The following is a 144,179-nucleotide window of genomic DNA, read 5'->3' as shown; positions in this document are numbered from 1 at the left end:
TCGTGCTGGTGACCAAACAATGGCAAACTATCCCAAACACCGCCCTGCCACTTGGGAAACGGGAGTTATGCACGAACGTCGAAAAGGAAGAGCCGCGATGTGGTTTTGAAGCCTCCGAACCCCACCCCCCTCCCGGACAATCCTAGCAAGCTTACATTGATTTTAGGTTTAAAAATATTGGACGCCCCCTCGATTTTTCCCGCTATTCCGAACAAACACTAACGACAGAAACATCAATACCAATGACAACCGAATCAACGCTGCATCGTGCATCGCAGTGGAAGTCCGAGTAGGATGCCTCACGAAAGAACGAGCTCAGTGTTCACGCGCACGGGCTGCACCCACTCACCGCTCCGGGTCCCATCCAAGGCGGAGGGCCTCGGAGGTGGCTGCGTCCGGCAGCCGCCGGCGCCAGTCGAGCCGACGCAGGCCCGGACACCTCGCGCCGGGGAGGCTTCCGCCACCAGGTGGATGGCGAGGAGGAACGTCGCTCCACCGTCGCCCGCGTCGGCGGTCACACCCTGCCTGTGGACGACGCTGGGCTGGCCTCGCGATTGCACGGGAGCGCGAGACGCACGCCCCACGGGCCGGCTGCAGTGCACAGCACACTGACATTTTCCTAGAGCGGACGAAGAAGAACAATGAATTGCAAAGGTACGTCGGGGCGGGAAGGGCGTTGAAATACGGTCTTAAGTTAGAACGGCGCAGCCATCTGTAAATTTCGCGTACGCCCTCCGATGGGAACGCCGGATGACTTGCAACCCTGGCGATACCCGCCTGTGGGCGCATGAAAATCGTTGAGGGCATCATCATCCTCATCACCGTAGTCGGCAATCTGATGATGCCCCAGCCGTTGGTACTGCACTTAAAGAGATGCGGTTTTCTCACATAGCGAAAAACCCAGAAAATTTTGCTTGAAGGGCCAAAAGGTATATTACTCAATTTAAAAAAATGATCGGAAAATACAAACAGCTGATAAGACAAGAAACCTCTAGAATTGAACCTATGGGGAAATTCCTCAGAATAATTACAGGATAGGTAGAATAAATAACTGCTATTTTAATCGGTTTAAAGATCACGTACTTCATTCACTCTAAGGTTCCCGTAAGGAAGGTTTCCCTTTGGTAAGGATTCCTAAGGATTCCTGAATGCCTTTAATAAGTCAAGTTTGCAATTTCATATGATTGTTACCTCAGCTGCAGTATTAATCCACAACTCCAGAAATGTTTGACCATAAAAATTTGGTGGTTCTTAAAAAGGAGTACTGACACGAAATTTTCTTGTTACGTTTTTTTTTTTTCGCTATGGTTGCCTACCAGCCCACTAATCACAGAATGACACATTAGACGGTCGATCGCAGCGTAAACAATCCTTTACGGCGTCGTTTATTCGTGTCACTTTCGGTTTCGACAATACCAATGCCGAGCGGCCACCATGACAGGAGGGCGCCCGTGACGTCAACATTCTTGTCGCACCGCTGCCGCGTCCAGACCGGCTGTGGTCTTCACCGTCCGAACGCGCCCGGGCAGCATGAAGTCAGCCCCAAAACCATGACGTTATACACACGGCGTAGCATCGCGCGCCAACCGCAGCCAGATCGTCCGCTACGCCATGGGAGCCCCGACGTCAGCTGTTTGGGGCAAGGAGCAGATGATGTCATGCTGGCCCGCTCTGGGCTTGCTCGTGCGAGAGTAAAGATCGTTTCCTCGAAGTCCGGTGTCGATCAGGAACCCAATCGCCCGGGCTCCGGTTGATTTGGCACGAGGCTGGCAGGGCGATGGTGTTGAAGTTCTTGGAGGCGGCGGTCGAATTGACGAACTCAAGGCGTTGGGGTTGATTAAGTGAAACGAATGGTTTATATGCAGCTATTTACAGTGGGAAAACTGGGTACATGAATAATAAAGGAAAAACTGCAAACTTCAGCTAGACGCTAGCTCCGAGTGCGCAAAATCACTCGAGCTCCTCAACTTCGTCTAACTCTCCTATTCTCGGAGCGTACACAAACCGCTCGAGAAACAACGGCCGACACCCTGTCTCGTCGCAAGATCCGTCTAGTTGCCCGGTACGGCGCTGCACCCTAAACCTCCGACGCGATCTTAACCTCGACTAGGGGGCTCACAAATCCCAACCTAGCTTTAACGGTCGAGACTCCTTGTCCCGCCGGGAACTGACAGCTCAGCGCTCAGACAAGAACGATTTCAAACGGCCAAGTTCGGCCTTATAAAACCTCGAGATCACCCTCTCTCGGGAACACCCCAGTAGCGTTCGTACACGTGTATAGGAGTGCCCAAATTCACGTAGACAGCTGTCACTCAGCACGCCACGGAATATTCAATGAGGCGCCGCCATCTTCGGGTCAACGGCACGCTCGCAGACGAGCAGGGGCGGGCGACCCCGCGGGGTAAAAGCGAAAGACGGCGACAGTGCCCTGCGCCGGCGGGGGCGCTTTAACAATGGTTTCTTGCAGGGCGCGCGCTTCGACGCCGGTAATCCCACCACCTCCGCGTGTCACGCCGACGGCCGTCTGCTTTCTCAATGGGGGATGAACTCTGTGGTATGCGGTGGGCCAGACGATCCGTCTCCTGTGCGCGCCGTGGCGAATTAGCGTCGACTGCTCTGCAGTGTTGGCAGTGCTACGTCGTCAGACAGAGTGGCGGGTTCTCACGCGCAGCCCGGGCGCCTGGCCGCTAATCTCATCAGTGGACCTTACAACTCCCCCTTTAAGAGGGTTACTGGACCTCTTGGTTCAGTCAATCCGAAAAGAATTTAAAAGGGCCACTCGTTTCGTCTCTCCTTCAGCAATAACAGCGGAACAAACAACAACAACAACAAAAAAAAACACGTGGAAGGAGCTAGGTATAACCACAAATGAGCCCCATTCTACTTCTGCAGCTGATCCGAACTCTCTCTCACCTAAACTACAAACACAACCTATTCACTAGCCGTTCAACAGGGACGGAATACTCTAGCAAACCGGAAACACACACAAAAAAAATTCTAAAAACACTAAGTTCGGGTAAAAATAAATTGGGTAGTGTCTCCGGAGCACGTAAACGGCACGAACAACGAGACAACTCAACCTATATATAACACTGATGCGCGCTATAACTGCAAACACGCAGAATCATTCCGGCACTCGACACCAAGAACAAAAGGAATAGGGACTGGCAAAGAACACGGGCAATTTTGCAGTCAACAAAAATAAAGCGTTAAGAACGTTTGCAGCCACTATGCGCACGCGCGCAAATGTCCTCCTTGACGGCGTAGCATGATAACGTTCCTTCAAGAGTGTTCGGCTGTGCTTTCGCTCACTTGCGGTGCACAGAAAGTTCGGTTCGGTGTGCCGATCGGTCAATTCGGTGCACGGATCGAGTACCCAAGGCATCTCGTCGCGCACAACCACGGCACACACACACACACACACCACCAACGAAAAAGGACGGGTGAACGGGAACGTTCACGTCCGTCGTGGTGGTGTTAAGGCTCGGGGGCAATTCAATACTAGCCCCCCCAAGCAACAATCTGAAAGCAGGGGAGTGCATTCGCGTACTTCCAGCCCCCTCTGCAGATGATCCAGACCGCGTAGCGTTGCAGTGTCAACGCAAGTCTCGACAATTTAGCCCCATGAGGCGAACACAACTTCGGGGAAGACGGAGTGGAATCGCAAAATGCGGCTTCGCTCCCTGCCCCTTAGGCCAAGTGGCCATGCCTCTCCAATGCCCCAACGTAAGGCAATGCTGCGCGCTGGCAGCGTGAGCGAAGGGTTGATGCTGGAGCGTTATGGCGGCCCGCGAACGCGACGACCTTCTCGGGATCATTCTTTCCCCTACGCACAGACTGCCCCACAACAACAACCTCACAAGCACCTGTCATTACCAAAAACCGCTCGTGCACGCTAGGTGCATTCTGAGCAGCGGCCTGACAAAGACAGTTTTTCGGCTGTCCTAGCACGCACTCATCCTGGCACAACTCAGAACTAGGGCCTGTGATACACTGCCAGGTAGCAGAACTTAGTGCGTCAACCAATCCACGCGGCTCCCGACTAAATCTCGGTAATGGCCGCAACCAACACTAAAGCTACGAAGCTCTATCTCAGACACCGGTTTCGCGAGATCGCCGATTGCGTCTCGTTCCTCTGTTTCAACTGTAGCTGCCTCCTCACATGATTTTTCTCTCTCCTTCGCAACCTCCTCGGGAGCTCTCATTCTTGCTTTCGCAGTCTCCACGCATGCGTTTTGGTGTTCTCCATCAACCTCCTCGGTTACACTCTCACTATCAGGACTACCAAACCCACGCGACATCTCCGTATCGTTCCTACCCTCTTCAAACGTTCTGAGCTCCTCATCCTCCGTCTTCTCGCGTTCTCTCTCACTTCTTCTTCCATTTTCTACAAGTTCAATCCAGTCTACCTTCTCAGCTCCCTTATCCGCCTTTAACTCCTGCTTTTCCTCAACCCGATCGTCAACTCCGTCTCTTTTCCGCTCCGTCTCGTCACATGCTTTCTCGTCTTCTATCTGCTTTCTCTTCTGGGCGAGCTCCTGAACGCCCGACATGGAGCTCGCTTTCTCGTGCAACTTTCGAGCGCAATTGGGAGCGTGGCGGGCCCCAAGACTTTCCTGCGCGACTCCAGTCTCCTCCGGTCCACCGATTAGAATTTGGGTACTGCCCGTGCCAGCAAGTTCAGCATGCATTAGCGCCGTGTCCGGTGCAAAAGCAACTGGCGGCTCTACACCCGCGACAACGAGGCTACCCCTTGACTCTGCTCCCATACCGGACGCGCTCGCTGGGATGCTCCGCGTGCTCGCTTCCCTTTCCATGCTGCTGTTCCCGGCTGAGCCGCTCGCTTCCCGTGCGCAGCCACGGCCGCTTATCTCGTTCTCGCGCGGCTTCAAATTGAAAAACGGGTTTCCCCCATTCAACTTTGCTGTCAGTGCATAACTGGGCCTGTTCGAAGGGTTCTTTCTCATCCGCTGCAGCTCCATCCCGAAATTTCGCCCGCGAGGCTGCTCGTCATGTTCGAGCATCGCTTCGTCACACCGCTCTAAGGTATCACCGGACGCGCTTACCTCGTCGCTCCTCATCCCAATGTCCGTCTCCACGCGTCCGACACCGGCGGAAATGCTAGCCTCGTGTAGGGAGTCACGGCTGCTTACTTTCTCATCGCAATGTTCAACTTCCGAACACTGGCCGGAACCATTCAACTTCGCGGTCGCTATACGACTTGATGGGTCTGTGCCCCATTGTTCCTGCTCGCGGGTGTCCGAGCGCAAGGGCGTCTGCCTTCTCCGCTCCAGCTCCAACTCATACCTTCGCAACCGCTCTTCAGATTCGAGCTTCAGCTTTTGCATGCGCTCCTTAAATTCTCGCGCCTCTCTTCTCTCTCGCTCCTCCGCCTCACGCACTGCTTTTCTCTCCCGTTCTTCGGCTTCGCGCACTGCTTTTCTCTTTCGCTCCTCCGCTTCGCGCTCTGCTTTTCTCGGTGGGCGGCGGAGACATCTACCCCACGCCAATTCTACGAGAGAACGAACATGCGTGTACACGCGCATTTTCTGTTTGCGGTCACATTTTTATGAATTGTGCGCAAGCCAGGGAATAGCCCAGTGCAATTCGTTATCCTGTAGCGTGCGTACTTCGCGAGAAAAAAAATTGCAAAGATGGCTTGGATGACGCCCGGTGTCTGGCGGCTGCAGTTTTTTCACAAATTTGGGGCTTTCCGTACAGCATGGTGTTCTGACTTAAATTTTGTAAACAAATCCTACACCAAAATGAACGTTTCAAGGCTGAATCAAAGGACAAGCGGGTATCTATTCGGAGCCTCTGTTCGGGTGCTTGACGCCGCGTGACTGCGATGGCTAGTTGCCGTGACCGCCGGCGAACTACGATGACTAGGGCCCCCAAAGTGCTCCGCGCATAACAAACACACCATTGTAATCATCATGTGAGTTGAAGAGGGGAGTGGACGAGCGCGAGGGTTGGGTGGGGGAGAAAGAAGGGGTAGTTGCACGGCTGGAGTGGCTGAAACTTGTCTTTTCACACGATTTGCAGTATATCAAACAGATAACCGGCCATTTTGGCATTTTTAGAGCGAAAGCTGCGCTACGCAACATCTTTCAAGGTCCTTCATCGCGTCGCAAGGGTCCTTCAGCTGCCGGGAAGCAAGCTCCGCCTTTCCTTTTTATCGCTTCGCTGGCTTGGAGCCTCGAAGCTGCGGTACCACGTGACTAGGCGAGGGTGAAACGACTGCATAGCCTGAGCTTGATCACTCAGCGCCGGCTGGGTCGTCTGTGGGTACGCTTCAGTGGAAGCCAACCATATATGTCTGGCGTGGGTTTAGCGGCTGCTTCGCCGGCGCTTGGTCTCTAAACCTCGCCATCGATGGCGCGCCGGCTGGGCTGTCCGTGCGTGCCCTCCAGCGCAAGCGAAAGGATCAGTCAATCCATCCAGTATATGCAGCTGGAACACCGGCTGAAAAATCTCAAAGGCAAACAAAGGCAAGCAGCAGCCGTCTGTGCTGCGGTAGTCCTCCAAATGGGTTTTCACAGCCTTTGCGCTCCGTATGACAAAAATAATCGGCCATAGCTGCTTTCAAAAATGGAAAGCAATGTTATAGCACCTGGTGATGCATTTATGTATACGGTGGCGACTAGACGGGGTTTTTTTTGATGATGAGGATCAATCAATCAATCAATCAATCAATCAATCCTTGGTTTATTTCAAGCATAGGTACATAATAATTGCAAACAGCGCTTGGACCCTTAGCCAAAGGCTAGTTGTGGGTCCAAATTCGGAAATGCATAGTTATAAGCAGTCTCATTGTTATGAATCAGTGTATAAACATACTGTCAGATTACACTAACTACCAATACGACGTCATACATAACAGGTGATGACTATTTGAAAAAAAAAAGAAGAAAGGCCGCAAACTTTGCGACTGTACGCAAGGGATCGTGCTGCTAGCAAAAAGAAAAAAAAAAACAAGTGCGTAAAAGCTCATAGGGTTTGTGATATAGGATGCCTTATACTGTCCCTGGAAAATGTCTTAACAAAAATGCATCTCTGCTTAGAGGTGAAGTCGTATTTCAGGGGATTGGTGTAGGCACGCTATCTGTAAGCTGGCTTTTCCACATTAGCGGTTGCACAGTGAAGCATGGCCACTAACGCATGGTCACAGGAAGCGGCTTTCACTCTGGTGTTATCGAAAGCATCCCGAGACAAAATACACGACAATTATCCTCTAAGACGACTCTACCATTACGCCGAGTTTTATTTACTTGTCATAATTGGTTCACAGTGAATTTGTATACGTCACATAATTACTGTCTGATTTCAATAAATATCAATCTACGGAGGGAGTATTCTTACCGAAAATGACTGTAACAGTTGTTTTGCCTGAACTATATGAACTAGCGAACATTACGAACCACAGCTTCGCTGGTCGTCGTGCTTGACAGAGTGGAAAGGCACAATAGATTTTAAAGACGCTAGGCTTTCTTATAATACCAAAAGCGGTAGGTACCAGCATTTTCAAATTATAAATACAAATTTCATTGGTTCAAAGTAAACAGGTAAAAAATGCACCAAAAGGACGCGGGCTAGTCCAGCAGTTGCGCGCGAGACATCAGAACGCAGAACGCAAGTTTCTGAGAGATATGTCAATGCAGAGAATTGAATGAAAAAGTTAAAGCAGTTGCACTCAACGTGAGAGCCGACAAGTGCGGAGCAGTGATTCGCCAGAGGTGCTGGGGCGCTGTTTTCCACTCTTTGCTGCTATCCCTCACGCCGTCCTGCTTCACTCCTCTCTTGATAAATTGAACAGAGGTTTATGCTTGCAATTCAATTTTCCCGCTTAAGCAGTGCACGCGCGCCTTCTCCTGGGACAAGTGGCATCCTTTTTTTTTATCTCTTGTTTCTTCTTTTTCCTGGAACAGCATAAGCGGGAGTTCTGTTCCTAGAGTGATTGCTTTCATCTCGCACATGCTGGAGCCTTTCTGCGCCGTTTTGAAGGCCTCGTTCTTGGGGGGAGAAGGGGGGGCACTGTTTCCCCCATACTCCCGTAAAAACCAATCCAACAAGCATTTCTAACTAAATGAACGCGGGGACTGCCGGTTAAGTACATAAATTTTTCCGCAAATGTACCTGCAGTTTTCTTTCCGCTAAACCTTGTCGCATGTATGGCCACTGCCAGTGGTTCCAGGAGTTTCGAATGGTTCTGCCTATATAATCCTCTTGTTCGAGTACCGTCTCAACTTTTGGCCCCGAGGCTAAATCAAGGGACTAGCGGGTATCTTTTCGAAGCCTTTGTTTGGGTGCTTGTCGCCGCGTGACTGAGTTCGCGACGCCACGTGACTTCAGTGGATAGTTACCGTGACCGCGGACGAGCTACGACTACAAGCGGGGCCCCCAAAGTTCTCCGCACATAGAAACACACCATTGTAATGATCACGTGAGTTGTAGGGAGGAAGGAGGGAAGAGCGTGTGGGTTAAGAGGGGGCAAAAAAGAAGGGATAGTTGCACGGCAGGGGTGGCTGAAACTCGTCTTTTCACACGATTTGCAGTATATCAAACAGATACGCGGCCATTTTAGCATTTTTAGAGCGAAAGCCCTGCTCCGCAACATCTTTCAAGGTCCTTCATCAGGTCGCAAGGGTCCTTCAGCAGCCGGGAAGCAAGCTCCGCCTTTCCTTTTTATCGCTTCGCTGGCTTGGAGCCTCGAAGCTGCGGTACCACGTGACTAGGCGAGGGTGAATTGGCTGCATAGCCTGCGCTTGATCACTCAGAGCCGGCTGGGTCGTCTGTGGGTACGCTTCAGTGCAAGCCAACCTTATGTATGGCGTGCGTTTAGGGGCTGCTTCGGCAGCGCTTGGACTCTCAGTCTCGCCATCGATGGGGAGCCGGCACGGCTGTCCGTGAGCGCCCTCCAGAGCAAGCGAAACGATCAATCCAGCCATCCAGTATATGTACCTGGACTACCGGCTGAACTCGAGCGACAGCATGAGCTGGAAATGAAGCGTCTAGACGTCGAGGCGTCTCGACCTAGGCGTCAGAGTGGCAGCAGCGTGCAGTCTGCGGTGACTCAGCGACCTACGTTGCGAATGAGTGACCTAATGCGACCCTACAAGGTAGGAGAAGACAATGGTCTTTTTTGGTCCATTTCTAGCGTACGTGCGAGAGGGCCCCGTTTAGCCGAGACACAGGGCTGCAAAAGCTGCTTACGCTTCTGCCGGGTGAGGCATCAGACGTGATGGCCCGCCTGCCAAAGGCGGAGGCGGAGGACTACGAGAAATTAGAATCGAGCCCCCTGCGCAAATACAGGCTGTCGACAGAGGCGTTTCGCCAGAAGTTCCGTGAAGCCGAGAAAGCTAAGGTCGAGTCGTAATCGGATTTTGCCTATAACTGAGGCCTAACATGGAAGAGGGGCTCAAACAGGCAAAGGCTTTCGGAGAGCACGACAAGGTAGTTGAGTGCTTCGGTGTCGAGCAGTTTTACCGCCGTCCAGCAGAGAACCTGAGCCTTTGGGTGCAAGATAGGGCAGGGGTAAATACTGTGGACCATGCAGCTCAGCTAGCAGACGAGGTCGTCGCTCGTCGATGTCCGCAGGGGCCGAAAGACGGCCAAAAAGAGTTCAGGCCAAGCCCTGAGAAGTCAGGGCCAAAAGGCAGAGCTCGCCAGGAAGACGGTGGAGCTACCAAAGTCGTTTTCTCCTGTAGTGAAACTTGCCGCAAAGACGAAAAGAGCGCGGAAGCCGAGGAGCAGCGCCAAAAGAAAGCTTTTGAAGCGCGCAAACAGGCTGCGTGTTACAACTGCGGCGAGACGGGGAATTTCGCTGCGAGTCGCAAGAAGGGCAAACTCGTCTTTTACATACTTGTCCAGAGTGAGGACAGCAGGCAGTTTCTAGAGCCGTACGTACGTCAGCTCGTCGTCAATGGTGAACCATGCCGAGTTCTTCGCGACTCCGCGGCGACGGTGGACATGAATCACCCTTCGTACGTTGAACCGGATCAGCTGACGGGACAGAGTGTTTGGGTGAAGCAGGCCGTAGCAGCACGAAACGTGCGCCTGCCAATTGCTAAGGTCAGCATCGGAGCCCAGTTTGGTGAACTTGTCACGCAGGCCGCGGTATCCCCACAACTTCTTCCAGAATGCAGGTACCTATTCTCGAACAGGTGCGATCAGCTGTTATGCGAATAGGGTCACATTTTCGAAGCGCTTCCGCACAACCAATCAGCTGACCTCGCTGCGAAGGGCTCAAGTAAGGATAGGGTCACCACCTGTAAGAGGAACGGCGAGACTCAGACAGATAGCAAAGATGGGGCATTTCCGGAGGCTCACAACGGAGGGCAGCGCAAGTCCGCTGAGTGTAAGGCCCCTACTGAGAGCGGAAATGTGTCAACGTCGTTTTCGGAGGGCTCTGGTTCACGGGGGGCCTTGAAAACGGCTGCTGCCGACCCGTACGTGCGCAGTTCGCAAGCTAACAACGTTCCGCGGGAAAGCCTAAACCGTAACTCTAGCGATAGGACGCAACACGAGTCCGTTGAAACGAAAGGTGTTCCTCCGGACGCGAGTTCAGAACCGAGCAACGCTGGGGCAGAGCCGACAGTCGAAACACTGAACGATTTTCATGGTGCAGCCAAGCTTAACGACGACGCCGCAACTGAGCGAGTCGCTAGCGTTCCCCCTCCAACTCAGATACTTGACGTAGAGCAACGGCCAGCCGATCACGTAGCCATTCCGGTGTCACCTGGGGTTGAGCCGTCTTTAGAGACCGGGCAGTTCGTAGCTACTGTAAAAACACCCTTCGGTGTTCACTTACCGGCGGTGTCACAAAAATGTGCCGCAAGAGTTCCAGTGCGCGCCTGCCGTGTGGCAGCGCCGTACGCACACTTTGCTTCTCGCCTCAGCGGACCTCGGAGCAGCCGAGAACGAATGCGCACGCCTTGCTCGAGCGGTGGAAATTCGGGCAGTCTTCTCCGCACGCTCGAGATACGTCTTGTAATAAGACCGATGTCCTCTCGACCGGTCGCAGTCGCTTTCAAAGAACGGGCGCACCTAAGGTGCAATTCAAAAGGGGAAAGCTCACTGCAATGACGAGAGCTCAAATCGCAGCTCTCAGCTCGAGAAATGGCTTGTGGACTCCTGACTTTCTCAATTTCATTGTTTTTCCTGGAGCAGGTTTCGCCCTTCACGATTACATTTCTTTTTGTGGGGGACATTTCCGAACACGCAAAATGTCACCTTTCAAGTTTTTGTGCTTGTCTAAAGTACTGCTGGGCTAAAACATAACTAGAGTAGTTAGTTATTAGCGTATTTTATGGCAACTAAAATCCTGGTAAAGCTTCAGTGCGGATTTGTCTCCGCACTTGCCGGTGATGCGGTTGTGTCTTTCTGTGTTGTTCTGTTGCTTGCCTGACCAGGCCGGAGATGTTCTTGGCGAGCCACTATTCGTCCAGTGAACGGCCCGGTGAAGCTCCAACGCGGTGTCGTACAGCCCAGCCCTGGAGTCGAGCGACTGCCGAGCACTTCTCTTCGAAAGCATCCCTCCGGACGACGGTTGAAGGCCCTCATCTATCGGGATCTCGGACCCGCAGCGGAGAAGCTGTTACGAATTAGTCCGCCGCAGTGCTTTTTGCCGCGCTCCTCGGCTGTGTGGCGAAGCCTCCACTACGTGCGCCTTTCGAGTAGGCGCCCCTCTGTCGATGACTCGTGCTTGCATCGGCAGCCGACGGATCCAGACACGCCGCAGCACTGTGGGAAAAGTCGGATCGCTGGCACCTCGCTACCGGCGTGATTCAAACTTCGGTGGCGGCCGACGCAACACGCAGAGACTTGTCCGAAGGACGCGGAAGCCGCTGCAGAGACCTCCTTACTCCCCTCTCTCGGACTCAGCATGCGCCACTACTACCGGCCACTCACGAACTCTGGAAAGAGTGTTTTGTGTGTCTGTACCATTCGTGTCATGTGCACAATCTAGAGGGAACGCTTGTTTGACCGTTAGCGCTTTGGGTATTAATAAGACCCCCCCCCCAAGCGCTGTAGTTAATTCCTGTGTGAGCAGTGAATCAATGCTGTCACTCTGCTCGAGTCTTGTACTGTAACCTCGCCCGCTGGGGCATGGTTCTTGTCTGACTCGGCTAATCTCGCGTCATGCAGTAAACAAGTTAAGTTTGCCTTCAGCTTCTGGTCTTCGAGGCAGCAACATTGGCTGGCCGCTCGCTTCACCACGCTACCACACGCATGGCGGAGGCGACGGAGCTCGGCTCGGGTACGCCCTCCCGTATGCAGCAACTGGTTGTCAGCGGTAGTTTGACAACGTCGCAACAGCCGTAACACCCTCCTGACTGAGGCGTGCAAGCAGGTCGTTCATCTGGTTCGCTTAGCTGGTCTGGCTCAGAGATCACACCATGACAGCTGTCCAGGCTCCGGTAATGTGTGACCCTGATATCTAGAACCAGGATTCGCGTTTGGTCAAGGAGGTTGGCGGCTTGTTGTTGGGAGTTGACTACTTGGACTAGGATTTCTCCTGTCCTGAGCTTTTTAGCGTGTGACTGTTCACCTTTAATGCTTTGTGGGAGTTTCGATAACAGGAATACGGACTGTGAGGCAAAAGGTCTTGCTGTGTCAACTGTCTCGATCATAAGGAAGCGAGAGTAGTTGTCCTGTTTTGAAAAAATGGCACCAGAAATGTGTAGAAATGATACTTTCGTGCGCCCCTTTTCGGAGGCCGACCATGTTCAGGCGGGTTTTTTAAAGCACCATACTTCCTATTATAAAGCTGGGTACTGGGGAACTGTCTTCACTGACGTTGCTGTTATGGCCAGTGAGGTCCCCGAGCTCCCTTCCTGGTACATAGCAGGGCTGGGCAGTATCGCGATACTAGGATATCGCGATAGTATCTCAGAGATACTTTTGAGTATCTGTATTTCAGTATCGAAATACATTTGAAAAATGTATTTGTATCTCGGTAGTGAAATACTTTTACCGTGTATCGAATATATCGCGATACTCCGGCGCCGAAAAGTATCTCGTTACATTCATTGTCTTGTCTGAAAAGAAGTCGGCTTTTTTTTAGGTTGGCGCCACACCGCCTGGCTTCCTTCTGTGGGCGGCAGTGTTAGCCTAGACATTCCGGACGCGGCGGCGATTAGGCAGCCGGGTAGATAATTTCCACCCCAAGGCACATGTGTTGGTTGTAGCTCTGATTAACCAAATGGTCGACGCTCCCTTTATATTAAAAATTCGGAGGGCGTACTTACAAAGAGCTTCGTCGCCGCTCATTTTGGTGTCAGTGAGTGCGGCGTTTCGCGCGATAGCGATAGCCACACTTCGCCACGCGCCCCATCCCTCTAAAGAAAGCGCATGCTTCGTTCCGTTGAACTGCGGAATGGGCGTGAACTTCCAGGAAGGGGCGTGTTAGATGTACAAGAGATTTCGTCGACACTTAATTTGGTGTTTACGCACTGGGGCGGCTCGGGCGACATGGTGTATTTAAGGGCCGGCAGTGGAAAACGAGGATTACTGGCGTGTTGACCGTTGCTTTCGTCGGTGGCGAACGATGGCGGCCGCTGAAGGCCGTGAGGCACGGTCTATCCTGGATGGCACGTTCTTTGAACCCTTGGAAAACGAGTCAACTGGTTCAACTCTCAAAGCAGAATGCAAGCTTTGCGGAAAAGTACTTTCGGGTTCGAGGACGTCGACGTCAAACTTCGAGATACATCTGAAGGTAAGCGGACACATTCACTTTAAACGGGTTCGTGCATTTCTATTTTCGGTGTTGTGCGTTTCTTTCGCTAATATTTGTAAGCGGTATACATTCGGTTTTTTTTCGTTTTTCATTTATTTACCAGAGGGAAACATCCGGGCGGAGCAACCGATTATGAACAGTATTTGAAGAGGCCCCGTAAGTACACTTCCAGTCATAATAAAACAAACGACAGCGAGTGTTCAAACCTGTTACAGCAACATCCAAGGCTGGACAATTTTTTCAGTGCAACTAACAACAATGTAGAACAAAAGCAGTTTGATGACCTCCTGCAGAACTTGATAGTGAAATCCATGCTGCCGCTGCAATTTATTCAGGAGGACGCGTTTCAGCAGTTTGTGAAAGGTAGTGGCAAGTTTTTTTTCTGCCCAAACTGGTTTCGTTTTATTCTTATGGATGCGATTAACGGCGTATGTTCCCTATTTTCAGGAACATGCCCCGAAGTCACGCTGATGTTTCGTAGGACGCTCAGAAGAAGAATAGACGATGCATTTCAACAGAAACTAGGCGACATTAAGCGTAAACTGCTACACGCGACTAGCGTGTGCACTACGGCGGACCTGTGGTCCACTTCCACGAAGAGCTTCATGGGTGTGACAGCACACTGGGTAAAGTCATATACTAATTTCTATAGGCTATTTGGTGCAAGAAATGGCGCACGGGCGTTTTTGCGTATTGCGATAGTACACAAAATGTATGACGGTCAAGTTGTAAACGGTTAATTGACCGTATGCCTGATCGCAGAATTTGATGTTTGTGTTCAATTTTCATCTACCACTTGCAGATTGACTTCGACACAATTGAACAGAGATCTGCAGCTCTGGCGTGAAAACGCTTCATTGGAAAGCATTCATACGACCGTGTAGCTGACTTGCTGTTGGATGTCTATGCAGTCTTCAACCTTGAAACGAGCAAAATTGTAGGCACCGTGACCGACAACGGGATAAATTTTGTGAAAGCTTTCAAAGAATTCGCAATTGACGCCGCAACTGACGGTATGCCTGCGTGTCATCGAAAGAATAGTATCTTGTCCCTAAGCTATTTTCTTCGCAGATATTTCGGGCGTATTTTCATATTCTTTGATTGTTCAGATTCCGAAGAGGACCGTCGCCTTCCGCCATGAACTTCCCGGGCCATCGCTTCCTCATCACCTGAGGTGCGCATTCCATACATTGAGCCTTGTGGCAACCGCAGATGTCAAGAAGGCACTCGCCATCAGTCCCGTGTGCAGTCGTCTCCACGACACCGCAATGGCGAAATGCGCTCTGTATTGGGGCTCATCGAATCGGCCAAAGTCTGCAGAGGTGGTGGCATCAGTTCTTGGAAGGCAGCTGTCAACACCGTGCGTCACGCGTTGGAGCTCTCTCTACCGTGCCCTGGATGTCCTGCTCACCGATAAAGAGAAACTGAAGACACTCTCGGAAAAGCTCGACCTCCCACAATTCAGAGACACAGAGTTCGACTTCCTGGACGAGTATCGGGGTGTACTCTACCCGATTGCCACAGGTGAAGTACTTTTGCTCGTATATTTCTAGGGACATTTGTTTGCGCTCACCAAGCGTAGGAAATAGCTTACAAATTGACAAAATATTTTGTATTCTATTTTGCAGCAATTGATGTATTGCAGAAAAGCCGCAGCGGATACAACGGAGAGCTTCTGCCAACCATCGTCACAGTAGAAAAAAAGCTGCTTGCGCAGAAAGGAAAGGTACGACACGGATCAGTGATACTAGACAGCTGCCTTTCGGGCTTGCAGAAGCGGTTCTCTGGCCCCTTAAGGATGGAAAATGAAGAGGCAATAATTACATCGTGCTCGCACCCATACTTCAAAATGCGGTGGGCCCCAAACGAAGTTCCGAGAGCTTCAGACTTCGAAAGCTTCCTCTTGCGAGCAGCAGAAGCTCATGGACCTGACCATAAGAACACTTACATCAGCTGCGATAAACCACGGCTTCTACGCCTTTGAAGATGAAGACTTCCCGACATCAGGACGGTCAGAGCAGACGCATGTTCTAGCGGAAGTTTTTCGGTACCCTGACGACCCGAGGAAGGATTTCGCTATGCTGCAGGACTTCCCAGCCATTAAGTCTGTGTTCGTTCATTACAACACAAACTTGTGTTCTTCTGCACCGGTTGAGAGACATTTCTCGTTTGCGAGCCTCGTGCTCAGACCCAATCGACGTTGTCTAGAAGACAGCTTGTTTGAGAAGCTGCTTTTGCTTAAGTGTAACTAACTTACGAACCAACCGCTGAAATTTCGACTTATTATGGTAAATGACCTAGTTAAACATAAAAACCAAGATGTATTATCAATTTATTTTAAATACCTCTGCCGCATGATTGTGTAAACTTTTGATGATTGTGTATTATTAGTCTTTTCGTTATTTCATTTTCCTTTGTTTTTGAATTTACTTTTACTTGCTGTTCTTTTCTTTGATTTGTTCACAACTTCTTGCAAGTACCTGCACGTCAATTATACCCTGTCATGTATGTATACATAGTTTGTATCTGTGTTAGTACTGTAAATGTCTTTTAGAACCTGACGTCGCCGAAATAAAAGAAGTATTTCAGTATCTGTATCTGTATCTTGTATCTGTATTCCAGAATAATTTTTTTTGCAAATTGCGCAAGTATCTCAGAAATATCCCGTTACGTCTAATTTACATGCATCTTAGTATATGTATTTGACGCCCAGCGCATGTATCGCGATATCTGTATTCCAGAATACATTTTGAGGTATCTCTGATCGGCCCTGGTACATAGACACGGAGCCCATCGGCCGGAGCTTGACCAGAGATTGACCAGGAGGCTTCTACCCTCCACGTCTCAAGACATGAGAACAGTTGGTTACAGCTTATGTATGAGAGCTCGGGTCCGCGCTGTCTCCCATACCTTCCCCTTGAAGGAATGCGCCAGGTGCCCTGCGCAGTGGCACAAAATAAAGTGCACCTTTTTATGTAAATGGAAGTCCTTAAACGAAAGCGCTGGAAGGAGCTGTCAGTGTTCTAACGCTTCCCAGAGCTCCCTCTTTCTCTCAGTGAACACCACGGCTGCGATAAGGGAGCTGGATCAGTAACTTCGGAAACAGAAAAAAGTTTCACGAAATGGAACGTTTGTTCATTACAGGGCTGCTTTGCGCGCGCTGATGTGAGATAATGAAAAAGATGTGCACTTCGTGCATTTTTTTACATTTCGTCCCTTAGCTTTCGCACGAAAAGCGTGTGATGAAATGCGAGTGCCTTTCCACGTATACATTCTATCACTCGTGTGATTAAAATTCAGTTCCCAGGCTGTGTATGTATCTTCCTGTTTCCTTCTTTGTGAGTGAGTGTTTGTCTCTCGTAAATTTGAGTGCTCTCCGTGCAGCCTTCACTCATACCCACTAGCCCAACACGAAGCTTGGCTGAATTGCAGTGCACATGTGCCAGAGTTAGATTTAATATTGCTTGCACACAACCCAGTGATTTGCTAAAAGGAGCAGGTTGGGGGCGTGGAGAGTACATAAAAACCTGTAGCTTTACGCCGGTGTAGCTTAATACATCCGTAACTCTTATACTGCTGAACTCTTAATACATCCGTAACTCTTCAACGCATGCTGAACGTCGTGAACCTGCAGTGGGAGCATGGCCGCTTGTTCGGAAATTACAAAGCTGGAAAGAGGATGGCTAGAACTTGCGTCACACAAATGGAAGGACGTATGTGACCAGTCAATTCTTCGCAAGAACCAACGCTAAGCAGCACTCACGTTGCTATAAACGACAGCTGAAGTTTCGGCGGGAACGAGCGCAAACTCTCGCGTACCGAGCAAGGAAAAATGAAATGGTGGCTCACGTTTTCAGCGGCCGGCCTCGGCAGGCAAACGACGTTACCAGTCAGGTATACTTCAAAAACAGCCACCGACACCAAAACGCATCTCACAGACACGTACAGGAGTACTACGGCGGTTTCAATGCCACAAAAGAGACGCAGACGTCGGAACGGCGCGTCCGTCTACCAGCCCAGCCGCGGAGAAAAACAACGCCCAAAGGCACAACGCTCAAGTAGTCCGACGGACACCGTTGCGTTAGGACACAAATGACCCATTCCTAGAGAACGTGTAACACAATCTCGCACGCTATTTTGAAAACGCTGTACTTTAGTTCGAGTACGCTTTGTTTCGTGGCAAGGTGCTGTGGCTGTTTAGGTAACTACTTTTTGCTGCGTTGTTGCCTGTTCACCACTCTAACCGTCGCGTTTTCACACGCCAGGCTCACCGCAAGCGCGTGGCAAAAAAGCTTTTATCCGTCTGCTAAAGCTCGGCCTCTGATGGGTTTTCTATGTGACGTTACCTCCGGTCGCCGTTTGCTTGGCGCTTAATAAATCTTTTAGCCGATTTCCGATGAGTGGCCGATAGCTCGGAAGCCAATGGGAACCCATGGGATTTCCAATCATTCGCAATAGGCCTCTGCTGCTTGGGTTACTCGTTTGACGAGGTTACCTTGGTACGTCGGGGTAAAGGATTTTTTGTTTTGTTTCGCCCGCAGGGGCGCCTTGCGTTTCAAGGTGACGGTAGTGGCGACACCGCGGACCCCGAGCCCATGTGGGTTGGACCCACCCACGCCCTCGGCTGTGCGTGGCTTTGCCGTGTCCGGGGAAAAGGGCATCCTGGTGGTTGAGCCAAAGCCAGGGTTGTTTTGGACCTTCATGGCCCCCTGGCAGAGGCAACACACCACTTCGGCCCCCGCTTCCTGTAGACGGTGCCCCCAGTCTGACCCGAGCTGGGGGGAATCAGCCAGTCGCCTTTTCCTGTCCTCTTCTTCATTCTTTTGCTTTCCTGTTGTCTTTCCTAACCCGGTCCTGTCATCTTCTCTCTTCCTTATTTCTCCGTTTTTCTCCAGGCGGCGAGGGTTAACCCTGTGCGAAAGCTTCAACCTAGATCCCGAGCATAGGGTTATAGCGGCGAGGTACAGTTAACGTGTGCTTCAAAACCACGTTCCCTTGTTGGGCTCGGTGGTGGGCGACTGGCCTTGCCACCGAATTGATTCCATGTCGTATGGCTATCTTCTCAACTCCCGCAAAACACCCTGATCGACCTCCTAAAAGGGGTCGCACCGAAGCACTCCGCAGCCAGCCACCTCAGGCAGCTTTCAGCAAATACCTAGTTGTACACTCTACCGACGAAAAACCTATCACCTACCTGTCAGTGTTCTTCATTGCCAAGTGTATTGAAAACATTGCTGGAAAAGACTACAATGCCAAAAAGATGCCCTCTGGAGACCTCCTTGTTGAAGTTATGCGAAAAAACCAAAGCGAGAACCTCCTAAAACAAGACAAAATTGCCAACTTGACTGTCACAGTTTCGCCACACTGCACGCTAAACACTGTCCAAGGTGTTATTTCTGACAAAGAACTCCTCGATGATGATGATGACCTCCTTGAGGGACTGCATGACGAAGGTGCTGTTGGTGTGCCTAGAATTATTATGAGAAGAGATGGAGCAGAGATCAAGACCAGGCACATCATCCTAAAATTTGCTAGCTCTACCCTGCCCGAAACAGTGAAAGCAGCTATCCTTAGCTGTCGTGTACGCGCCTACATTCAAGCCCGAGGCGATGCTTTAAATGTCAGCACTACGGTCATGGAACTCTAGCTTGCCGTGGTAAGCTCACCTGTGTGAAATGCGGCGAAAATCATCTCTTCTGATGACTGCAAAAACACAATCATGAAATGTCCGAACTGCAGTGGCTCACACGCTGCATACTCACGATCCTGCCCATCTTTCAAGAAAGAAAATGAGATCATTCAGATCAAAGTAACCGAAAATATCAGTTTCCCTGAAGCACGTCAAAAGCACAAGATGTTTTCGGCTGCATCATATGCAGACGCTGCACGCCTGGGGTAGGGGCGAAGTTTGGTTAGTACTGCGACACGATGCAGCTTAGCTGATGTGTCGCTGTCATTAACCCCCTCCGAGCAACCACCAGCTCCTGCCTCTACAGCAGAGGCCCTGGTGATTCCTCCTCCTGCTGGGCTGCCATCCACAGCCGAGCACCCCACCACTACTATGGAGCCCGTGGAGGACGTGGTGACGGTCTCTGTTGGTACTGGTCTGGCCTCTTCCAGTCTAGCTCCATTGGCCCACACGACACCCGAGGGCACTGAGAGCATGAACTCAGGGGGCCCCAGACGTACTCCTTCCCTGCCCGCACCGCAGGTTCCAACCAAGAAGCCTGCGGCCACCTCAGGAACCAATCCAAGAGGTGGATGTCGGAAGGACACCATTTCGGTGCCGCCTGAATTGTCAGTCGAGGATATGGACACCTCGGCATCTCAACCTGCCCAGCAGGCGCAAAATGAGCGCCGCAGCACTATTGGCCGTGGAAACAAAACCATCTCCTCGTATCACAGGCCCTAAAGAAGACTCACTGACATGAACCAAAATAGGCAACTTCACAACTACGTCTTTATTATCTTTAATCCATAATTGCTGTTGAAAACATAGTTCAATGGAACTGTAGGGGTCTCATAAAAAACTTAGATGATGTATATGAACTCCTTTATAAACATCAATCCAGTATTGTTTACCTCCAAGAGACACACCTGAATCCCAAGCAAAGTAACTTTCTTAAACAATACACTGTCTTCAGGAAAGATAGAGATGCCTTTGCTCATTCATCTGGCGGGGTTGCCATTGTGACGCGAAAATCCATTCCTTCCCAGTCTATTAGACAACTCACCAGCCTTGAGGCAGTTGCTGTCCGCGTGATCATTTTTGGTCGACTGATTACAATATGTTCCTTATATATTCCCCCGGATCATCAATTGTCTACCTCAGAATTTGAGTCATTGGTGGATGAGCTTCCTGAACCATTTATCTTAGTTGGAGACCTAAATGCAAACAACAAACTCTGGGGTTCTGGGAGAACTGACGCTCGTGGCCGCTTGATTTAACATTTCCTAGTATCATCTGGTGCGTGTTTGTTCAACAAAAAACAGCCTACATATTATAACATCACACACAACACGTACTCACACATAGACTTGGCAATCGGTTCTGCTGTTCTTTTTCCACTCGTTGAGTGGCAGGTGGAGAAAAACCCGCTTGGAAGTGACCATTTCCCAGTATTCCTGAGATGCCTAGACTGAGACCCCTACACTCCCATCTCAACTAAAAGGTTTAAAGAAACCGCTGCAGACTGGGAGAAATTTAAGCAGAAATCTCAACTCATACACAGTTCCATAGAACACTTGGGTATTGATGAAGCTTGTAGCTTTATCACGGCACATATCCTTGACGCTGCAGAGAACTTCATTCCCCAGACTTCTGGTAACACAAGTAACCTAAGGCGGCCCTGGTGGAATGAAGAGTGTCGACAAGCACGCCAGGCACAGAACAAGGCGTGGGGCATTCTTCGCAGGTACCCAACTGCGGACAACCTTGTAGCGTTCAAGCGCACCAAAGCCATGGGAAGGCGCATTCGCCGTCAGGCCAAAAACAATAGCTGGAGGTCCTTCTTAACTTCAATAAATTCTTTCACCGATACAAGAAAGGTTTGGAAGAGGATAAAAAAACTAAATGGACAAAGCACACATGGCTTACCCCTTGTCAACACCACTGATGCCACCCTAGAGGACCAGGCAAATGTGTTGGCACAACACTTCGAACACGTCTCAAGCTCTTCACATTACACAAGCACATTTATACACAACAAAAAGTCAGCTGAGCGGAAGTCCATACGTGACCACAAGCAATCAAACGACTCCTATAGCTCTCCATTCTCCCTTCACGAGCTCATGACTGCTGCGTTGACTGGTTGCAAGTCTTCGGCGCCAGGTGCAGATAACATTACGTACGGCATGATCAAACGCCTTCATACAGATGCAATCAATACTCCTGTTTTTATTTAACAGACTATGGTGTGCTGGGCACTTTCCAAAGCCATGGAAACAGGCTATCGTTGTGCCACTGCTGAAACAGGGAAAGGATGCATCCTGTGTTTCAAGTTATCGTCCAGTTGCCCTGACCAGCTGCTTGTGCAAGCTATTCGAAAAAAATGATCAACAGAAGGCTACTGTATTTCCTGGAATACAATGGTATTCTTGACAGCTGCCAGGCAGGTTTTCGGTCGGGCAGATAAACAACAGACCAACTTGTCGCTTTCGAATCCTATGTGAAAAATGCCTTTGTTAACAAACAGTTTTGTATGTCCATATTTTTTTATCTAGAAAAAGCATATGACACTGCCTGGCGCTACGGCATCCTGCGGGACCTAAAATCTTTTGGTATTTGTGGCAATATGCTTAACACCCTTGAAAGCTATTTGTCTGAACGAACATTCAAAGTGAGGGTCGTGGCTGCAGTATCCGCACTGTATATGCAACAAAACGCTGTTCCTCAGGGTGGAGTACTTAGTTGCACACTTTTTATAGCTAAGATGAACACACTTGGAAAAGCTCTGCCCCGTACCATTTTTTACTCTATTCACGTGGATGATGTTCATATCAGTTTCCGGTCCTGTAACCTGTCTATCTGTGAACGGCAGTTACAACTTGCGACAAACAGGCTTGTAAAATGGGCCGACGAAAATGGCTTTAAGCTAAATCCTCAAAAGAGCACATGTGTATTATTTTCCAAGAGGCGTGGTATTCACCCTGAGCCCACCGTCCAGCTCAGTGGAGTAGCTGTGCCTGTGAAGAAGGAACACAAGTTTTTAGGGATTGTGCTAGATGAAAAGCTGTCAGTTATTCCACATATAAAGCTACTAAAAATAAAATGTATAAAGGCAATGAGTATCCTAAAAGTCCTGTCCCACCACTCCTACGGCGCAGATAAGGTGTGCCTGCTGCGTCTCTACAACAGTTTAGTGAAGTCGCGGTTGGACTATGGGAGCGTAGTATACGGGTCAGCTTCGAAAACCGCTTTAAAAATGCTTGACCCTGTTCTGCACCTTGGGCTTCGCCTTTCGTCAGGAGCCTTCCGAACGAGTCCTGCACAAAGCCTATACGTGGAATGTGACCAGTGGTGCCTGGAAGACCAGCGCTTATACACAGACCTATTGTATGCCATGAAGGCAACATCCATAAAAAATCACCCTTCTTCGTTTATTTTCAATGACACCTCTGCCATGCACTCGTTTCTCAGTCGGCCCTCTATATCTATCCCTTTTTCGTTGAGAGTGGAACTGCAAGCCGAGGAGCTTGGGATTTCTTTTAGCGAGACCTACAAAACTTCGATAACAGACCTTGTTGCTCCTTGGGAAATGTCCCCGATTTCTTGTGATTTATCTTGCACTGCACCAAGAGAACTCATCTTGCAGCACTTCCTACACCTACGACACAAATATCCCTACACAACGTTTTACACAGATGCCTCCAAGTCCGCCCATTCTGTGTCATGCGCTGCACATGGCCCAAACCAGTGTTGTACACGTTCCTCTAAAACAGGAACGAAAGCTGGTTCCTCTTTCCTTCCAAATTTTGAAACAAGTTCCCGTTACTAGTTACTTTATTGCGAAAGGAACGCGTTCCAGTTCCACTTCGAACATTGGAACGTTTCGTTACATTAACGTTATATTTCATTTTAAAAAATTAAAATATGGTGTCGGATAATCCTGAGGCGAAATAAATAAAAAAATTTAAACTCACATCGAACTACGTATATTATACGAATATTAACACCGCCGGCAGCAGATTATCTGGAGATGAAAAGAATCCAAAGAAACGCTCCTAGACGAATTTTATGGGGGAGCACCGGAAAAACTCCACACATTTCTAACTGCGCCCCTGATATACAAAGTTGACATAAATAAACGAGAAACGCTTAGATGATCTCAGCTAAACATATCTAATTCACTAGGGGCCCCTCGCTCACGCTCGTTCGGTCAACTGACCGGACTTAAGCTTCCCTAAATCGACTTTCTAGCTCTTGCTCTGTCTGTCCAAGAACACCAAGCACTTCCGTTTTATTACACAAAAACCACGCCTCAAGGACCTAGTAACTAACACACACTGGGCCGCTGGTCGGCCAGGTAAACAAAGCCCAAAGATTTGTACCCAAACAATCACGTGGTCGACACTCTTACTCTCACCCCCAGGTATTCATCAAAGCACAAGTACAACAGGGGTTGAAACCGCCCAACTAAACCAACTAAGAACGCTGGCTGTCGACCTTCGGGCGGCCTCTCTTATGTATTGTTCATACGTCGCGCGACGAAATTAAGCCCAACAATGACGAAATTCCTGTTCTTTGCGGACACGACGCGTGCGATACAAAAGGACCTGGCACTCCCGTCGACTCATTCCCGCCAGATCGGCGATAGATCGAGCCATGACGAACTGCGCGCGTACTCTGCACCTTCGAGAAGTACAATATCCCGATACCCATAACCGGTGATCCTTCGAATGACCTGAGAGGGAGCGCAACTCTCCCGACAACAACGCACCCGTGCGATGCGTGCACTAATGCGGTAATAACCCCTGACAATATACAGATACGATGGCTTGACACGGGACCTGCGATGCCGCTCCGACTTAGACAGCCTTCCCCTGGCAGGAAACTAGTCTACCGGCCAGACGCGCATCATGGCCTCCCCAGACAAACTATGAAAAATGAAAAGCATTCTAGCGGCTGCGCTATTCGCCCGTCGAACGCCATCACGAAAGTTAAACCGGCATCAAAGCTAGGATAAGCTGCGGCCCTCTGCGTGGTTATTCTTCTGCCCTTGGCCTTCGAGGAAGCACTTTCCGCTAAAGGGCGGACAAATTGGCGAGCTTATAGAAAGAGAAACACACTAGCGACTTGTGGATTTTGTACTCGAGGCTTGGCATCAAAAACAGCCAAATCCTAGCGATGTAACGTTTGCAGAAGGAACGCCGTTCGTGCCGTTCCTTCACAAACCCAACGAGTTACCGTTACAGTTCCACTCACCCTTAATGGAGCGGTGGCGTTCCTCCGTTCCTCCAAAAAGGAACTAGTTCCAGGAGCACCGTTCCTTGGAACGCCGTTCCGTACAACACTGGCCCAAACTTTGCTATCACAAAGACAAAGCACAAAAATACCAGTATTTTTACAGCTGAGGCACACGGCATTTTAACCACTGTGGAACACATTACAGAAACCAGAATACACAGTTCCATTATTTTTACAGACTCCCTGAGCGTAGCTCTCCATACAGGAAAACCAACGAGATTCATTTTAAACCGTCTTATCAAATCCATAATGTCTGCTTACGCTCTAAAATTGACTGTAGTAGTGTGCTGGGTACCTGGGCACAGCGTAATTTCGGGCAATGAAATTGCTGACCAGAATGCCGCTGTGGCGGCTCTCCGCAGTGTTGTAGATATCCCACATGTTTCCCACCTAGACATGAAACCACTCGTTCGGAGTATGCTTAGGAGGCGCTGGCAGGTACAGGGGGACACACAAATCGAAAACAAACTGCACATTATAAAACCACAAATAGGGAAATACAACACAGAGAAACGGAACAGGTTCACAGAAATATCAATATGCAGATTAAGAATAGGTCACACACACGCTACTCACTCATATCTTTTAAACGGAACCCCACCACCATCTTGTGAGAAATGCGGACGAAGGCTTACAGTCCTCCACGTATTGATTGAATGCTTGGCATACCATGACGCAAGGAAACAACACTTCCCCGAACTATACACCTACATGATAGCCTTACACCCATCATTGTTTTTATCTGATCAACCCCCGATCAGAAGTGAACGCCTTTTAGCCTACCTCGCTGACATTGGATTTTTAGCACTCATCTCATACCATGTGTGACATCAGGGCCACCCAATGCAAATAGTGAGGGTGGTTCTGAGCATTTTCTTACGTGCCAGGGACGTCACTGCCATCCCTGTTATGTAATGGCGCTCCCAGCACACACCTAAACATCATCATTGTTACCTCTCATCTTATTTATCTTCGCTTTTTACAGTAAGGGCCCTTTACACCCATATATACACTATTTTTATCAAGTACATCACAATCATCGCCATGGCATTTTAACAACAAATGTGACAAAACAAACATTGTCTTGGCGCTCTTTGGCCTCAGACGCCCTTGCGCCAATAAAATATACATAGTAGTAGTAGTAGTCGCATTTTTTTAGTAACAGTTGTCAGTACTCGAGACAGACATGAACCTAAAGTCGCTACGAAAGCCGCAACTCCTACAGTTGTTAAAACTGTTGGTGTTGAGCTTAGGCGAAGAGAAAAGAAAGCCAGAAATCATCGAGGCTATCGAAGCAGTGGGGGCAGACGACGATCAGCTCTCAGAGTGCCTGGAGCTTATGAAAGAACGGGAGCAAGATGATAAAAAGAAAGCAGGGGAGGAAGTACAACGTCGTGCAGATGAGCTATAGGAAAAGAAAGCAGAAGCGGAAGCACAGCTTCGTGCAGATGAGCAAGAGATGAAGCGGCTCGAACTTGAAATACTGAAAGCCCGAAGCAGTAGTGGTGTTGGCGAGTCCTCTAGTGAAGGAGGACTAAAGCTGTCGTTCAAAATGAGGGACCTCATGCAACCGTTTAAGGTGGGAGAAGACGTTGATTTATTTTTGGTTAATTTTGAACGCACACGCGAGAAAGTGGATTTCCCTAGACACACTTAGCCGCAACGCCTGCTTACTTTGTTACCGTGTGAAGCCGCCGATGTGGTAGCCCGCTTGACTAGACAAGAGGCAAAAGATTACAACAAAGTAAGAGCGTGTCTTCTAAAGAAGTACAGGTTGCCAGCGGAGGCCTACATACAGCGGTTTCGGGAAGGTGAAAAAGGGAGAAATGAGTCATACTCAGAGATCGCGTATAAATTCATGGCGAATTTCGAGGAGTAGCTAAAGGAGTAGGGCGCGTTTGGCGACCACGATAAAGTTGTGCAACGCCTCGGTTTATACCAGTTCTACTGCTGGCTCCCCACAAGCATGCGTAGCTGGGTAATGGACAAATCAGATGTCACAACCGTGACACGAAGCGCCGACGTTGCTGACGAGTTCATGTCGCGTCATGCTAGTGAAATGAGGGAGGGTCGGAAGCGGGAGTTCAAACTCAAACATGAAAAATGGCAAAAAGACAGCGTCTCCCGAGGTGCCGAGGGCGCTAGCGACGAAAAATTGAAGCAACGTGACGGGGTGAAAGCGGAGCCTGCAGAGGACCAGGAAAAGCACCAGCAAAAGGTTTTCGAGAAGAGGCTACCACTGACTTGCTTTAAGCTTTAATTGTCACCAGCCGGGTCACGTGGCAGCCGGATGTCGGAATTTCAGGGTAGTCTTTCTGGCGGCCGGTGAAGGCGATGTAAATAGGAGGCTGCTGGAATCGCACATTAAGGAGATGACGGGTAACGGTAAATGCAGCCGAGTACTCCGTGATTCCGCGCCAACGATGGATGTGGAGCATCCATCTTGTAGCACCGGAGCAGATTTCAGGCGAGTGTGCATGGACCAAGCAGATCGTTGAGGCAAACAGCGTGCTTCTTCCCATCGCGCGAATACGTATCGAGGGTTCATTCGGGGCACTTTACACGGAGGCTGCTGTGTCGCCCGAATGTCCGTACCTCTTTTCCAACCGTTCGGATGAAATGTTGCGTCAACAGGGCTTGCACTTTGGAGCAGTCGTTAAAGCGGTGGCATGCTATAAAGCTCGGGATTTGGCGGCGAGAGTGCCCATTTCAGACGAAGTGGCGCACCACAGTCAGTGCGTGGGAGAGAGCAGCACTACAAGCGTAGAGGCACCCCTGCCTGCCACGAGAATTGAGGTGACATCGCAAGACTCTAAACTCTAGGGAAATCCTGGAGACAAGGATGAGGTATGCGACTCTTTAGGTGAGGTATTCGTCCCCCCCCCCCCCTTCCGAGAGTTTGCCCAAGTTGTTAGGAGTAAGCAGAGCTGCACTGACAGCTGAACAAAGAGGAGACGCAACGCTTCAGAACATTACGTTGAACGGAAGCGAGGGAGTTGCAAAGGAAAATGTTCTTTTTAAGGAAGGGAATGGTATACAGTACCGTAAGTACAGACACAAGAGAGGAGTGCAGTTGGATCAATTGGTTGTGCCAGAGGCTTATCGTATGAAGCTCTCGCACCTGGTTCATGGTCACGTGATTGGTCAAGGGCGCCGACGGCCTTCAGAAGTCAAGGTAGCGGCGATTCGCGATTTTCCACAGCTTCGTACTAAGACCGACATCCGTTCCTTTTTGAGCGTAGCAGGCTACTACCAGCAATACAGGTATTCGGAGTTAGCCAGCCCCCTCACTGTCGCGCTTCGGAAAACTAAGCCCCTTACGATAAAAGTGGACGAGAAGAAGGAGCAGGCTTTCAAGGATTTGAAAAGAGCCCTGACGAGCCAACCGGTGCTTGCAGCCCCTGACTACAGCAAATGTTTTGTCATTCAGTGCGACGCTAGTGATCGAGGCATGGGGGTGGTATTGGGCCAGGAAGGGGAGACGGGTGACGAACACCCCCTGCTTTACGCCAGTCGGAAGCTGACAGTGCGCGAGGAAGCATACATCGCCTTCTAAAAGGAGTGCGCGTGCCTCGTGTGCGCAGTTCAAAAGCTAGCTTGCTACATCGCCGGCTGGCATTTCGTTATTGAAACTAACCACTGTCCCCTCACATGGTTGCAGACAATGTCCGCTAAGAGCGGCCGCCTCCTGCGCTGAAGTCTCACTTTGCAGCAGTACTCATTTGACGTCCGTTACAAAAAGGGAAAGCGCAATGGCAGCGCTGAGGACCTCAGCCGCTGGCCTTAGTCAAGAGATGGCCTCGAGGACAATGGTTTCTTTTTTTTCCTGGACTGTTTTTTTTATTACAAATTTTGAGTTGTGCGGTTGGTATCATTGTGAGTTCCTTTGTTGATGCGTTTTTCATACCAGATTAATTTTATTCAGTTCATACTCTCGTCTTGAGTGTTTAGTCAGTGTGTTTGTTGGACTTTCGAGGCAGCCTGGTGGCCTTTCAGTAGATTGTCCTTGCGCCCGCTTGCTTTTTAGTTGTGGTTTTTGTGTTTCTCATGGCTGGAGAGTGCACGTGAGACAGCCATGAAGCCCTACGCGACATAAAACACCAGGGGTGTTCCCGCAGGTCTGGGCCATGATTCCGACCACTTCGTCATGTTAAAACAATGAGTTACCCTCTGAAAAGACTGATTGAGGTGTCTGTGTGCCGGCCCGAAGTCTCTACCTTGGACAAGACTCCGTCCTACACGGGCTGGAAACCAATGTCGTCGGGAGCTTCCCGCCGGCCGTAAATGCTGTTACGATCGGCGTACTGGTATTGCGACGACCGTCTGCAATATTATCGGGTCCAATCACCCAATCCTTCCGTCGTTCCGGTTTTCGCCAGTTCCGGTTTTCGCCAGTTTCACCAGGACGCGGTTCTGCGGCTTCTTCGCCGGTCTTCCGGGCGTCGGCGACGGTAGCAGCATATCACCCCTGTCACCTCCAAATACGTCAGGCACAGATGAATTCTACTGTCGCCTGGTTTAGACGTGACACTGGCACAGTGAGAGGTTGGCTTCATTTTGCAGCGTGGACAACGAATGCGGCTTCGTTTTGAATATATACGTCGCAGGTTTTTATCATGATTATAGCCTTAAAATCGCATACACTAGCTTAAAGCGTGATTTAAAGTATAGTTTTTGATGCCTCTACGGAAGAAACATTGACGGCGTCGCCCCGTTGCTTGCGAAGCCGGTGCTGTGCGGAACTCGAAGAGTCGGAGCTAGGCGTCAGCTTCTGTATGAAGCAATCTTTCGAGCCAGCTGCTAGTAACCGACAGCAGAGAGAATACAAGACCAAAACAAATTCCCGGCCTTTGGAGCTGTCGGCTTTGGCAGAAGGTATTCCGATTCCCGGTTATCATATGTAAGGTAAAACAGTTTTTGCAACCTTGCCGAACGCTCGAAAGTATTGCATCACATCAATTTACGTTGTCATGGCATGAAAGTGTGTCGCCGTGCACTATAGGATGCAGAAACTGTAGGTTGAGTTCCAAATAACCCACTGTGTGTATAGCTAGGCGCGTGCTGGTTTTATACCACGCTTCTAACCAGCATGGAGATATATTGAGCAAAACGAGCAACGTCTACGGTAAATATACGGTAACACTATGTTTGCTATTTTCCACAGCCAAATCTTCCCAATATTCAGATATGCGTTATAGGAAAACTGCACTCCAGAGGGAGAGGAGGAGGAGGAAACTTTAATTAACAATAAAATTGACGTGGTTAGTGGGTTGGCTGCTCAGAGTAACAGTAATTTTCCTCAATTCATAGAATGCCACCCTGAATAGACCAGGATTTGTTCTTTAAACCTGGAAGTGCTGGAAAACAATGAAAAGCATCTTATAAATATTCCTCCGTTTCGATTCTTCTAATATGCGGCGTATACTATTTATTAAGGTCGTTGGTGAGTATATCAAGCCCTCAACACCGCAATCACGTTATAATTGTTCGGGTTGATAGTCAATTCGTTATGATAACGATGGTTGCGATAGAAATACTGAGCACAAAAGCCGCCTTCGAGTACTGTGGACAAAGTTGTTTTGGGTGCGATCGCGATGGCGTACCACAAACATTCTCATTGTATTTGGATGTGAATAAACAACGCACGCTGTGGATATGCACCTCCTTGAACGCAGCCATTACTAAAGCCAATTTGTGAAGAAAGAATGTGTGCCATACAGCCTGCAAAAAATACCCACACGATCTTTGTGAGCACCCCAAACATCCCCAAGCCTAGTAATAGGACGTTTGTGACGGTGCAGAAAAATCAATGCGTTGGGCACACACACACACACAAAAAAAATTGATACCAGTCAACAACAACGAAAGAAAAGGAAGACATCTGCTTTACTTCCTGCTGCGCCATGTGCGCGTAGGGGCCCGCTGCTTGGTACGTAGCATGAGGCTGTTGTCGCCATAAGAGCATCTCAAAAGTACGGTAGGGAAGCCTACGCATTTTGAACACGTATCGAGGAGCTCTGAGCGCTGAACCTCGCGAATAAGCTCGAAAGGACGAGTTAAACACAATCTTCTCACCGATGCCCTGAAGAAAGTTGTTCTCGCTCTTTTCGTGCGTTGCAAGCTTGTAGGGGATACAGCTTGAAATTATTCAGATGTGTCAGAAGGTGGCAAAAACTGAAAATAACTGAATTACTATAAATGCGCTTTTTAATGCACCAGAGCATCAAAGCGGGCGATTTCTAGCACAGGCACTGCTGCCCTTCGCAAGCGGAGGGTAGCAGACGACAGCGGCGCGAGTCCCTAAGCCGACGTCAGAGCCAGGGGGCGCCACTCAAACATCTCACCGCCAATAGCAAGAACCAAGGCAATGTGATATGAAACCACGGAAAAATACATGCTGTGCAAGTGCGGAAGAAATAAAAAAAAATACAGTGCAGCTTCTGACATGCTAAAGACGTTCGTCGAAACTTAAGCCAGGTAGGGCTAACCACAGTCACCAGACCAACTATACGCGAAATGCACTGCTATTTCGCGAGACGTAGGGGGGGGGGGGTAGAGGAGGGGGACGCTGTGTACAAATGCTGAGCGTAATCAAGCAATGAACGTTTTAGTAATCACACACACAAATCTCGCGCTCACTGTCGTTTTGTTTTTCGACTTCAACGAACAGCTGATCGTTCGGCGGTCGCATTTTTGGAAGTATACAGGATAGGCAGTTCACCAAGTGATGAAAGGTGTCGTTGGAAGAGTGTGTTATGTAATAAGGCCCTCTGATTTCAGCTTCTCCTTTATTCTGCAGGCTCCCTATGCCATGTGACGATATTTCGAAGAAGCGTCTAGTCGCGGACGCCGATTATATTCTAAGCCCGTCTGCGCGCTGCTCGCAAGAGGATATATGTATATAGCAGATGAATGTTTGCGGGCGCTCACCTCACGACAAGACGACCCTGTCGTGTGCTCATCCCCGAGTATAATTATGCATTATCCATCGTACTTACGTTGAATATTCCCGAAATTAACACACACTGGCTTGTAAATGGTGGTGATCAATATCTGAGGTATATTATTGGCAAAAGTAACTGGCGTGCTGTCAGGTATGAGTGTTCCGCTGAATATGTAAGAGCACAAAACTGATTTACATCGTAGTGTATACCCGTAGCATGAGCATCTGAGGAACCGGGGGTTACGAGACACTGCTAGTAAATTCAGGGTAGTGTAACTACAATCAGGTCCATGCATACGCTGTTTCCGCGACGCTGGCCTGTGACACACACCTGGCGCTTATACAGACCGAATATACCACACTAAGATCGCGTCAGAAACATTTACACTCTCGTAAACACACCCCATTTGCAAACAGAGTGACTGCTCCACATAAACATGGATTTCAAACGCTCGAAAACGCTAAATCTCAGTCGTGAACATGCCGCAAAAGCAGCGGCGACAGTGGGGAGCGGGACGGAGACTCCCGCGCCTGCTTTCGAAACGGGCTGCTAGGGGGATTTCAGTGACGCCCCTACAGGCCGCGCTCGAGGCGTATTGTCTTTTTATTCAGGTCAAGGCATTTTTCTATGGCAGCAAAGCGGGCGCAACTTGATAGGGCAAGAAATTTTTTATGACGGGCACGTAAAACAGCAAAACGTGCCTTTATTAACAAAGATAATTTCAGCAGCGTTGCAGCACCGCAGGAAAAACAGCCGTATAATATCTTCAAGACACAAGCCTTGCTGTGGAGAAAAAACACTGATTGTCATTGTAAAGAACAACATTGCCCGCGAATGTTTTTAACTACTGGTATCCGTGCGACAAGGGAAGGAAACTCGCGTTGTAAAGAAGGGATCTTTATTGTTGAGCGTTACGAGTAGCATGATACCACATCACATAACCTTGAAGGGTAGTGAGGTCATACTAATGCCTCATTTCACAGTCTTTTTGGCCGTGGAGAATGTAGAAAGCATGAAGGCTATAGATGTGTTGTCGTTGGCCCGTTTATGTTTCTTGTTGCAACGGGCCAATAAAAGGCTTTAGGCCTCTCGCAAGGACTGGCCCATCACAGGTTGCGCTTGTAGAACTTCACTTTCAGCCCCTCTTTTGCTCTCAACGTAACCTCGTACGCCAAGGAAAGTTTTTCCAGTGGCTGTGTTGACTCCACGTTGTACTTGGAAAATACCGTCGCTATCAGAACCTTGGCTTGCGCATACCCAAATCTCTTACCTGTTGAAGGAAAGCAAAAACTGTGTGTCAGTAAGCTCCAAGCCATGCCAGGTTCGTGTACAAAAAAGAGGAGAGGTCGCCAAGAATGTTCACCGATTGGTGACCGAGCAGCATATTTTGATTTTAATGATTTAAATCACGGGAACAATATTTTAAAGAGTTATTTAGAACTGCGCACATTATTGATGGGTACCCATAAGCAATTTTATGTACTTCTGTGTGCTTTTCACAATATTTCTGAGCGTAGCTTAACATTTTTCTTCCTATAGATAACAGTTACCGCCATTAGGATTTGAGAACAATCTATCTACATACCGTATACCAGTACAATTTTTCCGAAACATTAGGCTGCTTAGACTCAACAAAATGTATTCGATCTAGGTAATAAGGCAGGCCAATAAAAAATTATTCATAACACTTAGAAATAAAATGTACTACTTTGAACGCGTTCGGAATGTTTTACTGAATGCTTGCCGTTTTCACGCATTTCAAGAAATTGTTCTCACGACAGGTTGCTGTCAAGAGCCACATTTGTTTCACCATCCTTCTCGCTAATTGCGAAATTTTCCCCGGAAGCAGCGAAAAGTCAGGCAACATTTCGAGAATTTCAGTTGCATATTCGTTAACGCTCAGAACCTTTATCTAGTTGAAGCGCTAGCTACACCAGGTCCGAGAGGACGGCGAGCAGTTGATTTTGAGGGCCTACACTCTGGCGCTCTGATTCGCACGGATAATATGCAGTGGTAATATGACGGCGTCCTTTTCTCGTGTACTGACAATCAGCAGATCTATGAAGGCTAGGCCGAAATTCGCGCTAAGGGGAAGTGCATAACTGGCGCTTCTTGGTTCGTACTCAGCCGTCTGGCTAAATCCAATCAATTCTATAAATACCAGTCAGGCTTCTCCGATGACCGCAGTACCTCTTCTAACTTACTAATATTACAGGCGCTTATGCGACATACTAAGAAATCCTGCAAACCAATCTTTGCCGTTAGTCTCGACCTCCGCAAGGCGTTCGACTCGGTTTCCAACGAAGCAATCTTCGCCGTTCTACAATCCCGGAATGTCGCTGATATTACCCAGTCGTTGATCGGATAAATGTACGGTAACGCGTCCGCAGTATACTGGTCTAATGGGGTGAGTGACGGAGTTCGTGTTCGTTTCAATAGGGGTATAAAACAAGGCGACGCAATGCCTCCCTTTCTTTTTAACTGTGTCCTTGACCCACTTCTTGAGCATCTCAATTCCACTGAACTTGGCGTTCACCTTGGGGGATCTTGCATGTCGGCCGTCGCTTTTGCAGATGACAATCTTCTTTCGGACTCCTTTGAGGGTCTCTAGGGTTTGGTACGGACAACGGAGGATTACTTCACTAACGTTAATTTAACTATCAATCCTGCGAAGTCACAATACTTCGGTTGGAGAATAGAAAACTACACTCACGGCTTCCTATACGACTTGCCTGAACTACGGTTTCAGGAATCCCCGTTGTCCTCACTTGGCCCGAACCGCCCGATCAAGTACCTCGGATTAGAATATTTCGCCAATAAAACGCCCCATATTGTCTCCACGAAGGCAACTAAATTGCTTCAACTGATCGACAAGGCGTCGCTCAAGCCGTTCCAGAAACTACACTGCATCCGTAAGCTGGTGGTCCCAGCTCTCCTCTGCAGTTCATCGAACACCCTTCAAGTCGACAGAGAATCCCGACGTCTTAACAAGATCCTTGGTATGAAGATAAAGCAAATCATGCATTTACCACAGAGTTTTCTTGTTTTCCTAGCAGTCACATCTGGCTTCCAGCACGAAATGGGGTTCTCGGGGTACTCCAGCTTAATAGGGCAGCACAGCCCGTGCAGTTGAAGTCCCTATGTCGCCTACTGCGATTGTCCGACCTGGTCGTCAATTTCCTCTTCGACGAGATTTCGGGCGCTTGCCACAAGCGGATCGCGGTGCTCTTCCATGTTCCTGAAGGAGTCACGGATGCGAAGATGGTCGACGCCGCCCTGAAAAGGGGTGCATCAAAGTGGTGGAATAGCTTGAAGAACCCGATATACCAACAAAGACCTCTTCGCCCGTGTCCAACAGCAGCGAGCAAACTCGTGGCTGCAACATGATTCCAAGTTTTTGAAAGACGCCGACCGCATCTGGGCATTGGGATTTCGAACCAACTTGGCACCGACAAGGCCACTTTTCAATAAACATTCCAACGATCCAGCCGCTCGGATGTGTCGCCGCTGTGCAGAGAGGCCTGAAACGGAATTTGCTATGTTGCAGGAATGTGAATCTCTAAGCATAGTCCGCCAAGACCGACACAATTTCATTGTCCGATAAGTGGCGAGGGTCGCCCGTGAAAAAAACCTGGAAGCGACGGTGCTAGAGGAGAACGTCTTCACCAGTTCTGAGGGAGTACGTCTCAAGCCAGACTTGGTTCTCCAGGCACACGACAGGGTGGTCATCGTCGACGTGGCAGTTAAGTGGGATTGCAACGAGAGAATTTTGAAACAGAAATGCTCGGAAAAGGCACAGGAGTATTCCGTGCTCGCGAGCCTTTTCCCTGGGCGACATGTTGCATTCCAGGGCCTCGTCTTTGGTGCCCGCTCAATGCTGTGTAGAGAATCTATGGTAGCCGGAGCAGCACTTGGTCCTCTTCCACGTGACTTGGGCTGGTTGTCTGCTAGCGACCTCCGTGGCAGCCTCATAGTATTCCAACGTTTCAATAAACGCGCCCTGGGTAGGGCGGAGGGGTGTAGGCAGTGACTTTTATCATTAATACATTTCTTGAGTTTTTCGTATATTTCCGGAGTCTTTCTTCCAATTTTGTCGCTCCGGTTTTCGTTCTTTTTCGTTGTGGACAATCGCCACACTTTTAATGTTGAAGTTGAGAGGCCGGCCAATGGCGTAACAACTTGTCAGCGTATTTCGTATCCATATTTTACTGTCCGTGTAGGGGTAGCTCTTTGGGCGCCTTGCCACGTATATGGTGCACTCGTAAGGCCAAGAGCAGGCTGGGCGACGGCCCATTGTTCCATGCCCCTAGCAAGTGCCCTTTTAGTCAGACGCCAGTGGCCACAACACCTCGGTCTCTGAGGGAATCTACGTACTTAGATTGTCTCGTTTTAAAGCAAAGCTTTTTGTGCTTCAACGATAGAGACATTGCTCCAAAACGCACTGCAGGAAAGCCAAGTTTCTCTAACGCTGATGATCGGGGCTGAAGCGAAAGATGATTGAAACGCGGAGCTTTCTTTGGCCACGAGCCAATGTCTTCACGGGCCAAAGTCACACTCAAAAATCGAAATTGTTGGGCCCAATGCGTGCTGCAAGGAAGCCAACTTACACAATGCATTTGCACAAAGCCCATCAAGCGCCTCAAGAAGAAAACGCTTCGCGCGGTCCGACTCTAACCCTGGTCGTCCGCATTTTGAAGCCAACGTCTATTCGACTGCGCCATTCCGACGCACACGCAGCTGTTTAGATTTTAGACTTACTTTGACTCAGGTTGCATTGAAAAACGAGTCACGTTTTAACCACCTTTCTCTTAAGAAAGGGGCTTTGATTTTTTGAGGGGGTCATGGAGGGGGAGCCGAGATGAGGCCCGGGCGACCGTGCCAGCCCCCTAGCGGTGAATCGATCGAGTGACTTCAGAGGGAAACAAACCCTCCTTTGCTCCGAGGGAGCTCTTGGTGGCCTGGTGCGCTGACAGAAGAGCCAAAGGCCGTATCTGAAGAAGTCATGTGCGCACGTGGAGGAAATTACAGTAATGGATATGCCAGTTCTTTGCTACAGGCACAGTTGCACGTTCACTTGTTACCAAGAAAACTACCCGTAACCCCCACCACCGCTCATGGTAACATTTGCGTATTGAATTGAGATAAAAGAATCGTAGCTATGCGCAATGTGCAAAGAACGCCCCCCTTTGTGTCTCCTTGCTCGCTGGCTCGTTGTTCCAAGGGTTCTTCTGTAGAATTCACGCTAAAGTAAATGTTCATTTGATGACGCAACGCAAATCAGACTGTTGCTGCAACTGCCCTACTAACTCTAAAGAATGACGTCATTTCCCTCCTCAGCCAAGCGAACTGCGAGACACCCCGTTTTTTTTTACGTCCATAGACCACAATATGTCTTTTGCGTCGGTAGTCTGAACATAGCCTGACTTGCACGCAAAGTTTTGGGAATACTTCACAGACGTGGCGTTGTATTAAACACGCTACATAGGACAAACAGGCAAAGTGAGGCTTTTAAGCATTCTCACTTGCAATCAAATCCTGAGAGCATGTTCACTGAAGTATTCCGTTGGGCGAACCTTTCAGTATACAAACAAAAAAAGTGTACGATGTGTACAAATAGTCTTTAAATTCTCTAGCTTTTCTCGGGAACATGTTTAGTGAATAACAGAATCACGTTAGCGTTATTTAGACCGTAATTGCAATGAATTTGAAAACAAGTTCCCACCAATCGTGAAGCCTGTGTAGCGTTTTACAGCATCAAAGTGTAGCTCACCCAGACAAGGTCTCACTCCACCCGAGAAGGAGACGAAGGCAAACGGATGCATTTCTTCGTCTTTCTTCTCGATAAAGCGTTCCGGGAGGTACTTCTCCGGATCCGGGTACAGACTCTTGATCCTATGCAGGCTGTATGCATTCACTATACACGTCGTCCCAGCAGGTACAACATAGCCATCTACAAGTCAGGATGATACTGTTTATTAACACTGGTGCAGAGTGGCGCAAAAGAATTACATGGGTAGATTTTGCCCGCTATGTAAGCAGCCATTCGAAATTGCATTCGTTACGTGACCCTCCTGGCTCTTTTACATTGAAAAATGACGTTCCGTGTGCTCACGTTCGAGCATTCAACAGGCAAGTTCAAAGTTTACTGTGTCCTTCGCCCTATCAGGCGCAGCAAATGCTTTCTCCGAGGTGACTCTCTCAAGAAATGTGAGCAGAGTCTTTATGCCTAGTGTAAATTGGCAGTGATAATTACATTGTGTTGGTGAGACGCTCGCGAAATATTATGTACGTGATCATGCAGCCAGGGTGGAAGCAGGGCGACTCACTAAATATCGATTGTTAATACAATTCCTTTTTTTTCTCGGTTTATTTTCCGAAACAAACTTTCTTTGTATGTAGTTTTGTTCTACCCAAAACATCCTGGAATGTGTTACAGGGAATTCAAGTTCAAGCGCATTTCGAATATTTATTTATTTATTTATTTATTTATTTATTTATTTATTTATTTATTTATTTATTTATTTATTTATTTATTTATTTATTTACAATGCCCCCAGAAGTCGTGATTTATAGGCTGATACATAGCAGGGGAGGCACCTATATATATACAACGAAAATACAGTTCATTGTTGTACTGCAACCAGAAAAGAAAAGAACAGATAGAACCAAGAACTGAAGCAGTACAACTCATCATAGAATGCAGCCACGAAACGTGGAACTTTAAAAAGTGCACACGAAAGCCTAGCGAGCGAACCATGAAGTACAGTGCATCAGAAACACTAACAAAGACAATGAATACGTCAGGGAATGCATTTTCCAACTCGTGACAGCAGTGTCTGCCAATTGTTCAAAACAGGTTTGGTCGATTTCGGTGGCTGTGCGTGATAGTAAGTGGTTCTAGTCCAGTACTGTCCATGTATGAAACGCTGCGCATATGAGGGTGACCGAGATGAAATGTGTTTCACTTGTCTAGGGTTATCCTGGCTCGAAAGGATTTGTGACGGTGACTGAACAATAGTCTAACGAATTATGAGTAATGGGAAAGTTTGATACTCAGTGAAAGCCGTGAATTTTGGCGACAAGGAATGAATTGTTCCAAATATGCATTATTATTTGGTTTTGTAACATTGGGTATGAGGGAAAATGAGAATAAATAAAACTAACAGCCCGGTTCTGCAGGGTCTACAGGTTAATAGTGAAGTAAGCCTGAGTAAAATCCGGAAAGGGCGCCTCATATTCAATTTTTACGTGAATTATTTTGATGCATGTATGCTTTTTTATGACTGGTGAGACTGCTTTTGTTTTTGGGTTCGCTTAAGTTATCCAAGGGTGCGATTAACCGCCAGTCATAAATAACTGCTGTTGCCACTTAGGTCATACTAAAAGTGAAGTTTAAGACAGACACTCTAAGAAATCGGGCGAGTATTTGAAGAGTCCAACAGTCATTGTACTCTTGTAAGCGTTGGCGCAACCCCCTCAAAAGCTGCAGGGAGTTGGATGCAATGTTCGCTCCCCATGAGGAGGAAGTGCAAAACTGACCGCGTACCCTTCTAGTGTGGGGCGGAGTGCAGCCTCAGTTCCGCTCCTCCACCAGTGAAGAGTAAACCTACGCATCGTCTCCCACTCTCCAGGAGGAAGAGTAAAATTGCAATTTCATTCTAGTTCAGTCAGGGAGTAAGCATGGAGATGTACTCCTGCCATTTACGCACACCAATTCATTAGCGATGTTTTATTTGCATACGTATATATTATATAATGCAGCTGTGTAAAAAGAGCCCGATTACTTCAGCGGCTCATTCTATACGTGCACGCATATGAATTCGTGTAACGATTGCACCCAGCATTCAGTGACATGAATGGATCAAGCTTGACAAAACTAAATAATCGCATGTCTCGATTGTTTTTTTGTTGTTTTGTTTTTTTTTGTTGTTTTTTTCCTCGGCCATGGGTTCGTTATGGACAATTAAGAAGTTGGCTAGCCCTGAATCATAAAAGGTGCACACCGGCTTCAGCGGAGCTGCCGGCAATTTTGATGCAAGGTGCGCGCTGCACCGTGCATGCCAAAAATGCATGCGTGCGCAAGTCGTTGGCGGCGATCGGGGTGATCTTTCGCGCCTACAGAGAAAACCGACATCGGCGGTGTACGCACCAAGACCGGGCGGGCGACTGACTGATCACGCGGGACCGTGATGTCCCGCCAACGCAGAACACAGGGCTACGCTTTGTAAACAATGTGCTACGCACGCACGAGGCGGACTTCCAAACAGTCGCTTCATGCAACACGGGAAGTTGGAGCTGCCCTTATCGTCATACTTGCTTCTACATAGCACAACGCGTGCTCGCTAATGGATCACAGTGCATGCCTGTGCGTCATCGGTAGATCACGAACACGCGGGAAAGCCGCTTGTTCGTGCGTGCGTGCGAGGAGCTACTTTTTCTTTCGGGCGAACATCACAGCTGCGGCGGCACGGAGACCGATATCGGCACTACGTGCACTGTGTAGCGATGCGCGCGCAATCGACCGGAGTGCAGTCGCGTTCTTCGTGCCTTATACTTGGATCTTTTGCTACTATGACGACCTTGGATTTATCTATCGGATGAAGAAACGCTGCCGGGAAGTAGAGGTAAGCCAGTAGTTAACCTCGTCTTCTTGAATTATGCATTTAACGAAGAAGAGTTGCTCTCTAACTTCGGTCCGCGTAAGCGGTTAACCCTAACGTTTTCTAGACTCATTTTGAACGTTGCGTAGAGTTGAATGGCGGGTTTTGTTTGTACCCGTGTGCAAACAGCATCAATTATAGCACCATTTCACTCTCTTTGTTTCGTGACGTGTTGGTATCCTAGCCTGATGTGTTTGCTTGCTAGCTGAATGTTTTCGCAGGTAAGACCCACGGTCGCGCGAATAGTGGCAGTGCTATCCCGTACTTTTAGCTCGGCGGCTAACTTTAGATTAGCTGCCGCGCAGTGGCTGTGCCTGTGGCTGTGCACGACTCCAAAGAATTGTGTACAATAGGTTGATGATAGGAGCGCGTGTAGCGCGTGGAATTCACTAAAATTACTATAAGTTTAGTGACCGCCGCGCGTACAGTAGGAGATTGAAATGCGGTCCAAACAGGTTTTTGCGTTTTGATTGGGGGCACGATGGGCGGAAACGGGACTTTTCGGGGCGTACGCCCCGCATTGTTAAGGGGTAACTACGTGCGTCTACGGCGGTGGGCGACGCGAGAAACCCCTCACTCAATGGGTGCTGCAAATAGGTATTGCGGGCGACACAGACAAGCGAAAGGTTTTTTTACACAGGCCGTCGCCGTAACGGGCTCTTTCCCGGCAAGAAGCAGTCCACAATCGAGCGGCAGAGACGACGATGGAGGGCATTGGCTGCAGTGCATTAATTTTTTTTTCGCTTGTCGCTGTCGCCCACACTACCCATTTGTTGTAGTCATTCAGCTACGTCTTTCGCGTCGCTTGTCGCCGTAGCTGCACGTGGTTACCCCTTTAATGTTCGAGCGTTCAGATCGTTCAATAACGAGCATATGGTGCCATCAAATGCTGACTGTCAACTGTTCACAGTTGACAGTCAAATGTACAGTTGCGCGAAGTGATGGTCTAATCACGTGTTCATTCCATGGGGGTGTGCGGAGATGGATACAGAGAAAGAGCAAAGGCACGTCCATAGGACAATCATGCAAGGAGGGTGGATGTATCCAAGATAACTGCACATTATCTAAACTGGTGACTGCGCCAAGTAGCATTGCATTCCAATACGGGTTCGCTGCGTTCTCTTGACGCGAAAACTAAGCTATCACCCAACAAACTTCATTTAACGCTGTTCAACCTCGTCATTTTTTTTTTCATCGTAGAACTTGTCTTTGATGTCCCTCTCTTTTTGCCGATGTAGGAACCAGGGAAAGACGCTACTTGCTCGAAGATTTTTTTTTTTTGTTTGAGAGAGAGAGAGAGATAAAGAGGGAGATAAAGAGAGAGAGAGAGAGAGAGAGAGAGAGAGAGAGAGAGAGAGAGAGAGAGAGAGAGAGAGAGAGAGAGAGAGAGAGAGAGAGAGAGAGAGAGAGAGAGAGAGCACCGAGGCGTCAGCAGGAGTGGTCGTCGCATTCGAGACATTTCTCCTCACAGCCTTGGACATCGTGGATGGGTTCCCATTGCTGCTGTCTGTGTTTTGGCTGTTCAGTGTGTAATACTCTTCAAAGGCGAAGCGCACCTTCTTGCTTCTGGAGACGTTACTTCGGCTCAAGCCCAGTGCCCTAGTCCCTAGTTCTAAAGGCTGCCACCAACATTATGAAGCAGTCAGCTCGAGCGCGATTGTTTCTAATACTAAGTTCTGCCTTCTTTAACTCTTACTAATGCAACCTCATTTTAGAACCACCTCATCTAAAAAATTCAGTGGAAATGTTTAATGCTGTTTCCTATCGTCCCACCAACATATATCTATAGCAGAGTTTTTGTGTCAATGTCTTTTTATCTTATTTGTGGTGATGGCATCTTTTAATGCGTTAATAGTTTCCCACGCCGCATTGTTTTTAGTCCCAGATTTTCGTATTGCAAAATTTATTTGTAAATGAAAATGTGTGCTAAATAGTACCTTTCTTTCCATTCTGTGTGAAGCACTCACTAATGCACAGAATACCATTGTTTTAATTAAATACTGTTCACTATTCTCCAACTGCCGCATTTCTACTGCGGCTTTTCGTGCTAATGTCTGTGCCTTTTTATTTGGGGGTGTTAATGTCATTTTTATTGTTCAAATTTAATGTTTGTAGTTTCAGTGTTTCCAGTTGCGTTGCTGAATTTTTATTTGTGAAATTTTCTCGAATGCGTCCTAACTAAGAGCTTGGCCTTCTTCTGTATGGAATAAGTAAGAACCGTTTTTCTTGCTGGATTGTTTTAATTCCGAATGAATCCCTTGTTGTGTGAAAATGCAGAAACCAATCTTTACGGGATATGTTCTTAGAAAATAAAGTCTGAGTTTCTTTATCGTTCTTTTTCATGGTTTTAATTTACTTGTCCTTTGCTGCTTGCTTGTAACTGTCTACGGTACCGTCGTGGGGAGGGGGGGGTGGTACCAGGCGGAGCGAAAACGGTGCCTCGCGGGGAACAGCAGAATGCTCTTGGAACGTAACGGGTCGCTTTTCAAAAGAGACTAGTAGTGTCCTTCTGCAGCATCCGGCAACGCCACAAGCAATAGAGCTATTCACTATTAAAAGGAGTGACGGAACGCTGCCTTGGAGATGGTATTGTAATTCTCATACAGGGTTCAGGTACTCTGCCTCGAAGGGAGCAAGTAACTTTTACGAGGAGTATTCGGCCTCTCCTTTTCGCGGCCACGGGCCACTCCCGGGAAGAGTAGCCGAATGCTTCAAAAGGGAGTGAAGTATGGGACAACAGTTTTTACTCCTAGACAGAGTGGCCAGCACTCCTCGACTTCTTAGAGTGTATATACGAAGTAGTAAATGCTATCTTGATGTTACTTATGATTTGTTTTAAATTCCAGCAATTCTCCTATTACAGTCAAAAATTTTCATTATGAAAACTTTCACTGCGCAAACGGACAAACACACGGAAAGACACTCGCTCGCGTTTGTTTGCGTCCTGTCTTGTATTAGCCTGTTCGCTCACTGATATATGTTCAACCTTGTGCAACGCCCCCAACTGCCTTTAATTCTAACGGTCATAAATTTTGTTGTAGAAATTAAGTGACCTTAACCTTTTCTAGCACCACATGTTAAGTGCATTAAGCTAACAATGCAACCATCTGCTCTCAGTAACAGAAGAAATTGTGTGATAAATTACAAGAGCACAGGGAAAGAAACGATTGCGGAAGGATACGGGAAATGGAGGTGAGTACATAAATGTTGAACAGAGCAAAAAAGTTGACTAACAGATAAAGAAATACTTTGAAGAAATGATGGTAGAAATATCTAAAATAGCGGTGATGTAAATACGCATAAAATATTACGCACAACGTAAACCGTAATAATTTATTAGGAATTTATATTATGCTTTTACCGCGGCCTAACAGTATTATGGCAGTGGCGCCAAAGCCATCGCACTACCAGGATTCAGCAGTAGAGTCACTGCAAGTACCTGATCCGTACGAGGCTGCAAAAAATTTAAGGCGCCTCAGCGCTGTTTGTGGTTTAGGAAATGCGAAAGCATGAAGCATTATATTCGGTTAGAAGTTAGGAACGACAATAGCTGATGTGGTGTGCCGCTCCGACGAAGCGACGGCAGGGGGCGCGGGTGTTTTGATGGGAGATTGCGGTTCATGCGGGACATTGTCTACTTTTTCTCACCTAGTTTCGTTTTGGTCAATCCAGTATTTTATAACCAGATTAAGTCCCAAAGATCATGGAGATTGTTTGTAGGGTTTAACGCGCCGACGCAACGCAGGCGACGAGGCGCGCCGTAGTGGAAGGCTCCAGATTAATTTTGACCACCGTTGGATTTTTAACGAGGGCCGAAATCTCGTACACACGGGCGTTTTTGCTTTTCGCCTCCATCAGAAAAGTGGCCGCTGCAGCCGGGAATCGAACCCGCGACCTCGTGCTCAGTAGCTCAACGCCTTAGCCACTGAGCCACCGCGGCGGGTACTTCTGTCCTGTTCAAAATACACGCATTAAGGCACTCTTTGCGCCGCGCGGAGGAATAGCCGGTGCGGTGACGAAGCGCAGGGGCGACTTGCATTGTCGTTCTTAAGTTGTACCTGATTGCAGCGTTGAATGCAGGAACAGAATGCCGTTATTGTGTGCGCGGACATGCTTCACGGCTGCTGCTGCTGATGTATGGGGTTCAGAGTTCATCGCCGCATACACCACAGCGATGAAATTTGTGGAACAAGGGCCATGAAAAGGCAGCGCGTTTATTCCGCACACGTTAATGACGTGGTGCTCGTGTACAGTGGTAGGCATGTTCATTGGTCCCCTCATTATCGTCATCCGGTTCCCTTTAATTGATTGATTGATTGATTGATTGATCGATTGATTGATTGATTGATTGATTGATTGATTGATTGATTGATTGATTGATTGAACGTTTATTACCATTTGCCACATGAAGTTTACAAACAGTGATTGGACCCATAGCCAGAGGCTAGTGGAGGGTCCAATAAGAAAAGTAATGGAGGCGGAAAATATCAATTACACATAATACAGAGATAGCTGTACAGACACTGTGAATTATTCCGCGTAATTATGAGCATACACTTTTACACAGTAGAGAAGTCTTTCTCTCCATAAACAATCGGGTCACAAAAAACAAAACTACATGTGCGCATACAATCGAAAAAGTTATGACAGATCACTTTGTGGACAAACCCAGAAACATGAGTTAAAATACAAAAAACACGATAACTGTCACGGGTTTTATGAAGAGGAAAAAAAGGCTAGTTTACAAGATTCACCAGTGTATAATTGTGCAAATATAAGCGTTTACCACCAAAGAAAAAAAAAGCAGTTACAGCCTGCTCAAGAATTGATTTTTTAAGTTTTACCGCAGCATTGTGTGATCTCTTCAATTCAGTGGGCAAACTATTCCAGATCTTTATCCCTATAAATTGTATTAATCCCTCCCCATAAACGTTATTTCTTGGCGCCAAGTTAAAGTTACCGAATGTGAGACTTCTAGAAGAGGAATAAAACAACAAGACTTCGAATGGGTTATTGTATTTTACAATACTATTAACACAAACAGTCGTCTTGTATTCACACAAAAGATCGAAAGGTAGTATTTTTAGCGTTCGAAATAACGGCGGGCTTCGCTCGTTGTGGTTACTGTGACTTATTCTTATGGCACGCTTTTGAACCTCCGAAGGGGATCCAGATAAGAATCACATAAGTCCAAGCCTACGATTCCATGGAATAAGTTAAATGACTATTGATGAATGCAAAGTAAAGCGCCCGCAGAGCGCTTTTGTCGGTGTAGCCTCTAGCTTGTAAAAGCGCGTGACAGCCGGAAGCCAGCTTTACACCGGCAGCATTTATTTGCCCTGCCCAGTGAAAGTGATTATCTAGTATAATCCCGAGGTATTTAAACGTGTCCGTACGTTCCACTATGCAGTTGTCAATTTTAATATGAATATCTTCGTGAGTAATTAATTTCCTGCGGGAATAAAATATAATGTACTTCGTATTGTTGGCATTAACCGTTAACCTGCTAGCAAGAAACCAGTGGGAAATTTGTTTCAATTCTGAGTTTTTTTGTGTTTGTAATTCTAAAACATTGTTGGCCGTACATATTATGCTGTATCATCGGCATACATAATAATTTCGGAACAGCTTAATACATGAGGCAAGTCGTCGATCTAATATGAAAAGAAGAGCGGCTCGAGAACCGATCCCTGTGGCAACCCTGTGTTCAGATATTGCAGTGTGGAAGTAATATCGTTCATCACGACAGCCTGCTGTCAGTTTTTGATGTAATTGGAAAATAACTCATAGGCCTGATTACGTATGCCGTAGTGCTTTAATTTATGCAAAATAATTCAATGATCTACCGTATCGAATGCGTTTTGTAAGTCAAGGAAAAGAACTCCCACTAGCTTGTTGTTGTTTAGGGCCGTGTTAATCGATTGAGCCGATGTCAACAATGCGGATGACGTAGAATAATTAGACTGAAACCCCTGTTGCTGAGGACAAAGAACCATGTACTTGTGTACAAACGTATTTCTGCGGTCTGATAGGAGTTTTTCAACAATGTTATTTGCAACCCTAAGAGAACAGATAACGGTCTGTAACTAGACGGATCGGAATTGTCGCCGTTCTTGTAAACTGGGATTACTTTTGCAATTTTAGTATGGATGGGTAGTTTCGTTTTGTATACAATGATTAAATAGTTTGCATAGGATTGGACCTAAAATATCTACGTTTTCTTTTAACACTCGTGCTGTAATTTGGTCTAGTATAGCAGATTTGTTAGTTGAAAGATTTTTAATAATGTGAACAACTTCGGAAAGTTCAATATCATACATCACAAACGTATTGCCAACTGGGTTTGAGGCAATGTAGCTGTCTACAGAGCGGGGAGTTTTGTTTGCCAGAGCTTTGCCTATACCAGAGAAGAAGGTGTTGAACGCTTCGACAGTGCTGTTGTCAACGCTGTCAGGAGTAACGCGCTGCGATTGACGGCCCTCAGTAACCTCGTTTATGATACCCTATATTTTCGTGTATCGCCAGTTTCCTCTTGGATGCAGCGTGAGTAGTATTGTTTTTTACGTGCTCTGATTATCATAACGCATTTATTGCGCAGTAGCTTGTACTGACCTAAATAGTAGCTGTTTGTATTTTGACGTTTCCATTTATTATACCAGAAATTCTTTGTTTTTAATAGTTGCAAAATCTCTTCATTCATCCAAGGGCAGATTGGTAATTGATATGAATGTGTAGGGAGTACGTGACGGCACTTATTAACTGCATTTTTAAGAATTCTTATTAGGTTGTAAAACTCAGTATTAACATCATTGTCGTATATATCGTCTAAACGTACTTGCAAGAGGCTGTCTCAGCATGGTGTAATCTGTCTTGATAATATGTCGTCGATGTTCCTTCTTAGTTCGGATTACGTTATTAAGTACAATAAAGATTGGAAGGGGATCCGCAATGGGTTTATTGAACACGCCAGAGTGAACGTCGGTATCTATATTTGTTAGTGCGTGATCTATAATTTATGAAGATACACTTGTAAGACGCGTGGGGGTGGCTATAACATTTCTGAAGTTGAATGACTGCAACAGGTATGAGTAATCCTTATGACCATCATGACCTTGAGTTAAACTTAGTTAGTCGACCTTGAGTTAAACTTAACAGTGACGTTAGGAAGCCCCTTTGAAGCTACTCGATGGACTACGTCAATATCCTGAGAAGGAACGTCAAGTCCTAGACGGCTAGTGATTTGCTTCAGCGTCTTCTTTAGGTCATCGTTATCTGTAAAGGGGACACCTTTCAGCTCAAGGTTATTCTTTCTGTTGTACTACTTCAGCTCCACAAGTTGCCTTCTGACGTCCTTCATTTCCCTGTTCAGCCTCTCATTTTCGCGGTGACACTCAAGGCTCTGATTCTTGACTTCAGTGAGCTCTTCCTGTACAGACTTTATATCACCCTTGAATTCCTGTTAGGCAGGCTGTTTGCCATAACCGCTCTGCGAATTCTGCGCTTTTTCTTTATGTGTAACGCTTTCAGTGCCGTCTTCTACTGCGCTGTCTCCTCCCAACGTTACAGCGATTCCCAGGAGGCGGGCCCACCGCGTCAAGCGGCTCGCCCGGAGCAGTGAGCGTACTGTGTGGCACAACGGGGTACCGCCATCATCTCTGCTCCATGCCGCCATGATGGAAAACGTCGACGGAAGCGTGCCACACCAGTCTTCATCTGCTAGGCCATGCAACATCCCTGCGGACCCTCAATGTCCGCCAGCCTCGAAAAAGCGTGCAGTTGACCCAGCTCCAGAGGACTCTGCCAATTCTCCTGACGACGTGGTTGAAATGGATCAGGTAGCGTTCACTCCTGTCACGTACAAGAAAAAACGAAACGCTGGAATTCCCGTTGTGTTTCAACCGACAGCCGTAGGATGCTCATTCTGGAGAGTCAACCCTAACATTTTGGCAGCGGAGGTCGTGACAGCCGCCCAGGAAAAAGTCCTGACTCATCGTTTGAACAAAGATGGCAGCCTTATGGTACCCGTATCGTCTCTTGCTGCTGTGAACCGTCTTCTACAGATCTCCAGCCTCGCTGGTATAACCATCGAAACTCGTGTACCTCACTCCTACATGGCAACTTACGGGAGAACCCAAGGTGTGCCCCTCGAGTACACAGACGAGGATCTTGGAAACTACCTACGCAGTCAAGGTGTAAAATCTGCCCGCAGGCACGTTTCCTACCGGCCTAATGACGACAGCATTGTAAGTGAATCACGCCGACGATCTGTGATCCTAGAGTTTAAATCTGGCTCAGCACTGCCAGAACGAGTATTTCTCGGCTTCTGCAGTTTTCCGGTGACGGAATACATGGGATCAGCAACTCAATGTTTCAAATGCCAGCGGCATGGTGACATCGCCAAGAACTGCAGAGGACCAGTGCGATGTAAAATTTGCGCTGGGGCTCACCCGCATAAGGACTGTACCTCCAGGACCCAACCTCACTGCGCGAACTGCGGAGGCCCTCACCCCGCGTCGTATGGAGCTTGCCCCAAGAAAAAGGCTGCCACTCTTGCTCGCAGTGTCGAGCAAATCCAGGGAAAAGCTCTCAACCGACGTGAACCTCCGCCAAACCCTGAGGTTGTGTTTACGTCGGTGACGACCTCATCGAATGACCCACCGCCTCAAAGTTCACTACCTCCGAACAAGTCCTATGCAAAAGCAGCCCAAGAAAGGACACAACCCAAAGCCTCTCAGAACACGCCAGACGCTTCTAAAAGGTCAACCCTCTCACCGCAGCGACGTCCCCATAAAGAACATGGCAAGACGGCACACCAGTCTACCCAAGATGATGTTGTGAGTTTTGTCATTCCTATGCTATTTGCGGCTATCAGGGCCCTGCTTCGAGCTAACCCCTCCTCTAAAAGTTTTCCTGAAGTCGAAGCGGTCTTGGCTCTGGAGCCCCTTATCTCGTCCTCTTTCGAAACGCCGCAGCGTGGTTTTGAGGTACAGCAATGAACTCTAAATTGGCGACCACCTCTCCGACAGTGTCTTTCAATGCCAACCTCAAGAACTGCACAATATTTCAATGGAATGCCCGCGGCTTGCGCTCAAAACTTGCCGATTTTCGTCAACTCGTACAGACATAGTATCAATTCCCGTTTATTGTAATCTCAGAGTCCCGCGTTGGCCATCAATTGCGTCTCAAAAATTACTATTTTCTGCATTCGCACCGCTTGACTGGCGTCAGCCGTCTGCTGATAGGTTTTCGCAAAGATATACAGGCTGCAGCAGTTCCCGTGCTACCTCATGAGAGTGAGGAATATGTGTGTGCCAATACCGTTATTAGTACTCAACGGTTTACGTTTATTGCCGCCTACATGGAACCAGGTGCAGCCTTTGATGTTCGCAGGCTTGAAAACGTTATCGCTAGTACATCCCCACCACATATAATCTGTGGAGACTTCAACGCCCACAATGAAATATGGGGAAGTGCACGAACAAATTCTCGTGGAGCAAGGCTTGCGGAACTACTTATAAAAAGGGGTATTGAACCACTAAATGACGGCAGTATTACTTATCTAAAAAATCCCACACTCAGCAGCTGCATTGACCTTTCATTTGCCTCCAACAGCTTCATCCCAAAGTTTACTTGGTGTACTGACCTGCAGACAAGAGGCAGCGATCACTTCCCAATTTTAATATCTTACCAAGACGTAGCTGTATCTAGACGTGAAATAAAATTCACGCGCACAGACTGGGAAGTTTTCAAAAACCGCGTCGACGAGGAGATCACCGCCGCAACTTCCGACAAGGACCTAATACCAACTATGGCTAGGTGTCTGAAAGAGTCCTCGAGCGTCGTGAGGAGGCGCTTAGATGTCAAAAAAGACGAAGAATACGAACGGCTGCGTGCTATCCGTAGGCGCGCTGAGCAGAAGGCTCGCCGTACAAAAGAATTAGAGGATCTGAGGCAGGCTCGCAAAGCTCAAAGACTTGTGCGACGCTACTTGGAAAAGTTAAGTCGACAACGGTGGCGCGATTTCTGCACTAAATTAGATGTGCACCAGCCTCTCTCCCGGATATGGCGGGTCCTAAAGGGCATGCGGAAAGACAGCCAGCAGCTACATCTCTTCAGGGCGTTGTCATTACACGAGGGAATTTCCCAGAAAGAAGCGGCTGAAGGGTATTGTAGGCTCCTGTCTACGATTTCTACGCCTCAAGTGTCTCCGCCGCGCGTTCCTGACGCAGCGCCACCAACCTCTCTGCCCGCCCTGGACCTTCCATATTCGATAGGCGAGTTGAACGCGGCCATCTCAAACGTGAAAAAACGGTCCTCTCCAGGTTACGACGGCATAACATATGAAGCAGTTTCCAACCTCTCTCATCACTCGCGCTTACGCCTTCTGGAGTGCTGCGTGGTACTGTACCTGCAGAATGGAAAACAGCCAAAATTACAGCCATCTTAAAACCCGGAAAACAACCAACTCGATACGAATCTTTTCGTCCCATAGCCCTACTAAGCTGTATAGGAAAACTTATGGAAGAAATGATCTTTAAAAGAATGAACTGGTACATCGAAAGCAGGAAGCTTTATCCACCTGAGATGAATCGCTTCCGTCAAAACCGGTCTGCCATCGATACATCCTTGCTCTTGTGGCGTCACTAGAACAAGAATTACACCGCGGGCGCATACCAACTGTGGTCTTTTTAGACATAAAGGCGGCATTTGATTCGGTTTTTCATACAGCCATTCTTGAGTCTCTTGCTGGTATTGGTTTTGGTGGGAGACTGTATGCATGGGTATCAAGCTACCTGGAACGACGACAACTTTTTATGAGTACACCGGAAGGCCCTACTTCGTGTCACATTATCGAGAAAGGAGTACCGCAAGGAGCAGTTTTGAGCCCTCTGCTGTTCAACATTGTGCTAATCAACTTAAAGCGTGCCCTGCCTCCTGGCGTGAAATTAACAATTTACGCCGATGACATTTTCATTTGGAGTGCAGCAAGGTCTCGTCGCCATACACAAAAGAGGCTCCAGAAAGCTCTAAAAAATATATCTGACTACCTTGCGCCCAAGGGTCTCCGTCTATCGCCTGAAAAAGCGTAGCAATGGCATTCACCCGCAAGCGGATGACTCAATTCCCGTTAATCCTTGGGGGTCATCGACTGCATTATGTGCGCACCCAAAGATACCTCGGGATAACTCTGGACAGGAACCTCTCGTGGGCCCCTGAGGTCCACAGTCTACATAATCGAGTTTCTGCAGTGTCGCAAGTTATTGGGTACCTTGCCGGCAGTCGCTGGGGCAGTGACTGTCGATCGATGGTGCTGCTCTGCAAGGCTTATGTCGATGGCTTGCTACGTTACAGCCTACCAGTTTTACAGCGGCTGTCGACTTCAAGCAAAAAGCAGCTTGACGGAGCAAGAAATAATTGTCTGCGCGCCTGTCTTGGTCTGCCTAAGGGCACTTCGTGCACTGGTAACGTTGCGGAGGCTGGTTGCTTGCCCTTGGATGTTCTCCGGCTGCAGGAAACAGTTCGAATATACCTGAGGCATCAGTTGCACTCACAAAGCAATGTCTTGGCCCGTAATGTACAGCGCAACGAAAATTCCAGCTTCGCAGAAGCGATAAACTCTATAAAAATTTCTGTACCCCCTCAAGCACGACAAACCATGCCGTCTGATTTCCCTCCCTGGACTCTCTCACCCCTTTGCATAAACATTGGCATACCTGGTCTTAACTCCAAGAAAACGCTGCCACAAATTTGCCTCCTACAACTCGCGCTTGCCCACATCAATGCCCGATATTCACATATGGCCCACATTTTTACTGACGGCTCAACTACGCCTCACGGTAGTTCTTCTGGCGTCTTCATTTCGTCGACCGGCAAAGCCTTGTCCTACCGCCTGGAACGAACAACCTCATCCACGTCTGCCGAGCTCCATGCACTTAAACAAGCCCTGCGCTACATTCTTCGTCAGCCACCAGCCGAATGGGCTATATTCACGGACTCGAAGGCGGCGTTGCAAACTTTACGGCGTGCCAGCTGCTTCAGCCTTCACGAACATGTATCCCGTGACGTCACGTACCTGCACCATCTCGCCTACGTCGGCGGTCATCGAGTGACCCTACAATGGATGCCTGCACATTGCGGCATTCTCGGCAACGAGAAAGCGGATGAGGCAGCTCGCAGAGGCCTACAGCTGCGAAATGTAAGAAAGATTTTTTTCACAAAACATGAGGCCGCGGCGCTAGCGAAGGAGCTTGCCTTAGCGGAGCGAAACCGCCTCTGGTCTTGTCCTGAAACTCGGCACCCTTTCCTGCACCATATAGACCCTGGACTCAGAATGAGGCTACCAGAGCGGATTCCACGTAAGCTTGAAACCCTTTACCACCGGTTGCGCCTCAACGCACCGCTCACGAACTCTTACCGCCATCGCCTCGGTCTAACTGCAAACCCCTATTGCGATAATTGTGGATTGCCCGAAACAGTAGAGCACGTCCTTCTAGAGTGTCCGGCATACATCCAAGAAAGAACTCACCTCGCAGAAAAGATTGAGTGCCTCAACAACGCATCTACATCTTTGAAAGGTCTCCTTGGACCATGGCCCTCTCCATCGTCCCAGAGAAAAGTGTTGGTTGCTTTATTTGACTATTTACATGGAATCGGCCTCGCAGAGACAATTTAGAACTTTACGTGTCAGATCGTGTGGACTTTTAAGTCACCACGCAAAGCTTCGTGTTCACTTTTCTTTTAATCTCTTCTTTTCCCATCTTTCTTCTGCCCTACTTCTTTTAGGGCCTTTACTCCCTTCTCCCCATCCCCGCAGAGTAGCATGCAGGCGGGAACATGCCGGCAAACTCTCTGCTTTCATCTAATAAAGAGCTCTCTCTCTCTCTCTCTCTCTCTCTCTCTCTCTCTCTCTCCTCGAAACAGTCATTCATGAATTTCAATGAAGTCGTGACAGAAGTAAGTTCCGTTTTGATATCAGTGGTTGAGGAACCAAGAACAGTTACCGTGGCTGTCAACTTATTTATTGTCAACTTATTTATGGCCTCACCCGCCGCGGTGGCTCAGTGGCTAAGGCGTTGCGCTGCTGAGCACGAGGTCGCGGGTTCGATTCCCGGCCGCGGCGGCCGCTTTTCTGATGGAGGCGAAAAGCAAAAACGCCCGTGTGTACGAGATTTCGGCGCACGATAAAGATCCCCAGGTGGTCAAAATTAATCCGGAGCCCGCCACTACGGCGCGCCTCATCGCCTGCGTTGCGTCGGCGCGTTAAACCCTACAATCAATCAATCATTTATGGCCTCGATGAGCTTCGACGTCATTTCAACTAGGACCTTCGCGATTTCTTTAATGCTAGTTGGTGCTTTATCTCTGAGGCCCTTTGCGAACTCGGTCAAAGGATCGGTTTCCTTGTTATCTTTTGCCATCCTAATGCGTTACGTATTCCTGGACAACACAGTTTCAACCAAAAAAACAATCAGAGCAATCCAAGCAGCCGCAGTACATCAGCTTGTATCGTGCAACTAAACGTATGAACAGTACCTGCAGTGATACAGAAAGCGGTTCAGCGACGTTGTCGTTCGGCTACCCGGACCGCTCAGCTGTTGGCCGGGTATATATGTCAGCGAGTCCTCTCCGCATGCGCAGAAGCCGGCCGACGTTGCGCAGAAGCCATTGAAGCCACGTGCCTTTGCAGCGACTACGATGGGCCAGCGTGCTGACGTGATGGCGTCTTTGGTTGCGGAAGGAGATGACATGTCCGGCGCGTACCATTTGGCCGCTATCCTGCAGTGATACAGAAACCGGTTCAGTGACGTTGTCGTTCGGCTGCCCGGACCGCTCTGATGTGGCGTAGCTGTTGGACGGGTATATATGGGCGACGGGGCCGTCAGCGAGACCTCTCCGCATGCGCAGAAGCCGGGCCGATGTTGCGCAGAAGCCGTTGAAGCCGCGTGCTTTTGCAGCGACTACGACGGGCCAGCGTACTGACGTGATGGCGTCCCTGGTTGCGGAAGGAAATGATACGCCCGGCGTGCACCGTTTGGCTGCTATCCTGCAGTGATACAGAAAGCGGTTCAGCGACGTTGTCGTTGGGCTGCCCGGACCGCTCTGATGCGATGTTTTCTTCCTCTTTCCGTTACTTTGACTGAGGAGCTTGTCCAATCAGCTTTGTTAGTCCGACATGCACGTTAATAAGGGACACGCCCTTTGCTACTACTCGAAATTCTATTTGTATAATTACCGTACTCTGATTTTTTTTTACTTCTTATGAAATGCTCAGTGCATGTGCCTAGCCCACGTTTTTAAATAGGATGCCGCAACACCTTCCCTAGGTTCCCAGTTAGCTACCTGGAGTCATCGGTCTGTGGTGGTATAGGGGTTCTGGGCTCCTCCTGCATCCCGGATGTCCGCGGTTCCAATCCCGTCCGGTGCATTTACGCAGTTTGCTTTGCAACTAAATAATCTAATATGATTTTAGCAGCTTAGCGTCATTCTGAGTATTCATTAACCTGTTTTTATTGTTTGAGCAGTGGGCCATTTTTCGCGCTGGTCGTCGGCAATTTTGTGTGCAATATATCAGCCATTTTGATTGCGATGGACGCTGACTTTTAGACCAACATAGTCATTCTAATGATTTCGCAGTAAAACGCCTCCACCCACAACTCCTACGAACTAAGGAGGAATGCTCTTCCGAAGCACTTCGGCCTGAATATTGGCTAAAAATGTCATTCAAACCATAGCGTCAAATAAGGGCCAGCTGAAGCAAGCTCAGGGGTCGTTACAACCCCACTAGCAGCTATTTTAGGGATTCAAAAGTCAGTTATGGATGAACGTAGAGAAACTTACAGGTTAGGAACGCACATGCAGAGCTGTGTGGAATTACATATCGACTGATTGCTAGATGAAAGTTAAGCGGAGCTCGACAAGCGGAACCGTCGATACCGGCGCCTTCCACAGACAGCCAGTCATTTGCGTCACGCGAACGGTAAAATGTCGGTTTCAGAGACGCGAAGGGAAAGTCTGTCATGTTAGAAAACCTGCAGGTTTACATAATTATAGGCAGGGATATGCAGATCATTATTCCTTTCTGTGTGACACTGAAATCTGCAAATCTCATTGAGCAGGGTCAGAAGCACAGTAGAAAATTCGCAAGCTTTTCGGTTCAACGGTGATCGCCAGCTGAGAGTTTTCCGCGAAAACAAACTACCAGGAACAACATGTTGATTCGCGTCTAGTGTGGATACTTTTAGCGACATTTTATGTACTTCTATACTTGCAGAAACCAGGCACAGAACAGTCAGTAATTAATGTCTTTTTTATCAGTAAACACAGTGTTTACCATTTGTATTTGATATTTGAAGACTGCAATTTTTTTACATATGACTTTGTTCTGCCCACTTTTTCTACAATCATCATCCCCAACACAGCCACAATAAGCTTACCTATAATGAGGTCTTCTATTAGCTCTCGCCCGAAGACAGGGACCACTGGGCAAATACGGAGTGCCTCCTGCGTACAAAACAAATTACAAACATTCTTACTCTTAGATCGTCATGACATTTTCAGAAGACCTCTTCTAGTTTTGGTATCCGAAACTCATAACGTTAGCATGTGATGTAATAATGTCAGTAGTGGCTTCGTAAGCTCCAAAAAAAGTGGTGACCATTTGGCAGTCAATTTTCGTTTTTCAGAAGGAGCGCGGCATTTCCCAACATGAACAAATTCGCACTAGCCCTGAACGTCTTCGTAATGCTCACAGAAGAAGTTACGCCTGCTTTACGGATAAAAGCGGCGCTTCTTGATGTTCCTGTCAATATTCTGCAAGAACCGAGGATTAAAGAACATTGGATATAAAGAAGAGACTGCGTCCCAGCCAAGCGTCGCACATCAGTTTCCCACCCGGGGTCTCCACCGAGGTCCCAGCTTCCGCGATGTGGCTTTCGACGCTAGTGCTCCGCCGCAATTTCCTCCGGCGCACTTACTTCATTTCGAGCACCAGAAGGCGAAATAGATATTCCATAATATCTCGCTGATCTGCGACCAGATGTATATTGATTACCTTAAGAGGCAGTTACATTCCCATCCGCCCCCATGTTGGTGCACCGACGGTCTGTGCCTTTTTAACGAATCGTGCAGTTCACATTCCGCCCACGAGACACAAACATGATTCGCTGCGCTTCTCTCGCAGCTCCGCTTATGCCGCAACTGAAAGTTACAACTCCCCAGGTTCGCCTCCTGCGGCCAACTGGCATCTTCGCTGCTGTCCCCGCATATACCCACGCTGCAACTCGTCACGCCACGACTGCCCTTCCAGCGCGGTTTCTGCCCGGGGACACAGCTCATCGGGAGCGGGAACAAGCGCGAGATATCCCAGGATTTTGTGCTCCCTCTATCGGCACAGCGGCGGGGCTGTAGCCTTGTTCACGTAACGAAGAAGGAAGCCCAGCGCAAAGACCTAGAACTCAAGCTAGTACGAAGCGCTACCGTTTAAAATATAACGAATCGAAACCTCCGCGGAAGTGGCGTCCCACGACGCGCAGCTGAGACTAACTCCTTGGCGGGGTTACATTGGCGAAGGCTTCCCCGTACCGAGTTCCGTCGAATCCATCATGCAGTGGTAGCGTGGTAAACAAGCGGCGAGCAGGAGAGCTGTCTCTATTCCGGACGACGAAGAGGCGAGAGCAAAGCAAAATTTAACTGTCTAAAACATGGCTATACGAGAGTAGCGGGGAAGCAGGGAGAGCAGCGGGCAGGCGTGCAGCGACTCTTTCACCAAGAGTCCAAAAAGATCTGACACGGTTCGCTAAAATGGCGGAATTTATACACAGAAGTTCAAGCTTTCACACCTTTCCAGCGTGTTGCGCACATCCGGAAAAACGTAAAAAAGACACAGGAACATGCTTCCCCCTTTTTCCTGATAGCCGGCGCAGCGCACGTTGTGTCTGAGATAGTTGGGAAAGGAGGGTTCTCAACGCCCGGCGTCCGTTCGCAGACACGGGTCCGCCCGTTGAGAACCCTCCGGTGGTGGAACCAGTTTCTTACGGATTTTGCAGCTGCCGTGGACGTGAACCATCGCCAACAAGGGTCCGAGCGAAACACACGCTCCGGCTTGTCGCAACTTGTTTCAGGGGGGCTGACTTTACCCCCACACAAGAAAACATCCCCGCACCGCACCAAACTTGTCGCTCGCGCACAGGGTAGCGGCGCGCGACAAGGCACGACTCACAACAAGGCACAACTCACGGGTTTTGGTGCCTCCTGAAAAATACCGCGGTTTCGCATGTTCAGGCTTGTTAAACGCCGCGCTCAACCACAAGCAAACCCTATCGCCATGTGATAGCTAGATTCCCTAATACCTCCATTCACCTGGCTGCCCTTCGGCTTTACGTGGTCCACGGAGGAGCCGCCACATTCATATCGCTCCCCTGCTGTGAGACTTTGCCGCGCCTTCATGGCTTTGGAGCCGTCTCTATTAAACCAATGCGGCTGGGCTGAAATGTGTTTGGTCATATTGTGTCGCAGCAAAAGACGCCTTTGCATTGCTGCGGCAGAGGTGCAGTGAACCTGGTTTCTCAGCGTACATTTACTGACACCTTGACTTGGCTATTGACTGTATAGTAGTCTTTCCATCGCTTGAGTGGGATGTTGGCACGAACACATATGGTAGTGACCACTTCCCTACCTCACAACATATTTAGTTAAAGGGCCAAGCAGTCCATCTTCCCATAACAGGTTTAAGAATCTATACATTCTCAGATACATCTAAACTACAGAACACAGCCATACCAGGCTTACACGTAGACGAAGCCGCCCAACCCCTCACGGCGCACATCCTCGATGCTGCCAGGAAGTCCATTCCCCAGGCCTCGGGTGCCCCGCGCAACCCAAGGAGGCCCTGGTGGAATGAGGACTGCAGGCGAGCACGAGAGGCCCAGAACAAGGCGTGGGGTGCCCTTCGCCGCTACCCCACGTCCGATAACCTTGTAGCTTTCAAACGGGAAAAAGCACTAAGGAAACGCGTGCGCCGGGAGGCAAAAAAGGAGACTTGGCGCACCTTCCTGACATCCATAAACTCATACACCGACACGCACAAACTCTGCACACATATACTAAAACTCAATGGACAACAAACACGCAGCCTGCCCCTGGTTAGTACAACAAGGGACAGACTGGAAGACCAGGCTAACACTCTCGCACAACACTTCCAACACGTGTCCAGTTCTGAACACTACACAATCACTTTCATGAAATACAAAACTGCTAGTGAAAAGTACTTGTGGGATAAGATAATAAGTCAAACACCTCTTATAACTCCTCCTTTTCACTTCATGAGCTGAAGCTGGCTCTCAGTACTTGTAAACCTTCAGCCCCAGGTGAAGACATTACATACACTATTATACAACACTTACACGTAGACATACTTGAAACACTTCTACACCTCTACAACAAAATATGGCTTTCGGGACGCCTTCGAGGGTCTTGGAGGGAGCCCATCATACGGTCTTTTCTGAAGGAGGAGAAGTATTCGTCTGCCCCTCCCAGTTATCGTCCCATCGCCCTGACAAGATGCGTGTGCAAGGTGCTCCAGAAGATAATCAATCGGATACTCGTGTACTTTCTTGAGCACAATGGTCTTCTCGAGACCTGCCAGGAAGTTTTCCAGGCGGGGCGATCCACAAATGATCAGGTGGTTGCTTTAGAGGCATACATTAAAGATGCATACATGCATAAGCAATACTGCATGCCAGTATTTTTTATATTGAAAAGGTATATGATACAGCATGGCGCTACGGCATTCTTAGAGACTTAAAATCTTTTGGTATTTCAGGTAACATGCTGAACACTCTTTCTAGTTAGATGTCTACGCAAACCTTCCGTGTCAGAGTTGGGTCGGCACTATCAAACGCTCCCGTGCAGGAGAATGGCGTGCCTCAAGGTGGCATTTTGAGCTGCATATTGTTTATGGGTAAAATTAACTCCCTCCGAAAGGCACTGCCGCCCTCCATTTCTTGACTGGGTTATGTAGATGACGTTCAAATATCTTTTGAATCCTGTAACATGTCCATATGTGAACGTCAGGTCTAGCTTGGGGCAAACAAACTTTCTCACTGGGCGGACTAAAATGGTTTCAAACTTAATCCTGCGAGAAGTACCTGCGTTGTATTCTCAAAAAGGCGCGCCATCCTGCCCAATCCTAACACAAAACTCAATGGTGATTCGATTCCAGTAAAAAATAAACACAAGTTTTTGGGTGTGGTGTTTGACGAAAAACTCACATTCATTTGTCACATCAAATTACCCAAAGAAAAATGCCTCAAAACAATGAATATTCTCAAAGTCCCATCTCACCAATCATACTGTTCAGACATATCACTCCTTCTTCGCCTTTATACCGCGTTGGTTGGGTCACGGTTGGACTACGGAAGTGTTGGAGTAGGCCACGAAAACAGCACTTAAAAAGCTCGACCCAGTGCTTCACGTGGAGCTTAGGCTCTCTTGTGGCGCATTCCGTACTAGTCCTGTCCAGAGTCTTTATGCAGAGTGCGAAAAATGGCGCTTAGCGTACCCTCTATATGCCTCTAAAATCTCATCAATGAATAACCATCCCATTAACCCGATTTTTGAATGATACATCCACAACTCAACTCTTTTTATACCGCCCATCAATATACGTTCCCTTCTCGCTGAGAGTGAAGGACGAAATGGCTATTCATGAGGTCTCCTTTTTAGACACATTCAAATCACCTCACACTGATCTTGTAGCCCCATGGCATCTTCGCCCTTTATCATGTGACTTGTCTTTCTCACAATACAATAAAAAAGGACACCAAGAACTGGGATTTTGCAGCCTTTCATGTATCTGCAGGATAAATACAGGGCTGCAGGGTTTTTCAGTGATGCGCCTAAAACTTTCACTGCGGTGCCTTGTGCTGCACATGGATCCAATTTTAAAGTAGGTAGAACCATGAATGTAAAGACAAGTATTTTTACGGCAGAAGCATGGGGCATTTTTCTGTTTGCAAGTCGCATAGTTGAACATCATATTCCTAAGTCCGTCATCTATACAGATTCGCTAAGCGTCATCCATACATTGTCATCCGGAAAGTCACCGGATAACCACGTCGTTAATCTTGTCTTCAAATTAATTATGCTAGCTTATTCTTCAAACCCTGAGGTGACTGTGTGGTGGGTGCTAGGCCACTCTGGGATCCACGGAAATGGAAGGGCGGATGAAATGGCCGCCAGTACTGCACTCCGAAACACAGCAAACATAACAACACAACCTTACACAGACTTCAAGCCCCACATCAGACAACTCCGTAAAACATCACGAGCGGACTGGAGCCAACAGACAGACCACAAACTACACGTAATAAAACCACATTTGGGACAATACACTACTGACTCACACAACAGGCACATTGAAGTTAGCTTAGCTAGGTTTCGGATAGGCCACACACATGTAACACACTCGCACCTGCTTACTGGATCTCCAAGACCCATGTGTAGCAGGGCCTATCTGTGATACACATCCTCATTCAATGCAGGGCACTCAATATTACACGGCGCAAACACTTCAGAGAACTCTACAGACAACATATTTCACTACATCCGTCATACGTTTTAGGAGACGATGCCATGTTTTCGCTTCAGCGCACTTAAGTTTCTGTCAGGTTCACTTCATACAGCTCATCTCATACAACCCATAGCTTTACCCCTGGTCCTACACACCTGCCACCTTATTTATCTTTTAACCACTCTTGGTCTTCATCCTGGCGCTGCCCACCAGCCGTCCTCATCGTATTTAATTGATTTTATTCGTGTTCAGTCTAACCAGATTTAACAATCACCTATTCATCAAAACACTCTCTTTCCGCTCTTTGCCCTAGTTGGCCTCGCGCCATTGACAGTCAAACATCATCATCATCGTTCCCCGTATGTAATTTTGACCGTGTTTAATCCGAAAAAGAGGCCTGCCTGGAAACAAGCGTGCAAGTACGGCAGCTTCTCCAGGTCCGCGGACGTGTACTCGCGTGAAACTCCTGGTCCAAAGGCATCGTCCAACTCCTTTTGCAGTTTAGCCTGCTTGTCCAAGTGGAGGCCGAGCAGATAAATGGTCCAGCCTATGGATGCTGTTGAAGTGTCGGCAGCCTGAAACAATTTACAAAAGCAAAGCCAGCAAGAAGCTGGGGTAAATTAAGCGTGGCCGTAGCTGTCACTCCTCATTTCTCAAGATTTTTTACACCTTTTAGAGTTATGGGGGAGCCTAACCGCGAACTTCTTGTATTGATTGGGCCAATAGCCAATCTACGTCCGGCTTACATTGGCACGCGGGATCTTTAGAAACATGGTGCGTGATTTAATGGGATGGTATTAAGTGGACCAATGCTATTTTTGGCAAGCTCCTGAAAACAATAACCCGCCGTATTTACAGATGTACCCATCAAATTACGAATGTTGGTTGGGATCCACTTGCCTCAAGAGCCGTGCTCCGTGCAGCTGTTTTTGCAAGACTATGGGGAGCTGTTTAACGTGTAAGATAGGTAACTTACAATTCTATTTTTGCATTTGGGTATTATGAGAAACAAGGTCGAAACAAGGGCCCATTTCCCGAACAAATGGGCTTGTTGGCAGTTTTACACGCAGTGTAGTCTTACTTGCTGACCTCAATAAGTCCGACAATAAGATTCAGACTACTGCGCTTTCTCAAAAGCGCACAGGCTAGGCTACAGAGCGGTCTTATTGCAGACTATAGGGACCGCGTGTACCTAGACGCGCATAGGAGGGGCCCCTAGGGAAGAGCGGGAATGCGACAAAAATACTGTCGCTTAGGCGTTGCCGGTCAAGAGCAAGCGTTTGTTTTGAGCTATTGATGATATTTGGATTTTAATGGCGCAAGGCCAACTAAGGGCAAAGGGCGCCAAACAAAATGTTTTGAACTATTATCAGTACAATTCGATAAATATGGCCTATCGGGCGGCTTACGGGAACGCTATTACGAATCATTTTCAATAACCCGGTAACTGTTCAACTAACGCGACAAGGCCTCTCTGCGCCGTTTCCGGCGGCACACAGCGTATGCTGTCCCCATGCTTTCTCTGCGCGAAAGAGGCCCTGTGCAGACGGCGGCTGCCCGGGGCATAAGTAATGAACCGGTGGCCTGTATTGAAATCGTCTGCGAAGCGGCCCGCTTGTCGTGTGCAGACTCCTAATTGCTACTCGTGAAAGCTCGCGTAACGTTATGCTACCGGAGTGCCATGTCACATTGGCGCAACCTTGACGCACGTTTGCCTGGTGAGGAATTAGTCACAAATGGGCTTCGGGTTCCTCGGGACCTAGACGGATGCAAATAGCCCTACGGGGCAGGTCAGCATAAGTGTGCGACTAAGACTGCTCGGAGCAGGCTTATTCACAGCCTTATTGCATTCTTATTTAGTGTCCCATTCGCCTGTTATAAATTTTATAACAAGGGAACATCAGTTTTTCTTACAAGGGAACATAAGACCCCAAATAAGTCTGCCAGTAAGATTAGACTGCGAATAAGTCTGCCACATTGGGCTTCGAGCAAGCGGGCACAGCCTCAGTCGAAACCGCGACCTCTAGACACCCGGTAGAATGACTTCTTCCTACACCAACGCAGTATGTGAAAAAAAAATTGATTGATTGTAGGGTTTAACGCGCCGACGCAACGCAGGCGATGAGGCGCGCCGTAGTGGAGGGCTCCGGATTAATTTTGACCACCTGGGGATCTTTAACGTGCGCCTAAATCTCGTACACACGGGCGTTTATGCTTTTCGCCTCCATCAGAAAAGCGGCCGCCGCGGCCGGGAATCGAACCCGCGACCTCGTGCTCAGCAGCGCAACGCCTTAGCCACTGAGCCACCGCGGCGGGTGAAAAAAAAAAACAGAAACTGGCGGCGTGGTAAGATAATAATAGTCTGTGATGCTGTAGGTGTAAGCTGATGTACCACGCATGTTAACAGTGCAGGGACAATATTTCATCATATCCTCATGTATGACAACAAAAGCTACATACCTTATTTCTACAGGGTAGCATAATGGCGTAATGTGAAAAGGTCTCAAGACAGAAAGAGCATGTTATCTCCTCCCGACAATACAGCGGGCGGGGCGTGCTGGACGGCATTTTCCTTTCTATTTAAACTTCCTTCCAAATCTAGGTGAGCCTCTTTTCAGCAGGCCAAATTTTCCTTCCAGAAAATGCAAAATCTGCAACTCTTTTCTGAACGTCTTGAAGCAGACTAAGCCTCAATATATAAAAAAGACATTGTGAGGATGCAAATACACGTTCCGGGGTACTGCATTTCTTCCTATATAACGTGCTTCATTTGTTTTAAGGTAACCTTAAACTGGGTTAGTTTAGGTTGCGACATTTTCAACCCATTTATATCCTTCTTAATCCCCATAACCCCCCCCCCATATTTTTACTAACTACGTTTAATGCATCCTAATGTACTGTATTTCACCTTAATCTACCGTTATACAACCAAATATACCTTAAATCAAGTTAAAAGGTTCTAATCCATCTTAGTGTACCCTACTCTACCTTAATATATTTTCTTCTGCAATTTTAGCTAAAAAGGCCCTAATTTGTCAAATCCATTCTCAGCAATACCAATCTACCGCATTCTACATCAGTTTATCTTCATACACCTTAAACCACCTGGGTGTGCCGACCTAAAAAACTTTCTAATCCATCTTAACCCATCTCCTTTAACCTTAAATGTTCTCAACCAATTTTAATCCACCTTATCCTACCTTCGTCCTTTTCATTCATATCAATCCACTTTGTTCTACTTTAAAGGGACCCTGTAACACTTGCCATCGACTACTAGTAATGTATTTTGGGATAAAGTCTATTGTCCCAGAAATCTCCTCCCGCAAGAATTATGAAAATCCGTTCACAATTAACGAAACTACGCGCGATGAGAAATCGCGCATAATCGTTCCCTCTCAACTCGACCGCGGGCAACCCGACGAAACCTGCGCGCTCTCTCCCGGAGAGGGGGGTGGCTCGCGGCGTTCTCTTCGGCGGCCTTCGATATATCACATGCCGGGTAGTTTTCTCCTTTTCTCCGCAACGCGGAGGGGCCTATTTCCGGTCTGGTGCCACAAAAAAGCAGGCATGGGTGCCTGCTCGCAAGTGCGCGCTCGGGCTGGTAGGGCGTTTTTGAAGCAATAAACGTTTGTAGTCGAGTGGTCCCGTTGAAAGGGAAGTATTGAGCTCATCACTCAAACTCCGCGCGCACTCAAAACACAAAAGAAACGGCAAAACTGTGCCTACAGGTTCAGGCATAGAAGAGGTTCGTACACAGCGATGACGACGACTTAAATGGGAGAATCTACCCGCGAAGTTGACCAGTGACAGCCGATCGGGCAGCCATGGCCTATGTGACGTCCCTCAGGCCATGCATAATGGGGACAACTGAAGAGAGAGCGGTTTGTTTTTCCGCGTCTTTCACATCGATTTGCGCGCTCACCGCTTCACGTGCACGTGTAATATTTGGCTCAGGTATTCCTGGCAGTGTAATCTAAACGTTGCGCAGGTTTACTTGCACTGCTCAAAGAGTGTTGCAGGGTCCCTTTAAGTTTGCCTAATTCATTTTAATTTCAGTCAATTTTCGTTAATGCACCTTAAGCCGGCTGATTATATCATTATATCTTAAATTAAATTAAATAACCATGACGCATCTTCAGCCCCCTTTAACTAGCTTAATCCACATGCCCATTCTAATTTATCTCAATTTTTTCAGTCTATCTTATCGACCCTAGAAGCCGGGCAGAGAACGTATATTTGCTTTGCCTAATTTTACCTGCTTGAAAATCTTTCCCGGAAGATAAATCCCAAATATTTCAGCAATTCATTGCTTCGAGGTTTTACGGGACGTTCGTTGAAGTATTTGTTTTAACCGCATTTCAAGCGATAATGCGATACCGTAAGTCAGCCTCCCAGCCTGCAGTGAAGTCACGTCAGGTACATTTGAACATTGAACGCACTTACTGTTTATTAAATTTTAATGCTGCAAATAATCTATTTTAATTATGATACACCCATTTTTAATGGCAACAAACAGCCATTTTTCACACGAACGGGGCGCGACTCATTCCATTGTGTGGAAGCCCCTGTAGGAGAACTCCAACCTACTGGCGGTTCGCCACAGTTCTCTTGCTCGAGTTCGCGTGTTTTTGCGTTATTAAGCTTAGGAATCGCACTTTTGTCGTTTTAGATGGCACAAAGACACTCAAGAAAAAAACACATCGCGCGAGACTCGAATTAGTGGCATGCGGGTCGCCATGCATGATGGTAGTGGCATACCTTAGACACAAAACCACACAGAAAAAACATGTGCACGTACAAAGGTGTGCTAAGAAAGTCCGCTCATTTTTCTAGTCCAGAATTCCGCACTTCTTTTGTAATTTCTAGTACACCCAGATCCCAGATCTTTAACCACCAACTGTATGCTGAACGCTTCTGCAGTCACCCGTAGGTTCTGCGGTCATCCAAATGACTGTTCAACGCTTCCAGCATTATTCATTGCACGAAAGCAATAGAACTGGGCGCCGGGTAAACTGAGACGCGCTAAATGACTTCTCACTCGTTTTTTTCGCCTGGCATGTATCAGACGTGTTGATATTATTTTTTGACTACTAAAGGTCCCTTCGATAAACGTGTTCACACACACAAAAATTTCTATTTTATTCTATCGGTCATTTAAAACGCCAGTTCATAAAGTTAGCGTTACTCAAATTAGAGGACGTGTCACATCGACGTCGGAAAGCTTGAGCAAGAATACCGGGTAATAGAGCGATAGTTTAAAATGGAACGAAACAGCGAAAACAGTTTACAAGCACCCAGGTTACGATACTTACGGTTACTTCTGCGTGCGCGGACTCCCCGCGTACAGAAGAGTTGCTCACTGTGATTTCGGTCATGTTGAGCCGTCGTATCAGAGTTCACACATCGCCTGTTCAGTTGCTTTTAAATTTGATCGCGGCGGCGATGTTGTATGTGTATCTGACCATGATATGAACCTGTGCAAGCCCGTCCTACGCCGACGTGTTGTGTAGACAAGGAGAGTTTTTGACTGCCTTCTTAGTACGACTTTTTCGCGATTTCAGGTGAAAGCCTGGTAGAAACCACAACTGTATTTTCTCTCTATTTCTTAATATCGGGCAAGCATAGGACTACCTAGATTTTGTATGTCAAGGGTGCACAGTTCTGTTCGAGCTACCAACACAAAGGCTTATTTTCCGAATATCTTGCGACCCTTTTAGGCCCACCTAATCTGAACTAATCCACCTTCATCCACCCTAAATAACTAATTCACCCTAAATACCCTAAATTAACTCAAATCAACCTTCACCTACCTTAATCTTTTCTCAATTAACCTTAATTTGCTCTCATGTACCATAATCGTTTCTACTTTATACTAGCTCACCTAAACCTATCCTAGCCCATCTAAATCTACTTTATTCTACTTAATTCACACTGATCCACCTTTATCTACCTTAAGCCTCCAAATCCCGCTTAAAGGGACCTCACAACACTTTCTCAACCCTTCTCTGAATATTAAGCTTTCAGACACATGTGGTCAACAAACGCAACTATAGTATTTAAATTAAGGGGTCACGAAGTACCTCAGCCAAAAATTACTTATCTGTGCCCATCACATTACTTAGTAATTTGCTCAAAAGATTTTTTTCTTTCCGGGTATTGTCCTTCTTCGAGCTCATCAATCCCACCATTAGAGCGATGTTGCGGCTATTGACGGCTTCCTTTCACTTGCAGCAATCAACGCATTCGGTAGCCATTTTGAAGGGAAAGCCACAAAAGCAAAGATGAAACGGAAGGCGGATCTGCTGCGACAAGGAAATCCCGCAGAGCCGCTTTGTGCCCCCAATAACTGAAGCTTTCAGTGCTTCCAGACCCGGAGGAAAGAGTGAAAGCGTTTATCGGAAGCGTTTGAAGAGTCCCTTTAATCACCACAACTGATCATGGCTCAACCTAAATTACGTTAATCTAGCTAATCCACCCTAACTCATTTTATTATACCGTATTTTACCCCATACCAGGCCCGTAGCCAGGAATTTTTTATGGGGGGTGGGGGGGGGTGGGGGGGGGGGGCACTCGCTCTAGGCCTTGACTATTTGAAGAAAGTACCCATTTTCAGTAATTATTTTCCGTAAAAATAGCAGTATGTAAATTATTTGAGTTTTTAAGTACTATTCTACTGTTTTATATCTTTAGTTTGTAAAGTAATCTACCAAATAGTACAATGTTTTCATACGGACAATATGCCTCAACAAATTCCGCTAATAAAAATAAAACTACGTTACTCTGGGCCAAAAATAAAACGACGAATAGCCGAAATATTTTTGTACGTTTTTTATTTCTGCATATAACCGGTTAAAACCACTGCGGCAGAAATAAAGTGGGTTGAGGTGGTGGAAGACGGGGACCGGTTTCCACTTCTTGGAGGAGGGGCGGTCTTGAGGCCGCCTCTGCGAAGAAGCGGCCAGGTCCTTCTTCCTTAAAGCACTGAAGAAAGGCCAGCCAGAGCCGAATTGCGTACGATGGGCCGATGTGCGATCGCGGATCGATGTGCGATCGCGGAGCAAACTTGACATAAAGAGAGAGAAAAAGTAAAGGAAAGGCAGGAATGTTAACCAGGCTATGGCCTAGTATGCTATCCTGCACGGGGCAAAGGGGAACAATGAGGAAAAAGAGGAAAATAGAAAAAGAAGGGGAGAGGTACGGACAAAGCGTGGAGTGGTGTGCCCAGCGGTAGGACACTATAGACAAAAAAGTTCAGACAGTTCGTAGAGAGTAGTCTTGCGCTACAGTCTTTTGTGCAATTCCGTTGTTTTGAGGAAACACAGGAGCGCTTTTGTCGCCTTGTCCGCAGACGACGGAGAAGGCCAGTGGCCCAGGATTATCTCCTCAGAGAACGGGCGCCGAGAGTCTAACTTTCGTGGAGTCGCAGAGAGCTGGCTGCGTTCGGATGAAAACCGTGGACAACACAGAGGACATGTCGTATGGTCTCTGGTGTGTCACATACTTCGCACGCCTCACTAGCTGCCATTCCAATCAAATACGAGTAAGCTTTTGTGAATGCGACTCCAAGCCAGAGGCGACAAAGAATGGTTGCATCAGATCGTGGGAGGCCCAATGGGAGGGGGCGCTGAAGATGGGGGTCCAGGGCATGGATACGAGCGCTCGTGAACTCTTGGGTGCCCCATTTCGATAGCGTAGTCTCCCGAGCAAGTTTTCGGAGAGTCCTAGCGGCGTCCGTCCTGGATAACGGAATGGAGATGGTCTCCGTTTTTTGGTGTGCCAAACGTGCGGCAGCGTCCGCATTTTCGTTTCCGACAATGCCGCAATGGCTGGGAAGCCACTGAAAGGCAATGTCATGACCCGCTTGCGTGGCACGGTCGTACAGTAGCCTTATCTCGGCCAGCAGCTGTTCATGAGGTCCACGGCACAGGGCTGACTGGAGCGATTGAAGTGCTGGTTTTGAGTCGCAGAAGATCATCTTCGGCATGAAGTTTGTTCAACGGTATGAACGGCACAACGGATGGCGGTAAGTTCTGAAGCCGTGGATGTGGTAAGATGGGCTATTTTTAATTCTGTGGAGATGAACATTCGTGGTATAACGACGGCGCCGGCAGAACTAGATGTTGTTACGGAGCCATCGGTGTAAATATGGGTGCAGTCAGTGTATCTCTCCTGTAAATAAATGAGACTTAGCTGCCGTACTGCCAGCGTGGGGAAATCTTGCTTCTTGTTAAGCCTGGGATACTGAGGCATGCTCGAGGCTGCGTCGTACACCAAAGTGGAAGTGGCGGCCTCATTGCAGGCGTGTAGTTGGATGGCATGCTGGTGATGTTGGAAGCTACAACCTTTGCGAAAGACGCATGGGGGCGTTTAGATGGTAGACTAGCAAGGTGATGATCCGGCAGCCTGGTTAGGTGCCTAATATGCGCCGTGAGTGTTTCAATTGTCACGTAAGTGGGTAAGGGGTGATCACGAGCCACAGTAATGGTTGCAGCTGTTGACGTGCACCGTGGTAGGCCAAGGCAAGTTCGGAGGGCCTGCGCTTGTATGCCTTGCAGTTGCTGAATATTGGTACGGCACGTACCCGAAAGTACAGGCAGGCTGTACCGTAGGGAGCCCAAGAAGAGTGTGTCGTACAGCTGAAACATTGACTTCATTGATGTTCCCAGCGTCTTGCCGCCGATGAACTGGAGAATGTGGGCCACTGCAGACAGCCTCTTCTTCAAAAAACGAACATGGAGGCTCCAAGAAAGGTCTCTGTCGACGGCCACGCCGAGAAACTTGTGATGCTTCACATTAGATACCCTTTCGCCATTAACTGTCAAAGGGTATGCATACATAGGCTTCCGTGCGAACGCAAGCACTGCGCATTTGCTGCAAGACACTTCCAACCCTTGTTTGTGCAGATAGGTGTTTGTCAAATCTGCAGCCTTTTGCAGGCGCGCGCGCACGTGCCGTCGAGTCACTCCATCTGCCCAGATGCAAATATCATCCGCGTAAATCGACAGATGAACCGTTCTTGGGAGGGAGCTTGCGAGGCCGATGAGAGTCAGGTTGAACAACGTGGGGCTCAAGACGCCTCCCTGGGGGACACCGCGTTGGGTGTAGTGTATTGACGTTGGGTAATCTTGAGTCATTACTTCGCATCTTGAGTCATTACTTCATAACTTCGCACCCTCTGGTAGACGCGGCCGCCAAGCCCCACTGCCTGCAGCGCTTTAAGAATGGCATCATGCTCCAGGTTGTCATACGGTCCTTTCACGTCCAGAAAGAGTGCAGCACATATGCGCTTGATGCGTCTCTGCTGCTGCACAAAGGTCACCAGGTCGATAACGCATTCGATAGCAGAACGGCCTCGACGGAAACCAGCCATGACTCCAGGGTAGACGTTGTAGTGTTCCAGGAACCACTCCAGGCGTGCAAGGATAACTCGCTCCATGAGCTTGCCAACGCAACTGGCAAGTGCTGTGGGTCGGTATGCCGCCGGGTCCAGCAGAGATTTTCCAGGTTTCAGGAGCGGAACAAGGCGGCTAGACCTCCATTTTTCAGGGACTATGCCATCACGCCATAGGTCGTTGAAGTATTTCAAAAGGGCGTGCCGGGCGCCATTGCCAAGGTGACAGAGGGCAGCATAGGTGACTCCATCTGGCCCAGGCGATGACGATCGGGTGCAGAGAGCCAATGCCGCCTCGAGCTCTGCCATTAAAAACGGCACGTCCAAACAAGAATCCCGCGAAGCGGGAATGTCAGTGGCAAGTGATGAACCAGCAGGGCCTGTTCCACTGGCGACCCGAACGCAGAATTCCTCTGCTACTTCGAGCTCCCCGCGTTTCTGATGAAGAGCCAGAGCCTTGAATGGGGAGCGCTGCTGCACGGGGGTCATTAGCCCTCGCACAGTTCTCCATATTCCAGACAAAGACTTCAGAGGGTCGAGTGATTCGCAAAAGGACTTCCAACGCTGCGCTTGCACTTGGATAATGCGGCGTTGGATCTTCTTCTGCATCCTTCTCGCATCTCTTAAATCTTGGCGAGACTTCGTACGTCTGTATCTTCGTTCGACGCGCCTCCGGACAGCTCTAAGACGTTCCAGCTCTACGTCGAACTGTGTGATTTTAGGAGACAGCCAGACGGAACGTTTACAAGCAACTAGCGTGCTTCCAATGGCAGACTCCAGGTCTCCAGGCTCGTCGCCCCCGTAAAAATCTTCCATCTTCGATTGAAATTGTGACCAATTGGTCACCCGAATAACGTTGGGGTCGAAGCGACTTTGTAGACCATAAATCTTTAAGTCGTAATATGGTCGCTTCCATGGGTTTCTATGTCTGGAAACCGTTGTGTACGGCCGGATAAGCATTGCGACACAAACGTTAGGTCCAAGCAACTCCCGTAGTTCGTGCCACGTAAAAAAGTAGGACTTCCATCGTTCAGTAAGCACAGGCCATGGTCTGAGGCAAAAAACACCAGGCTCCGGCCTTTGCTGTTAATGCCTGAGCTTCCCCAAAGCAATTGGTGGGCAATAAAATCCCCCGTAATGACCCATGGACCAGTCGTTGTGCTTAGTATGCCCTCCAGCCTCTTGCGATCAAAACGAGATGTTGGGTGTATGTACGCACCCACAAGTGTGAAGGTGAGCTTGCGTTTCCTGATGGTCAGGCAGACGTACTCGTTACCATTGTGAGGCTGTACAGGATGGTGCACGTAGGTGAACTCGCGTCTGATGAAAACCGCCACCTTGCTGGGCCCCCGGAATGTGACTGATTGAAAAAGTTAATAACCAGGTAGCCTAATAGGTTTATACAGTTTCGGCTCACAGATGACGAAGATGGGGATCGACTTCGTGAACACAAGTTGCCGGAGATCAGAGATGCGTGGCAGCAGACCTCTGGCGTTCCACTGAAAAATGGAAGCGTCCTTGACATCCGCACTGAACGAAGGGCGCACATTGGCCATTGCACTTGCTCACCCGAGGGTTTCGAGTACTGGCTCCAGGGCCTCCAGTACTTGTAGCGCACCCAACGCAGATGGAGTGTTTATGTTAGTCAGTAACGTGCGGATGGCATTTGTGAGGGACCTCAAGACCGCTACGACTTGCATATCTGGGCCTGAAGCCGGGGCGGGAGATCGCATGACTGTCTTCTGCCCTGAGCGTTGGGGCTCAATCGGAGGTACAATCGGTGGCAGTTGGGGCCACGTGTCAACCGACGAGGGTTGAAACTCCTTCCGATGCCTGCTCGGCGACTCCTGCTGTACCGGGGGTGGCGGAGGCGGCGGAAGCGGGCGCCGCGGTGGTAGCGGTGGGGGAAGTATTTGTTGCACTGGTGGAGGATCCGCTTGCATAGAGGCGTTGGGTGGAAAATGGTCAGGCTTCTTTGAAGGCCTCCGGCGTCGAGATCGGTGGCGCTGCCGCTGTCGTACCGTCGCAGCAGCCTCCTTGTGCGTGGAGTGATCCCTCACCATCTGTTTCAAGACAGCGACCTCCCTCTTCATGCGTGGGCACTTCTTCGATGAGGCGTCATGAGGTCCCTCACAGTTGGCGCACTTCAGGATGCCTTCACTGCAGTCGCTAGCCTTGTGCAGCCCAGCACATTTGGGACATACAGTGGCGCTCCCACAGACAGCAGCGACATGGCCAATCTTCATGCACTTGTGGCACTGGAGGGGTTTTGGCACATATGGTCGGACAGGCTGGCGGAAATGTCCCACCTTAACATGGGCAGGAAGGCTGTCGCCCTTGAAAACTATCTTCAGGCGCCTGGACGTACCAATGCGGCTCACGCGTCGGATGACAATACCGTCATGTGCAGGTTTGATTAGTATTGGCAGGTCCTTGTCGGGGATAGACGCATCGACGTCATAAATGACGCTACCGCCGTGTCTCCATACGGAGTGTCATGAGCTCGCACTTTTATGTCTTGCAGTGACGTAATCTTCCGCAAGACCTCCAGCGCACTCCGGTGCTCCACGTCGATAGCCAAGATATTTCGTCGGGAATTAATCCTGACGTCTTTGACTTCTCCAGGTACAGCGGCCTCGAGGAACGTGGAGACAGCCGGCTTGTTAAGCATCCTCAAGTTATCTGTCTTGGCCTCTGGCACGAAAAGTATAGTGTGCACAGGGCGTCTAGGCGCGGGCTTCACTGTCGAGGTGCTCGACCGCGAAGACGCCGTGAGGAGCGCCTTTTGTCCAAGGTACACTTGAAAGCCATCGTCGGAATCACCGTCGCTGGGCGCTGAGTACAGCTTGGTGTCCTCGGTGTCCGTGTCAGTTGGGAAGCCGGCGCGCTTTCTGGAGGTGGCGCCTGCCGGTGGATCGACGTCGCACGGCTCCTCCGGGGGATCCCCGTCCATCACAGCTCAGAAAAAAGCGGTGTACCGCGGGTTGAGAGCAAAAAATACCACAAATAGTCGCAGACGAAAGAACCAGTGTCCTACAGAAGAGGCCTATACAATGCATCAGCATTTCTTATGTCGAGCGTGACAAACGCTCGGCATAAGAAATGCTGATGCATTGTATAGGCGTTCTATTACGCTCTCGCACTTGCACACTTACGCTCTCGTAAAATTGCACAAATCTAGAAAGCTTGCCTTCGGAAACTTGTTGAAGTAGTTCCTCAGTGCTGAAACTTGCCGCTTCTTTTTTGTGCTCATAATGAGGAACGCAGAGAACGCCACACATAAGAGGGCAAACACGCCATATATTCCGTCCCAAACACGGGCTGAACTGCAGTGCGTCTTGGCCTCCACTGCAAAGGACCTCGCCACTGAATTTGAGCCGGCGGCGCCCTGTGTCACGCCGTGTCGCAGATTTTGCTTGGTGGGGGTAGAGAGAGAGACAGAGAGAACAACATTGTTTAAGCTCAGGGATAAGGGGAAGGGGGAGGGGCGGGCCAGAAGGCCGCTGCGATTGCTTGGGCCTGCACAGATGGGTGGTCACTGTTGTGAACCGGGGTAGCATGGTCGAAATGGACCGCGGTTGGTGACGTGCCGGAGCACTCATGAGGACCAAGTTGAGGGAGAAAGGAAACTTTATGTAAAAGTATTTACATTATTGACCAGCGTGAACAGGCAGTGCCGTAGTTCCGTCCACTTCCTCCCGCTGTTATTCGGAACGCACCAATCACAAAAATCCATGGCGCTCATACCCTCGCCCACACTCTCACACAGAGAGGGCACGTTTACCTCTCGCACACGTGAAGGCCGGGTTGACTCCGGTGAGGCAATCTGCTTAAGGTCGAAGCCCTTCGTACCACCGATGTTGAAGAGTCGGGAGGACATCTGGGATCCCTTCTGGTATTCTGGCATTGGTGGCTTATTGAACAACGGCCTTTACAAAGTCATCAGCCACACCGCAAAGTGCAGGAGAACGATGCGCGGCACGTCCCCAAAGAAGCAGACAGGAACGTCAAGCCTGCCGCCAAAAGTGAAGCGCCGCATGAAGCCTTTGTCGCCACCTGTTCGGAACGTTTCCGGTCATTAAGCATTCGGGGGCGCTTGGGTGGCCGAGAGTGCCGCCGAAAGCGGATTATGTCCAGCAGCAGCGGCACGGGTCGCCGAAGTGTCATTGTGTGGACGACGGGATGTTCCTCGTCGATGAGTAGGGTGAGGGGAGGGGGCACTCGGCCGACGGCAGGATTGGGTGGTCGACCCCAGGACGGCGAAGACGGCTTTCGCGACATCACCTAGACCTATCTTGATGCCTCCGGGTCACTCAGCGCCTGCTGCCAGATTGATTGGGAGGGAAGGGGTCTGCTGCGCCCTCGCACGAGCCCCGTTTACATTGACCCGACGAGGGCGCGTTGAGTTGAAATAAACAGGTTTTTTGGACTCGACGCACTCATGTATAAGCGGACGCGGTGAGTCGAAAAGCCGTCGGGGCGAGTCCGTTCGACTCGCAGGCAGGGGGAGGGTTGACGCGCTCGTCGAGCTGAGTCGGCGGGCCGGGGGGAGCTGAATACCGTATTTTCACGATTATAACGCGCCAACGATTGTACCGCGCGGGTAGGTTCGCGCAGGAAAATCCGAAAAAATAATTGGACGTCGGCTTTACCGCGCAGATTTAAAATACATGACACTACTTAACATAGAAGGAGATTTTATTTTGCGCGTGCAACTGTGGCAGCCAAAAATAAATTAAGCGTCGTAAACTTACTTGTCCAGCTCCTGCAGGGAATAAAACTATAGTGGGAAACGTTGAAGCTGTTTGCGATTTCAAGTGTCTTGACCTTCATAATTCTACGTGTGACGGGCTAATTGCAATAGTAGAAAAATGTGCAACAGCTGACCAAGGTATGTCATTCAGGAATGAGTGCGCTGAAATTCGCTCGCGAGGTGTTGACGGATTTTTTTATTGGATTGAGTTGGAGTTTGGGACGACCTCGTGCCTATGGGAATGTTCTGGTCGATTTAAAACCTGTTTCGGTTTTGAGCCCGATTGTAACGCGCACACAAATTTTAAGGCTAGCTTTTAGCAAAAGAAGGTGCGCGCTAGAGTCGTAAAAATGCGGTAGCTCCTTCTCCGGCAATCCCCCGGCCCCCTCGCCTGGGGTAGCTGAACCCGCCAGTCGACTCGACCCTCCCTCGTCGGGTCCATGTATCCGGGCCCACAGAGAGTGAAGTGCTCGTCGAGGGCGCTGCACAGGGCATGTTTGGGGGTGAAATTAATGGTGTGGGTGGCCCGAGCGGAAGAGCCGCTGTGGCGGCAAAGTCGGTATCGCAGCCGCCCTACTCTGTTTATCAGGCGCCGGCTGTCGCGTGCGGCTTCCTGTACTCTTTTCTGATGCTCCGGATTGCTAACGCGGCGTAGGACACGGGCACGGAATGATATGCTAAGTTTTACACAAGGTCATCTGCTGTAGACAAATTTCTTGACGCAGCGGGGTGCCGAAAGCCCTGCTTCTGAAGAACACCCTCTCCCCCCCGCCTCCCCTCATAAAAATTTAGGGGGGGTGGGGGGCCCGGGCCCCTAGTGCCCCCCCTCTGACTGCGGGCCTGCCCCATACACTACCTCATACCTTTTCCGAGTGACCCATCGTAAAGCATTGACGGCGCTTAAAGTTTTACGGCGCGGACATAAAAAATTACGGAGGGTAGACGAATACAGCTTTGCTGTTCAAAGCTTCCAGTGTTGTGATATGGTAACATTACGTTTCCTCACAGAAAAAAAAAATCAGCAATACAAGAAGTATTAAAAACGCTTAACATACACTCTGTTTCTCGGCAAAGCGATACACTCTTCTGAATACAGATGTTTAAGACTGCTATAATTTTGGCTGGCATATTATATAGGTCTCAGTTATTTGAATCGATTAAGGGCTATGGAACCTCGCCAAATCTCAACATCTCGCCATTATGGGAAACAATGATATTTCATCGTCCCTGTATAACTTCACGTAGCATTTTTGCAAATGTATTAGGAACTTAGCGAAGGAGTTCGCAGAACAGTGGTACTGCCTATTCCGAATTCTCTACGTTTCTTTAGATTTTCTTCACTTGTAAACCACCCGCAAAAACCTCAAAACACCTAGCCATGCGGCTTCCCATAGCAAAGTGCTATACCGGCCGGCTAAAAAACGTGTTCTGTAAATGGACATAGGAACTTCAAGAATTTACCCTTTGAGGGTGGCGATTTACCTAGTAACATTCCTGTCAATCTAGTGTAGGGTTATAAAAATTATGTTTGCCATCTGTTGGGCCGCATATATGTGAGTGACATAAACCAGGCTCCGAAACTTCCACAAGATTATATTTGTTGTTACCTACCCAGGTTCGAGTAACTCGTTGTACACGGTAGCAGAAAAGCACAACAGCACCGTCAACGGCTTCATCGTGGAAACGAAAGTATTTAGGAGCAACAAACCAAAATATAGTAAGACAGTGGGCGATTCTTTCGTGTGCAAGTATAAGGCGACACACACGAATGCACATTCGTCGCCTTTTGGGTGTTTAAATGTACAATGCCAAAGGTGCATTACTGACCAACGTTCTATAGGGTCGCTTGCAACAGGAGTAGGCACAGGCAAAATCTTTCACGAAATAACGTAAAAAAAACTATCATGTATTCCGGGCACGTCATTGACAATAGAGGGTTTAGAAAGAGTAAGAAAAACACACTGCCGCAGAATGACGGTAACAAATGTAGACACAAACCTGTTTCCCCTCGTATATCGACCAATTTCGCAATATACATAAGACAATTTGTACTTTGCCAAGGCCTTTGCGATATTAAGTAAAGAACGCCACATTTCATGTCTTTTAGATGTCATTTTTCCTTACAACCCAGTCGGTTATACAATAAAATATCAACAAAGCCTTAGAACTAACGGAGGCCCAGCCTTTATGGTAAGCGCGGTGGAATTCCACAGTGCGGATGACATGTGTGGGGATCCGCTTGATCCCCTGTTCCTCTTCCCGCGAGCGGGACCTTCGAGGAGGAGAGACAGCGGCGGCGGGACAGTCGGTGCCCGCCGGCGCGTCGGCCCGCGAGGTGACGTCACGTGCGCGGGAAAGCGCGCCATACCGACGCGCGTCCTACGGCGTCGCCCAAACAGGCGACCATGGCTGAGGTTGCACGTGGGCCGCTCGCAAGATGGCCAGAGGCCTACCCTGCGCGTCCTATCAGGGCCAAACGGCCCGGAAATAACCCATCCAAAATGCCCCAGAGAGGTTCGCGGCGTCCACGAGGGAGACGCCGCGACGGGTTCGACTCACCGACACAGGTGACGACAGGCTCCAAAGGGCCAGGACGAACCAGGGGGTTTATTGGCCGAGTGGTACAGCGCATAATAACGCCAAGACAGGGTTCTCCGCGCCTTATAACCGCGACGCGCACGTTTCGCGCTCTCTTGTTCCGGCTCTGGCTCCATGGATAGGGGAGATGGGGGAATGAAGGAGATGGGAGTCGGATACCGGGGTGTTCCTTGTCCCAGGCTGGAGATCGCTCTCCTGGCTCGTACGCACCCTCGCCGCCACCCGTCCGGAGCGGGGTCCCTGACCCCAATCGATTTTGCGCCGGCGGGCACCGACTGTCCCGCCGCCGCTGTCGCTCCTCCTCGCCTGGGAACCTTATCCCGTAGCTATCCCGTAGCTAGGCCCATTATGCCCACGCATGTTCGGTATAATTTTGTACGCAGGCTTGCTATGTTCAAATTTCCCCCACTTCGCTGCAGTGTTGGTTGCATACCGTGTTCCGCTAAGCACATTCACAGGAAGCTGAAAGTGCATTAACTTATCAAAACGAAGTCTCTGAGTTACTTTGGTCATTTTCCTTCCTTATGGTCTCACTCTCTGATTTCATAAAATACGAATGAGAACCTTACCCCAAATGTTGAAGCGAGTGTATCTTCGAGTACTTCCTGTATTGTGTAGCTCTGGTTGTTGAAGTGCTTCTTCAGGAAAATATCGACGCTGTGTGGAAAAGGTGTGTCATCTCCGCCAGTTTTGCCAATTTTGTCCTGATCAGCGAGCTGCTGCTTCACCGCAAGTGCCCTCTTTTCAATGGCCTGAAACAGAGCGCACAAGGTTTTTAAATCAATACGAAAAGACGTTCAAATAAATGTATATGCATTATGTTTGCTTTTACCACTAAATATTTTTATTTTGTATCAGCACCACTCTCCCGTTGCCTAATCTCATGACTGATTCGTCACTACCGTTACAGTATACTATGAATGATAGCAACCTTTCTACATTTGATTATTTGCGTGAAATGTCTCTCGCCTTAGTAATAAAAAATTGATATGCCATTTTTACCCTTGCTTGAGATGCGTCAGTTATATAAAATAATCTACATGCAATGCCTAACTGTCCCCCTGGCACAGCAGAAAATAAGCGGATATCCTCTTGAGGACTGCTCATTGGACACAAACCATCTATCTGTTAAATAGCTCCTTTTCTTTTGTAGATTCACCTCAAATAAAGATGCATGGTTAAGGCCTGCCGTAACTAATTACAGGACTCCTTTCGAACACCCCTGAGTCGGTCGGTCAGTCGGTCGGTTGGTCGGACCCTTGAATCATGGGGCATACCCACGAGGGGAGTGGCCAAGAAGCTGCCTGTAACGATTAGTCTGTGACCCGGTTTATTTTAGAGAAAAAAATAATAAATAAAGAGAAAACGACTGAGACAGCAAAAAGAAATCTTGGGATATGACAGAGTAGTCCGCGAAAAAAATCACAAATGAAGAAATAGCTGCCTAGCAGAGCAGCCAGCCTGCTGTCACTGCAAGAAATCAGTGAAAGGTGAGGACACCACCTATGTGACAAACTCCTAGGATCCAAGCGTCCAGGGAAAGAAGAACGGTGGGGATTACCGGGCGATTAAGCCGATTAAACCTGTATCTAAGGTGCGTGCATCGCATCGAGGTGAATCTGCGGCAAAAGAAAGTAATTCGTCGAAGTTAAAGAATGTAAAAGGAAGTGTTATATATTTACCGGAGCCTTACAGAAAAGACATTGAGGAGATAAAGCTTGACCAGAATTGGGTAGATACAAATTTCTTGGGGAATTCCTCATAGAAATTGTGTGATTGCCTCCTGGCATTTACGAGATTCTCAGAATTTAAGCTTCCATAAGTGAGAAGGGGAATATAGTCGGAGAATGAACGAGGAGCACCTGCCGATTAATTTGTAAAATTTGAAGACGCCTGAACCTCGCCCCCAACAGAAAACTGTCAATTGAACAATTCACGAGGACAGGACCTCCAAGAGCCAAATTGGCTAATTGGTCTGACAGTTCATTGAAAATTACCCCTGCGTGTCGAGGGACCCACACTAACCGGATCTCGAGACGCTGGTGCGGACCAAATGAACGGAATGACCGTCGAATGGAAGAACCTTTGTCATTGCCTAAAGCGGTGCACACGGAGAGAGAATATGAAAGTATAGCTACACCCGCAAATCCACGCTGTAGGTTATTAAGGGCCACAATTATCGCCCATAATTCCGCTTGTAAAATCGGAGTATAATCTGGCAGCCTGATTGAGAAGGACCAATAGAGGGACTGAGAATATACTCCTACCCCAGCCTTCTCATAACTTTGAGAGATATCTGTGGGAATGTAGAAATATCTGTAGTATGTAGACTATACAAATGATCTTCGAGTAAACTGTTGAGTAATCGGGCCGGCAATAATTTCGCATTGGTGGGAAAATGTTTTAGAGGCTCATTTCGGCACGAGATAAGTTATCAGGATAAGGGACGAGTGATCTCTGCATGAAGAGGCTGCAGCCATGTCAGTGCGCAAGTCATGTGGGGACGCTCAAACCGGGGCCACGTAACTCCTCGAAAAAGGTGAGGCCTCGCGAGGAAAATGGGTTGAGCCCTGTAAAATAGAGATTCAAACAGTTTTAGAAATGTTAATACAGTCAGCAATTTAAATCAATGCAGAAGTGAGCGAAATCGTGACTCAAGGTATAATACTGAGTTAACTACATACTTTGGAAACCCTAAACATAAATTCAAAGCCAATCGCTCAATCAGAAATAGGGGATGTACAGTCTTTGTCAAAATTTTGTGGGCCACGGCGACCGTGGCCGGAGCAGGCGCCCGGCCGAGCAGGGGCGCTGCGCATGTTGCTGTCGGCTGGTTGCGCGGCTAAAGAGAGGGAGGGGAACTTTTGCTCTTGCTTTTGTAGTGTGTCCAGCACGACCAGTGCTGCGCAAAGTGCCTGCGCTGAAGCGACGTTCGCCTGCTCTGAGAAACCGGCCCCGCTGCACTTATCGCGTCAGCCGTACTACGAAAGTTCCCCTCGCTCTCTTTAGCCGCGTAACCAGCCGACAGCTGCAAGCGCAGCGCCCCTGCTCGGCTGTGCCCCTGCTCCGGCCACCGTCGCCGTGGCCCACAAAATTTTGACAAAGACTGTACTTTGTAAGTCACGCAGACAGAAAAAGAAATCCAACAAAATTCCAATAAAGGGCGTACATGGCAACGATAAATCATTACCAGGGCGTCTCTACGCATACCGATTTATGATTGCATAACCTACCCAGCACTTGCAGCAGCTTTCTCACCTTTGGCAGCAATATGCGAAATATGACGACGCCATGTAAGGTGGTCGTCATAAGTTGTACCCAGATATTTAATTCCCGTGAGCTCAGGGATGGATTGCAACCGGTATGTTAGACATATAGATATAGGGTTATTGCTGGGAAATACCATAACGGCACATGTCCTAACATTTGGTGAGAGATCTAACGCGCTAAGCCAATTATACAGGACAACCACATAGCTCTGCTATCCCTGATACAACTCGTGGGTGTCCCTATCGCATAAGAAAAAAAGCGATATCATCGGCATAAACCTAAGTAGATATACAATCTCGTGGGTGTCCCTATCGTATAAGAAAAAAGCGATATCATCGGCATAAACCTAAGTAGATATACCATTCTGCGATGGAATAGAACTGAGTATGTCAAAAATAACAGGAGGAAGAACTGATCCTTGAGGAACTCCACGGAATTGATGATACTTGGATGTCGACGAACCACCCTTGAAACCAAAGACCTTTCTTCCCTTTAAAAACTCGCCAATCCACCAGCAACTGTACCCTGGAATGTCGCTGGACTCAAGGCGTGACATCAAGGCGTGACATCGTGAGCCTTTGCTATATCGAGGGTTAAAAGGGCACTGACATGTTTTAGTCGACGAGCTAGTTTAATACAGCTGTCGATGTCGATGTGGGCCCTCGAAATATAATTTAGATGTCGGAAGCCAATCTGGGCGGGCCTTAGAATGCATGAGCAGGCTATGCAGTAGCCTTTCAACAAGCTTTATAAGGTTGCTAGTCAAAGAAATGACCCTAATATCGTCTTGGACGAAACCTAAACTTTCGGTTTTCAACAATGGTACTATCTTAGCAAGTTTAAATTCAATTAAAAGCACCACTGTGCAGCGTGCGCATGAAACGTCGTCGTTCGCATCCTAATGTCCAAAGAAATAAATAGGCCGTAGTTTTCAAACCGTTGATACTGTTTCAAACGTGCTAAAAAGGTTGCATCCTGGCGAACTCCCTTTAAGGTAAAAATCAGAACTTTTTTTGTTCAGTGGGATCATCGGATAAAGTTTCCGACTGCCCTTCGCGACCATTAGCGCCGCTGCACAGCGGTACGCAGCGGTGCATCATACATGCAATACACAGCGGGCGGATGGTGGGCGACGCAGCTCCGCATTCCCAAGTACGACACACCAGAATCTGTGAGGTGGGGTGAGGTGGCGACGATAGAATAAATCTAAAAATTCATCTGACTTTCCACTCTGTGAAGGTGGTTGACCCGCGAGGCTGTATTGGTGACACGGCGGTAGGACGGAACGAAAGTACGACTACGTTTAGATCACATTTTAGGTGAATTTTTTTTCCGCCTGCAGCCTCTTCACCCCATTGGCGCCGTCTGTTTTGCTCGGCGTCGCGGGCCCTGTCGGCGCAATGGTGACGCTTGCTGTCGGCGTCGCGGCCCTGTGCGGGCCAATAGTTCCGACCGACAGCAGCGGGAACAGCCGGCGGCACCGCCGCCGCTTCACCGCCGCGTCGGCGAGGCGGTGTCGACGACCGCATTCCCGCCGCTGCTAACAGTCGTTGTTCCTTATAGCAACGCGCAATTTTCTGCAAGAGTTCTCTCTTTCCTCATAGTTGCGTGGCATCTCCGTTCACTTGACCACCTCGCCTACAACCCTCCCGCATTCATATCCTAACATACTCCAGAACTTCTATTGAGGAATTCAGCAAGGCTTTCTCTGACCATTTCGCTGTCCACCAGAATCAAACTTTGGTGAACATCCTGACTCACAATGGCCCTAAAACTCGCCTGGTGTGGATGTCGGGACGCATGATGAAGGGACATGACAACCAGACCACGCAGTCCGCGGCTAGGGTGAACCTCTTCATGACTTCTTTTTGGATGACAAGCCCCCTGATGCCGTCTCGCCCAGATTCTTTCGCCAGCAACTAGACCACGCTCGCCACGCGCGCCGACGGCGCATCGCATAAAGCGCCCCGCTCGTCTTCTCAACGGACTCCCCTTTCAAATGCACCCCGGCGAACTTTTTTTCAACATTCCCCAAAGGCTGTTCTCGTCACTCATATCATATCGAAATGGATTCACGCTGGAAAAGCATAGCTTCCACGTCTCCCGCACTGTAAAGTGACCTTTACCTCAGACCAACATAACTTATTCGGCAGTGTGCAGCATTCGCAGACTGTCAGTATAGAAACCTTTATTTTCTACCTGAGACTCTACTGATATTGAAAATGGTGCCCATTGATAACTAATCTACTGATGGGACCCAAGTGATGATCCGCATTAGCTTGAGCTTTAAATCATTTGTAATCTTTAAAATAAGACCTAATAATAACTAACCTTCGCAAGATGCGCATGTAAGTGACAAGACGTATAAGCTTTACGTTGAAATTATTTTTTGAACGGCGGGCGACTTAGGTAGTGACTGCGTGCTAATAGAGAGTTTTAGCATAGCAGCTAGCTAACGCTACGGCGGTGGGTGGCGGGGCCCGACTGGGCAGGTGCACATTCGTTCAGCAGGTACGGTCGCCTGCCTCGCGGAGCCCGCGCATTCGTTTCAGTGAAGGGCGAACTCCTCGTCCTCCCCGCGCGCGCATGAGCAGTCGTGTCCTGGTAGCCTGGCGGCGTAGTGTGAGCCTCCGCTAGCCGCTATGCTAAAAAGATCTATTAGCCCATACACCGGGGCATTCTTTTTCTAATACCTCGCGCTACAAAACGCCTCTCACTTCAAAGACACGCGAAGCCTGGGGATTTTTGGTTCATGGATATGAAGAATACATAAAACCCTAACCATATAAGCTTTACCTAATTATGCTTATTTCTGTACATTTTGCCCCCTTGGCTGCCAGAAATTGAAACCGCAACCGTTTGAGTTGGAGCAGAACGACTTAGCTATCGACCAGCACAATGGTACGGAAGTTATTTTCGAGGTTTCTTTACGTTCTTATAACCGAAAAGTTAATGGTGTCTTCATCTCTCCTATTCAGCTTTAAATGTGTTAACGCATTTCTTTAATAAATTGTGTTTATTGGAAGGAAAGGACACTCTTGTTGTGCCTGCGACCTAATTTTTACGATGTTCTTTTTTGCGTGAGTGCTTCATTGGATAACCCTTGTTTCCTATTAGCCCTTTCCTTTCGTAATCCTCCCCCATTGTTATCATAACACGGCTTTTATGTAGTGATCTATCATTGAAGCGTGACTTCTAGGTATTACTCCAAAACTCCCTCTAAACCTCTGTTTTAGGGCTCGTCTTTGTCCTATCCTCCCTTGAATCCTTGTGTCCTGCATTGTCACTGCATGGTATAATATATTTCATTCGATAATTTTCAGTAATTACCAATACTGAGCTTTCAGGGTAGACAATAACCATTTATGTAAAAAAAAAATCCTCGCCGTCCCGCCCTGCGAAAGTGGTGGTCCAGCAAAGCCGTTGTAATGGTCATGGAGGAGGGTATGAAATGTTTCTCATCGTATCGGCGGGCTTGTCGCTTACGCGCGGCTACTGTAGCACTATCGGCTAGAAAGACAGACACTCCCTCCACCTCATCCCAGCCTCTCTAAGGAGCAGCAGACAGTATTTCGCCTCATTCAATCTGGATCCTTCCCCCACCCAACAAGGCTACACCTCATGTTCCCGGAGCAATACTCGGCCGAATGAAAATTTTGTAAAAAAACCAGGATCACTCCGCCATATAATTGGGGAGTGCGACTCCAGCTCAGAAAATCCACCCCTCCTCCATCCCCCCACCCCCTCTTTTAGAGGGCAATGGGAGATTTTGACGTCCAGCTCCTCCCTGGCGACCCAGCTAGCGCTGGTCGACCGGGCGCCGGCGGCCATGACATCATATGGGCTCCAGTGAATAAGGAACCACTCCCAATTGAAACGCTCAATAAATGTATTATCTCTCTCTCTCTCTCTCTCTCTCTCTCTCACTAGATAAGGGTAAGCCTTTTCTCCTATGGTTCCGTGCCGCCGCCATGATCATTGGTCAGTTCGCATTGCTTGACATTTGTTTACACTGGGACGGTTCATGGGCGCCGCCATTTTATTACTTATGCGTTTTAGTCGGTCAACTCTGGTAGGCTTATCTTGCGAATGCGAATCAAAGATAACCTGTGTAATAGCATTTCAGCAGCAGAAGTGTGTCCAGAGATGCCATTTTGCTGCATCTTTGGTAGTGTTGTTAACAAATGACCCGGTCGAAGTTAACGACGAGTACGTAGACGCGGCGATCTCGCAACACTGGTAAACGCTAAAATGGCCGCCTTTGCTTACTTACGTACCTCAGTGGCGGTACTCTAATACCTTATCTACAGACACTGCACTCGGATTCTCTGGCGGGAAATTCTGGGTTCTGCTTAACCTTACGCGTGCGCTCGGCGTCTTGGGCAAGAACTAGTCCTGCCTAGGCTTCAAAGATAATCGAAAACATAATCTTTACCAGGAATACATTGTGGGGGGTACAAATTTTTCGCAGGCTCTTTATACTCCATAATGCGGTTTCAGTTCTTGCTTTGTGGTTTCCTCAGGCGAATTTCGAGCTCTATATTGAATGCCTGATTAGCCTGAAGCATGCGCTCGGCGTGTTAGGCCTTGGTGCTTTGGCGTTTTTGCCTACGGAGATGAAACCATTGCGGGGTAGAGAGGCAAGCAGCTTTGCTGTAATGCAAAGTAAATAACGCTGAGTACGTGAACTCCCATGTTTTTGAACTTACGGCCATATGCACTTCATTTATCTTCTGGGCGGTGTCCCTCCAGGTCTTTCCATCTGACGTCATGTAATAAGCCGGCAGGAACCATGTCCATGGTCGTACTAGTCGTGCCAGCATCAACCAAGTCATGCTGCAAGAAAATTAGCGTTCACAAATACTCATTTCTTTATTAATGCTATTCTATACGCAGAGTAAATATGACATTTTTTAACTTCAAGCGCCGTAAATGCTGTGGACGTGTCCACGTCTTAGAGACGCCCGAACGCAACACCTCCGAGATACAGGGCTCCATCCTAAGCGACCGCCAGATCTCAAGCACTGGATATTGTGGCCCCAGCACCGGTCTTTACTTGGATTTTTGCGCGTTACGGGTGCAGTGTTGTACATATTAAATCTTTTTCTTATGTCACAGGGCTATCTCTCGCGAAGAAAGAGCACCATAAATAATATTACTGAGGGAAGTAGAAGGAAACTCTTAGTTTAGTTGAGCGCCGCCCAATTCAAAGACGCTATCAAACTTGAAAGCTGCCGAAAAGTGCAAAGACCAACGTAATTTGAATACCGTGTATTTGTAGGTTTTGTATTTGGTTTGAGCCGCGTGCCGTTCATGGCCGACATCGTGCGCTCCTACAAGAAACCCATTAAAATAATGTTTTAAGCAGGGTGTCGACCCGGAACCGAACCGTACCGAAAACCGGAACTGAACCGGTGTTTTTGCCGGAACTGAACCGGAACCCGAACCGTTATTTTTTGCGCATGCTGAACCCGAACCGGAACTGAACCGAAAAAAGAAATAATGGTTACCGGTTCATGCCGAAACGGTTCGACCCTCCGTTGTTGATATTGCACAGTCAATGCAATTCAGGCCTTTTATTCTTTCACGTACCATCAACTTCGTACCCGCTCGCGCACTTCCCCCTCCATGCAACTGAACACTATCACGCTCTATGTAACAACAGGGGAAATGAATGAGCACCAATGTAGCAATGGTCTGTTGCTGCTGGAAGCGCCAGCGTAGTGCAAGCTGACCAACCAAAATGTCATTCTCGGCAGCTTCCAGCGGATATAAAACGACTTTGCCCTTCCCTAGCTGCGACTTTATTGGAGCAATCAGGCTGCAGGAGTGCTCCACTGCGCAACAGCGAAAGCTCAGATCCGATGTGTGCAAACCTTTTGCATTTAATAATTTGTTTAAAAGGTCCGACACCTGCAAATTGTTAATACTTGACAAGTGTGACCGCAGGAGCTGCTCAGTGGCTAAGCCGTTTGCTGCTGACCACAAGTGGCCTCGATCTCCCTTCCCCACGACCGTTTTAACACGAAAGTGTTTTATGCCGGGGTCCACCAAGATCTAACTGATGTCATATCTGTCGCGGAAATGACATCGCCACAAAAACTTCCATTGACGCGGCGGTGCCGGGATTCGATCCATGAACTCTTCCGTCGCGACGGGAGGTACGAAACGCGCTCCAGGGCGATGCGTGAACAGGGCGACAACCGCGCCTTATTAGGAGAAGCGCCGACGTGTACGGGGGACGCGCAGCGTAAGCTGCGGAGAAGCCGACTTGCTGATGTCGCGCTCGTGTCGTGACGTGACACGGTCCGCGCCTGCAGCGTGTCTTCACCAAACGATTCGCTGATAACTCGTTTGATTTCGTTCGCACGGATGGTTTGCGAGCGCCTGTGGTTTCAATCGGATTTGCGCAATGATCCCACGCGTGCAATTCAGTGTCTAACGTTGATGCGTCTAACGGTGCGATACCGACGAAATATAAATAGCGGCGTGCAAGTTCATACCGATGCACAATGTACACCCAACTGCTCCTGTGAAGGCACCTTTCACTTTCGTGTTTTACCGGTTCCTATGAAAGAGGGAACAACCACATTTTTTTTTCTGAAGTAGATGGAAATCGAGAACGTCCGTGTATCAAGATTTTGATCCACGTTTAAAGGGACGGACAACCGATTTTTGGCGCATATATGTTCTTTAGCTCATATGGAAGCCAGCGTTTTATATAGACCGATAACCACAAGCAATTTCTAAACAAATTGGGGGAAATAATTTTAATTTGGCAGCAAACTTCCTGAAATCGGAAGGGTGGTGGATCGTAGTGTCGAAACTTGACACTACAATATGTGTCCCTGTCACGTGTCCTGCAAACCTAGCAGCTACTGTAACTGCTGAAACGTTTATTTACGTATTGAAAACATTTTAATAGAAGTGTTTGTACAAGGTTAAATTGTATATGTCTTTCTAAGCATTATTTCGAAAATTTTAAAGACACGCCGCCCCCCGTCGCTGGGTTGCTCTCAGTGTGGCTAACTGAGCCTCCATGCCCAGAATCAACGGCAGCGTTCAGTAAACAGACCCAGTGAAGGAACTTTGACGATTCTGCCTGAGTCAGGGGCGTTTGTTCTGCCAAAATGTTTGATTTCAGTTTCTAAATACGCCAACGGCAGCTTAAAAAAAACGTCGTGCCCGGAGAGAATCGAACTTCCCTCCTCCACAACGTGAAGCCAGATTCTACGTATCGTCTATCCCAATAGATGGGGCATTCGTGCACAATAGACCGTTGCATTAAAAAACACATAAAGGAACAGGAAAGCCAGCGATTCAAACTTCTTTAACTGGGGACAAATTTTTAAATATCGTTTTTCATTTCGCATACAGACAAAAGTATGTTGCCGAGCTACTCTATGTCATGGTTGCCAGCATTATTTTTGGAAGGGACACATACGGCTCGTAGATCTAAAAATTTCGATTTAAACAGTTCTAGGGAGTTCTAGGGGGTGCAGCGATGGCGTAGAGGTAGAACACCCGCCTCGCGTGCAGAAGGACCGTGGCTCGAATCCCGGTGCCGGACAATTCCCACCGGATTAAAAAAAAAATCCGCGTATTGATGGAATTGCACAAAGGGGCTTGGGGTGCGGCCTGACCCCGGCGACCATTGCCGGTAATGCACTCCCTCACCAGAGCAGGATTGGCCACCCTGGTGTAGTAACGGCCACAACCTCCCATGAATACGCCAATTAACCCTCGGCCCTCAGTCCCCAGCGGCTGCGAAGCAACTGACCACGGCGGCGGTCAGACCTGTGACGCAGCAGAGGGTGTTAAGAATCCCTGGATCCGGACAGGCCTCCAATGGAATCTGAACCTGACAACGTTTAACGCGCGAACCTTATCTAGCGAAGCAAGTCTCGAGGTGTTGTTCGAGGAATTAGAGGGCATTAAATGGGATGTAATAGGGCTTAGCGAGGCTAGGAGGGCAGGCGAAGCCTTTACGGTGCTGAAAAATGGACACGTCCTATGTTACCGTGGTCTAGAGGACAGAAGAGAACTGGGAGTGGGATTTCTAGTCAATGAAAGCATAGCTGGCAACATAAACGAATACTATAGCATTAACGAAAGTGCAGCAGGTCTTGTAATTAGGCTCAATAAGAGGTACAAGCTCAAGATGGTGCAGGGCTACGCGCCCACATCCAGCCACGACGACCAAGTAGTGGAACGCTTCTATGAAGATGTAGAATCGGCAATGGCTAAAGTAAAAACACAGTACACCGTAGTTATGGGGGACTTCAATGCTAAAGTAGGCAAGAATCAGGCTGGAGACAAGGCAGTTGGGAACTATGGTCTGGGCTGCAGAAATAGCAGGGGGGACCTACTAGTTGAGTTTGCAGAACGGAATAACCTACGCATAATGAATACCTTCTTCTGTAAACGGGAGAGTCGGAAGTGGACCTGGAGGAGCCCGAATGGGGAGCACAAAAATGAAATAGACGTCATATTATGCGATAACCCTGGCGTCGTGCTGGATGTGGAAGTGCTCGGAAGGGTAAGGTGTAGTGACCACCGTATGGTAAGATCTCGAATTAGGCTAGATTTGAGGAGGGACCGCAACAAGCTAGTACGAAAGAAGCCGATAAATGAGCTAACAGTAAGACGTAAAGTAGAAGAATTCAGGATCGCGCTGCAGAACCGATATTCCGCCCTTAACGAGGAAGCCGAGCTTACGACACAGGAAGCCAGCGACAACCTTACACGCATTATCACGGAGTGTGCAGTAGAAGTCGGGGGCACTATGGCTAGACAGGATACTGGTAAACTTTCACAGGAGACGAAAGATCTAATCAGGAAACGGCAGACCATGAGAATCTCTACGGCAGCTGACAGAATAGAACTAGACGAGCTCTCGAAGTTAATCAATAAGCGTAAGACAGCTGACATACGGAAGTATAATATGGAGAGGATCGAATACGCTGTAAAGAACGGAGGTAGCCTGAAAGCAGTGAAGAGACGTCTTGGCGTGGGGAAAAATCAGATGTATGCACTTAAGGATAAGCAAGGCAATGTCATCACAAATAGGGATAAAATAGTCACAGTGGCCGAGGAGTTCTATAGGGATCTGTACAGTAGCCGGGACATACAGGATAATGCCGAACGAGACAGTAGTTCAGACGAGATAGACATCCCACCAGTAACGACCGAAGAAGTAAGGAAAGCTTTGAAAGAAATGAAAGGGGGCAAAACACCTGGCGAGGATCAGATAACAGCAGACCTCTTGAAGGATGGCGGAGAAATTGTACTTGAAAAACTGGCAAACCTGTATGCCTAATGACCGCAATGGTACCAGAATCTTGGAAGAACGCGAACATCATCCTAATCCATAAGAAAGGCGACATGAAGGACTTGAAAAATTACAAGCCGATCAGCTTACTGTCAGTCGTCTACAAGGTATTTACCAAGGTAATCGCTAACCGAATTTCTGCAACCTTAGATTTCAGTCAACCTAAAGAACAAGCAGGGTTCCGTAAAGGTTATTCAACAATTGACCATATTCACACGATCAATCAGGTGATAGAGAAGTGCGCTGAGTATACTGAACCCCTATATATAGCCTTCATAGATTATGAGAAAGCATTTGACTCGGTCGAAACCCTAGCAGTCATTCAGGCATTACGGAACCAGGGGGTAGATGATCAGTATGTAAGAATACTAGAGGATATCTACAATGGGTCTACAGCTACCATCATCCTCCATAGGGAGAGCAGTAAAATACCTATAAGGAAGGGTGTCAGACAAGGAGACACAATCTCTCCAATGTTATTCACAGCATGCTTACAAGAAGTATTCAGAACGTTGGATTGGGAACAGGTGGGAGTAAGTGTTAATGGAAAATACCTCAGTAACCTCAGATTTGCTGATGACGTTGCCTTGCTAAGTAACTAGGGGGACGAATTGAAAAGCATGCTTTCCGCACTGGGCGAACAGAGTAGAACCATGGGCCTGAAAATTAATATGCAGAAAACTAAAGTAATGATCAATAACCTCGGGACAGCACAGCAGTTTGAGATAGGTGGCGAGGCAGTGGAAGTGGTAAGCGAATATATCTACTTAGGCCAAGTTGCGACCCCAGATCCCAACCATGAGGCAGATATAATTAGAAGGATCAGAATGGGGTGGGGTGCATATGGCAGACATTCTCAGATAATGAATAGCAGCCTACCATTGTCGCTGAAGAAGAAAGTGTATGACAGCTGCATCTTACCGATACTCACCTACGGGGCAGAAACTTGGAGGCTCACTAAGAGGGTTCAACTTAAATTGAGAACGACCCAGCGGGAAATGGAGCGGAAAATGATAGGTGTAACATTAAGGGACAAGAAGAGAGCGGAGTGGGTCAGGGAGCAAACTGGCGTTAAAGACATATTAGTAGAGATTAAGAAAAAGAAATGGACGTGGGCAGGGCATGTAATGCGAAGGCAAGATGACCGCTGGTCATTAAGGGTAACAGAGTGGATCCCTAGAGAAGGCAAGCGTTGCAGGGGGCGGCAGAAAGTTAGATGGGCAGATGAGATCAAGAAGTTTGCGGGGATAAATTGGTCACAGTTGGCACAGGACCGAGGTAATTGGAGAATAATGGGAGAGGCCTTTGCCCTGCAGTGGGCGTAGATAGGCTGGTGATGATGATGATGATGATGATGATGATGATGATGATGATGATGATGATGATGATGATGATGATGATGATGATGATGATGAGGGAGTTATCAGCAAAACCGTTTCTCGTCAAGGTGCTTTAAGTGACGCCCTTTCATTTGGGATAGAGAATATATACTCGACAAAAATCGGTTGTCTGATCACCAGCTGGTTAAAATAAGTCTGCCGGCCTGCAACATAAGGTGCGTCTCGGAGCAGAGATATAGCACATGGCATCAAATGAGCCAGTTTTTTTTAAATGTGTTTACACTGAAAATAACAAAAAAGAAAAGGCGAATCACTTTGTTTTAAAATATTACGCAAAAAGTAAGTAAAACCGAATAACTAAAAAAAACACCAAAACGTGGATATTACTCTATACTTTTTTTTTTGTCCTGCCTTTCACAACCAAACGTGTCATCACAATGCGAAGGAAGTGAGTTTCGTGGTCAGTTTTTGAGGACATTACAGTGGACAAGTTCCGTTTCTTACAGATACAAATAACAACAGATATGTCAGGGAAAACTGCAACCCTCAACCTTGTCTTGGAAGCAGAAACAGTAATAAAGCAGATGACACCTGCAGAAAAGCAGGCCGGTACCCCACACTGCCCCATTCGCCCTACCTGCACTTTTGTGTCTTTCAGATCTGCTTTTTTTCGAAGGTGCACTTGTACTGACTGCCCAACTCGCTACACTACTTCTACTGCTACTCGTTCCGGAGGGGAGTACTGCTCTGGACAAGTTAAAGAGCGTCTACCCGAAAAAGTCCCATCTCATGCTCCGCGCGTCAAATTTCCTTTTCATTTTGTAACAGCATAATCTGTTATAAGATTCCGCAATGTAGCACACGGAACGATGGCCGCGGGTCAGGCGGTACGATGACATACTGATTGTAATGCACACATCCGGTATAGCTATCGCAAAAGGAATTGCAGTGGTCAGAGCCATAATTCAGTGACTGAGCGTTACCTAAAGCTTACTTTTAAGAAACGTTTGGCAAACACATTCGATAAGGTGACAGCTAACAAATTGTTCAGGTTGACCAAATGATCTAAGTCATTGGTAGTATTTATGTGCCTGTTGTAGGATTTTCTGTTTTGTTACAAATATAAAAATTGTGCGCCATTGGTATTAAGAGCTGGTATTTGAACGCGTCAGTACGCAGCCTAAATTTAAGGCTTGAAGTTTAGCGTGATGGGCGATTCCATAGCGACGATTGCGATTTCAACAAAAAAAGAACGGGCAGAAAATATATCCCACCGTCATATCTCTTGGTGGTGGCTTTATGAATAGTCGCTAGGACAACATAAAGTCTGGGTGAAAAGTAGGTGGTAAATCGTCGCCACTTCATCTTTTTTTTTTCTTTTTCTTTTTCTGCCGCGGCGGCCGCTTTTCTGATGGAGGCGAACAGCAAAAACGCCCGTGTGTACGAGATTTCGGCGCACGATAAAGATCCCCAGGTGGTCAAAATTAATCCGGAGCCCTCCACTACGGCGCGCGTCATCGCCTGCGTTGCGTTGGCGCGTTAAACCCCACAATCAATCAATCAATCAAATCATCTTTTTTTCTAATACCTCGTAATTGTTTAAGGTTTGCTTTGCAATTGTGCCCCTGCCCTTGGAGAATAGCAGCATTTTTTATTTTTGTTTTTATTTTAATTTGACTGTCGTTTTAAACTACTAAATGTTTTTTCTAATTTCAGTGATAATTCAACCCATCGAACCGGTTCGCGAACAGGTTCAAGCTCCCGAACCGGTTCGCGAATCGGTTCGGTACGTGATTTTGTCGAACCGGAACAGAACCGGAACGAAATGATTTCGCCTGAACCAGAACCGTAACCGAACCGGTATTTTTTCGGTTCGACACACTGGTTTTAAATATATTTTTCACACATCAAGCCCTCACATTAAGTGTTACTTCATAGAAATGGTTAAAATCTGTTTCTGCAGAGACCAAAAGTCTGTCATGGATTTACATTTTATGGGTTCCACCTCTCCAGAAACTTTTAGACACACATTTCACTGCGCATTGAAACCAAGGCTGAGGTTTTACGCATATTTCTAGCTGTGCTGAACACCAGTTGTAAAGCGTGCAACACGTTTTCAGCAACCAACACACTAGCGTGATACCATGTCTTAAAATGATTTACAAGAATCAGTCAAGAGGTAGAATCGTCTTATTTGAAGGAGGGATCGAAGTTTCTGAAGCCAGTGAGGCTTTATATATTATAATTAAAAATCGATAAGGCAGCAACATAGCACATGTATGGCTTCTGCCTTTGCGAGCGACGAGCCGAAGGCCTAAAGAGTAAAGTAAATTTTTTTTACCGGGCGAGCGGTAAGGGTATCTTCAGTAGTGTTTTTACCTCCGACTGCACTTCAACCGCGCGCTGAGACGAAACCGTTTTGGGACTGTGCAGAATCTGCAGTCAGGTACTGACACAAACACGAGCTGCATTAAATGGGGTAAAATTTTTTAAACGCGGAGCGTTCCTTCGTCGCACGATGTCCCTCGACCGTCGGTGGCGACGTCCACACGCTCACTGCGCATGCGCGTCGCGGCGAGGCGCAGGTGCGCGTCTCTCCCCCGTACCCTCCTCGCTCTCAACAACAGGTGTAGCGGGGCGTGAGGAGCGCGTCTGCGCACGCATGCGCACCTGTACCCCGCGCTCGGCGTGCTGAGTAACAGGTGTGCACGTGATAGCGGCGTGCTAGCGGCGTGCCAGCTGCGTGATACAGACATGCTAGCGGCGTGCTGTACACGTGATAGGGGCGTGCGAGCAACGTGACAGCTGCGCGATAGCGGCGCGGAGGGTCGAGTGCATGTATACGGAAGTGTGCGCATGCGCGTCTCTCCCCGTGCTCCTCTCCCTCGAACGCGCGTGGCGGGTATATAAAGCGGAGGAGCGCGGTGCGGAAATCAGTCAAGCGCGTCTTTGCTTGACTTTCGCTTGACTTGACCCCTGCTTGACACCCACCCCCTATGCGACGCATTTACTCGAGTCCCCCCTCGTGGGGAGATGGGCCCAATTTTTTTTTAGGGCACAGGTGCTTCAGGGCTGCTCCTATGCGCAGTTAGTCTACACCAAAGATTTACGAGCATGCGTTTTATGAACGCTTTCCCTTTGGTTCAAGTGTTTCAAAAATGTCTTACCGGTGAAACCCTAGTCGGTAGTGCTGGTTCTTCCCTCTTTGAAGCTCCAGGTTCTCTCCCAAAATTGCTTCTGCAATAATACGAGCGTTTCTTAAACGACAAAAAAGCTTTTCTTTTTCATAAAGAGGTACTTTACCAATTCTTTAGTCAGGCCTTTTCGATATATGTGATCCGAAATCATTGTAAAGGGCGCAAATGTTCTTATCTCTTGCTTCATTACGTTGTGTATGCATGCAATTATGTGTTCATTATTAGAACTGCGCATTTTTTACTGGCCACAAATAACTAATTTATAGTTGTTTTAATTGATTGATTGTGATGTTTCACTCTCCGACGCTACACACGCGATGAGGCGCGCCGTACTAGAGGGCTCCGGATTAATTTTGACCACCTGGGCACCAAAATTTCGAACACAAGGGTGTTTTCGCTGCTGGCCTCCATCGAACTTGAAAGCAGCCGCAGCGGCCGGGAATCCGACTCGCGTCGTTGGTCTCAGCAGCACAACGCCATAGCCACTGAGCCACCGCGGCTGGTAGTTTTTAGTTATTGTTTGAGGGTATATCAATCTTGATGACCTCATTAAAGCATCTAAGAAATAGTATCCCACTCTTTTTAGCCTTCCGGATCTCTTAGCATGTGTAGTGTAGTAGGTCATTTATCTCGTGGAAATTACTTAGTTCCGTATATCCTGCTCTGTTAATATGGGCAAAGATAGTGTCTGTGCGAAAATTAGACTGACGGTTTGCAATACTTGCTGGAGTTCTGTTTGAAATTTTTTTCTGGCAGTTTTCATCCAGCCAAGAATCACCAGCCAATATTCGGTGACGAAAGAATCGTAATCTCTTCCGATTTCTCTTCATCCTCTCTTAATCTACCGTATAGCGATCTACGACTTCCCACAGCCGCCCACAATCTTAACACAAATGACGGAATGCCTGGCATGACTGCCGCCAGCGCCACGAAGCGATAGTCATCGGGTACGAGATAATGGCCTCAGTATGCTTCCGGCGATCGGAATAGTAGGTGGGCCGCTTGTTCGGCTGCGCGCTATCGGCGCGGTAACAGCGTGTTCATGGCGGTGAAGTTTCTACGTTTCTTTCTCACGGATGTGGCCCGCGCCTCACCAAAACGTTGCTGTATTTTTTCGCACAGCCCCAAAATTACCCGTTAAGCTGCCCGAGCTCATGCCCCTTTCGAGATTGGTAGGCTCCGTTCTCAAAAAATAAACGTTACGAACTGTGCTCTGCGTTATAAGGTGACGCATAAATGCCGAAAGTTCAGCCAATGCTGACGATAAGATATCTGGGTGGAAAATGTTTATCACGCCTCATTTGCCGCTATAAGAAACCGGCAAAGCGGGCATGGGCATGAGAGGTCGCATCCTTGAGGTAAAATGGTAGAAAGGCTCCCATAAAAAAACAGCCAAAACTATCTGCGCACCGGCTTTGAGCAGCCGCCGTAAGCACATAGAAAAAAAAATATATGAGAGGACACTTGGGCAAATTGCGGCCGAATATGATCACGTGAACGCCTAACTTTTTATCATTCCGGCAGTTGGCGCGAGTGGTAAAAAATTCTATTTAAAATTAGGTTAACACACAATGTTATACTTTTAAAGTTTGTTGGTTATTAGACTACACACTTCTATCTATGTAACAAGTTGAATAGTTGTGAATGTGCATTTTTGTGGCCTCTTTGTGCACGATATGAAAGCAAGCCTGGCCAAGCCACAAGCGCAAGCTGCCATTTGGATCTATTTGGCTCTTTCGGCAGCGTTTACACGTGCGTTTCTGCAGCCTCGTGCTAACTTATCTAGTGGAGAAATAAACACCTAGTGCTTTCTCTGCGACTTCGGTTTTGCATCCTGAACGGGAGGTGAGACTTTTTTTTTTGAAGTGCTGGTGGGGCGTATCATATTTACGTTTCCTTGTACTTCAAACGCTGCGAGCACCTGGTAGCGTCAGAGAAATCAAAGATAGCTACTTCTGCGTCTTTAAGATAAAAGCTTACGAAACGCCCAGGAAACGCGTAAGAGGCCATTTTTTTAGCCGGACGTAATGATATTTTAGGCTGGTTGTGCCGTTTTATCTAGCGCTGAGGGATGCCAGCGGTACGCGTCCGTCGTCGCACGTAGCGTTTACGTGCCGCAAACGACGGCGGTGAGTTGCGGAAGTGGCCGGCCGGCCGGCGGTTCGTAGGCGAAGGAGGCGTTGTGCGCTGTCGCTGCACTGAATTACTTGATCCGCAGGCTGCGTTGTATTATCCTAGCAGAGTCCTTCAATGCTTTTGAGAAGCATTGAAGGACTCTGATACTAGCTAGCCATTGCTAGCTTGGCCAACTGTTACTGCTATTATTTATTATGGCCGTGATGCACTGCAAAGCCGTCCGGGCTAACGTACACGAAGAAGTAGCAGTATCTGCATTAATTTGGCTTATCTGGGCATAACCAGCAGCTGTACACTCATCGTAAGTTTTACACATGGGTGCATACCAAGCTGCCTGCGTACCAAGCAAACCCACTCGCCGACCCCAAAGACGCGCGCGCGTCGCTTCGCTTTGGCGCGTCAAGTGCGGTGAAAACGCGTCTTTAGTCGGCAGATAACAGCTTGCTCGAGGCGGGGTGAGTATGCAGTGAATTGAAACCTTCAAATTTGGTCTTCGTTCTACATTGTACGTACTCAGCGATTGAAACGCGATACTCGGAGCGCGTGGCTGCCGGTGCTTGTTGCGCCACAGGTGAGCGCTTGTGAAAGCGAGCTGATGCATTGTGGTATACGATGAGGGTGAGAGCGTTCGTGACGCATGCTTAGTGCATCTGGGAGACAGCCCTTCAGTGTGTGGTTCTTGACGGCGCCATAGGGGTGCTACATGCCATGGCTTCAAAACGCTGCGCCTGCGTGCTGCGCCGCGCCACGATAACACATCGCGATAAATGTGCATTCAAATTCTTCATAATGCGCACGATGCGAGCTCGCCCAGCTTCGCACGGCGCGGCGCAGCACGCAGGCGCAGCGTTTTGAAGCTATGGCATGTAGTACCCCTATGGCACCGCCAAGAACCACACACTGAAGGGCTGTCTCCCGGATGCACTAAGCATGCGTCACGAATGCTCTCACCCTCATCGTATACCACAATGCATCAGCTCGCTTTCACAAGTGCTCACCTGTGGCGCAACAAGCACCGGCAGCCACGCGCTCCGAGTATCGCGTTTCAATCGCTGAGCACTGTACATCAAGTCTGGTATCGAGGCATTGCATAGAACTGTTCCACACTTGCCGTTTTTTTTTTTTTTGCGCATTTGCTCTTTTTCCTCTAGTCATATTTTGGTTAGTTTCATAAAACATGTATTGCGCCTCTTGCACCTATTTACTCTGAGCTGCCTGTATTCTAGTCATGTTTTTCAGTGCATGGCCTCTTGGGGTCATCAGTACGACGCTCACTGCTGGTTGCCGGGATGCCCACTCAGTGGCCAAATATACCTTCGCCAGGTGCCCGGTCTCTGGACGCGTTTCTTTCGCGGGCCCGTTCGGCAACAGGTGTGTTTGGGCCTTGTAGTGCGTTCATTTCAGTCTCGCTGTTCGTCCTGATTTTACAAAAAAGAGAAAGGGGTTCAGGCTTTGTGAGCAGCATTATCGTTTTTGTTACACCAAACAATAGCTCAATTGCTTTAAGAGTTGCCCAATTACAAAGGTGCGTATTTTTAGTGCTGCTAATAGCCCGACCGCACGATTGTTGAATAGAATAAAACAACTTCTTAAGTTGTAAATAGGTGGCATGCGCTTGAGGCAATACTTCAGTACTAGTTGAAGTGAAATTTACACTGTTTACAGGTCATCTCTCATTGCAAACAGTTTGTGTACTGTTTCCCCTATCCCCTATCACGTGTGCACGTCTACAGCACGGGTGGCCTACACTGGACGAGGTGCCATCAAGAAAAAGCCAACCAGCTAGCTGCATTCGTCATACCAGACATGCTCTAAGCACTTCATGGCACAGGACTTCATGGATCCTGCCATCACACGACTCACAAAAATGGCCGTGCCAACTGTTGTTCCAGAATTATTCAGTTGTATCAATACTTCTGTGCAGTGCTTCTTGCTGCCGCGTTGATGGTCCTGGGGGGTACGGCAAATATCTTCCATCTTTTGAACCTTGACATTAGCACCCGAAATCGCACGCAAGTCCCGGCAATCGATAAGGCGTGACAACTGAAAAGCCTATCGTTGACACAAGGAACACTGACGTGCCTCATCTCGTTAAAACCACCCACAACAGCGTCCAGTCTCCAAACTTCATTCGCAAATTATTGTTGCTGCTAGCACTCATATTGTGAAACAGTACATCCACGAAAACCCTTTTACAATATGAAGACTGCCAGGGTAAGAGGTCAGGCTAAATGTCGTTGTTTGTCACCGTACGTTCCGCGTGTTGTTGGAGTGACCTAGATGGAAGAGAACCATGTCGGTACCTACGTTGCCGAGAGAGCGAGAGAGAGAGAATAGTCTTTAATGATACTGGTGAGGTTAGCCTGGCCAAGGCGCCTAGCTTGCTACACCAGATGTATAAAAAAATGAAATCGATGAAGAGATGATGATAATGACTGTGATGAAGATGACGCGCTCATTAAGAGAGTCCTGTTTAAAAAGTCTGATCAAGTCCTGTGCTTCGCAGGAAAGACAGTAGAGCTTTTGTCGCTCGAGATGCTCGTTTAGAGTTCGTCCAAGGGCCTAGCACGTCACTGAGAGTTAGGCCTCTAGACAGCGGAAGACCCAAAGACACTAAAAGGGACGTTCTGGCGGCTCTATACCGCGTACACTCACATAGCACGTGGTTCAAGTCCTCGCGCACGTCACAAAGAGTACACAAGGGGGAAGCGGCCTGTTTCGTCTTGAATCGAAAGTAATTGGTGTAAGCGACATTTAGCCGCACACGGTGAAGAACCGCTTCGTCATGCTTGGAAAGTCCTTCAGGCATCCTAAAGGTCCCGTGCGGGTGTATGGAGTGAAGCGGCGCGTAATTATGCGGCGCAACAGCCCACATGGATCGCTGAAATCTCCAGGCAGCCTTGGACGCAAGGGCAGAAGCATCTTTTCTGGAGAACGGTATCGGTATCACTGGCCCGTGCAGATCATGCGCTATCGATGCCGCAGTGTCCGCCTTGACGTTTCAAGTTATACCGCAGTGGGCAGGAATCCACTGAAGCTCTACATGATGGTGTGCATTTAGAGCTTGTAAGTGCAATGCATGGATGTCTAAAACAAGCTGTTCTTTCGGGTACGATTTTAAGCACTGAAGGGCCGCCCGAGAATCCGTGAAGATTGCCCACTGACGTGCTGGTTGCTCGATGATGTAGGCGAAAGCAGCCCGCAGAGCGGCAAGTTCGGTGACCATGGATGTCGTCCTGTGGCTAAGCGTTGCGCTGAAGGCGGTACAGGAGGACGGGAACCAGATTCCTATAGCCGATGAGCTAGCTGTCACAGACCCATCCGTGTATAGATGGGTGTGGGCCCTGTATTTTTGGAACAGCAGTCCCAAGGCGAAGAACGTTAAGGCAGGGGTGGCGATATCCTGTTTGCGGGTAATGCCGGGCACTCCAGTTGTAATTTGCAGACGCGGGTACATCCAAGGCGGTTGTAGCGACGGAGAAGGGTGCTGGAAATGCAGAGGCAGAAGGTCTCGCACTTCAGTGGCTGAGCTGAGTGCTAATGGGTGACCTTGCTGCCGTGCTGCAAATCTCAATTGAGCCCGAAGTACCTCCTGCGTGCCAAGAGCAAGTGGTGCCAGTCGTCGACACTCCACCATACTTGCCACCGTGGATATGGTCTTCGGAACTCCAATGCACACCCTCAGGACCTGCGCTTGCATACTTTGCAGGGCTCTGGCATTTCCTTTTGAGAGGGGGAGAAGAACAGGAAGGCTGTAGCGTAACAATCCTACGCACATGACGTCATACAGCCGAAGAAGAGACTGGACGTTGCATCCGCCGGCGTTGCTAGATAACATGCGGAAAATGTTGACGAAGGACGCAAGCTTGTCTTTTATATAGCGGACGTGTTTTGACCAAGTCAGAGACTTGTCAAATGTCACACCCAAAAACTTATGGTGCGGAACATAGGGGATAGTGCAGCCTGCAATGGTGAGTCCATAATTTGATACATCACGCTTTGTGAAAGCGATGGCAGCGCACTTGCTAGCTGATATATCTAGGCCTCGGGTTCCTAGAAACGCCGCAATGGAATTGATTGCCCGTTGCAGTCTCGCACGCAGTACCCGCCTGTTGCGTCCAGCACTCCATATGCAGATGTCATCCGCGTACAAGGATATTTCCACTGACTGCGGTAAGCACTTCTCTATGCCCATCATAGTGATGTTGAAGAGCGTTGGACTGAGGACACCACCTTGGGGAACACCACGGGTCACTCTGTATAGCGGTGTGTCACCGCTGTCTGCTGACATGTAGATGCATCTATCGGTTAAATAGTCCGAGATCCATGCATACATGCGACCCCCAAGGCCCGAAGACTTCATGGCCGAGCGTATAGCTTCATGGTACACGCAGTCATACGCTGATTTGATATCAAGAAACACAGCGATTGTAATGTTGCGCTGTGTTTTGGCTTGTTTAATGCTGTTAGCAAGGGCTAAGGCATTGTCAATGCTACTCCGTCCCTTGCGGAAGCCAGACACCTGTGGCGGGTATGCGTTGCGAGTGGTCAGGTCCCAGTCCAGGCGATGGAGCACCATTTTTTCCATAAGCTTGCCGACGCATCTCAGGAGAGCAATATGTCGGTAGGACTCGATGGAAGTCGGTATTTTGCCTGGCTTCAGTGCAGCCACAATTCGCCCGTGCTTCCATTTTTGCTCTAGGCGGCCAGCTTCCCAAGAACGATTGAAGATGCCTAAAAGGCACTTCTTTCCATTTTCGCCCAAATGGGAAAGGGCTGTGTAGGTGATATTGTCCGGACCAGGTGATGTAGCTTTCTTGACTGAGGTCAGCGCAGCGACGAGTTCTGCCATTGAGAACGGTTCATCCATGGGTGATGTTATGGCTAGGGCAAGCGCACTTGTGGGCGACGTGGGTGTTATGTTTGATGTCGGCGAAGAGGTAATTTTTCTACAGAAGGCGTTTGCAGCGTCCAGGTCACTGATGTTCATGCTTAACGAAACAGAGTTGAAGGGGTGAAGTTGTGTCGGTGGTGCCCGGAGACTTCGAACTAGGCGCCATATTCCCGAGAGTGGCTTCCTGGGGTCCAACTTAGAGCAAAAAGACGTCCACTCGCGCTTGGCCAACTTGTTCATGTGCCTCTGAATGGCCTTCTGTGCTCTTCTAGCATCTCGGATATCTTCCGGTGATTGCGTCCGGCGTGCTCTTCTTTCGGCTCTCCGACGCACTGCACGAAGTCTTTCATACTCTGCATCGGCGGTAGTATACCTTCCCTGTACCCTCAAATACTTAGTGCAGGCAGACCTGGCCGATAAAAGTGTTTGCACTAAGCCGTCATAAGATGACGAACAGTCCACTTTCTCCTCTACTGTGGTTTGGAAAGACGCCCAGTCAGAGCAACGCCGTGTCCGTTGAGAACGACTACCCTGTAAGCCATCAACAGTGACGTAAACCGGGACGTGATCGCTGCCGTGCGTTTCAATGTCAGATATCCAACTCGTTCCAGCTAGTAGCTGCGATGACACAATGGTGACGTCAAGGGCGCTTGACACGGTTCCACTGAAAAAACGTTGGTTCTCCAGTGTTGAGTACAAACATGTCGTACCGTTGAGCACAGTCCATAAGCCGCCGCCCTTTAGCTGTCACTTTTCTTCCTCCCCATGACGGGTGGTGGGCGTTAAAATCCCCCGTCAGAATGTGGGGTGCTGGGGTAGCATTAATAATGCCTTCAAGTCGATGTAGGTCCAGTGCGACACGAGGGGGTATATAAGCAGCAATAATAGTGAAGGACAAGCCGCCGCCTCGCACTGTAGCTGCCACATATTCGAATGCTCTCATAACGCCCTCAGCAAGGATGGCTCTCTTGCTGCGCCTTAGGAGTTCGTCGGTACTTAGTGTAACCCCTTAACAGGGAAACTTTAGTCGGGAGTTTTTTTCTGGCGAATTGTGACTCGCATCATGGTAAATAGATACACCTGTGGTAAGTGCACTGTACGCCGACGGTGTAGTGTGGCGGTCCTTTCCCGGGCTCTTTGTTTTCAGGTTAAGCACAGCTTGCAAATATAACCAGTGCTCCCATGATGTGCCTCGTAAATCAAATTGCATTGTAATTCTTCTTGCTGTAATTATGCAGATAAAATGTATCATTCCATGTTGTATGCACATATGCGGGGTAATCCGCGAGCATATAAGCGGCACAGACATTTTTAACCTCTGTCATAGCACACGGTGAATTGTGAAACATGCCTGATGTAAAGTGTACTCTAGTAGCATTCCTCACTGTCTGGTGCCTGGTTTTGAGATGCAAAGCATAGTAATGTCAACTTCAGTTGTACGTTTGTGCGCGGCACTGTTGAAATTGGTCTCGACTGCGTGTTCAAAATCGCAAAAAGTTACACGTGGTCCCACAAATGTTGTCGCGTTACCTTATGGGTCTCTGTAATGTGTAACCATTGTCTCATACACAAGAAGCATAAACTGCTTCCCTGTTTCTTATACTATAATGTTGGCATTGACAGTAGAAGACGTGAATTTGTGTTACTTGATCGAGCCTGGACGCTGTCGTTTGACTACGTACACATACCTAAAATATCCCCGCCTGGCCCTTTGCCTTTTCTGGGAAGGCAACGCTTTTGGAAGCTAACCCGACTTCTTGGGAAATTGCACCCTTCCAAGGAACCAATAGGAAGTTGATTTTTTTCCTCTTAACGTTTTTGCGTGTGCATGTCCACACACATGTGATTTCTGTTCAATTACTCCCACTGATTTGAACTTTCCCAGAGGCAATAGACCTCATTGGATTTCATCAAATAAGCAAAGCCATCAAAGCCTTTTTGGTAAGCGGGCCGCAAGTGTTTCCATTCTTTCACGTCCTAGCTGGAGAAACTGCCACAGTAAAAAAATTATCTGCAGAGATTGTGGTCGTAAACGCTTGCAACTATCCCAGTGTCTAGATTTTGTTATGGTTGATATTTCTGCATGACTGCAACAGCGCACACAGTCTGAGGGTGTCGTAGATACAAGTAAAACTGCAGATGGCTGATTCTTCCGTGTTCTCTGCGTTTTCAATTTCCATGGAGGATAACTTCTTTGTGCAGTTGTAGTGTCTTTACTTGCGCATTTTTTTTCATACCTGGAAACGTGTTTGTCCCCTCACTGCTGTGTATTGTTTCTGTTGTGGTGTATTACCCGCTGTTTATTATTATATGTGCATTGCAAAGAATGGTGACATTTTGAACTTGTTGTTCCGTTTAGTGCCATGCAATATATATTTTTTCAATTATGAGGTATCTCTTTTATGTGGCTTGACAAGGTGTGAACACGCGACAGAATTTGTAACCATCTGTAAACGGTACTGGTTAATTTCAATTTCATTCACATTTAAAAAAAAATATTTTTTTTCGTTTAAAAGCATGCGGTCACCAAGACTGAGGATGATATATTCAAATAAACTCTAACCAATGCATGAAAGCGTCCGAATACCGTAATCAATGCCCGCCGCCGTGAGCAGCGCTTTCCAGCCATTCGAACTACCCGCTAAAATCAGTGTCCGCGAAACCGAAACCGAAAGTTAGCACTTAGTTCTTTGCCCAGCCGCTCGGTGCGCTACAGTAAATTCGGCCGCAGGGTTCTATGGGAGTGTCCTCTCTTACTAGTATTTCTTTATCTATGGTAAGCATAGCGAGAGTATTTTTTCGCGCCAGATGACGACCGCTTCGGGGGCTGGCGGAAGTGCGGGCCCAGCGTGCCGTCATCCCTCTTATTCTGGAAGGCGGCTGTACTGCTGCTTTATTTTGTTGCACCACTTCGCTCAGTATGCGCCGCTTACATGCATGTTACCACTGTCGTTCTGGCATAGCTCGAAAAATTTATAGCCCCCTCCCCAAGGAAAGTTAAGAGAAGTGCGAAAGGTGAAAGTGCGTCCAACTTTCACTGAAAGTGAGTGCAATCGATCATCAACCTCCAAAGGCCCAAATAGCGAACGATGAACGAACCCATGCGACAAGTTTTCGCGCCCCGGTAAACGCATCTACTAAGCATCTAAACGTACACCGATGCGTGGCTTATGAGATAAAGGTATACTATTTTATTCCTTATTCATGATCGATTCGTGTATTGTCTTATCAGAACCGGTCCTTTTTTTATTTTGAAGCAACTGTTTGGACACAATGGTAGCCCGGTTTCTCGCATGCACAGTGTGTCCGGAGATCTTATCAGAGCTTGTCGGTCTATCAACCGGTCTACGGGAAAATGCATTAGCTTTTTACGGAACGCCATCGGGCCCACTAAGAAAGCTTTCGCTTTAAAAATAGGGGGGCGGATTAGCTCGGATAACCCTGGATATATAAAGCGAAAGCTTCGTTTAGCCTGCTTAGGTCCTGGTTTCACTTGGTTAACCTTTGATTTGGCAGTAATTATTTTACTTAGGTACCACTCATCGTTAAGCCAGGCAGGAAGGCTGTGCTTCTTGCTGTGGTCCCGCTTCCGGCGTTTTGCGAGCCGAACTGCTCGATCTTTCTCCGTCTCCGAAGCTACCTTCGCGCGCTTGGCATTGTGGACCCTCTCCAGTGAATAAACTTGCCGGGCGATATCCGCAGGCTGGTCAGATACTCATTCCCGACGACAGCTTCATGCCTTCCGCGCCCGCGCAACGCTCAGAGAAGACGGCCTGGCCTCGATCTCATCCGTGGCCAAGCTCGCACTGCCTAGGCGAGCGCGGTGCTTCTTTTAGCCAAGCGCGCGGCAAGTCAGTGGTCAGGCGACGGCCCAGTTGCGGAGAGCGCATGCGCCAAGCCGACGGCGTCAGAGTTAGCGCGGTGAGTCCCGTGATGCCTTGACAAGGCTACGGCGCAGGGCGGTCAAATGAAAGTCAAATTGCTAGAGACGACGACCGTCGGCTCGACTATGTTAGTAAAACTGCTTTAAAACACCACTTCGCTTGCGTCTGACGACGGACCATGGCGTGTTTTATTGATGGGCCAATATTAAACAATGATAATTTTTTGTACGTTTTACGAAAGCAAACTGCCCTAATGAAACTTTATGTACCTAGCCTGCTACCCTGAAAACGTCGACGTTGGCCAAAAATAATCAGAATTTTTCGGAAGTTCCTGGACATAAATAAATTGAAATACTTACGTGAAGCGTTGTCCATGACGAACGAATGCGCCATTTCGTAGCAATCCTTTTCTGTTTGCTGTGACTCTCTGGCACTGGCTTCAACCCTCTCTAGAAAAATCTTGCTGTTTCTGTTGAATACATCCATGCACATTTCCCGGTGCTCGGATGAAAACCCTGCCTTGAAAAGCCTTGCCTTTCTTCTCCATGCATCCCCTTCACTGTAAAGAGATATGCAGACAAGTTAGGCAACAGTTTTTAGCAAATACACAAGAAAATATATTGGGTAGTATTATGGCGTTAGCTCTGCTTTTTTTGGCGCCTCTCTTCAATGCTACTTTGAATTCAGACAGCGGCCTTTATTGACGTTTTCTTTTCTATTATCAGCTTTAGGATGACAGATTACACGAACCTTTCTGATTTTCCAGGTAATTTTTTCGGTTTTCCTATTTTTTTGTTTCACTGAGTGAAAATCATGCCTTCTCACATATCAGAAGAATGCACAAGATTCAAGTAAGTGATTTTGCATACCTTTGTTGAAAACAACTTGCCTGCGCATTCTGCGTGAGAGACAACGTTAAAGCGCGGACCATATTTCGGGCCCGCGCTTCGAACCCGAAAGTAGTTCGAGATACCGCTTTTAAACTCTACAACTGATATTGTAGGTTAGTGAGAGCGTGAGCGAATGAGGCCGATACAGTGGAGGGTGCTAAGAATTTTTGTGTCCGGACAGGTCGCTTCTGGAAATTGAACCTGGTAACGTTCAACGCACGAACTCCACAAAGCAAAGCTTAGCAGTGCAATTAAAATAGCTCTTAGGCATCAACTGGGATGACGTATGATTAAGGGAGGTTAGAACACAGGAGGAGCTTCACTGAGCTGAATACAGGGCATATCCTGTGCTACCGCAAGCCGGAGGGAAAGATGGGGCCTGGGGTTAGGCTCTTAATCCACAGAGAGATTTTTAAGCCTTAGCGGAAGAGCCGCAGCCATTGTGCTGAAGATAACCAAACCATACCGGTAAAAATATATAGTACAACCTTTGATTCGATTGATTGTAGGGTTTAGCCAGCCGACGAAACGCAGGTGATGAGGCGCGCTGTAGTGAAAGGCTCCGGATTAATTTAGACCCGCTGGGGATCTTTAGCGTGGCCCGAAATCTCGCACACACGGGCGTTCTCAGTTTTCGCCTCCATCAGAAAACCGGCCGCCGCGGCCGGCAAACGAACCCACATCCTCTTGCTCAGTAGCACAACGCCTTAGCCACTGAGCCAGCGCACTAGTTAGGACGGCGAAGCCATAGACAGTTTCCATGAAGATGACGAATCACCAATGAATAAGAAAACCGCGATTTAGAATAAGGAATAAAGTGAATAAGGAGACAGCTCCTCATGGGGATGGGAGGCATAAGCGCAGAAGTAGGTAAGAAGCACGTAATCTAAACTTCAGTGGGAAACTTCGGAACAGACTGTCGTAATAACTGAATTAATATATAGGTTCGATTCGCCGAGCGAAACAAAGCATCATGAGTATATTGTTCCGCAAACTAGGAAATAGAAAATACCATGAAAAACCCCCAATGGTACAGCTGAAAATAAAACCGACTTCCTTTTACGAAATGATCCTGGTATTCATCAGCAGCGAACACAGGGTAGTAAAGTGCAGAATAAGGCTAGGGCTTTAAACTAAATGGTCGAAAATATTGGAATCACAACTCGATGCCCCTTAGAGCCAGGGCGCAGAAGTTTAAATATAACCCTTGAGAACGAAATCGCAGATTTAACCGACGATAAATACAGCATAGACCAGTATTAAATGATGACCTAAAAACGCTTTTGACAGGCAGCAGTAGCTGTAGCAGCAACAGAATATAGGAAAGAAAGTTGTAAACCTTGTGAGAAAAAAAATGACCTATGGTAAAACGCATACGAACGTAGAAGGGTTAGAAATGGGGTATAATATAAGATGTCGGAGATATCGAAATTGATTTAAGAAGTTACTGTCATTCGTCTTTATGCATGACAAAGATTGAGGGAACAACCAGACGAACGCGGTCAGAGACGAACAAGGTAACACAACGCACGACATGGAGGAGATAATACGAGTATCTGAACGGTTCTAACAGTGTCAACGTTACGCTAGGTCAACAAACTTAGCCTGCTGAGTCTACAAACTTAGCCTACGAGGTCCCACTAAGTAAAGAAGATGTGGTAAAGACACTCAAGTGTACGAGGGGGGGAGGGAAGAGCAATGGGGGAGGAGTCCATAACCTTGGACCGCTTGATGCATGGCGAGTTGGTGCATCTTGGTGAATAAACACGGGCTTTGCGCGAAAATTACAACACGTACGGGAAGGACGGGACAAGCGCAAACTTTTAACTAAATTTCATATGACACATCACACAGATATAAGTACATTTGTTATCAGGTCGCTCATGCGCACTTCCTACAACCATAGCAATATTTAAAAGCAGCACCATCACATCTCTACAGACACGTGTCATGACATACAAGTTCTTGTTTATGAAGGAATACCGATGTGTCTCTTACGCTTTCTTCTCCCTTCTTTCTTATATGATAGGCCTCTAAAATGTCCCGTGGCTTCGTGTCGCTTCTTCTTTTAACAGCAGTACACACTCGCCACTCGTGCAGGCCAGACAGTGAGCGGGCAGGTGGGCATTAGTTTTGTTTTTGACAGGGAGGTCATGCTCGCAACAGTCATTGATGCAGCATCCGGTCTGCCCTACGTATAGACTTTTCTACACTTCAATGGTATTTGATACACCAAACGAACTTTGCAGTCCACATAGGGGTTGGTGTGCTTCTTGCCGCACCCTCTACGCTTCTTGTTTGCTTTTGCGATGCGTGAGCACATGCCTCCAAGCTTCACCGGGGCCGAGAATACTTGTTGGCGATCTTCTTAAGGTTATGACAGGTTTCGTGGACATAAGGTACTACCTCAGGTTTGCTGGCTTTCTGCTGCTCGTCCGCCATATTTGCTCTTTCACTGACCTTAAGCTTCTTCAGTAAGGTCTCCACTACAGCATGTCATAACCGACTCCTGGAAACCCGCGGCCTTGAGGTGAGATACCCGTGCAGCGAAACGTTTATGCGTAGAATGAGGGCGGGATTTCATGAGTGATCATCTCATGCATTGAGTGGCTGTCGATCTTTTTACGATCTTTGAGTGGGCAGAATCTTAAGGGAGCAGCTCTTTTTTCGACCGTGGGTGGTAGCTCCGACATTCATGACTATCTAAAAAGGTGATCGCGATGTGTAAAAACTGCATTTCGTCATTTATTGAAAGTTCATGGGTGAATTTTAAACCTTCCCCATGTGCCTCAAAGGCCTTTAAAACACCACCAATGGTTTCGTCATTTGTAAAACCAGGTCGTTTTCTTAAAAGAACGAGGAAGTCATCCCCGTATCTAAAAACTTTGGCAACAACATCGGTGCCGAGTACGTTATGCAGAGCACGATCAACATCGGATAATAATACGTTGCATAAAACGGGTGCGACACAACAGCCAATGCAGATGCCCTGTTTTTGCAGGTAAGTTTCATCCTCGTAGCTAATAAAGGTAGCTTTGAGGTAAAATTCAAGCAGGGTTAAGAACCTACGCAGAGTCGCTCCTGTTACATTTTGCAGAGTCACTGCTGTACCATTTTGCACTCATGAAACCATGCCTTCATCCTATGCATGAAAGTTTTGCTGCAAAGCTGCCTCGCCTCAATGCCGCGGGTTTCCCGAGTCGGCTATGACTGCTGTAGCGGAGACGTTACTGAAGAAGCTTAAGGTCAGTGAAAGAGCAAATATGACAGAGGAGTAGCAAAGAGCCGGCAAGCCTTACGTAGTACCTTATATCCACAAAACCTCCAAGAACCTTAAAAAGGCCGCCAATAAGTACGGAATTAAAATGGTATTCTCGGCCTTGGTGAAACTTCGAGGCATGTGCTCACGCATCGCAAAAGCAAACAAGAAGCGTAGAGGGTGCGGCAAGAAGCACACCAACCCCTGTGTGGACTGCAAAGTTCGTCTGGTGTATCAAATACCATTGAAGTGTAGAAAAGTCTATACGTAGGGCAGACCGGATGCTGCATCAATGACCGTATGTGCGAGCATGACCCCCCTGTCAAAAACAAAACTAATGCCCACCTGCCCGCTCACTGTCTGGCCTGCACGAGTGGCGAGTGTGTACTGCTGTTAAAAGAAGAAGCGACACGAAGCCACGGGACATTTTAGAGGCCTATCATATAAGAAAGAAGGGAGAAGACAGCGTAAGAGACACATCGGTATTCCTTCATAAACAAGAACTTGTATGTCATGACGCGTATCTGTAGAGATGTGATGGAGCTGCTTTTAAAGATTGCTATGGTTGAAGTGCGCATGAGCGACCTGATAACAAATGTACTTATATCTGTGTGATCTGTCATATGAAATTTAGTTAAAAGTTTGCGCTTGTCCCGTCCTTCCCGTACGTGTTGTAATTTTCGCGCAAAGCCAGTTTTTATTCACCAGGAAGCACCAACTCACCCAACAACAAGTTCTCCTGTAATAGAAATGCTTGCAAAACTATTTTCACAATGCCTTACGACCTTCATCGTGCCCCTGGGCTGGAAAAACGAAACCTAATTTTGACTCACAAAAAGGTTGATGTCAAAGAGCCTTATTAGAGACCCATAAGTCTTCTCTCAGTTCTCTACTAGCTATTTACCGAGTTAATAGTTAATAAGAGACAACGTAGACTTCTAAAAAGCGTGTGATTCAGTAGACACCGCAGCTGTGCTGTAAATCAATGAAAGACAATAGAATACAAGAGACTTGCATCAGACCCTTAAAAGACATACATAAGGGTGCATGGGTGGGATGATCGTCGACAAGAGTGCAAATTTTCCAATCAAAAAGGGAGCAAGGCGAATAGAGACCATTTGCCTAAAACTATTTATGGCATGTCTCGAAGGGTTGCTCAGGAAACTTCACTAGAAGACAGAGGTACGCGTAAGCGAGGAATAGTTGAGGCGCTTGTAGTTTGCGGACGTCATTGTCTTGTTCTTTGAGCCTGGGGAACACCTTCAAAAGTTACCCCAGGAGACTCACTCATAACTCTTGGTCACCGAGTTCGAAATAAATATTGTCCTGTGATCACATCAATAAATTCAAAGTAATGCCAAACATGTGAAGTAATGCCAAAGTCTTGAGTGAAGCACACGCAAGGAGGTTAGTTCTGGAGGTAGCCGCCATGATGGCGTACTAGTGCCCTCGAGGTTGGGAGGCATCAGTGTACTTAACTGCATGATCCCCACAGAGGGTGGTGTTGAGCGCTTGAGCTCGTGCTTGTCGGCGACCCTCTTCGTGTGAGGGGTTCATATTTCTAATCAAAGGTAGCATCTTTAGTTCTTGTCACCAAGAGTGCAGGTGCGAGAGTACATCAAGCGGAGTGACATTCTGTGCTGCCCAGCTAATCTGGTGAAGGATGCGACGACCCACCGCAGTACTGCTCATTCGGAGCTTCTAATGAGAAAGATGGCCCTCTATCAGCTCTTCCACCGTGTTGTAGAGCCCGTGATAAGCAGCCTCTCTGTGGACGTACTCAGGGGAAGACCAATGGCCTGCTCCACCGCCTTTCTATAGATTATATAACGCATCTTTATGTCCTCCTTGCCAAGAAGAAGACAGGGGGTGGCCGTAAGTGATTCACGAGAGGACAAAACCTTGAATTAATCGAAAAGTATCGGATTCCTTGAGGCCTCGCTTCTTGGTGTCAACTCGCCTGATCATGTGTATGATTTGATTGATGCTGTTTGGGGCGCTGCAACGATACGCCACTCTTGGTCTTGGTCTGGAGATGTAGGCCCAGGATCTTGATGCTAGGGCTTGGAGGGATGGCCTGGCCATCAAGGAGCATTTGAATGTGTTCCTTGATGTGTCGTTTGACGTGAGGGCGGACAACAAGGAGCTGTGATTTTTTACGTGAACACTGGAGGCCGCAGGCTTTAGCACATTGGCGTACTAGAAGTCAGATGCCATGCATTGATCTGAACTTCACTTAATTTTTGTAACTCCTAGCACACGCACAAGGCGCACACAGGGCCGTTAGACGTGCCGTAGACGGAGCGCACAGCGGCGCGTGAGGTCGCGTGATGGTATCACGTGGCATTCAGCGAGAATGCAGGGTGTAAACCCGTAGATGTGCTTGGTGAGTCTACCACCTGTCTACCTCGTCTCCGCGTGGGCTCGCAGCTAAATCGATAAGACAACGGGCTCTCGCTTTGTTACGCTGTTAGTTCCAGGTTCGATTCCTGGTGGTGCCAGTGAACTCTTTTATTTGTTCGCGGGAGTTTTCTGTTGACACCAACGGTCGCGAAAGAACCCTTGGGGGGTAGAGGTATAAAGGTTTGCTTTAAAACCGCAGTTGTTGGAGCTTGCAAAAGAGTTGCGCTCGGATGTTTCATACGCGCTGAGAAAGCCGGAGCTGATGCAGGCTATACTCACTGTTGGGGCTCACGATGATGAGCTGTCAGAGTGCATTGAGTTGATCAATGACAGGGAGACCGCGAAACGCCAGGCTGCAGAACCTGAGCGCCAGCGTTATGAGCTCGAGAGGCAGAAACAGGAACGTCAACTCGAGCGACAGCATGAGCTGGAAATGAAGCGTCTAGACATCAAGACGTCTCGACCTAAGCGTCAGAGTGGCAGCAGCGTGCAGTCTGCGGCGACTGACCGACCTACGTTGCGAATGAGTGACCTAATGCCACCCTACAAGGTACGAGATCTTTTTTGGTCAAGTTCGAGCGTACGTGCGAGAGGGCCCAGTTTAGCCGACACACATGGCCGCAAACGCTGCTTACGCTTTTGCCAAGTCAGGCATCCAACGTGATGGCCCGCCTGCCAAAGGAGGAAGCGGAGGACTACGAGAAAGTCAAGTCGAGCCTCCTGCGTAAGTAGAGGATGTCGACGGAGGCGTTTCGCCAGTAGTTCCGTGAAGCCGAGAAAGCTAAGGGAGAGTCGTACTCGGAGTTCGCCTATAAGCTGAGGGCTAACATGGAAGAGTGGCTCAAAGAGGCAAAGGCTTTCGGAGAGCACGACAGGGTACTTTAGTACTTCGGTCTCGAACAGTTTTACCGCCCACTACCGGAGAACCTGAGACTCTGGGTACAATATAGGCCAGGGGTAAATACTGTGGATCATGCAGCTCAGCTAGCCGACGAGTTTGTCGCTCGTCGAGGTGCGCAGGGGCCGAAAGACGGCCAAAAAGAGTTCAGGCCAAGCCCTGATAAGTCAGGGCCAAAAGGCTGAGCTCGCCAGGAACACGGTGGAGCTAGCAAAGTCGCTTTCTCCGGTAGTCAAACTGGCCACGAAGACGAAAAGAGTGCAGACCCGAGGAGCAGCGCCGAAAGAGAGCTTTTGAAGTGCGGAAACAGGCTGCGTGTTACAACTGCGGCGAGACGGGGCATTTCGCTTCGAGTTGCAAGAAGGGCAAACTAGTCTTTCACGTGCTAGATCAGAGTGAGGACAGCAGGCAGTTTCTGGAGCCGTACGTACGTCAGCTCGTCGTCAATGGTGAACCGTGCCGAGTTCTTCGCGACTCTGCGGCGACGGTGGGCATGATCCACTCTTCGTACGTTGAACCGGATCAGCTGACGGGACAGAGTGTTTGCGTGAAGCAGGCCGTAGCAGCACAAAACGTGCGCCTGTCGATTGCTAAGTCGGCATCGCAGGTCCGTTTGGTGAACGTATCACGCAGGCGGCAGTATACCCACAACTTCTTCCGGAATACAGGTACCTATTCTCGCACAGGTCGGATCAGCTGTTACGTGACAAGGGGTACAATTTCGAGAAACTGCAGAGGAAAGATTCAGCTGAGCTCGCTGCGAAGGGCTCAAGTAAGGATATTGTCGCCACCTGTAAGAGGAATGGCGAGACTCAGAAAGATAGCGAAGATAGTGCATTTCTGGAGGCTCACTACAAAGGGCAGCGTACGACCACTCTGTGTAAGGCCCGTACTGTGAGCGGCGATGTGTCAGCGTCGTGTTCGGAGTGCTCAGGATCACGGGAGGCCTTGAAAACGGCTACCGACCTGAGCCCGCGCAGTTCGCAGGCTAACGACGTCCCGTGGGAAAGCCGAAACCATGACGTTAGCGAAAGGAGGCAACACGAGCCCGTTGGAACGAATGGTGTTTCTCCGGACGCGAGTTTAGAACCGAGCAACGCTGTGGCAGAGACGTCACTCGAGACACTGAACAATTTTCTCTGTGCAGCTAAGCGTAGCGATGGTGCCACAACTGAGCGGGCCGTTAGCGTTCCACCTCCAACTCAGATACTCGATGTCGAGCGACGGCCAGCCGAGAACGTAGCCATTCCGGTCTCGCCTTCTACAGAGACCGGGCAGTCCGTACCTAGATTGGCCTTCACAGCCGCAAACGAGAACGAAAACACCCTCTGGTGTTCGTTCTGCCGACTGGCAGCGCCGCACGCACGCTTTGCGCCGGGTCTCAGCCGACCTTGGAGTGGCGGAGAACGAAAGCGAACGCCTTGCTCGAGCGGTGGAAATTAGGGCAGTCTTCTCCGCATGCTCGAGATACGTCTCGGAAGAAGGCCGATGTCTCCTCGACCGGTCGCAGTCGCTTTCTGAGAACGGGAGCACCTAAGGTGCGATTCAAAAAGGGGAAAGCTCAGGCCAATGACGAGAGCCAATGACGAGAGCTCAAATCGCAGCTCTCAGCGCGAGAAGTGGCCTGTAGACGTCTGAATGACTCAATTGCATTGTTTTTCCTGGAGCAAGTTTCGCCCTCTACGATTACGTTTCTTTTAGTGTGGGACGTCTCGAATCATGCGAAATGTCACCTTTAAAGTTTGTGTGCTTGGCTAAAGTACTTCTGGGCTAAAATATAACTAGTGCAGTTAATTATTAGCGTATTGTATTGTAACTAAAAGCCTGGTGGAGTTTTAGTGGGGATTTGTCTTCGCACTTGCCGGCGATGCGGTTGTGTCTTCCAGCGTTGTTCTGTTACTTGCCTGACCAAGCCAGAGACATTCTTGGTGGGCTACTATTCGTCCGGTCACCGGCCCGGTGAAGCTCCAGCACGGTGTCGTACAGCCTACGCCTGTTGTCGAGCATCTGGCGAGCACTACTCTCGGAAAGCATTCCTCCGGAAAACGCTTGAAGACCCTTGTCCATTGGGATCTCGGACCCCCGGCTGAGAAACTGTTACGAATCAGCCCGCCGCAGTGCTTTGTGCAACACTCCTCGGCTGTGCGACGAAGCCTCCAGCACGTGCCCCTTTCGAGTAGGCGCCCCTCTGTCGGTGACTCACGCTTGCAGCCGACTGATCCAAACACGACGCTACATGTCTGGATCGTTGCTCCTCGCTACCGGCGAGATTCAAACTTCGGTGGCGGCCGACGCAACACGCAGAGACTTGTCCGAAGGACGTGGAAGCCGCTGCGGTGACCCCCTCTCTTTCCTCTCTCTGACTCAGCGTGCGCCGCTACTACCGACCACTCACGAACTCTGGAAAGAGTGTTGTGTGTATCTGTGCCGTTCATGTCGTGTGCACAATCTAGAGGGAACCCTTGGAAATGTTCATGGTGGGAAAAGCGCTACGGCGGCGAGGACAAGCAAGTACACGGGACAAAGCGCTAAAATTCAGAGCGCTTTGTCCCGTGTACTTGCTTGTCCTCGTCGTCGTAGCGCTTTTCCCATAATGAACAATTACCAACAAGCCCAGCCCGCAATTCTTCTAAAGGGAACACTTGTTTGACCGTTGGTGCTTTGGGTATAAATAAGACCCCCACAAGCGCTGTAGTTCATTCCTGTTTGAGCAGTGAATCAATGTTGTCAGTCTGCTCGAGTCCTGTACTGTAACCGCGCCCGTCGGGGCATTGTTCTTGTCGGGCTTCGGCTCATCTCTTGCCATGAAGTAAACAAGTTCAGTTTGCCTTCGGCTCTTGGTCTTCTTCGAGGCAGCAACATTGGCTGGCCGCTCGCTTCACCACGCTACCACACGCATGTCGGAGGCGACGGAGCTCGGCTCGGGTACGCCTTCTCGGATGCAGTAACGGGTTGTCAGTGGTGGGATTACAACGTCGCAACAATAGGCAAACACAGGTGCAATGTAAATGATGCTGCACTTACCTTGTAAGGATATTTTCTTTACCGAACCAAGAATCCAGAAAATAGTACACAAATGGCCTCTTCAAGTTTTTCTTTGAAGTTAGCAACACCTAAAAGGAGTAATTAAAAAATTAGACCATCCCAAATTGACTGTCAGAAGAATTTCTTGGCACCATGTTGCTCTCGCACGATAGTAGAGTTCCCAAAAATGACACTTGCCGCTATTTGCCAGATTAAGAGCTATCCTTTTGTGTGTCTACACGTATGGGGGTTTAGTTTAACGTCAACGTTTGACAAGCGATAGGAACGTGCATTCGACGAGCCTATTCTTTGTGAGACAGCTCGTACGGTTGCGTCATCCGTCACTGCGAAAGACAACCGTTGAGGACTGCGCTCCGGGGCGAGTGCAGTGTCTGCCCGGTGTCACCCCCTAAGTCCGTCTTAATCGTTGGTCCTCGTGTAGACCTGATACCACTGTCTGCCCATAGCCTTTTGTTTGGCTTCTTAACTGTTCTCGAAAAATGTGTTTCTAAATCACAGTCTAAAAAAATTTGATTGACATGCAGTGATCTCCATGCCAAATAATTTTGTTCAGTGACACTTTCACAAATATCATATTGATAGTACCACGTCTTGACGGGGGCCATCTTATGTGTGATCGGGTAGTTTTAGTAGTACTATAAAGAAATAACAATGGAGCATAAACTGGTATACCAATAGCCCAAAATCTATACATCACATTTAGCAATAAAACAACACAGTCGCGCACAAATTTCCGTATACCCCTAACCTTAAAATTGCTACTAACCGTTAATTTGGAAACCGAAGTGCAACTGCATTACATAAATTTCCCACCGCGCAAAAAAAATTTGACTTAAAAAAGAGGGGAAAATTTCAGTCACATTTATTCAAAACAAATAAAGCGCGGAATTTCTCCCACCTAGCACAATTATATTGATTCAGTATAGAGGGGCATGGCTTGCGTTAATAACTTGTTTAATTGCTGCAGGTGTACGCAAGTAACCGCTTTTCGAGAAACAGGACATAAACCCCAGGTTCCCGATTATCTCCTTGCAATTATTTATAAACAGTGTCGCATAAGCTTACAAAAGCCACCAGAACATCTGTTTCACCCATTATAATAATTAGTCCAGAAATGCCGGATTTTCCTTGCTCAACTTACGATAGCATTAAAAAGCTCAGCCAAGAAAAAAAAATCCAAAACATTCTGCAGAAATTCAGAGAATTATCTACTAATGCGTAGCATTGTTATGCCACTTGGCTTGAGTGGCAGTTTTTACAGCCAAATTTTTTGGTTTTTATAAATCCTGTCCGACAAAATACCTCCATTTACGCTATTATAACGATTGCAGGTGGAACGTTTGCGAAATCAGCATTATTGTGGAAATGCAGGGCGTTATACGGTTTCCCATTTTATATTTTCGATAATTCTTTTATGCATTTTTTATTTTTGTGTTTTTCAAAATTTCTTCGCCCAATTTTCTCCAACTGACGCTATTATACCGATTGCCGGTGAAACTTTCGCGAAATCTGCATTATTGTGGAGATGTCATGCGTTATACGTGTTGCCATTTTCCGTTTTTTTTTTTCACACTTGTGTTATTTATTGTTATTTCAAAATTTTGTCTACCAATTATTTCCATTTACTGTATTATAACGATTACAGATGGAACATTCGCTAAATCTCCATTATTCTGGAAATGTAGGGCGTTACACGGTTCGCCGTTTTCCGTATTTTTTATATTTTTAATTTTTTAGTTTTTCAAAATTTCGTTCAACCAATTATCTCAATTTACGCTATTATAATGATTTCATTTGGAACTGCCGCGAAGTATGAATTGATGATGATGGTTTGAGTTTATTGGCGCAAGGCCGACATCGGCAAAGAGCGCCAAACAAAAAGTTATTTGATGAGAAGGGAACACGAAATAAAATCAGTTAAAAACTATGAGCACAGCTGGTGTAAAGGGCCAGGGTGAAGAACAAGAGTGGTTGAAAGATAAATGAGGAGGTTGGTGTATAGGACCAGGGGTAAAACTATGGGTGGTATGAGATGAGTTGTAAGAAGTGAACTTCTGATAGGAACTTAAAGGTGCGCTGAACAGAAAACATGGCATCGTCTCCTAAGAAGTATGACGGGTGTGGTGTAATATGTCGTGTGTGTAGTTGTGGGAAGTGTTTGCGTCGTGTAATGTCGAGTGCCTTACATTGTATGAGGATGTGGATCACGGATAGGGCCTCTCCGCACCTGCTGCACAGAGGTCTTGGAGATACAGTGGAAAGGTGCGAGTGCGTTGCATGTGTGTGCCCTATCCGTAATCTGGCCAAGGCGACTTCAGAGTATCTATTGCGTGTTTCGGTGGTGTATGGTCCCAAGTGAGGTTTTATTACGTGTAACTTGTTGTCGCTTTGTTCACTCCAGTGTGTTTTTCATGTTTGGCGAAGTTGTTGTCTGATGTGTGGTTTCACGTCGGTGTAGGGTAATGTGGTTATGTCTACTGTATTCAAGAGTGTAGCATCAGCAGCCATTCGGTCCGCTGCTTTGTTCCCGCCTATACCACAGTGGCCAGGGACCCAGCAAAGAACCAGTTCAAATTTGCGTACATACACAGACATAATACCCTTGACGATCAGATTGACAACGTGGTTTTTCGAAGGCATTGTTGACGACAGTGCCCGCACAACACTGAGGGAATATGTATAGATAATGAATTGTGGGATGTGGCTTTGAAGTATATGATTGACAACAAGAAGTACACCGTAAGCCTCTGCCGTAAAGATACTAGTATGACTATTCAGAGTTCTAGTGACATTAAGGCCGGGCCCATGCGCCGCGCAGGACACAGAGGTGGCAGTTCTAGAAGCGTCCGTATAAAATTCAGAACACTCATACTTCTGCTGCAAATACAAGAACTGTTGCAGAATTGCACATGTGGGAGCTCGGTTTTTATCTACATGTGTGAAAGATGTGTCGCATGATACAGGGCGGAGATGCCATGGTGCTATAAAATCCGTTAGAGAACTTCGGATTGTATCTAAAAAGGAGACAGCAAGCTCTGACGCTTCCTCTCTAACTCTGTAAGAGAAGGGCGCAGAGAACGATGGTCGATTTAAAAGGAGTTGAGTCATGAACGTATCATGCAAAACTGATTTAAAAGGATGGTGAGGCATGGATGAAATTTTAAAAGCATAAAGGAGATCTGTGTATGCTCGCTGACGTTGTAGGTTCCATTTGTTGCACTCCACATAGAGGCTTTCGACCGGGCTAGTGCGGAAGGCGCAAGACGCCAGGCGGAGCCCGAGATGGAGCACTGGGTCCAGCATTTTGAGGGATGTTTTACTTGCTGACCCATAAGCAACGCTACCGTAGTGCAATCGTGAACCTATCAAGCTGGTAAAAACACGTAAAAGAAGTTGTTTGTCAGCGCCAAATAAATGTGCGAGAGAACCTTCGGGATAGTCATTGTCTTTAAGCATTTATGTTTTAGTTGTTTTATGTGTGGGATAAATGTGACCTTTTCGTCGAAGATTATACCTGAAAACTTGTGTTCCTTTTTGACCGAAATCGAGACACCATTGAGTTGAATGTCTGGATCCAGCCGGATGCCACGTCTCTTGGAAAACAAAATACAAGTGCACTTCCCGGGATTAAATTTAAAACCATTGCTATCTGCCCAGGCAGCTAGCTTGTTAACACCAAGCTGGACCTGGCGCGCACAGATAGACAAGTTACAGGATTTAAAGGAGAGTTGAATGTCGTCTACATAGATTGAACAGGAAATCGACGGTGGCAGCGCCTTCCTAAGGGAATTCATTTTCACAATAAAAAGGGTGCAACTTAAAACTCCACCTTGCGGCACTCCATTTTCCTGCACATGAACCCTGGAGAGTGCAGTTCCAACTGGCACACGAAAGGTTCTTTGAGACAAGTAGCTGGCAAGTGTGTTCATCATGTTACCTGACATGCCGAAGGACTTGAGGTCGCTTAGGATGCCATACCGCCACGCGGTATCGTACGCTTTTTCAAGATCAAAGAATACCGTCATACAATATTGTTTGTGGAGGAAAGCATCCTTTATATAGGACTCGAGCGCAACGAGTTGGTCGTTGGTGGACCGCCCCGCCCTGAAGCCTGCCTGGCAGCTCTCGAGAAGAACATTGTACTCAAGAAAGTAGACGAGTCTCCTGTTTATCATCTTCTCGAGGAGCTTGCACAGGCAGCTTGTGAGGGCGATGGTTCGATAGCTAGCGGGAGAGGAAGGGTCCTTTCCTTCCTTCAGGAAAGCCACTACTATGGCCTCCCTCCAAGAGCGAGGAATATGCCCCGAAACCCATATTTTGTTGTATAGATGTAGGAGTGTTTCAAGAGTGTCTGGGTGTAGGTGTTGTATCATGGTGTATGTGATTTTGTCTGCACCTGGAGCTGAAGGCTTACATGTGCTCAGAGCAACCTTCAGCTCATGAATTGAAAAAGGAGAATTGTAAAAGTGTGCGACTTGTTGTTATCACGCAGGGACTTCTTTTCTACAGATGTTTTGTGTTTCAAGAAAGTGTTTGTGTAGCGTGCTGAACTGGACACGTGTTCAAAGTGTTGTGCAAGTGTGTTAGCCTGGTCTTCCAGTGTGTCCCTTGTTGTACTAACGAGGGGCAGGCTGTGTGTCTGTTGCCCTTTTAGTTTTCGTATTCGTATCCAGACTTTGTGTGTGTCAGTGTATGAGTTGATGGAAGTGAGGAAGGTGCGCCAACTCCCCCTTTTTGCCTCACGATGCACTCGCTTCCCAAAAACCTTTGCCCGTTTAAAAGAAATGAGGTTATCTGACGTGGGGTACCGGCAAAGGCCACCCCACGCCTTGTTCTTGGCCGCTCGCACCCGCCTGCAGTCCTCGTTCCACCAGGGTCTCCTTGGGGTGCGGGACCCACTGGAGGCCTGGGGAATGGACTTTTCGGCGGCGTCGAGGATGTGCGCCGTGACGAGTTGGGCGGCTTCCTCCACGTTTAGGTGTTTTATGGATGTGTGGTGTAGTTGAGATGTTTGTGTGAATGCGCTCCAGTTTGCTCTTGATTCATTAAACCTTTTATGGGAAGATGGACTGCTCGGGCCTATACCTATATACGTTAATGAAGTGGGGAAATGGTCACTACCATATGGGTCTGTGCCCACACCCCACTCAAGACATGGAAAGAGAACTGCGGAACCAATAGCCAAGTCAAGATGCGAGTATGTATTGTGTCCTAAGTTATGGTATGTAGGCTGTTTTTTGTTGAAAAGGCATGCTCCGGAGGATGTAAGAAACGTCTCTATCAGGCGACCTCGGGCATCCGTTATGGAGGAGCCCCAAAGAGAGTTGTGCGCATTAAGGTCGCCTGTTAGTATGTATGGCTCGGGCAGCTGGTCAACCAGTGCCTCGAAATCAGAGCTCAGAAGTGCAAAATCAGGAGAGATGTAAATGGAGCATACCGTTGTCAACCTATTAAATATTATTGTACGGATCGCTACAGCCTCGAGGACAGTGTTTAAAGAGAGAGTGTGGCATGCTAATGATTTCCGGGCGATAATGGCCACACCTCCTGAAGAGTGGGTGCAGCCAACCCTGTCCTTTCTAAATACCATGTACCTATTTAAGAAATTTGTTTGTTTAGACTTGAGGTGGGTTTCCTGGAGACACATGATACTTGGCTGACTGGCATGCAGAATCTCATACACATCGTCAAGATTTTTAAGGAGGCCTCTGCAGTTCCATTGGATGATGTTTTCTGTTCCCATTATTTAAATTTAAAAATGACTAGAGTGTGCGTGTTCGTGTGTGTTCATATGTCGTCTTTCGGGGCTGTTACTCTTGGACTAGGCTTTTTAGGCCTTTCTACTGGCTTGGCCGTCGGAGGCCGCTCCTTGCGCTGCGTTGCAGTCAGGAACGACGCGACGTCCATTTCGTCATCAGATGTCCTGGGGGTGCCCGTTGAACCGGGCCCCCCGGTCTTGGTCCCCCTTCGGGAGCCCTTCGTTTGAGCCACCACCGGCACGGGCGTCGGGGAGGCCAGAAGTGGCACGGGCGGTGCGGTGACGGTGGGAGCCGATGCGGGGCCCCCGATGTCCATCCCCTCGACACCCTCCAACGCACTGGAGGACGGGGAGGAAGCGGCGGGAGCGGCACCGGTCCCAACGGAAGAGGTTGGCACCACAACCGCTGCTGCCTCAGCAAGCGGCGTGGTGGCGGGTTGGGCTGCCTGAGGCAACCCAGGGGGGAGGGGGCGGGGGAGGGACCAGGTGAGACTCGCTGAACTGGGACCAGACGCCGCTCCACTCCCCGGCGAACTGCGTCGGCGTACCTCCCCAGGGGGAAAGAGGCGAACCTCTTCCCCGCCTCTGGGAAGGTGATGTTCTCAGGTACCTTGATGTTGATTATCTTTTTCTCAATTTGAAATTTTTCGCACTTGTGGGAGTAGGCTGCATGCGCCCCCCCCCCCTCCCCCCCCCGCAGTTCACACAAGAGAGGGTGTCGGATGGACAGTTGTCGCTCGGATGGTCTTTCGACGGGCATTTTGCACACGTCGTTCGGCCACGGCAAGAGTTTGTACCGTGCCCGAACCGCTGGCACTTAAAACAGCGCCGCTGGCTCGGGATGTAGGGACGGATGGCGCAACGGATACAACCTGCATTTATGTGTTGTGGCAGAACTGCGCGGTCAAAAGTCAAGACAATGTGCTTGGTGGGAATCTCCTTGTCGTCTCTGCGGATAGTGATGCGTCTCACGGCAGTGACGCCCTGATCCTTCAAGCCGGCAAGGAGATCCGCATCCGTTTCGTTCAGGAGATCCGTCTCGGATATCACACCCTGCGAGCTGTTGAGTCTCCGATGGGGTGTGACCCTGATGTCTAGATCAGCCAGTCTAGTCTGAGCTAGAAGCTTCGTGGACTGCTGCTTGTCATTTATTTCGATGAGGAGTTCACCAGACCTTTGTTTTTTGCATTTATTTGATTTTCCTATTATGGCTTCCAGATATTTTGCGATCAAGAAGACTGACTGCGATACAAGAGGTTGGGTTGGATTGAGCGATTCCATCACAAGAAATCGAGAAAAATTATCCGGTTCAGGAAATTTTAAAGATGGCAATTAGGGAAAAGATACTTCGGTGCGGCCCCTTTTCAGGGACCGATCACGTTTGGGGGGGGGGGGGGGTTGTAAATACCATAGGGCATAGTATAAAAGCAGGGAGACTGGGGTACTTTCTTCTTTGATCTTACCCTGGTAGTCAAAGAGGTCCCGGAGCTCCCTGCCTGGTAGACAGGCAGGGAGCCCATCGGCCGGAGCTTGACCAAGGCTCGGCTCCGACGGCCACCGTTTACGGCTTCTACCCTTCACCTTTAAACACCTCGCCACGGTTGGACACGTCTTTTGTATGGGAGGTCGGGGTCCGCGGTGTCGCTGTTCACCGTCACCATGAATGATCAAGGTGCCCCGTGCGAAGGCGAAGTATGAATTATTCCTGAAATGCGGGGCGTTACACGGTTCGCCACATTCCGTATTTTTTATATTTTTCCTATTTTTTTTACTGTTTGGAAATTGCTTTTTACCGATTATCTCATTTACGCTAATATAACGATTACACGTGGAACTTATGCAAAATCTGCATTATTATGGAAAGGCAGGGCGTTATACGGTTTGCCATTTGCCATATTTTTTATATTTTTGTTATTTATTATTTTTCGAAAATACCGTTCGACCAATGATCTCCATTTACGCTATCATAACGGTTACAGGTGAGACATTCCCTAATTCTGCATTATCGTGCAAATGCACCCGTTACGCGGTTCACCATTTTACATAATTTTTTAATATTTTTCCTATTTTTTTATTTTTTCAAACTTTCCGCCGGCCAACTATCTTCATTTACGCTATTATAACGATTATAGGTGGAACTATCGCGAAATGTGCATTATTGTGGAAATGCAGGACGTTACACGTTTCGCCATTTTCAGTCTTCTTTTATACTTTTCTTTTTAGTTTTTTTTTGAAATTTAGTGCGGCCACTTATCTCCATTTATTTATTTATTTATTTATTTATTTATTTATTTATTTATTTATTTATTTATTTAGTTAGTTATTTGTTTGTTTGTTTGTTTTTTTGTTTGTTTAAAATACCTTAATAGCTTAAAAGACATTACATAAGGAAGGATACGTACAGGAGGTTACTACAGCATCAGTAAAACAGCATGTCAGAGAGTAATACTAGCAATAAAAGTGGCCAATAGCACAAGCAACATAAGTAATAACACAGAAAGTAATAAACACAAGCAGTACGCCATAACAGAAAACATATTTTAAGAAATAGCCATACACATTCTCTACGCATATGTTACAGATTAAATGTCAGAGGTGGTTGCATATTATTGTTGACTTCTAAGTAAGCTAGTAATGAAGGTTGAAAAAGGGAGGGTTCTGTAATAGCGACGACGTTTGAGGGTAGGGCGTTCCACTCGTTTATGGATAACAGAAGAGGTGAATTGACGCTATTACAGCGATTACAGGTGGAACTTCCGCGATATCTGCATTCTTGTAGAAATGCATTGCGTTACACGGTCCTGGGTGTGGGCGTACTCGTCAAAGAATGATACGCACTAAAAATGCGTCATACACCCTTTGTAAAAAGGCGGTCAACACTAAACACTCAGCGAAGGCAACACTGTCGGTTAACGCGACGCAGTCATGATAAAGAAAGCGTCGCTCATGAGCTCCGTTGCGGTTACGGGTTTCAGCACATCGCTCCACCATTGTGGAGCCTCATCAAGAGATTTGGTTATTATGTTCTATACGCTGCTTGTGCTCTTGTGGCAGTATAAGGTACGATGCCCACGAACTGCTGCGTACCTCTTTGCAAGCGGTACGTATACGGGCAGTGATGTGGGCGAAAGATACGTACGACGGGCATCTCTAGTGTCTCTCATTTTATTTTGCTTGAGAGCTTCGTTTCACGTGCCGGTCGCGACTCCCAGCGTTCTTAGCACACAAAATTTAGGAACCGGACTTCTTTTGGTGCAGGCGAATTCGAGCCTGCATTCATGCTTCGCTCTGGCCGCGCTGATGGACGTTTCGACATCTTTGAACCTTAAGACGGCCTCGCCCTCCTTTCGTTTCTTTTATTTTCCTTTTTAGAGAAGAACTGTTTTGTAGAACAGTTTCACGGGCGGATTGTGACTGCCGAAGTTTTAACGCGAATATTCAGGTAGGAGAGCAATTGTTTCAGCTTAGCCAAAAATTCGAGCGTGCAGGTGTGTTTCGCTCTGCTTCTTTTGATATTTCTACGGCAGTATATGGGAAATACGAACTAGCACTTTATTTTTTGTCTTTACATTATGCGCCTTCCGTTCCTTCGTAGTGGTAACGGCGCATACCTGCAGCGACTACGCCGTACTCCAGCTGAATTAGAATCACCTGTTTTTCTATAAATCTCGATTTATGTACTAACCCTTTGACGCAATGCGCCAGCCGTAGTGCTTAGTGATACAGGTGAAAGATACATCAAATGTTTAGAATTTGGTCAACTTATTTGCATGTGTCATTTCACGAGTTTTGAACTACAAACAGACGAAGCAAAGATGGATGGCAGCAATCAACAGAGATGAAGGACAATATTTCGATAGTTTCAACACACGCATAGTGAGCCCCCAGAGAAGAATGGTCTCCTCACAGTCCGTTCATAGCGGCCGGCCGCCGCTACCACGGGGCAAAGGCGCATCGAATGCGCACAATCAGACCTCTACGTCTCAATGAGTAGGCAGCGGTAAGGATATTGGTTGTTGGTAACAAATCCGACATTGGCTTGCTGCTGTTCGTCATCCCAGACGGCAGTATTCCACACTAAAAGTGTAAGATCTCGCAGGATCTGTCAGTCGGCGACCTCGTCGAATAAAAGTCCCGAATATGCTGCTCGTCAAACAAAGGAAGAGCGGCTAGGCATTTTCACATCTTGTTACGGGGGAAACAACTTTAGGAGAAGCGCATGCCATTGCGCCGCTGCGGACGGTAGCTGCTCTGCGTTCGCTGCATTCTCGCTTCCTTCATGATGGCGAGGCACAGTGTTGCCAGAGTGGCTTACTGCTCTGCCGCCAGCGCTCGGGCCATTCTGCAAAGGTTCTACTGCCGGAATTCACACTTTCAATCATTATAATAGGTAAAATAAGATAATTGGTGGAACAAAAATTTTAAAAGCAATAGGTGTGAAATATCGACGAAATCAGAAACACAAAATGAACTACACAACCATGCGTCTTATACACTGCCCTCGCAAAACGAGAACAAAATTAAAAAATCCTCCAAAAGCACGACAGAAACACGAGTTAAAAAATGCCAAAAAGCAAACGCCGTGGAACGCCCTGCATTTGTAAAAAAAGCATGAGTGGAGGAGATGATCCACCTAATTGTTGTATTTGCGTAAATGGAGGTAATTTTCGAAGTTATTTCTGAAAAACCCGGCATATACAAAAAACATATTTGGTGAGGTTAAGACACTTAATAGCAGCAATAATGTTCATTTAAATGAGTGGCGCGAAGAAACAATTAAAAACAAAAGAAACAGTTACAAATATCTAACGCATTCGGCTACTTCTAGCCAAATCTGTTTTAAACAACTCACGATGAAGTCTAGCGGCGTGAGACTGCTTCTGCATTGGCAGAAGGCTTTCTAAGTTCTCCACATTTCTCACTAGATGAGCCACGCCAAGATACTTTGAAAACCCGTCGTGCAACTGAAAACAAATTCAGTTTATTTCGTCCGGCTTACCTGCACTGCTTCCGGTGTGTGTAGTATCACGAAAGGGGTCATTCCGAGATACATCTTGTATGTCTTTCCCTCGTACATTTTCGCAGCACGGTTTATAACAAGCTGAACCACTGTAAAACACACAACCAATCTTTTGTAGCCAGACATTTGATATGATCGTTAGAAGAATACTTGAGCATACGACCACCACCCATCAAGTAATAGTACATATCCAAAATGGGTTTTATAATAAATTGCAAAATACAGCAACCACTGTGCGCTGCTTTGTATACAATGATATCTGCGCTCGTCGTGTTGGGTATTTGAATTTACTGGTTATACAGTTAAAACCCGACCTAACTAATTCACCGGGAACCGCGAATTATTTCGTTAAATCGAGAAATTTGTAAAATCGAGACTGTCATTTCACAAGCACTTGGTTCCAGGAATTCGATGTATAAAGAGTGGCGCATCTCAGCAGCTACTACGACACCGTAACTGCCGCGGCCGCAGCGCTCGCCTGCCCATAATTTAGCAATTGCCAAGTTCGCGCTGAAAATAAGCAAGCCGGGGCTTCCCCTGAAGTTGTCGAACTCAGCTGACGCGCGAAACAAAGCGCTTTTTGTAGTACCGATTCCCCGCTAATGGGAACGTTCTCGGCTCTAATATCCTATAATTCTCGTGCGGGGAGGTCTCGAGGGTTTTTTCTCCGGTGCATTTCCAGACGAAGTAGCATGGATGGTGGCGTTCTTTCCCTTCGATATTGTGGAAAATATGCTGGCGGGATGCCGCGATCTGCCACCACGGGACTGCTGAGGTTATTTCGTAGAGCTCCGTAAAAAAATGAGTCTTGTTTTGTTTTATCTTGTTTTCTGGTATGGCGCAATACTCTTCGTGGCGTTCTGTGGAAACACAATAGAAATCTCAACTTTTTTTAAATGTGACTCTGAAAATGCCTCGTTAAATCGGGAATGGCGCTGAATCTACTTCGCTAGTCCGAGTTCATAAAAACAATGAGCCAAATAAACACCTGCGGAGGAATCCCAACTTGTTCGTTAGATCGCGAAATTCGTAACATCGGGTTTCCTTAGATCGAGGTTTGACTGCATCAAACCAAAGCCGGTGTCACTGTATAATTCACGTAGCTAGTGGGAATTATTCACATACCTAAACAATGTCTAAAATTTTCTTTTTTGTTGCGAGAATACCAGTGCTAACATTTGCAAGTTCTACATTTCTAGCCGAAATTAACGAGCATATTACACGGTATTAGAAAAAAAAAACAATTTTCACTTTCTCGACTACGTTCTCTTACCCAGTATTCCTTGTACCAGTACGCAACACACACAACACAACAGCTTAGGCCCTAACTGCGTGCTCAGAAAAAGGCATTTCAATTGTCCAGTAATATTGGTGGTTACATTTTACTGTAACAAATATTTAGACAAGCCTCCGAAAGTTTTCCAAGTGCGCGATGACGGAGACAGATTACTTTGCCAGTTTGATTGCCAGAGGTTCAATAGTCTCACGAGCACATTTTCAGGTACCAAAGCAAATGCCCGTGCCGCGTACGTGCTCTCTATTGTTCCTCTGCACTGCTCTATTTTTCATTCCTTTCATTTCTCTCTCACATCCTTTCATTCTCTGCGAAGCTCTAGTTGCCACATTGCAGAACCGACCGATGATCGGTGTAAGGTTCGAGAGCAGAGGTAATCGTACTGCAGCGCCTCCGACGGCGCGCGCTCCGAAAACGAGCTCAGCGGCGTCCGGCCTGCAGTCCTGAGTGGCGTATTACACGCGCGTCCGCTCCCCTCTTGTGTGGGCGGTGTGGCTGCGTGGATGCAAAGGTCACGAGGAAGCGATCACAACTGCGCCCGCCTGGTGACAAAGCCAAGCTTTCACCACCCTGGGTGGCGTACTGGCTGCCGTGTATTATATCTGTCACTGAGCTCGACTAGCGCGCAATGCATGCAGTGCCGTTTTCTGTTTTTAAAGCAAAGCTTTTTACCTCTACCCTCCAAGGGTTCTTTCGCGACCGTCGGTGTCACCAGAAAACTCCAGCGAACAAATAAAAGAATTTACTGCACCGCCAGGAATCGAACCTGGAACTAACAGAGTAAGAAAGCAAGAGCCCGTTATCTTAGCGATTGAGCTACGAGCCCACGCGGAAACGGGGAGGAAAAGTGGTTCACTCATCGAGCACATCTACGGGTTTAAACCCTGCATTCAAGCTGAATGCCACGCGATAGGGATTAAAGGTAGCTCACACCAACCCATGGCATCTCACTTCTAGTACGCCAACGTGCTAAAGCCTGTGGCTTCCAATGTTCACGTAAAAACTGTCAGGTCCTTGTCGTCCGCTCTCACGCCAAACGACACCTCAAGGAACACATTCAAATACTCCTTGATGGCCAGGCCATCACTCCAATCACCAGTATCAAGATCCTGGGCCTACATCTTCAGGCCAACACCAAGAGTGACGTATCCTTGCAGCGCCTCAAACACAGTATCAATAAAATCATACACATGATCAGGCGAGTTGCCACCAAAAAGCGAGGCCTCAAGAAATCCGATACCTTTCGATTAATTCAAGCTGTTCTGCTCTCAAGAATCACATACGTCAACCCCGTCTTCTTCTCGGAAAGGAGGACATAAAGATGCTTTATATAATTATTAGAAAGGCGGTTAAGCAAGCCATTGGTCTTCCCATGAGTGCGTCCACAGAGAGGCTGCTTGGCACGGGGCTCTGCAACACGGTGGAAGAGCGGTTAGAGGGCCATCTTTCTATCCAGAAGCACCGAATGAGCAGAACTGCGGCGGGTCGCAGGATCCTTCTCCCGATTAGCTGGGCAGCACAGAATGCCAATCCGCTTGATATACTCCTGGACTTCTGGCGACAAGAAATAGAGGTGCTCCCTATGCTTTGAAATATAAACCCCTCACACCACGAGGGTCGGCGACAAGCACGCGCTCAGCGCTGAACACCAGCCTCGGTAGCATCATGCAGTTATCTAAACAGACGCCTCCCAACATTGAGGGCAGCAGTACGCCATCATTGTGGCTACCTCCAGAACCAACTTCTTGCGTGTGCCTCACTAGAGACCGAAGTAATGACGGCAGCAGAAAAGGCAGCCATCGCCTTGGCTCTCACTCTAACAGGGGTTCGTAAGGTAGTCACCGATTCCTAACGAGCCTATCAGAATAACCAGTCAGGTTTGGTGTCCCGACCTGCACTGCGCGTGCTAAACACCACTAACGAAATGGTTCCATTCAGCTAATCTGGACACCAGCTCACGCTTCCATGGAGGGCAACGAATACGCCCACAAGCCTGCACTTTCACCCCAGTGCTATGGAGCTGCACGGGGACAGTCACCCGCTTGTCTCGTTCAGGCACATAACTCAGCATTATCGCCTTCTGAGACAGACCCTGTTTTCGCCTTACCCTGTCCTTTCCATAGAACATCAAACTAGCCTACGGCTCATACAATCCGGCTCCTTCCCACACCCTACGCGTCTTCACCTAATGCACCCGAATCGCTACGACGCTGAATGTAAATTTTGCTCAGAAGTAGAAATGCTCTGCCACATAATCGGGGTGTGCGACTTTAGCCCTGAGCACCCTCCTCTCTTTCCGTCAACTACCGCACAAGAGGAATGTGAGATGCTGCGGTCCAGTCCCTTTCTGCCTACCCAGTTTCAGCTGGTGGGCAGAGCACAGGCGGCGCGGACAGAATATGCGCTACAGTGAAGAAGGAATCAGTCCCCTGGGCGGCACTCTGCGCCGTTCAGAAATCTGAATAGAAGTATTTCCTCATGCTCTCCCTCCTTCTCTTTCTCCTCCGCCGACTCTGCAGCCGATCTCATCGCCTCCGTCCGCGACGACAGAGACGGAGAAGTGAGGTCGTCTAACCGGGTTTGAGATTTAATTTTATAAAAAAAGTGTTTCCACTAATTTGCTACACCAATACAACTCAATCTACGACCGTTAATGCATCGTGCATTTATTTAACGTTACCAAGAATATCTCTTTGAAGTAATAGAGGGTGTGGTTAAGTGCATTCCACTTCTGTCTGGCTTCACTATTTGTAGAGCGACGTGAGTGAATTTAAGTGACGTCACATGGGTATTCATTGTATGTGTCGTTTACAGCTTTGCTTTCCAGCCACATTCACAGTGTGGATTGGCGCTAATTTCTTTTCTTTGCCTTTTTCCCTTCCCCAACCTAGGTATTAATGTTGCGCCCTTCGAGAGGAAGGAGGTCTTTTGCTATCGAACTTGCTGCAGGTCGCCGGTGCAGTTACGCGGCGCCGGCTAGACCCCGGCAAGCACTTTCCATGCGCCACTGAGGGCTATTTCAGTTGTCTTTTGTATATACGCTGTATATAGGTATATTCCTGTACATAAAGTGCACATAGTTAGACATCGGAGTTTGCCTCGTCCCTCACGGCGGCACGAGACACGGCGGCGCGTTCCTGGAGGAGGCGTCCTAAAATTTACTATGCGGGTTTTCTCGCATAACTATTTTAAAGCGCAGCTATATTAGGCTGCCTCCCAAGCATTTTTCACTCTCCTCACATCAAAATTCCGGTGGTGTATGTGTCTTCGAAGCGCGAGGCGTTCCATAGAGCCCTCTGTAACTCGTCAGAGCGATATTAGGCTAGAGTTCTGTATATTTTGAAGCACAAGCCCTGAATGCCCTGCTCACCAAAAAATGCAGCGCATCTGCTTACTTCGCTGCAAGTGTCGTCTAAAGACGTTAGCCTTCTGCCAACCCTCTCGTGTAATTGCTTCTTCTCTCTCCCCCGTTCACCTCTCACGCTGCTCCCCTACAACCTCGGGCCTCCCATAAGAACCGCAATTTAGGTTGGCTTAATTCAATTCAATCTTCCCGCGTTTGCACTGCGGGCGCGCCATCTACTGAAACCTTTCTTTGGTGTTACTTCGGCCGGGAGCCACGAGCCCAAAAGTTGAACACCCGGTATTTTTGTATTTTGGGGTTAAAATATCATTTTTTGCGCGTTTTTTTTCTTTTGGTATCATGGAAATTACGCCCGCGTCTATGTATAATTAAAAAAAACTGCGGGTGTCAGTTATGCATTGATGTTTTGCTTCAAATACACCTAATCAGGGCCGGATTAAGGGGGGGGGGTACGGGGGCTGCAGCCCTGGTCCCCCAGCTGTCAGCGGCCCCGCTCGATCATATGAAAAAAGAATACTGTAACGGTGAAAGTGACACTGGGGTTTGTAGCAATGAAGAAAAACACTTTATTTAGAGGGCGAACTTGTGCCCGCAAGTCCGCTGTCACCGCTAGCTACAGCGTCCACCGAAACTGCTCCTTCGTCTTTCTCTTCGCCTTTTTTCTCAGCTGCTGGCTTCAACGTCCTCACTTCGAATACTGGGTGTGGGCTGCTGGGTCTGTCTGGCAATGATGATAATAATGCCGTAGCAATATCTTGAGTGTGCTCGCTGCCCGCATTGAAAGTTGAAGGTAGGAGCTTCAACCTCACCTTCACACCGAAGCTGACTAACTCGTGACAGGTGGGGAGGAGTGGGGGCCCCGCACGTTACGGTTGACAGCTTTCGAGTCCATTTCGATTTGATTTAGTTATTCCTACTCCTCTTCCTTGTTTTCCCTATGTTTATGAGAAGACGCCTTGTACCAAAAGTCGTGGGTACACAGCTGGACCGGGCCTAAGAAGCCACATAAAACGGCCCCCAGCTCGGCTCCGGTCTTTTTCGGCACAGGTCGTTTCGGTAGTCTTCGGTACACGGACATCGAAGTACGCGGACGTTTCGGCGCGCGCAAGTTTCGGTTTAAGAAAGGGTGAGGCATGCGAATAATGAAATAATGTCTGAAGAACATTGTAAATTGTTTAAGCCTCAGGGACGTTATATGTAATTATTGACAACTTCCGCACTGCCCTGCGGGCTCATACAGTTTCTGCCACAAATTTCAATGTATAGCGCATGACAGGCAAGTTCATTGCGATGACGACCCGTTCAATAAAGCTAGTGGATTAGTTGAGTCGCATAAGCGTGATTGATATCGACCCGATATTTCTCGCTGAATGGTCAGCGTATATATGATTATTTAAATGTTCAAGAGTTGTGTAGGCCACTCGCGGGGTCGTTCGGCTTCAGCCCGAGCTTCTGTGCTGTAGCCTCTGCAGGCTGTCTGAGCAACAAGGTTTGCGGAAGCTACATGTCCGTGAGACTCCATTCGTAGCGTAATTCTCTAGGTGCCGCTACGTGTGAACGCAGAGGCCGCCGGACCAGCCCGACCCTAGCGGCTCCCTTCGAGCTGGGGAATCAGTAGGCCTAGGCGGTGTGAAGAGCTCAGGCGTGGACGCAAAACAAAGCAACAACAATGCCTGTTTCCTTTCGGGATTGCGAAAGCTGTGTCCACCTAAAAACGCATCCTGCGTTTTTCGATGCCGCCTTGAAAACGGACCTCCGCCGCGACTCGGGGACGGTTTGTCTCCGTGGGCGCTTTTCGCTATGGAATGAGCCAGCGGACGGCGCGGACCAAAGGGTGGCCCGCAGATCTGGGCCCGCAGATCAGGAGAGGAACCCCCGAAGGAGCGCGGGAAAACAGTGGACGCGGCAGACGTGTTGAGGACTCGAAAACGAGAGGTCCACCCACACTCGCCTCCGCCGTAGACCCCTAATCTAGACGAGAAGCTTTAGCGTGTTTCCACTGCCAGTTACGACCGAACAACGACCCGACCGATCGACAACGCCCTACTGACTGCTGGAACTGTTGTGCGGCACCGACGGCAGCAGCAGCGCGGGGGTGAGCAGAGACATTCTATCCCTATTAAACTGTTGTGTGATGCCATCTCTCGTGCTCACCTGTTGCTTTCCAACCCAAAGGGGACCCGTTAATGCGTAACGGCTTCCCGACTAGCAACACCATCACAGCTGCGCAACAGGAGTTCATCGCCGCGGAAAGTTCGACAGCCATGCGCATGAAGCGGACCGCTCCCCAGCCCGAAAAGCGACACTTTTCTGCTTATCGTCTTTGTGCTCATCATGCTGCGATAGGAAGGTTGCGTTGCGCGACATGTCTAAGCCCCCCCCCCCCCACCCCTTCCCCAACCTCCTTTAAAGGCGGCGCGTGTTCTAACCGCCGCGTGCTTTTTCGTCTGCGTGGGTACCCTACAGGATTTTGGCCAGTAAGCCGTGGCGACTAACTGTTTGGCAGATGTCTGTGAGTGACAGCTGCCTGCGCGGACTTTGAGCCCTCCCATATATGCAGCTGGAGAACTTTACAATAAAACTAAAACCTTACAGGCTTAATAAAATATGCTTGTTGTAAGAAACTCTTCTGTACCATGTCGTCTGCAGGCCGACACGGCGTTTCGATGAATTGTGAATCTGTGCTGGACCGGCAATCAAACTATACTAACTTTTACGCCTGATAAAATCCGTTATACGTAAAATACGCCTTATAAAATCCTGATAAAATCCAAGAAATGAGTTCTCAGAAAGGGCAAAATTATGTACAATTTATCACTGACCAGAGAGCATACCATGGGCTTCGAAAATTTTTGCATATTAAAGCGGAATAATTATCATCATCATAATCATCATCATCATTAGGGCCCCAAGGATGCAGTAGCCCCGGGCCCCAAAATTTCCTAATCCGGCACTGCACCTAATGGTTCCTTTTTGCTTGACAGTATTGACCAGGAAGAAGTAATATCATATTTAGAAATTTAGAAATGTTTTGCCTACACAAATGTCTCGTTCGAAAATTTAGGTATCATTCAGAAAAAACCAAAACGCCGTGTTCTTTATACAGCCAGACTTGGCACGTAGCCAATAGGGACCGGAACCTGGAGTTTGCCGCGCGACACTAGCGCCATTTTTTTGCCGTAGTGGCGGTAAACGGAAGTTATGGACGAAAAAAAAAGAACGTGCCGCAGGTGTGGGCGCGATGCCCAAAGCAGCGGCACGTTGTTATTTTTTTTTTTGAGCGCGAGCACAGTCTTTTCTTGCCGCTAGTTTTTCCCCAGGCAGTAGGACCCGAACGTTAATTACCTAATTTAGGTTAATTAGTTAATTATTGATTAGTCAGATTGGCTTAAAAGTCAAAGTGGTGTCAATAGGGGTTGTGAGGTATCAAATTAAAGGTCTCGATTAGGGGTATCCCGTGGAAGAAATTAAAAATTGCTTCCTGGTAACAGTCATGAGATAGTCACGTGAGTCATAGATTGGCTTAAAAGTCAATGTGATGCCACTAGGGCTTGTGAGGTATCAAATTAAAGATCTCGATGAGGGGAATCATGGGGGACACTTTAAAAATCGCTTCCTGGTCATGACAAAGCGAGGCACTATGTTTCGGAATCAGGGCGGCTTGCATGGGGAGTAGCAACATCACGCCATAACTCCTAATAGCTGGAACCACACAAATCAAAATGAAGAGCAAATATCGGCAAAGGAATGCGCAAACCGTTCTTACATTCCACAGGAACACCGACACGTACCGCTTTTACAATTCAGCCCAATCGAATTGAAACCCGTAACAGCGAATTTTGAGACACCTTTACAATTAAACTGCCTTCTGTACCTCCCGCTCTGTTCTGGAGCAATGCATTCGTGCTCTCTGCCTCCGCTATCATCACAAAGCAATGGTATCAGAGTTGATGACATGCGTAGGTTCGCCACTGTTGTAACGCCTGATACGATGCGGTTTCTTTACTTCCACATTGACAATCCCCTTTCCGTGGCATGGGTAACTACGGCTAAATAAAAATACATCTCTGCGGTATTCCAGTCTGTATCAGAGGAACTGCGTGCTAGCCAAATCTCCTGGTTTCGCTGAATAATCAACGAAACGATTTTGCAGCGAAGCTGTATACAGCTACCCCAGTGCGTTCATTACGGTGAAGCCGCTTTACTCTGATAGCGACCTCCGATATCGCCGGTATCGCCGTTATCGGCCGATTGCGCAACTCGTAAAAGAGATGTCGGTGGTGGCGAGTGCTATAACATCTCTGATAGAGGCGTTGGCGGTGTCGAGAGTAGCAGAGTCATCACCAACGCCTCTTTCAGAAATCTTATAGCACTCGCCGCCACCGAACCTCTTTCACGAGTTACGCAATCGGCTGATAACGGCGATACCGGCGATATCGGAGGTCGCACTTTTAACTCGATATGAGACGGACACGTGTCGTTCGCTCACAGGAACAAAAATGAGAATCGAATTAGCATCGGCGCGCACAGAAGCGCGAATGGTCGCGAAAAGAACAGAGTCACTGCCACAAAACGTGCAGCAGCCACCGCTACCGTCTCAAGTTACATCTTGTAGAGTAGCTGCGAATACTTCCCGGGTGAAGAGTAACTTGCCAGCTTGGAACAAATATGGGAGCCAATAATTCTTGTTCAGCTTGAAGGGCTTTCGCAGAGGCATTTCTGCTGGTGCGTTTCGCGTCGAAGCACACGCCCACCAACGTTTGCCAATTTCACCGTGTAGGGGGGGGGGGGGGGGCGGAGCGAAGAGAGGGGCATAGACTCGTAGCTAGGTGTTATACCCTCTGGTGTGATGACATGCCCACTGTGTTGGTGGGAAATTTAAATTCTGGCATCTCACAGCCCAATGCAATATGGGTGCTGTCCCGTGTGCTCGAGAGGTTTGGGTTGGTGTGTTACAGAGACAGTAAGAGACCTACGCCGCAGGAACAAACGGACAGCCTAATATTTTTCCGCTAAATCGAGCTCGAGTCCTTCCAAGTTTCGGCCATCTGAGCTGGGTTGAGGCCACCCCCCCCCCCCCCCCCCCAACCTGAACCCTGTGTCTCAACAATAAAGCGTTTTTTTCTCTCTCTCTAAGTTGCATTAATCTAATTGGCTAGGCAGTGTGTTCAATCGCAAATTACGAGCAAACGTGTTTCGTTTCGTTCACTACACGAAATGGGCGCAAACTAGCTGGTCTCCCTTCTGCACAGAGTGGAAAGTCCCTGAATGTTTTATGCTCTTGCAATAATGGCTTGTAGAAGCTACCGCCTCGCATTCTCTTTTTTCCCAGAACCTTCTTCTCGCAATCGCATCTTTATTTCACCATTGCGAGCAGCTGCACTACCGGTAAGCACTGCTTAGATAACTCTTGCGCAGTAAGGCATCTCTTGTACCCACGCGGTCAGTTGTACAAATACGACATGCCTCGTTTCAGTCTGGAAAGGCAAGCGCAGTATGCTCGACGGGGTTAATTCAGTGCAGCAGCCATGCTTCGCGCTCGTTAAGAAAATTTGTGATTCAAATTATGGGTGTTTTACGCACCGAATATACACCCGAGCAACGATGCGCACCGTTGTGGAGGGCTCCGGAATTATTTGACCACCTGGGTACCTTAGCGGCACCGAAATCTCGACACATGAGCGTTTTCGCGTTTCACTGCCATCTGAAAAGTGGCCACCACGGCCGGGATCGAAACCGCGTCCTCGGAATCACCAGCACAACGCCTTAGCCACTGTGCCACCAGGGTGGTTGATTATTATCGATTGACGTTTACGCTAATTTCACACTCCGAATCTCTTAAGTTCGGTAGGGAACAATGGCTATGTAACCAAGCGGAAGTCTATTCCCGCTACTCAAGGCATTCCGCTGTCCGAACAAGCTAAAAGTGCCATGCATATTCCACTTGAAATTCGGGAAAACATATTCACAAGGCCCCTCCCCCGACACATGCACCCCGTCTACAACTCAGCGCGCCGCCAAGCCCGTACACGCGCCTTGAACCGGGAACTGGCAAAATGGCTGGAAGCGGTGTACTGTGATGCGGCGGAATACCGCCATCACAACGCCTAAGCTCTGGTGGTAACGCGCAACTCCGCTTGCACCCCCCTCAGCACGCTTACCGTCTTAACTACCTCCCCGCGACTGCGAAGGAAGCGGCCATTGCGCTGGCCCTCACATAACATCCAACCCCGCCCAAAGTAGTCACGGACTCCAAGCTTGCTCTGCTGCATTTTGTACGGGGACCATCTCTTCTGAAGCCCTCCGCATCATCCAGAGTAACCCGCCTCAAAAGATGCTGGAGTTGGTGTGGGCCCCGGCTCACACTGGCCTGCCGGGAAACGAACTTGCCCATGCCATTGCCCGCGATCTCACACTCCGGGCTGGTGTGAGCATCGTCCCCCGACATGGCGCGCACTCCTCCAAAGAACGCCTCATCCCGTTCAACGACATCGTGGAGCACTACCGACTCTCTCGTCGGTCGTACTTTATCCCCCGCCCATTCCCCCCTCACGCCTCACCAAACCCGCTATTGGCGACTATTGCAGACAGACTCCTTCCCATGCAGAGCTCGTCTGCACCGCATCCACCCCTCATCATTCCCGTCTCCCAACTGTCCCCAAATGTGGCCAACGTGCCACTCTGGAACATTCCATGTGGGCTTGCCCTTACGACCCCTTCCCTCAAATCTCCAGCAGCGAGCTATGGAGAGAGGCGTTGGGTAGCTCCAGCCAGGAGATTCAGGAGGCCCTGGTACGCAGAGCTACCGAAGTCGCGGCTAGACTCCGCCCAGCCGCCACCAACCCTCAGTAACCATGGCTCAAATAAAAGTTTTCTCTCTCTCTCTAGTACTATTTCTTTTTCTGCAATGTACCAGATGCACCGAAATTAACCTCCCGTTCAGCTGTCAAGCTCTACCATATTGAGCCAGATAGCGGAAGTGCCTTTCTCCTCAAATGCAAGCTTTTTTTAAACCCAAAACTGTTTCCTCAAAGAACATTCTTGGTTTCTTTTCGTTCAACTTTTGTATGACACCCAGGAACGTGCTTGTCTAAGACGAAATTTTCTTTATAACTAACGTTACAGATCGCTTGAAATGAAAACGCCATACAAATGACAAACTCCCCGGACGCTATTTGGCGCAGAAATTTTCAAGAAAGTATGAAAGACTTTTGTGGCATGCACAAAGAAGCCGTTCCCCACCGACAGAAGTGATGGAGTTGAGCGTCTCAGTGATTTCACCATCCCTACGGTTCCAAGTTAGAGTACAAATTAATACATTCATACGTGATGCAACTTAGGGCATCACTCCTACATATATTTTAAAGTTATGCGTGACGCCGATTGCGCAGGCCACAACGGGATGAACTTACCCGTCGTGGCATCACGGCTCCACAAGTCCTTTGCATGTTTCCAGTATAGCGACAGCAGTAACCAAGGGGGCAGCCAATCTGTACCGGGTCCCGGTATAGACCGGAGAAGCACCCAACGGCGTAACCATCGGCCGCTGAACACCGCTATGGCAAAGAGGACGATGAATACACTGGCACAAGGCACCGACGCCTGTAGCGTGGCATCGGGCCTCAAATAACCCAAGAGGTGCCCACTGGAGGACATTATTCCCGCTCTAGATGACTACCGGTTACGAGACGCGGGAGAGCAATGCGGTCGCGGTAATAGCGCGTGCAGCTTTTAACTCGTTCGGTTTCGACAAGCACGCTTTTGCCACGCGCTGAATGTCACCTGAATACTGATGATCTGGTCAACTCTGCTTAGTGCGGCTATTATTTTTTGTCTTCCGAGCAGTGTTGGCTAAAAACAGCGTCGATCTAAACGAGTGCGGCTGTACGTGCAGGAAAAAAAGAACTAGACTTTCCAGCAGCAGACCTGTGTTGAAAGCTTGGTTAATCCGCTCATGTTTCCTCTTATATCTGCAATAAACATGCCTTCAGAATAAGTTGAGGCACATCGCTAGTATAGATACTGAAACGGTTCTTCGCTGCTGCCTCACAGATACCGGAGGTATAGGAGAAACAAACCAACTAATTTTTATGCCGCACCTACGAATTTTTGTTAGAAAGCTCTGTAGCTTTCCTCTGTGGCTATTTAGCTGCAGTTATGGAAAATTTCGAATCGCCTTGTACAAACGCAATGTATTGGGCTAATTTGTTATTTTTTTAATGCCCCTTGCCAGTTGGCCTCGACGAAGTACCGAGAACGTTATAACGGTAGAATGCCGATTTGTTGTCGTCAATTAGGGTACGCTCTCCCGGTGCTTGTGCGACAACGAGCTTTCTACGTGAATATGAAACGACGCAGTAGGTTGTTGAACACCTAAGGATGTCTAACTGACACAGTAACTACGGCTGGGTGGCCTAGTCACGGCTATTAATGCATAGTATTTTAACGCCGGTTGCACAAATTGAGTTATTTACAGTCAGTTATTGCTATGAAGGGTCAAAACCATGGCGATTTTTTTCGTTTTTAAGTTTGTTTTGTTTCTTTCGCTAGTTATGTAAATTTGCACCATTACAGCAATTAAGGGCCTTTACTTCGCCAATTATAGGCTTTTCCCCAGATCCAAGGCGTAGTGCAAGGTTGATCCGTTTTCGCGATTTTTTTTTTCGTGTTTTCGTTGTTCTTTCCTAGGCTTTTTCTTTTAGCCTTAGTTTTTCCGAACAGCGCGCGTATAACATGCTAATTTTTTATTTCATGACGTCATTATGGCAAATCATTCTCTTTTCTTGTATTTCTTGGTTTCTCAAAAGTCTGTTTGACCATTTATATACATTTATGCTACAATAACGATTAAATGCATTACTTTCGCCTATTGCGCATTTTCGTGGAAATTCAGGGTTCGCCCATTCTCACCATTTTTTCGTTCGTATGTCAAACGTCCTTTTCTGGGATTTTTTTTTAGTTTAGTCGGCGTTGTGAGGAGATGTTTAAGATACACATTTTTGTTATTTCGCCAGTGTATTTTATAAAATGTCTTTTTTATATTTTTCGCCTTTACGGTTCTCACAATTCCGTTCGAGCAGCTATATTCATTTAATCTATTACGGTGAATAAATGTGTTACTTCCTCTAATTACGCATTTTTGCGAAAATTCAGGTGTTGCAGGGTTTGCCCATTTTCGTCACTTTTTTTTAATTCGTATGTCGAACGTCCTTTACAGGGCATTCTAGTTTAGCCCTCCGTTTTTCGAGTAGATGTTTAAGATGCGCATTTTTTTTCTCGTCACTTCATTTCTGAGAACTTTTTCTAATTTTGTATTTTTGTTTTCTCAAAATTCCTTTCTACCAGTGGTATTCATTTACCTTATTCTAAGTATTAAATGTGTTTCTTCCCCCAATTTCGTGTTTTTGTGGAAATGCAGGGCGTTACACCATTGTCCAATTTTCCATACGTTTTCATTCGTGCTTACAATGTCCTTTTGGGAGTATTTTAGTTCAGTCATCATTTTTTCCGAGATGTATTTGCGATGCATATTTTTATTTCCACAGTCTATTTTGTAATTTTTTTATGTTTCTATTTCTTTTTTTTCAGAATTACGTTCAACGAATCACCCCAGTTTACGCCGTTATAAGGATTAAATGCGTTAATTCCGCCAAATATTCATTTTTATGCAAATGCGAGCCGCTACGTGGTCCCGGCTCTCCATGTACTCGGGAAAGAATGGTACGCATTAACAGGTACGCCCTTGTATCATTATGAAACACTGACAAATTGCGTCTCAGCCGGCGGGTTCAAAAATATAGACAAATATAGACGTGCTCATCCAACAACAAAGAAGCGTTCCACCGGATTCTTATCTGATCGCGTGTACAGCGTACATGCAGTGTTGGATGTAACGAACACATGAGGGTAGGGGACGGGCGGCATCGCGGACAGACCTACTAGCGTTCATAGAAAGTACTATAAGTCCAGCCTGCAGGAATCCTTTTTACCCATGCTTTCATACGGTTAGCGATCATCCACACTGTTTTATTTGAACCTGACGCTGCATCCGCTTTTTGAGTTCGCTTCATCTTCTTGGCGTGCAACGTAAGAACATACCAGTTTTCACTGCCTTGATGGTGGTATTGGTATAAAAAATGCTTTTCGATTCGCAGTGCCTACTGTGCGTAAGATTTCATTTCGGACGTGGGCTTTTATTTCCCGTTTTATTGTTTACAGGCATCTGGCGTTCACTTATTGCTTAAAGAAACAGTATCCTACATTCCAGAAAATGTTTCGGACTGGCATACTTTCGCGGCACGAAGTTCTATTTACCTGGATTTTAGCATGTACTAGTACAACCATGTATTCATAAAAAGCGATAGATACGTCGCAAGATAGCGTGCTTTTTAAATAACCACAAAGATAAAATATTAAGGGTAAATGAGGCATAAAGCTGCCACTTTCCTTTTTTTACGCATACTTCTTGCTAAACCCCGCTCCAAGCGCTTATTTGCCCCAACATTGGCGCGAAACCCACATATCAGGAGTGAGAAAGAAGAAAACCAAAAGATAAACTGCGGTATTTTTAATTACGTCAGTATCTGAAACTTAGAATATCGGTGCCCAAATTTTTATGCCTTGTAATAGTAGGTCCCGGCACCCCTTCCCTACTCTAATACCCTCGGCCACATGTGGGCACCGAAATAAATAAACAAACAAAGACATAAATAAATAAAAGAGCAACCAGAGAAGTTTACTTTCCTTCTGACCTGGTGCGAAATGGCGCGTGAAGTGTAATGCCAATAATAATGTAACCTCGCAAACTTTTAACGCCAATTGTTCATTCTGCTCGGAAGGGTTAGTATACAACATAAAAATACTTTTCGTGTAATTAAAAATGCGAAAAGATTGAATCATATATACCCACACAGTTCATCTGGGCCGGAGGAATGGTGCGCCCATTGCCTTACCCGCGGTGAATTCTGCAAAAAATAATCACAGAGTGTTTGTTTCACCACGCATTATTTCTCCACGCATTACGACATAGAAGCCCCGAGGGGACTTACGTATGCTTTATACACCGAAAATGAACCATAAAATACGCATACGCAATGGGAACCACTTCAATGCGCGATCAGTCGTCCTACTTTTGATCCTTTCAAAATCCTCGTTCCCTGCCCCCCGCCCCCCCTGAAAAAAATAAAACTTAGAATTTGTGGGGCAGTACCCACTCCACCTAGGCGATGGCGGGTTCTCACCGGAGTCTCTACCTTGCCACCTCATTCTCCAGGGGTGGTCATCGCGGCCACTGGGGTAGGAAGCTGGTTGATAGGAATTTTGCGTGTGTAAAAGCTTTCCCTACTAAGCTAACAGGATGTTATCATGAGGTTTTGACCGACGGGCATGTCACGCCTCTGGTCTAGCTCAATGCTCCCGTGTATCCTTCTATAAAACGAAAGCGGAGCTATTGCTATAATAATGCCGGGCATTTGCGTTCGAACACTAAATTTTCTATCAAGGGTGCCTTGCGTTGACGTACTTGCTAATAATGCCTCTTGTTTTGTTACCAGTGCGTGCAGGTCAAGTAAAACATCTTAAATGGAGGTTATAACTTTCGGGCAAATTGCAAGTAAAGCGGTGTTTCATGATCAGCGAAACGCCCAAATTTACACTCGCGGGTCGCACGTTCCAATCGTTTAGTCGATGCATGCGCCGTGCCAGCAAAGAGTGGCAAGGAACGATAACAACAGCCAATTGTTCTTGCATGACAAGGGCGTACAAATTTACATCACTGGCGAAACGAAAACAAGGACAACCTAAAAAGAAGAAAATAGCCTAACGTGTTTCGCTACCCACACCCTTATTTGGCTGTACAGAACTCACACTCTGGACCAATGTCATAACAATGCTGTGCATTAGTAGACAATTCTCCGAATTTCGGCAGATTTTTTTTGTTGTTTTTCTATATAAATTGCAGGTTCTAGCTGAAATTACACCGTACGCTTTGCTGCGAGGAATACGAGAAATTCATTAACATAACGGCGCAAAAACATTCGTGCCGTCATTCGGCGCACTGTTTACAGAGTGTGTTTCTCATTGTTGAGTATAATCGAAATTTACTTAAAGTGCAAAGGTGCTGATTACTCAAAACGTTCTACCCGCGTCAATATCTGTTTTAGAACATGGCTGCAACCACGTATTATACATACAATTCGCTGCCAGCAGCGGGGACATTTTCTGAATGCCGTTTTTCGCTGACATCACGTAGTGCGTCGACTTGAGCCTCGCGTTAAGGTAAATAATGTCCCATACTCATTTACACCCATGAACACATACAGAAATGCAACTTACTTGGAATAGTAACTAAAATCGTGGTCTGTATACATACGTAAACCGCAATCCCCTAGTATAAGTCATAATTGTGGGAATTTTTTGCTGAGAAGACTGCAAAAATTACTGATGTATGTTTTTAGCAACGAAGGGGCTGGCAGTGAGGGCCAAAAAATTCTTATAAACATAAAAAAGGTGAATCTTCAAAAAATATTTGACAAATATATAGTTCAGCTTTATCAGAAGCACGCTGAAATTTTGTTTG

General features: G+C 48.0%; 2 protein-coding genes across 2 annotated transcripts; one reads left to right on the top strand and one right to left on the bottom strand.

Annotated features, from left to right (window-relative positions):
• Positions 1-13,199: 13,199 nt before the first annotated feature.
• On the top strand, positions 13,200-15,722 carry LOC144155456 (uncharacterized). The gene is made up of 3 exons (XM_077686909.1): positions 13,200-13,717; positions 13,842-15,262; positions 15,367-15,722. Exons 2-3 carry the CDS (start codon positions 15,007-15,009, stop codon positions 15,720-15,722), a joined length of 612 nt encoding a protein of 203 aa, XP_077543035.1. The 5' UTR covers positions 13,200-13,717; positions 13,842-15,006.
• A 16,807-nt stretch (positions 15,723-32,529) lies between these two features.
• On the bottom strand, positions 32,530-139,291 carry LOC144138616 (cytochrome P450 4V2-like). Its single transcript, XM_077670998.1, has 11 exons — positions 139,015-139,291; positions 126,924-127,033; positions 116,146-116,234; positions 106,031-106,230; positions 94,728-94,797; positions 85,599-85,725; positions 78,189-78,371; positions 61,279-61,452; positions 55,743-55,809; positions 37,419-37,598; positions 32,530-32,918 (listed from the first exon to the last, which is right to left on the bottom strand). The coding sequence occupies exons 1-11, from the start codon at positions 139,256-139,258 to the stop codon at positions 32,755-32,757; spliced, it is 1,608 nt and encodes a 535-aa protein (XP_077527124.1). The 5' UTR covers positions 139,259-139,291; the 3' UTR covers positions 32,530-32,754.
• Between the last annotated feature and the right edge of the window lie 4,888 nt (positions 139,292-144,179).

Source organism: Haemaphysalis longicornis, unplaced genomic scaffold (assembly GCF_048455015.1).
Source record: "Haemaphysalis longicornis isolate Haplotype H1 unplaced genomic scaffold, Haemaphysalis longicornis Haplotype H1 scaffold_1, whole genome shotgun sequence".
Taxonomy (NCBI): Eukaryota; Metazoa; Arthropoda; class Arachnida; order Ixodida; family Ixodidae; genus Haemaphysalis; species Haemaphysalis longicornis.
The sequence above is the reverse complement of the archived record's forward strand: the minus strand, read 5'-3'. Positions and strand labels throughout refer to the sequence as shown.

Excerpts from the sequence above, each read along its gene's own strand:
- LOC144138616 (XM_077670998.1), bottom strand. The coding sequence starts at position 139,258 with ATGTCCTCCAGTGGGCACCTCTTGGGTTATTTGAGGCCCGATGCCACG. Across the intron at positions 94,798-106,030 it reads CGTCATGGACAACGCTTCAC|AAGCAATTTTGGGAGAGAAC; the intron begins GTAAGTATTTCA and ends GTATTATTGCAG. Across the intron at positions 55,810-61,278 it reads ACTTGCACGCTTGTTTCCAG|GAGGCACTCCGTATTTGCCC; the intron begins GCAGGCCTCTTT and ends TTTTGTACGCAG.
- LOC144155456 (XM_077686909.1), top strand. The coding sequence starts at position 15,007 with ATGGCGAAATGCGCTCTGTATTGGGGCTCATCGAATCGGCCAAAGTCT. Across the intron at positions 15,263-15,366 it reads ACTCTACCCGATTGCCACAG|CAATTGATGTATTGCAGAAA; the intron begins GTGAAGTACTTT and ends TCTATTTTGCAG.